The sequence below is a fragment of the Oncorhynchus mykiss genome, chromosome 8, assembly GCF_013265735.2.
Source record: "Oncorhynchus mykiss isolate Arlee chromosome 8, USDA_OmykA_1.1, whole genome shotgun sequence".
Lineage (NCBI taxonomy): Eukaryota > Metazoa > Chordata > Actinopteri > Salmoniformes > Salmonidae > Oncorhynchus > Oncorhynchus mykiss.
The window spans coordinates 63344715-63467226 of record NC_048572.1 but is presented as its reverse complement, the minus strand read 5'-3'; the positions used below and the strand labels follow the sequence as shown (position 1 = coordinate 63467226).

At 43.5% G+C, this 122512-nt stretch overlaps 1 protein-coding gene and 1 pseudogene across 1 annotated transcript; both read right to left on the bottom strand.

Annotated features, from left to right (window-relative positions):
* Positions 1-816: 816 nt before the first annotated feature.
* ptch2 (patched 2) lies at positions 817-31868 on the bottom strand. The gene is made up of 20 exons (XM_021613249.2): positions 31352-31868; positions 29305-29497; positions 20066-20255; positions 19896-19965; positions 19668-19759; positions 16451-16646; positions 16207-16328; positions 14841-14988; positions 13703-13834; positions 13322-13570; positions 12931-13056; positions 11308-12190; positions 10238-10380; positions 9855-10035; positions 9462-9742; positions 8121-8258; positions 7708-7850; positions 4143-4512; positions 3484-4009; positions 817-3279 (listed from the first exon to the last, which is right to left on the bottom strand). Exons 1-20 carry the CDS (start codon positions 31496-31498, stop codon positions 3245-3247), a joined length of 4365 nt encoding a protein of 1454 aa, XP_021468924.1. The 5' UTR covers positions 31499-31868; the 3' UTR covers positions 817-3244.
* A 4781-nt stretch (positions 31869-36649) lies between these two features.
* On the bottom strand, positions 36650-91186 carry LOC110530316 (annotated as a pseudogene).
* Positions 91187-122512: the final 31326 nt, after the last annotated feature.

The window sequence follows — 122512 nt, the reverse complement described above, 5'->3', positions numbered from 1 at the left end:
ACTGTCTGGACACTGTTTGGAGGAGAATTGTAAACCACAATTTGAGGTTAACCAGATGGTGCGGTGCAGTCGCACAGTCCTAAGCACTCCACGGAGTTCAGCAAACACTACGCTGACCAATAGAGGTCAGAAAGCAACATCTTCTCCCACTTCATGGTCGCCAGCACCTCTGTGCAGCTGTAAATAGTGACGGCTACTTTTTCAACTACTTTTTTACATAGAAATTATTATGGGAAATAGAAAGTAGACAATAAACTCTCTTTGAATAACCACTTTCACATTGATTCCTCTATCTGAAATGATGACTGTAACGTATTGGTAATACATGTGCTTTTACGTAGACGTTGTAAGAATTTTGGACTTTTCTCTGGAGTAAAATAGTGCTTATTGTATGCTTCATTTTGACTAAATCCTAGCATTTTGAAGCTCCTTTCACAGTATAATATGTTGAGGAAGGTAATGCACGGTGTACTTAATACTGAAGGAGCCTTCCTCTCACCCACCTTCCCTCTCCCAAGGCTCTAGGGGCACGACAGTAACTTCAGAAGTCCCAGACATATCAGATTCAGACAAGCCCAAGGTAGCTGACAACTGAGATGTTGTGGGAAGTACAGGAATTTACAGCATAGAGCTTTCATCTACACAGGTGGGCCTGTGGGAGACAGTGGTGTTGAAGTCGTAACAATGAAGCAGGAAGTCTAAGAATTGTAAGATGACCTAGGGAGGCATTAAGTTGTTGACTTTGCTAATAGAAGCTAACAGAAAAACCATAACAGACTAAGTTGACTGAGAAAAGACACATTGAAACAGACATGATTTTTTTTCATTTGAATTTATTTTGTTAGTTAAATTCGTATAGAAGGTGAGGGAAAATAATGGTCACACAAGGGTTTTCTTGAGCATAGTTTTCGGAAGTCACAGTGTTTTAGACATCGACAAAAAGAGTACAACTTCAAATCATTAAATGAAGAAGGAAAGGTAAGGAAACGTAACATGGTGGACAGTGTCTGCCACACCTCTCCTTCATTTTCCAAGTGTACCCTTCTCTCCAAAAAACAAAAACAAAACAGGGTCTGTCTGAAACCCCCCCTACTCATTGTGGACAACTCCCTCCCACTCCCCCCACCCCCCCTCCCCCGCTCTCCCACCCCTCACAAAAATAATAGCAACCAAACAAACAAAAACAACAAAAAACAAATCTGTAACAATAGATATAATTATATATAATATATATTTACTCTTTAAAAATAGAACTTCAGTCTAGTGACTAACATCTGTACAAACTACAAAAATAAAATTTTATATAAATAATTTATATGGCATGACACACATTTGAACGAACCCCCACCCTCCCACTCATATAACTTACACACTCAGGTATTTCTGTATTGAAGCAGTGAATGAATGTAGGTTGTTCTCTTATTATTTTGTTGTTTACTTCCAGAATGCACAGTAGCTACTTTATTTTTCTTTCATAACTCTATGTACCAAAGAAACCCAAGCTGCCACCTAAATCTATTACATTTCCCTGCATTTAAATTGGCAGTGATGTGACCAATACTGAACGACTGAACTTTGTCCATAATACAAACGTACAAATTAAACAAAAACTAAATCACAGAAATGCTGGCTTGCATGTGAGCTACAACGACGTGAGAGAGCGAGAGAGAGAGAGAGAGAGAGAGAGAGAGAGAGAGAGAGAGAGAGAGAGAGAGAGAGAGAGAGAGAGACAGTAAGTGGTTCTTGGAGTAGTTCTCTGCACAAAATGCACTACCTAGTCAACAATTGCACAGGGTTGAAATAATGTCTACCACAAACCTAAAGCAGCCAAAACATTTAAGAGAAAACAAAAACCTCCCTTTGCATTTGATATAAATTCCCTTTCAGAATAAAATTGGGTAAACAACCAGCATTAGTCAAATATTACCCCTTAGACCCCAGTTGAGTTGGAGGACGAGGGGGGGGATGACAAAGTTAGCCTTACCCAATGTACAGCTTAGATAACCCCAGGAAAGAAAAAAAACTCTTCTCATAGCTCCTTCAAGTAATAAAACATGTAGACTGCAAAATAACAACGAGACAACGATCATAATGCAACATGCCAGTGAGCTGGGACACAATGAACGACGCTCAAGAAACTTCAACCCAAAGTGACACCAAGTCAAGTTGCTGACTGCATACAGACATACAGAGCTACAGGTGATTGAAATGGACCAATACATGGTAATATATTAATTTACTGTCTGAACACGGGCTTTATTCTGGATGAGCAGCCTGTGTATTATGGAAGAAACCAAAGGAGAATATGCTATTGTTTTGCTAATAGTATTTGCATCATATCACACCAGTAAATGAAAACACGTCTTGTACATATCAGGGGATTCTTAACATGAAAAAAAAGGTATGAAATTATGCTCTCAAACAAACAGGACAAATATCATATTTACATCCAACTTTGAATATATATACTGTGCTTATGAATTCCAAGAGGGTAGGTGTTGTGAAGGCACAATGGTTGTTATTGGTAGAAGAGGAAGAAAAGATTTACTGAGCTTGTTTGTATTTGTACAGTGCAATCAATGACCAACAATGGATCATCTGAATAGATCATAGCTAGTGTGTGTGTGTGTGTGTGTGTGTGTGTGTGTGTGTGTGTGTGTGTGTGTGTGTGTGTGTGTGTGTGTGTGTGTGTGTGTGTGTGTGTGTGTGTGTGTGTGTGTGTGTGTTACGGAGCTTAATCAATAAGGCACCCTCCACTCTCAGTGTAAGAACATCTAGAATATCTCAAGTTAATTCTCAACTTAGATCGGGGGGAGGGGGGTACTGCAAATTATTTCAATTTTTTTTAAGTGTAGCAGCAAAAAAACAAACACTGGCCTTGTATTTTCAACAACCTAATATCTTAATAACCCCTGACTCTGAACTGTTTTACATATAGCATCTTCTAAATCTATACAAAGGGAGGACCCCCCCCCCCCCCCAATCATCTTATATATCTGACTCTACACAAGAGAATAGCCAAGTTATACAGTACTCTTTTAAATAGTTGTTTCCCTCTTTTTAGTATTAAAATATATACTCATATATTTATATATTCTTAAAACAAGACCTTTTTTTAATATCTTTACAAATAAATCCTCTTGTCTGTGTGAGGTCTATGTACAGATCAAAGAGAACGGGCTGGGTATCGGAGGCAGCCAGAGAAGGATTCCAGACATAGGGGCAGGGTGGGGTAGCAGGGTGTCTAGCAATCTTTGGCTGCCTGGATCCATGGGCCACCTGGAACACAAGAGCAAGGAAGAAAGAAAACTGTGAGAACCATTGTTGAACACCAGTCATAGCTGCACACACAGACATATTCACAGACAGCCTATGTACAGAATGTTAATGTGAAAATATTCTAATATAGTCTAATGTTGATCTACCATAAAATGAAAAGTCAAAGTCTGTAAAAGTGTGTTTAAGTTTCAGTGTTAGACTCACCTTGTGCCTGGTTTGCCTGATAGTGGTTCTGTACAGATTCCAGGTCTTGAAGCTCCAAGGATTCACGCTTGGAAGATTGGGGAGCTTTCCCACAAGATTGTGAAGTCCTCTTAGTGTCCTCAAAACAGTCTGATTCACTGTCCTCGTAGCCCTCATGCATGTAACCCTGGTAGGCCCCCGGTACGCTGGGGTGCACCGCCACAGTCACCGAGGCCGTGGCCGTAACCATGGTAGTAACAGAACTACTGGGCACGGTACCGCCATTATAGGCCGGCATCTTAGTCCTGTTCTGATGAGGCCCTTTATGTGTCTGAGACCTGGGACCACAGTGATTAGTCCTCCCAGGACCTTGGGTCCTGTCACTGGGTAAATGTTGCCTCCTGGGTCCCTGGTCAGAATTGTAATCATATTTGTTATCCCACTGCTTGAGTTGAGAGCTGACCGAGTTAACCGCATTCGGAGAAGATTCATTTAAGAGTTCTTTCTGAGCAGTTACAGATTGGTTCCCTTGGAACGGTTTCACCACCTGGAAGAGCAGAACAATAACAGACATGATTACAATCATGATATTCATTGTTAATAATAATGTACTGCACATCATACTGTATTTGGGCTGTATTATGTATGAAGTAGCAACTAATACTGGGGTGCTTTCATACCGTGAGCTTGGGGAAGCTGGGGTTCTTGCTGGCCTCCAGCAGTATGTGGGAGGTAGGAGGGGTGATGTAAGGACTGCGGTCACCGTACTTGTACTCCTCCCCTATCCCTGACGTGGTAGTCGTCTCAGAGTAGCACTCTGACTCGGAGGACTCTGAGAAGGCCTGTTGTCGCGGGCTGAGTGGGCCGTGTCCCGCGTAGTAGCCGTGGTGGGTCATGGGAGGGGAGAGGGGCTCCGGCGACAGGCAGCTGCCGTTGTCGGACGGGGTGACCTCCGGGGGTGGGCCCATGAGGGAGAGCAGCACGGGTAGCAGCACCAGTCCATTCAGGATCCCCAGCACGGTCAGGATAGCCAGCACCGCAAAGAAGTACCTGGAACACAACCAACACAGAGAGAACATTTAGTCACCAAGGCTCCTTCTGAATGGGAATAAGCGGAGCCACCAGCACTCAGCCACATTAGTAAACAGGCGACACAAGGACACAGTGGAAGGGAGGACACTGCAGAGCTGGGGGGGTAGAATCAGACCACCCTCTCTCAAGCCCTATGTTTGGCCCCATTTCCTTCTCTTTCCCTCCCTTCCCCTGCATTTCCTCTCTCCCTCTGTCCGTCCCTCTCTACTACTGGCAACTTGACAAGTTGGAAGAAAATTCCTGGGCTCCATCTTCTCCGCCTGGGAGCCCTCATCTATCACCACAGCACTGCCACTTCCTGAAAATATGTGTTTACATTAGCCAGCAGATCCTACACGTCAGAAACGCCAGGGCCCTCCCTCCCCTCCCTGTCTCACTGCTGGCTGGGGAGAAGAAGTGTCCCTCTTCTGGCCTCCGAGCCGCTGCTGCCGCTAATGTAATTTTCCCTTCAACAACTTAATATCTGAAGTCAATGAGCTCCAATTTCACCGTGGCGAGGGCAAGGCACCTCTGTGTTTATACTGGGCTGGCCAGTGGAGCCTGCCTGCTCTTCCTGCCTGCTCTTCCTGCCTGCCTATGTCAGCCACATCACCTCACACCTCACAGACACTACATGAGAGAGATAAACAAAGGCCTGTTGGGTGGATGAGTCTCACTCAGCGCTACTACTACTACTACTATCGTGTTTTATATTGAACACTACTACTGTTGGTCAGTGTGTGGAGTGGGCCACAATTGGTAGTAGAGATACATGTAGTGTATATACAGTCAGTGTCCCTTCGTGGTGAGAACAGAGAGGGAACTGTATGCTCTGTCTAGTATCTGAAGGGAACCGGAGTGGATGGGAAGCTGCTCTGGAAGAAAATGTGTGTTTGTGTGTTAAGGGCAGGGGGTAAATCAGACTCTCAACATGCTCCAACAAAAACATCCTTTGATGCTCGTAGTACTGTTAAGAGCCTTCTCTTTGTCTCTCTTGGAGTTGTATGGAGTTGTTGTGGTTCCTAGCTCTGCCCTAAATGATTGCGTGGTGAAGGGTGCTCTGTAATGGGCCACAGAGCTGTGAGGTTGCCTGGCTCTCTGTGAGCCTCTCTGTGCTCTGAGGAAGGGTTGCGGTTGCCACAAGAAAGAGTGTATGAGAAAATTAGAGAGGACTCCACTTAAACGCTAACAGAAAACAGAGGGCTCGGCTCTTTTAACTGCGGTCCAGACTTAAGTAAGAAAAATAGAGTGGATCATGAAAAACAAGAACAAGGATAATAGCATTCTGGAACTTTCATTCATCCCCACCTGAATCTACCCCTCCGGCTTTGTTGGTGTCACACCTCAGAAGGGAAGGTCACTTTTAAGTTCTCAGCAACCTCATGTGCACCTTCCCTTGTGCCTTCCCATTTACTCTTCCACTCTCCCTGTGTCTGTCTCTGCAACAAGGCCAATGGAGTCCGCTCCGTTTTACTCTGGGAAGTCAACTTAACTTGCTATGACAAAATACTTCACCAAACATTTCAGTTCAGTCTTCTCAGCCATGACCGTGCCTCACTTCAAAAAGAGGCCCAAATGTGACTGGTCACTTCTTATGCCCTTGAAAGTAGTTTGAAATGAAGACACACATGCCATAAGGAAGAGCAGAAAAGCAGATGAAACAGGAACCACCATCAGTGTTCACCTCTAGTTACCGTTCAACTCGTTAGATACAGCCACTCACTATGACTATCCTGCGTCCGTGAAAAGTCAAGGGAAAAAGGCACGTGTTTATTTTACAATGTCAACATTCCGAAAGTGGAGCTTGATTTATTTAAGGGTTAAAAAAGAGACCCTTAACTATCCACGTTCCCTCCAAAGAAGACAGTGTTAGGAATTCTGTTGTTTATAGAAACTGTAATCTTTTCCATTTGGAGTCAGGGGTTGGAAGGGGTGGCTTCTTTGGATAGGGGCAGCTGAGCTTGCTGGCCTATTTATTCAGCGTACCACCGCCAGGAGATGTTTACAACAACGTATTTATGCTACTCCCCAGTGAGAGGGACGGCTCTGCTCTGCTACATCTAAACAGGACCTCCTAGTGTGAATGCCCTCCTCTTGCTGCCTGCTAGCCCACCGCCACAATGCACACAGTTAGCTCTCCAACCAACCTCCCAAGCTCCACCACTCTCCTAGAACCACTTACCCTCCTCCTCCTAACAACTCTCTATTCCCACCCTGTTGTTCTTGTCCTTCCTCCTCTCCTCTTTTTTTTCCTTCTCTCCCTTCTTGGTGGAAAAATGATCCTTTCCAGTTCCTCCATGTCGCTTGACAAAAACAGAATGGGAATGCTTGGAGCGTTTCTGCCAAAAAGCCACCCTGAACGTATTTATATTTTCAATGTGCTGCCCTGCTTTCTCAGTAAGCAATTTTTATGTCATGGGCCTGTTTGAGGCTGCTCTCAAGGCTGTGGTTTGGTTCCAGCTGAGGCCAGATTCAGCTGAAAAACATTGCTATTTGCTTTTTTCCACTGAAGCATTTTAGCAGTGAAAAAGAACCCTCCAACAGAAGCCAGAAGCCTTGGTTGGGGGTGAGGGTGGTGGTGGGGGGGTGGTTGGAGGTGGTGGTGGTGACTACTGGTAGGGGTACCACTGACCAGCTCAAACCCAGACTTTTTTTATTGTGGTGCCCTATTTGGGCAGAAATGTTTTCAGCCGGATGATTGGAAAGTTTACAGATTCCTTATGAGAATGGTATGTGTGTGTGTTTGCGCTCATGTTTGTGTGTGTGTGTGTGTCTGTGCTCATATGTGTGGTGTGTGCGAGTCACCACCCCTCAGTGGGTAGTAGAACATGTCCATGTTTATGAGCAGCTGTTCCACACCCTTGATGTTTTCTCCATTTGTTGTTCCTGTGAGGGTGGGGCCACTAGGCCGCTGGGCGGTGAGCGAGGCCTGCAGGCAGCAGCACGAAGGACTGACAGACAGTGCCAGGTGGGGGGGAGCGCATTCCCACCTGCATGCACTGCTGTGGCCCACCACCCACCCTGGCTCCCTCCCCCAGAGGGAAACAGACAACTGTCTCCATGCATCCGCCCCCTTCAGTAGCATAAACACAACACTAGCACTTCCTCCGTAAGGCGACATATGGAGTACTGGAGGGAATCTGCCCAGGAGGAATTGGAGCCTTTCACACTCACCTCAGGATGAAGTCAAACTCGGAGCCAGCCAGCATTAGGACCCCCAGCAAAGTAGAGATGGCCCCGTCAATCACAGGGGCAAACATGTGCTCCAGGGCCACCGCAGAACGCCTGTTCCTATTCCCTACGGCCGTCAGAAAGGCCTGGGGACAAGAGAGAGGACAGAGGCAGAGGGTTAGGGTCAGGCTGTCCAGAACAGACTCATGGGGAAAAAGTAGTGGCTCGTGGCGACATCATCATTCCATCCATGGTAGTAGTGTATCTCTATTTCTTATCTTCATTGACTTTCTCCTAGTTTGTCCATAGAGTGAGGGAGGAAAAGTCCGTACCAAAATCAAATCAAATCAAATCAATGTTTATTGGTCACATACACACATTTGCAGATGTTATCACAGGTGCAGCGAAATGCTTACCAGTGCGATATGGACGGTGAATTCGACGCCGATGCCTACAGAGGCGATAAGGATGACCACTGGGATGGCACTGAGTTTGATGCCGATCAGGCCCATGATACCGAAGAGCTCCACCGTCATCATGGCCAGGATGAAGACCTGAGGAGAGGAACACGGGTTGGTTAGACACTGCCTCAAACTCTGGAGTCACAATGAAACACATCCATTAAAGAGTAGGTATAATTGTTAGAGATCATTTTCACAGCATGTCTTGCACCCACAACCTGATTCACAACCTGATTCTATTAGGTAAGAGTTAAGTCTTACACAACAGAATATTTGACCCGACATTTGGGAGGATCTCACTGTCATCTGCATGACATCGAATTACACTCAGGCCCTAGTCCCACTCTCCCTAGCCCTCTTCCTCACCCTCCCGGGCTGCTCCCTCTCGGGGTTATATTCCCCTATTTTTTAACAAGATAGAGAGAAAGGACTTTGAATTCTTAGCCTCGTGAACCTTTGATGTTGGTAGGGGTCCCAATTTGGTCACGGTTAAATTGGAAATGATAAAACTCTGTTTTATTGCACGGCCACATATAAGCAGTGAAACTATAGAGGCTCCAGCTTAAAGAGAGACAATGTGACTGTGCACATGTAGGCCTGAAAGGACCTTTCCCCCCTCCTTCCCTCCCTCCCTCCCCCTCTCTCTCTCTCTCTCTCTCTCTCTCTCTCTCTCTCTCTCTCTCTCTCTCTCCTCTCTCAATCTCTCTGAAGATTGTGCAGTCTGTCTTCCAGTAGGACTGACTACTTAAATAGAGAAGTTAAATTCATTCCAATTCCAACTGAAACTTGTGCCACACTGACTGAATTGTGCCACTACAGCCCCAATGGTCGGTCACGAGAGTCACCCTTCAGTGCGGTCTGACCAGGCGGGCGGCCCAGGGACCCTCCCCTCACCACCAGGCTTTGTGAAATGTTTCCCAGCCGCTGAGTTGACAGGCCGTCTCCCTCCCAGGCCTGATGGATGGGTTTAGCAGGCCAAGGTCGCGACTGGGCAGATCCGTCCTGTCCCCAATTTTTGACAAAGGGAGCTGGAGGTAAAGTCTTCAGGAGAGCTCCTTTGCATTTCCTTTTCTAAACCCAGCCAGAACAGATTAGAATGACAAAGGCCTGGGGGGTGTGAGCAGCACCCTCTGGCCAACACGCCAAGGGCCCTCCCCAGAGATGGGGCCTCAGCTCCCTCTGTGGCAGGGTTATTGAGCTGTGCTGAGGGAGGGAGGCCTGGGAGGAGGAGGAGTAGGAGGAGAAAGAGGAGAAGGAGAAAGAGAAGGAGAGGGGGGCTGAGCTGAGGGGACTTACAATGATGCCAGCGGTCCAGGGGTTGAGCAGGAGGATGGCACAGACCAGGAAGGTGCAGGCTAGCACCACGCTGACCGCCAGAAGGAACCAGTGTCGCAGGCCGATGTACTGCTCCCAGAACAGGAAGGGGTACCCGTTGGGGTAGTTGAGCACGCCTTTACGGGTGAACTCCTCGCAGATGGTGCGCACACTCTCAATACCCTCAATGAAGTCGGATGCCTGCCTCAGGCCGTTCAGGTAGAAGGGGAACTGGGCAAACTCCAGGGGCTCTGCGGCAGGGACTGCAATACACCACGAGAGGTTAGACCATATGACCTTGGCTCATGGTAGAAACTTCATTAAAAATGGTGCATTTCCATGTGAATTTAAAGAGAGGCCAAGTGGGAGACTTACTGCGCAGGTTCTCTCCGGTGGTATCGTACTTGTCGTGGATCCACTCACGGGGGTGAGGGTAGAAGTTACCCTGAGAGGCAGCATAGCCCAGGGGGTCGTTGCTCACCCACACAGTCAGGTAGATATAGAAGACGTCTGGGTGAATTAGACCGTCCTCATCCACCAGACGACGCGAAGTCAGCTTTTAGACATTTAGAGAGGGACTGGGGTTAGCATTCTCAGTAGCCTGACTGGGACTATACCATCAAATATATTCAAGCTACATTTAAACTTTACTTAACCAGGAAGTCCCATTGAGGTCAGAAGACCTTTTTCCTAAGGGAGACCTGGGGAACAGAGTTCTATCGAAGGCAGTAGGAGCATGGTACTGTGACAATACACACCTGGTTGTAGTTGAAGGGGTCCTTCTTGGAGCCGGTCTGGATGAGCAGCTTGTAGGCCAGAACACCGTCCTCAGTGCCATTACGGTAGTTATCCCAGGTGATCCTGCCTGCCTCCCAGTCTGCATCGAAGGCAGCCTGCAGTCCTAGAGGGGAGAGAACACAGGAGAGCACAGAGTTAGACCGATCTGATCCACCACCACATTCTCATGTTTATTATATTATACAGCTGACAGGGCCACAACATAGGCTGAGATGTTTGGAGCACTATGCCAGGAGTTATACTTTAGAGTAGTGAAAACACGATGGTACGTTTAGAATGAGTCATCTAAGTAAAATAAGACGTTTTACAGAGTGTTCTGAACATTAACCTCCTACAAAACCACACACAAACACATCCAAAAACACGCATCTCTGTTCCTAATATGTCTGTGGGCTGAATAAACTAACCAGCAAAGCCTTTCGTGTTTTCTAAATGACAAAGTCTGGCGGCAGTTAAAAAACAGTTTCGACAGCCTTTCTCTAATTACAGGGAGAACCTGACTAGAAAGGAAATAGCATGGAGGGAGGAGTGGAGAGAGAGAGAGAGGCTTTTATGTCACTCCAGTTCTCAATCGATTGAAGAGTTCTGTTTCTCATGTTTTGGATAGCCGAGCCTGGTTACCCGCGGCCCAGCCTCGATTCGCCTCATAGCTTAATACTTCCTCATGACTAGTCTAGGACCTCCAATATATTTTAGCCAGAGGGAAGAGGCCAAAAGGTGAGGGACATAACCTCTGGCCTTTCTTCTACATCATCTAGCCTCCAGCCCTGCTGGATGGGGGTGAACTTTCACCGCCGCAGGCTTTCTCTCACCTCCTATTCACCCCCCAACCTCCACCCTCGTCCTTACACTGAAGGTAAACATCAAAAACCAACCTCTCCCTCTAAAGACCCTGACATCACTAAAACGCTATACCGCCAGGGGAAGAATCCACAAACAGAGCTCCTTTTCAAACACACTGACTGACTAGGCCTAATAACAGAATCACTATGAAATAAAACAAGATCTCCTTTAGGCAACCTGTATTTACCTCTTAGCCAGTCCTGAAAATAGTGCAGCCACATCCGGGGTAGCTGCTGGTCGCTGTCCCTCACCACGTACTTGACCGAGGTGAAAGAGTTGTGCAGCTGGATGAGGAGACGCTGGGAGCGGGCGTAGTCAAAGCCGTCCATGGTCACCAGGTACATGTTGTAGAAAGAGAAGTACTTGAACTGGGCGTTGATGAAGTCGTACTCCTTGGTGTCGCGGGGCACAATGTCGGTCAGGTAGAGTCCGTCATGAACCATGGTGGTTCCGTACAAGCTGAGCCCCAGCAGAGTCACGAAGAGGACCACGACCACCACCTTGCTCTCTGGCTTTAGGAGGAGAGGAGCGTACTTGTCCCGGGCAAAGCTTGACAGGTTCCAGCGAAAGAAGGGGAGAGGAACACACTCCCTGGCCTCCTTGGACTCGTCCATCTGGGCCAGGAGGTCCCGGGTGGAGCTGGAGGGGGTGAAGAGCTGGGAGCCGTAGGGGTCGGTGGGGGAAGGGGGAGCGGGGGAGGTGGCCACCACCACAGATGGAGGGCTGGTGGAGATCTGGGAGGTGGGGGGCAGGATGGTGACTATGTGCTGGCCCGCAGCATCACACTGGGTGAAGGCCTGGACGGTGGTGGTGATCTGGGTGCTAGTGGTGATGGTGGAGCCTGTGTAGGTCGTTGTAGTCTGGGCGCCAGGCGCGTGGCTATGGGTGGTGTTGTCGTTGGCATCGGAGAACTCCTGGGGTTGGATCTGGATGACCCGGGAGGAGCAGGGGCTGTAGAAACAACACAGGATGTCCAGACGTTTGACCTCCCGACGGTGCAGGTCCAAACTCAGGATGGCCGGGAAGATAAGAAGCACCATGGCGAAGTTGAACACCACAATAATGGCCGCCTAGGGAGAGAGATAGAAAGAGAGGGGGAAGGAGGGGGAGAAATAAAGGAGAGAGAGAAATACTGTTTAGGAGAGGGGCCAACCCTGTTCATGACATCGCTCCACGCCGCCACCCGACTCCACAGCTGCCGCTTGAGCTCCACAAAAAAAGGGCTTTACATTCAAGCTCCCTTGCTGTTTTAGTGCCTCGGATTCAGTCCCAGAAAGAAAAAAAAGTGCTCCCTAAATCACCAGCGAAAATAGTCAACAAGCCAGGGAACTGAGGTAAAGGAAAAGGCTGCTGCTGCTCTCTCTGCGAGTCTGTGCAGGACCCCTCCTACCTCCCTACTCTACCGCCCTGGGGGTGACATTATAGTCGGTATGGTTTCAAGGAACCAAGGACCACCCAGGGGGAGGCGGGAAGATCACAGAGCTAGAGGCTGACGGCCCAGTGATATACTGATCCACTCCTCCTCTGATTATTTCCCTACCCTCCCCACATGAGAGAGGGGGGGGGGGGGGGGGGCTGTCCTGGCACTGTAGGTGCAGTGAGCAATAAAAAGAGGAAGAGAAAAGAACAAAGATCCCCCTCTGAATAAATGTCACTTCTGAAAAGTTTTTCTTTCTCTTTGTGGCAGAGGCCTGCGGCCCACTTTTCTTGGTGTGTGTGTGTTTCCCTTGGTGTGTGTGCCTGGCACTACTGGTTCCATGGCAGAGCTAGGCAGTGTAAACACAGTGGGGCATACAGCACAGTCTAGTACCTGCAGAGAGAAGGCGCGCAGTGCTGGGATGGGGACCAGGGCTGCCATGAAGAAGGCGATCATGTTGTTGATGGAGGTGAGCGCCACGCTGGTGCCAGTCCTCCTCAGGCAGTCCCCTGTTCTCTCCTGCAGGGACAAAACACAGCCAACAGTTCATACCAGACAAGCCAGAGAATATAAGTAACTGTTGTTGTTCTAACTAACATAACTAAGCATGCATCACAGAATGCACCCTATTCCCTATATACCGCACTACATTTGACCAGAGCCCTGGCTGGTCAAAAGTAGTACACTATATAGTGAATAGGGTGTCTCTCTTTTGGGACAAGATTACAGTGGGTCAACAGGTGATTGAACTAGGGGGCATGGGGAGGGGAGGTATCTAGCTTACCTTAAAGGGGATGTTGATGCCAGTCTCAGTGAAGGAGTGGGCCAGAAGGAACATGTCATCCACACCGATCCCCAGAGCCAGGAAGGGAAGAACCTGTGTGGTGGCAGCGTTAAAGGACAGGCCCAGCAGAGAGCACAGCCCCAGGCCAGCTGCCACAGACAGAGCCACCAGGAGCACACCAGCCAGCCCCACGGCCCCCTGGGACTTGGCACAGTCCCAACGGAGCATGGTCACACAGGCATAGGCCAGCTAGATTAAGACGAGAGAGAAGAGAGAGGTTGAGAGTTTGAACTTTGAACTCAGCACAGGCAAACAGGAATCAGTATAGAACTATTGACATCTATGATGAACCTACAGTAGCGAGAGTAGGTTACTACTTACCATGAGCAGGTAGCCTCCAGCCACCCGAATGACACTGACATCAGAGAAGGACTTCATGATGTCGTTGAGGGTGGTGGTGGAGAAGGCGTGGATCTCTGAAGTGGAGTTTTGGGGGATACTGCCATGAGCCACCTGGAGGGAAAATAAAATAACTTTCTTTAAATACAGGTTAGGGGTCAAAAAGAGAATGTACAGTTTATTTTTTATTTTAATTACGTACACCAGTAGTAGTGACCTAGTTTGGGTTGTGGCTCGTGAGGTCATGTCAGTTAACACTTAAATTCCTCTTGATATTCTTCTCCCATACAAACAATGTATTCTTCAAAGATGACTTCATATTTTAAATCAACAACACGCAAACAAGATATGGCTGAGCCCCTATGAAGCTTGACAACAGGAATAATGACCACAGATGCCAGAGAGCAAAGGTCAGGGGGATCAAATGAGATCACATGGTCTCTCAAGCTACTCCATCAGCAACATGAATGGCCGACAACCTTAGGGGAACCCAACACCCTGCACTTTGTTTTTACAGTGACCATCCCCCTCTCCTCATCTCCCAATCTCTCTCTCTCCTTTCCTTCTCTCTCTCCTCTCCCTCTTTCTCTCTTCCTCTCTCCCCTCTCCTTTCCCTCTCTCACCCTCCTCTCCCTCTCTCCTCTCCCTCTTTCTTCCTCTTCTGCGAGCTGGTATTGCTGGAGGCATGACCCCCCAGCCATTCAGTCAGCATGCTGGGTGTCAGCTATCACAAAAACAGCTTGTTCCTATAACTGGGAGTCTGTCAGTGGCCTCCTCGGAGGACTCCGTTTACTAGGCAGCTGAGGATTGATGGAATTCAGGCAGACGTTGCAGTCCCTGGGCCAAAGCCCCTCCTCTATGCATGTGGCAGGTAAACTGGATGACTCATACTTAAAAGGGTAGGGGAAAAACAAGCCAACCCGAGGCCAACTTTAAGGACGCACTATGATTTGCTCTCTGATTTCTTATTTGCCGGTATATTACTCAAATGGGTCGAGACAGGTTGGTGAAAGGTGCAGGTGGCAGAGGCGGGGGAGCTAGGGGCCAGAAACATAGGCTATGTCCCAAATTGAACAGGTATAGTGCGCTACTTAGTGCACTACTTTTGACCCACACATACCTCCACGAACTTCCTCTGCCAGGACTCCAGGATGGCGGTGGCCTTGTCCTCGTTCCAGTTGATGTCATGGATCTCATAGTCGTCCTTAAAGTGTTCGTAGAGCTGCTTGGGGCTCATCAGGAGAAACATGGTCTGGAGTGCCTCCGCACTGCAGGAGACAGAGAGAGAGACACAGTCAGACGCCTGCGGCCAAGTGAGCTCAAGCCACACACAGGAGTCATGTTCCCCCCATTCAAGACCCCCCCAAATACTACAGAGGAACCTTAGGAGTCCTCTTGTCAAGAGACTCCTGTCTTGGCTGTCATAGATATTACATACTCTGATCTGTGGCATATCAACCAAAAGGTGGTTGTATACAGTGTAAGTGGGTGGAGAAGTCAGCTGTTGGCTAGTGTTCTCAGGCTCTAACTCCTGAACGGGGGAAAGCAGGTGTCCTGCTGCCTTTCCACAGCGAGCACAGATGGCCCTGAAGGCGACTTGGCACCGATGTGGGAGTTCTGGGGTAAAAATGTGATTGAGATTACCGTAAATCAAATCATGGAATAAAGTCTGTGGCTTTAAAGGACTGTATCACTTCCCTCCAGATTTGCCAGGGTCGTGATCCGGGCAGTGGCCCAACACTGTCACTCCATTCATACTTGTGCTGTGGTTTTAAATTCAATTGAAATGAAAGAAAGTATTCAGAATACTCAAAAGAGCCCAGGAATCATGTCTCACACATATGGCAGTATCTCAAGATGTTTTACAAATCCTTGTAATGTGTACACCCCTGTATTGTAAATTATTGTTGGTGTCCCCTTTTCCTTTCTCTGACTTAAAAGGACAGGCTACCTTTCTCCCACTCTCCTCCACAACAAATCTGTCCTTAGTTTATGTGGCTGTCCATCATGTTTAATTGGTCTGTCCTACGCAGGGGTCAGAGGAGGAAACTGATCCTGCTTCATGTGAGGCATTCCTCGGATGTGTGAGGTTATTAGGAGTCAGAGGCATTCCTCAGATGTGTGAGGTTATTAGGAGTCAGAGGCATTCCTCAGATGTGTGAGGTTATTAGGAGTCAGAGGCATTCCTCAGATGTGTGAGGTTATTAGGAGTCAGAATCATTCCTCAGATGTGTGAGGTTATTAGGAGTCAGAGGCATTCCTCAGATGTGTGAGGTTATTAGGAGTCAGAAGCATTCCTCAGATGTGTGAGGTTATTAGGAGTCAGAGGCATTCCTCAGATGTGTGAGGTTATTATGAGTCAGAGGCATTCCTCAGATGTGTGAGGTTATTAGGAGTCAGAAGCATTCCTCAGTGCTAGCTAGGCCCTCACTACCCTCGCCCTCAATCTCCCCCTGTCCCCGGTGTACACCCCCTCCCGCTCTCACCTTTGCAAAGCATTCTGGGTGTCCTTGACCCGACCGCCCAGGATCAGCTCCTCCTGCCAGTGCATGAACTTTTTGGAGAAGCCGTGGCAACCGCCTTGGAGCTGCCCAGAAATGTCAGGACTCTGTGGAGGGAGGGAGACAGACAGGCAGAGCTAACAGTTAGCTTATTTAACAACCAGGCACATCGGACTCACAAGAATACCCTCCTCTTTAAAAGGAGGGGGGTGGGGTGGAACCAGCCTACCTCTCTCAGGTCCTTGTTGGGTGCGCTGAGGGGGCAGTCGGAGTCATTGGGGTCCAGGCAGGGGCGGTTCATGTAGGCGTGGCCCACCTGGGCCTTGTCCAGCATCTCCCTGAAGCCCTCCAGACTGGTGAACTGGCTGAGCTCCTCCATCAGCTTCAGAGGGTCCAGGTTCATCCACTGGATGTCCGGCATCCCCCTGTAGAGGAACACAACAACATACAGGCTCAGTGGGAGTCGCAGGGCACAGTAGAGCGATGCCATGGCTATAGCAATCACTTTATATACAGTCCTGTTAAGTCCAGTTCAGCTGTGCTCTTTCTGCAGCACGTTCTGCCCCTCCCTTTTTCTTTCCTTTCCTCCTCCAGCTGCACCCATGCCACCGTACGTACCTACACCTCCCCATCTCCCTTCCTGTATGCTACTGGCTGGTTCTGATCTTGCCCCGCCTCTGCTGGGCTCTCCCTGGTGACGAGGAGCTGCAGATACTGCGTTTATAAAGTAGCGTTTATTATCCTGTTACACGGGGGCCACAATGCGGAGGGAAAAACACGGCGGCAGGCTGCTCGCGCCTATTTCTTAACTTTGTGCATCGAGTCATAACAATTACCTCTGCCTCTAAACATCTTGATAAGGCTGCAGTGGAGCAGTGAGAGGGCTGGCTGGTGGGTAGCTGAGCAGGGAGTCTGTCTGTGTGCTCTCTCTGTTGGGTTGATTGCCTGCCTGCATCTCACGCTGGTTAGTGGTGTGATGTTCACAGAGCCTTTCAAAATGCCTAATCCTAAGGCTTTTCGCTGCTGCTGCCTCTGGGTCCTCCTCCATGCTACATTTATAATTTTCTCCAAAGAGCAGGCAATTATGTGGCCTGAGGGATAACTCTTTGGTGTCAGTTGACAGCTTTTGCTGTACCAAGTAAACTTAGTACAGTGCGCTAACTCAGTGGCTCCCACCAGTACAAAGAGAGTACTTGCCAAGAGGAAGCATCCTCTGCTTTACAGGATTGCCCTTGCAACATCTGTATTCTACCACATTACCCATAATACACCACACAACCAGAAATGGCCTCGGCTCCATAAGGTCGTAATGTCTCCCGGCTCGTAATGTTTTTTACTTTTCCCTCCTTCCTGTGTTAAAATTGTACCATTTATATATATATATATAACCCCCTTGGTCAATTGAATTATTTTATTTTTAATTTACATTCTCACACCTCCAAAAAAAATCCAATAATCAAACTATCAACAACAAAAAATATACAAGAAACAAGAACTCAGACCATTACAAGTCATAAAATAATGCTGTACCAATCATATAAAAAGGCCATTTACATTTGAGGCCATTTACTTTAGTTGGTAGAGAGAGAAAGGAATCCCCAAAGTGTCCTAACTCTGGGCCCAACCTCACTCCAATGATTCATGAAGAGAGTGGCTTCAAATAAAGCTGCTACTCTCCCATTCCCACATACCAAGCGCCTTTGCTCCTGCTTGCAAAGAGAGGCTCCTTTATCTGCTATTTTTTGCTCGAGTGAACCGGCCTAGGCCCTTTTGTTTTTCCATAGATTGCTGCTCTTTGTTCTCTCAAGTTTTTTTCTCTCTCCCTCTCCCTCTCTCCCTCTTTTTGCATTAAAAAACTCGGCTGAACTGAAGCGGAAGCTAGAGGGGACATTAGCCTCAGTGGCCAGGCCACCCCCAGCTCTCTTCAGCGCAGCAAAAATAAATGGCAAATAAATAACAACACAGACATTTTTTAAGAAAATATTTCAACACTGTGATTTAGGGGAATACTTGTGGATCTGTGATCATCAAAGGCCCTTCCCCTCTCTCTCCTCTCACACTACATGAGCAAAAGTAAATACAACCCATATTTATGTTTATTTAATTTCCCTTTTGTACTTCAACTATGTGCACATTTTTACAATACCGTACATTGCCATAATGTACTGTATGTCTCTATTCTTGTGAGTGTAATGTTCACTGTTCATTTCTATTTAACATCTATTTCACTTGCTTGGCAATGCCAATAAAGCCCTTAGAATTGAATTGAGAGAGAGAGAGAGACAGAGAGAGAGAGCTCCCTGCCAGGTGAATGGAGAAAACACTGTTTGTTGTTCAATGTGCACGCCTGTGGCTGCAAAAAACTATTTTCAAAACCCTTAAACTGAACTATTGGTTTTACCTGAATTTATAATCAATATATTTGATATGCGGAAAGTGAAAACAATTGGAGTTATTGAAATATCAATTTAGAGTGTGATACTTATCTTTTAGGATTTTTTCCCCCGCAAGGAATATGATAAAAAGCATCTTAAAATAACCAAACTCCACTGTTCATTTCTTGTACGCTCTTTGGGGACCAAGCATAATGCCCATTTTATTTGTTGGACAACTTACAGCTCAGAGCCCGGGCGATTACCATGAGAATGCACAGTGTTACCCATTGCTGACAAAGCTGAGCCCCCCTCCAGGGCCCCCTCACTGATGGACACTCACTCGTAAACTGAAAGAATGCTTACCATTGTCTGACCCAAAGGTTCCCCTCCCCCCCTTTACCAACCCACCCAGTAGCAGCCATCTCCTCCCTCCATCTCTCCCTCCCTCCCTCTCCCTGTCCCCTTTCCATGAGGGCCTTCCCCTGCTCGGCTGGGGGACTGTGTGTGTGTGTGTGTGTGTGTGTGTGTGTGTGTGTGTGTGTGTGTGTGTGTGTGTGTGTGTGTGTGTGTGTGTGTGTGTGTGTGTGTGTGTGTGTGTGTGCGTGTGCGTGCGTGTGTGTGAGCGTGTGTGTGTGTGTGTGTGTTAGACCACTCAGAGCTACGACGACAGGAGAAGCATAGGTGACAACTGAAGTAGGCCTCTTCCTAACAACAGGGCTAACCGGCTCTTTAGTCACAGCTTGATGTTAGGTTATTACTGCCACCATTGTAGGTTATTACTGCTGCCACTGTATTGGATCCAAACTAAAGCCTCTTGTTAAGAAGAGTGTGTGAGAACCAGGAGGTCAATTGAGATTTTGTAGCCAAGCCACATTCCCTGGCCCCTGCCAAACCCAACGTATAAATAAGGTGAAAGGGGCCAAGCTAGCTGGACAGGGGCCCTAACGTAACTCTAATACTGGGATTCAAGATAGCTGATTTTTGAAAACACTAAAAAAACATTCTGTATTTCCAAGTAATATGGAAGAAAATAATTTGCACCATTTGAAGGACAAATATTCTGGAACTTACGGTAAGTATGCTGACCCCCCCTGGAGCTTTGCACCTTCCCAGAAACAGTCCAGTGGGGTAACAATCATACAGGGGAACAGCTTGTCAATCATCTGCAAAACATGGATACAGTCATCAGTTATTATCCCCTATCAAAAGTACATAAAACAGATCCATAACCAAAACCATGCATGGTGATTGCAATGGACAGAAAATAACAGGGAGGGATATTTCATTTTTTCAACTTACCCTTTCAATCATGACATTTTCTATGATAGGGACTCCAGATTTGTAGCATATTTTATTAAGATCCCATGATCTGAGGAGAGAAGACATGCAGAACATCAGATATGTGACCACAGACAACCCCCTTTTATTTAGTTGTAGGGTAATCCCCAGTGACCCATGGGTCTACTTACTTTCCAAACAGAGACACTTGGACCTTGCTGGCCGAGAGCGCTGCCTCCAGGTGAAGCAGCAAAGCATCCTGGGTTAGAATGTTAGTTCCTTCCTGTTTGGGGGTTTGTATGAGCATCTGCGACGTGAACACAGACTCCTCTCCTTGCTTCTCCTTGGTGTAGCGCAGCTCCCGACTCACTCGGCTACCGGCTAGAAGGGAGAAGAAGAAGAGAAATGGAGAGGGGGGGGATTGGGTTAAAGACTCATCTCATCTCCCACATATATAAGAGCTATTGGGTTATTTCTCTTCGTTGCGCTGCGATTTGACAAGACAACTGACCCTCATTACCACTGCAGAGGAAGCATGATGCAAGCTAAAACGTCAATCAACAGAGCGAATGAAGCACAGAAAGGTCCACAGAGTGTACAGTTCTGGGGGCTTTGGGGATAGATATGAAGCTTTTTAAGATTCACAGTTTAATTTAATTGCAGCCTCGGTAGTGGGAAAAAAAGCCACTAATTAGGCTGCTTTTCTAAGTTTCATATTTCTGTCCAACCCTCCTCCGACTCCCCAAGACTTGGATTCTAAATAGCTGTGTAGTTCAAACCAGAGTCCTTGGCACAGGTCCAAAGGATACAGAGACCCACAGCAGAGAGGGGGGGGGGGGGGGGGGGGGGGGGGGGGCGAGATATACAGGGAGAGAAATCTGCTGGATATGACTATGCACAGCTCATATTATAATCACACTAGTGCAACAAGCATTGCAGACACGCGAACACACACACATGTTCCGAGTTGGATCCCTGTATTGAAACAACTGTGGCGTGAGTATAGTGAGTGTGGTACACATATGCACTGCACATACACATGAACACAGATCGGCCAACGCCCTTGCCCGTGTTGGTTTTGAAGGCACTTCAGACACAAGACGTCTAGCCAAGAGAAATTGGTCAAAGCTTCTCATTGGCTCCCTCTGTGAAACAGATGTGTCCTGTTAGGGAATTCCTCCTCACTGTGCCCTGGTGCCCAAACACCAAACCCCATCACTAACAACACGGCACGGAATGGCAGCACCACCATCCCTAGTTTCACAGTCTATTTCACCTGGGACCTGATCATGTAAGAAACTGACAACGGTCAAAAACACAGCCTCTAGCCTACTCAGACTGTTTCAGTACAAAACGAAGGCACAACATACCATCAATTTTTTTACAGCAGACTTTCCCCATACCAGAACTAACCCATCAGAGAAGGAGAGGGAGATTCTAGTAGAGAGAGAGAGAGATAAGGGTGGTAGCAGGGTTGGATGGGAGAGAACAACGAGGCAGAAATGCTGTTGATCTGGTATGCAGAGCCGGGATGAAAGCATCAAAGCCCTGAGAGGAAACTCTGGAGTCCAGCCCCGTAATTACCAGAGGCTGCCCTGAAAAGAGTGAGCAGGGTATCTGCGGCAATGCCAAGGGCACATGAAACGCACCGCTCTGGATCAGAGTGGGCCCGTCTGCCCCTCCGTGTTCCACTACATGACAATCCTGCAGAGGCTGGCTCTCACTGTAGCCACCTCGCCTCTCAGCTTCTCTCCCTGGCTTTCTCTCTTCCACTCTTTCCCTCTGTCTCCCCTCTCCCTCTCTTCCTGGCACCACCTTACCCAATCCAGACGCAGCTCCTCTAATTGAGGGAGAAGAAAAAAACGATCCTCTCCCCGGCTCTCGAAGTGTAAGATTAGATTATAACTGGGTTGGAAAATCTTTCTGGGCTTTCTTCTAGCCTTCATAGTTGGCTTTGTGAATTCACAGAATCAAACCACGCTTAAAAACAGACACTTTTGTTTCACTTGAGACATTCTGCCCATATTTAATACATTGGGGGAATCTACAGGAACTGATTTTCAATCTTTGGGCCTGTAATTACAGGGCTCCTGAAGTAAATTATAGCTATTTGTGTCTTGTTCCGCCCATCTGGACCACCCAACTAGAGCCCCGGCCTCGCCACTCAGTCACTGTTCTGCTCCGAGAGAGAGAGAGCTCAGCCACTCACCAGATGGAGGCTGCTCCGCTCTGCTCCTATCCGCTCGGCCTGCAACCAACAGCCCTTAAAGAGACAGTCGCCCAAATACTTCTCACCAAGCAGCCAGAAAAGTTTGAGGAAAGTGTATGGAATTTGGGGCCTGTGATTCTCTGAATATTTGACATTAAAAGTGGAGCGAAATCACATGTGAAGCATTAGGCCCAAATCATTTTTCATGAGGAGACTGTCAAAACGTAACACGTAGTTATCCTTCAACAATCCCATATTGGACGGGGAAATCAGATAACTGTAAATAATATCATAACATGGTAGAAGAGATCAGGGAGCTCATACTTCTTCACAAAGCCACTCAGGGTGCTGCGCTCCAAACAAAGCACCTCCATTTGTTCTCCCTCTCTTCCATTTTTCACATCAACCCCCGGAGGTGACATCCCCATACAGCCCAATTATCCACAATTATGGTCCATCTCATCTTCTAAGCATATGCAGGGACACGATCCATCAATCAACCCTTTTTATAGCGTAGGCATTTTGGAGTGAGGACTAGCCATTCCTATGCTAAAGCTAATCTCCATCCAGATGGGGTTCTCACTGCTTCTCAGTGGGACTAGGCTGGGGCTGGCCAGAGAGACAGACAGGCAAGGGTAGCAGGTATGAGGGAGAAGGCCTCCCGTCCAAAGCCCGGACACAGGGCCAGGCAGGCCTATCAGGCTTGTGTGGATGTGTGTGTATGTGCGAGTGCTAGTTCCCCTCTCAGTGGGCAGTATAGAAAGTGGCATGTAATTAACCAAGGAGAAGGAGCCCCCTGCTCCTTGGTGTCAGACCACTGTTGGACCCTGTCAGCTCTAATCTCCCTCATGTCCAGCCCACCACCACCCAACCTAGCCCAGCCCCACAGACCTCAGGAGACCACAGGAGACACCAGTACGTTGGGCCAGTAACCGAAAGGTTGCTGGATCGAATCCCCAAGCTGACGAGGTAAAAATCTGTCGTTCTGCCCCTGAGCAAGGCATTTAACCCACTGTTCCCCGGGCGCCAAAGACGTGGATGAAGGCAGCCCCCCGCACCTCTCTGATTCAGAGGGGTTGGGTTAAATGCGGAAGACACATTTCAGTTGAATGCATTCAGTTGTACAACTGACTAGGTATCCCCCTTTCCTTCCCTTACCATACTGCAGTGGTTTCCAACCTGTCATCCAAAATGAATAACAGGTGGAGGTATTAATGGTATTATAAGCAATTTAACATTACTTTTCATAACACTGAATGTTTAGAATAATAATAGGCCTTTAATTTGTTACATTCACTGCTAAAATGGACTAAATTTTACCATCAAGATATTTTATGTTAAAATAAAACCTCAGACTCCGTGATTGGTGGTCGTCAAGAGCTTCTGTCTGTGTATGGGATCCGTTGCCATACTGTACTGTATCAATGTATTTCCTCTCCATGTCTGCCTGTATGCTATGTTGTCTGCCTACACTGGTGCACAGGTTTAGTGATTGTAAACGTTTGCCATCAAACTCAAACAGTATCTTCCAAAAGTGTTGGTCACAGGCAGCACAATGTATCCAATCAAATGTGGAAGAAGTCCCACACAAGTAGCCGAGCTATTTCTCCAGCTTGGCTCAGAGGATGTTAGGCGCCGTCACTAAAACACAACTGTTTGAAACAATTAACAAATAGGATTGAACCAGCAGCAACACCATTCACATGTTAGCTCTAGGTCCAAATCCACTCTCCATTAGCAGAGACCACCTTCAAAGTGTTGTGGGCCAGATTAGCTGGATTATGTAGCCACTGAAAGGATCCATGCTGCTTTGGAGGAAGTCCCACAAGGAAGAGACATGCTTTACCATGCTTTACCTGTAACGTAGCACAGATTATAGTACACAAAATGTACAAACTCAAATGCACACATAGCCTCGCCACTCACCCACTCCCTCACTTATACATTCACACAGAAAGTAGACTTTGCTGGACCGGTTCTGCTTAGGAACTGTCAGTCCCTCATCTTGCCCATTCCCTGCACTTCGTTATCCATTTAACATGGTTTTAAAAAGCATGCAGTATAAAACCAGAGGGATAGATTTGGCCCTGACTGGCACAGCGAAACAAGTCTTCATTGAAATCGAGCTTCAGTTCTACTGCCATTTTTTCAATAGGCCATCCTTTACCAAGTGCTGCAGCACCTCCCCATCCCAGTCCAATGTGTTACTTAGCAGATGGAGAAGCTCCTTATACAGAGAAAATCCAGGCAGGGCAGAAGAGATTGAATACAGGCTTTTGTCACTCCTCTCCTGAATTTCTTTCAGATGTTTCCCAACAAACAGGAAAAAATAAAGAGGGAACTTTCACAACAAAAGCAAATGGACCAAGACTTTTTCCCAGCAAATAAAACAATGCAGGCGTGGGGGGCTTGGCTTTCTACCTTACCTATAGAAATACAGTGTGTCTGTGCGTCCGTGTTTGAGGGGGAGAGTGTGTGAATTGGACAGGGTGGGAAAAGGACAATTTGAGGTATTCCTACAAAAAAAAGTGAGAGGATGACAAATGAAGTTCAATTTGAGAGGGAAAACTGTAAAAATGCCATCAAAAGTAAAAGGCAAAAATAATCTGCTTCAGTTACAATCTATTCAGATCTTGATACTTCTGTCAGGATTGACATACATTTCCACTGGTGTTGGCAGTTAGGCACTTGCTATTTCCATATGTATAGCCTTGCCTGTACTAATTATGCTAATCATCCCTAGTGTTGGCTGCTGTGAAAAATAGTCACATTAGGCACTCCACTGGCTGCTAATGCAGCTTAATGTGTGGTTGAAACATACATTCATCCAATGGTGAAAGGCAAAAATTTTCCACATTGCTGGTCTCATTCAGCCTAGAAATGAATTTATTGAGCCCAAGCACCATTTATTTCCCCCCAAATACCAAGAAAATGTTTTTCTCCCTTCGTCTTTTTCCAGAGGGGGCCAATGGTGTAAGAGGAAAACAGACAAACTCTACCCCAAAACGGTGACTGGTGTAACTTCATTTACAGTGGGACCAAGGATAACAATCTCTTTTGGCATGATATAAAAAGTGTCAAAGTGCAATAAACACACAGAGTGTAAAGGAGATGTGTGAGACAGTGCTTTCTATAACAGAGATAGTCCTTCAGCACTCCCCAAAAATGGGCCCAGTGTCTACAGTGACGTTCAAGCAACATCAAATACAGGACACTAAACAGGTATATGGTTACATACACTGCTGTAAATGTGATGCACTGCTGTAAATGTAAAAAAGACAAGTACCATAAAATCTCATCTCTATTATATACCTTGGAATACTAAACACCACACAACATGGGAAAGCCTACACCGCTATACGAGTCACTGCTTTAACACTGTAAATATCCAAAAAGGATATTAGCACGGTGTATTAATGCAGTACACAGTGGGCGGTTAAGGGCGACTTCAGTAATGGAGGGATCTGGTGAAGTTTAGTATTCAGCTCATGTGTTTGCTCCTTGAGGAGAGGACTGAGGCTGGAGGACTGCAGATTGGTGGGAGGTGGTGGGGGGGATGAATGGAAGGAGGGAGAGGGTGGGGGGTGAAATAAACATTTTCAACTGACCCAGGTTGACTCTGGCCTTGTTTGTTCTTTCTACTGGTGAGGTCTGAGGCTCAGCAGTTGGAGTTTATTTATCTAGCTGGGGCACTGTGGCGTTCCATTCACCTACAATAATGCCTCATAGAGCTTTCTTTCTCTTTTAGCAGGCCCTGAACTGGAAGACTGTATTTTCTGATGAATTATAGCATTTACCTTGCATTTTTGTTTAGATAACTGTTCCAAACATTGAAACGTCCACATGTTCCCCTCCGAAAGGCCTGGCTTGTGCTGCTAGGGCTCTGGAAGGTACCTACTGCTCGCCATGTGGAGTAGCTCATTCATGCTGTGTATATGTTCTTTTCCCCCATTCTACACAGTCTCTTTCTAAAACATATGGCGGCCTGGCACGTTGCAATATTTGCACAGCTTGTCTGTGTGTACATGTCTGTCAAGATCACCAAAACTGTGTCGAGAAAGATGGGTTTAGTTAATGTGGGCTAGCCTACAAGTGCATACTTGTAAACCTTTATTTCCCCATCTAAATGCACTATTCAAAACTGCGTGGTGCTCTTTGGTGGTATTAATTCTACCCACTACCAAATATCAAACCTTTTGGGAAATCTACATGACTGTTGCAATAGTAATAACGCTAGCTAAGCTTATATTACTTCCAGAAAAAACAACTCCCTACCCAGCAAATATACATTTTCTTCTTCGTCCTGCTTGAATTGGTGAAAGAAATGTGTCCTGAGAAAGAGGCCACACTGTTGTTTTTAGGGAATGGGGAAATGTTAAAGTGTATACCCCTAAAACCTTCGCCCCTAATGCTCCCCCACCCCCATCCTCATCTGCCTGCACTTCACCTCTTTATTACCCCCCTTTCTTCCTCGAGACAATGCACTCTAGGTCACATTCTCCCCCTGGTCCCACCCATGACTGCCAGGCCATTTTCCTGTGTTATTTCTTGCTCTGCATTGCTTCTGCAGTAGAAAACTTCATCAAATAAACGTCCAAAAGAAAACAACATGACTGACAAAAAAATGTCCTTAGCTGAATTTAGTGTGTTTTATCATTCTGCACTCTGCCTGTATTAGCCAACCAGTCTAATGAGTCTACCCACCTAGAGACGGAACAGTTGAACTAGTATCGGTTATAACTACATACAGTATGAACACCTTTCACAACAGGTACCTTGTTTTTAACTACTACACCTTCTCCCATATGTTTCTGACTGGCACCAACTACTGGTTTAACTACCACCAATATCCTATCAACATTCAGAACAGACAAAGCTACAGAGTACAGGAGGGTTTGCATCAGGTTGAGAAAACAAATATTCTCCAAAACATTATTTTCCACAGTCCTATGGCCCAAGTGTTAGCACAATATCCTTGGCTAGGGTAGGGCAAACTAGGCTAGGGTGGGATGGGGTAAGCTAGGTAGAGCAGGGTATAGGGTAGTCTAGGGTAAGGTAGGGTAACGCTAGGGTAGGCGAGAGGAAACAATTAAAAAGAGCCTGGTGGTCTGACATCACACACAGCAGGTCATCTACCCTAGCTAGGTGGCAAACATGACATTTGGGTGGGGGTGGGAGACAGATATGGCCTGGGGATATATGATGGGAAGCATATGCTCCCAGGCACTCCCAGCTGGCCGAGTGTGAGCCCAGGAGGCCTCATATCAGCACCCTCATCCTTCATATGTGGTCAGAATACACCTCCGCATGTGTTGACAAGAAGACCACATAGACTTACGTTCTCTGTTGAGAAAATACTAAGCCTGCAACACCTGTTATTTTGAAAGTTTGAGGCCCAACTGTAAGCTGTTGATTTATAAAGTAGCTTTAAACATGCCTGTCTTCAAAATAAAAATATACTGCTCTGACTGCTACTAATAAAAAATGATGCTGCCTGGACACTCATCTCATCTTTTCTTAGAGAGCAATACAATTCTCTGTCCTATTAAGAAATATATCTCTTTGTGAAAGAGTTTGTGTGCATGTGTATGTGTTTGAGAGTGAGTGAGAGGGAGAGAGAGCGATGTGTGCATGTGTTTCTCTGTGTGTGTGTGTTTGTGTGTGTGCGTGTGTGAGAACCAACCTCTCCTTGTTACCAAACCACTTACTCTCCATTGAGCTCTGAGCAGCTTTGTCAATGGGCTATTGGGGAAACAACGCAGGCAGAAACTTTAGAAACATGGCCACTGCCTCTTAAAGGAACAGCATTCCTTTTCAGCATTTGGGTATTTCACTCTCAGAATGACTCCATGATTAGGCACAACAAACCCTATCTAACAACTTCCTTTCAGAAGACCAACAGTTAGCTTCTTTAATGTGTATGAAATACACACCAGTACATGAACAAAATACTATGATTGTGACAAATTACACTGCAATAATTTCATATCTTGTTTGTGAGTCAGACTCCACTTAACTACAATCTGACAAGTGAATGAGTCAAATCTGAAAATCTTTGGCTTCACCAATTTTACCAAAACTCAAACACAGTGTCAGACCACAAGCATTTAATTGACAACATCTAAGCCCTTACCAGCCAACGTTTTGGGAATGAATAAAGGGAGTGTTTATACGCTCTTAGAAAAAAGGGTGCTATCTAGAACCCAAAAGGGTTCCTCTGCTGTCTCCATAAGAGAACCCTTTGAAGAACCCCTTTTGGTTCCAGGTTGAACCCATTAGGTTCTAGGTAGAAACCTTTTGAGTTCCATGTAGAACCCTATCCACAAAGAGTTCTACCTGGAACCAAAAAGGGTTATCCTATGGGGTCAGCCGCAGAACCTTTTTTTTCTAAGAGTATCCTACAACTGTTGTGACTCTTTTTAGAGTGTGCAAAACAGGTGGGTAAACTTCAGCTGTATTCACTTATTTTTTGTAGGAAAGGGGGTGCCTTTATTGTTGAATGGAATCCAAGAATAGTTAAGGACCACACAGAGAGCTAGGGGGGAGGGTCAGCACCTCAAAGATGGCTAACGATTCACACAGCCCATCTGCTCTTGGGATCAGGAGTGCGGCAAAAGCCTAGAGGGCTTAAAAGGAATTTGGCAGTGTGAAAACCAAATAAAGCTGCCCGAATATGCACCGATAACCCAGCCTGCACACAGAAAGGACGGCAAATAAAACATGGAACATGGAACCACCATGGCAAACAATACAAGGCTGATGAGAAGAACAAGAGAAGGCTTGCGTGTGCAAGGAACAACACGAGCTCCTTGTATGCAATAAAGTTGGAATTTCTTGAACTACTCTCCATTCCCATTGTAAAGCAGCTTTGCCATCAGCAAACAACACACACAAAGGTGCAGAGGTTAGAATACATTAAAATAACTTTCAATACAAAAATGACTAAGTTATGGTCAAATTCAAGAAAAAACTACAAATTCATAGTATCCACCACCCAATCACGAATAACAACTAAAGAGCAGCACCCCCAAAAAAACTAGAGCAAAAATACTGACGCAACAAGTCAGTCAGACAGCACCCACACAGTTTATTGTGCCCCCCTCCAGTAGCCTGGATGGAAAAATGTCTACAACAAGTTAATTTGGGCAAAAGAATACCCCTCTCTCTCCCCTTTCCAGACAACACCTCAAACCATACCCCGAAACTGAACGCCTGACTCACCTTCCACCCATAGTTGCTCAATGTCCGTCTCAATGGCAGCAACCCGCAAACCCACAGACAAGGCACCGAACACAAGCAGTCCAATGAAAAGGACTTTTCCACAATGTCGCTGGATGTGACAGCCCAAAGAAAAGAGAAGAGCCTGGAACCTCGCCCGAATCCACAACGGGGCTTTCTGACCCACAGCCGTCCCCTAAAGAGACAGGAGGAGAGAGAAAACATTTTCATTACACATTAATAACAACATATTGCTATACATGGACTGCATGGATATGGCATAGACAAGTACAACCATTCACTAACTGCTCCCGAGTGACGCAGTGGTCTAAGGCACTGCATCTCAGTGCTTGAGGCTTCACTACAGACACCCTGGTTCGAATCCAGGTTGTATCACAACCGGACGTGATTGGGAGTCCCATAGGGCGGAGCACAATTGGCCCAGCGTCGTCCGGGTTTGGCCGGTGTAGGCCGTTATTGTAAATAAGAATTTGTTCTCAACTGACTTGCCTTGTTAAATAAAGGTTACATAAAAATTCTATAAAAGTAAGATAAACTATCAATACAGTGGTATTTCAAGTATTACTAAGAATGACCTACTAGGGCAGAGAATACTAATAAAATAGATAACCTGAGTATGATTGTGATAGCGTGGCATACTTAAGGGCATGTTCAACATTACCGTATCTCCTGTACTAGATAGATACGTGAGTGATATGTCTTCATGTCAGGTGTCCTGTAAGCAAATCATATATATGTGAATTGGATCACCTGAAGTGATGTCATATATAGATACCACGAGAATATCCGAATATAACCAGTCAGAAGATACCCTAATTTGATGGTAGGTAATTGAGGGCCCAACACCAAAGAGGGTAAAGCAATGACCAACCAGTCTTTGGTTTAGGCCCTCACAGTTGGCACAAGCCAGGTGAGTCTAACCACTCATCACCAGAGGCACGGGGGTTTGCTATGGAGTCAAAACACAAGACTTCACAGTTATGGTTACATGGGTTCAGATTTAACAACAACAAAACGGCATACTTGTCAAATGAGATATAAAGTCACCTATGCTGTTCTGGTGTAGCCTATTACACACACATATATAATACACTAATAACAACTAGGATGAAATAAGTATCTATGGTCTACTGGGGGCTATATATTTGACAACACTTTTGTGCATTTGGACTAGGACTAACATTTTTCCTATATTTAATGTTTAAATGCTCAGCCAGCTACCCTAACAACCTCCTGGGAAAAACTATGAAACCTAATGCTGTTGGGCACTAATGCCTAGTTTTAAGTGGAAGTTGAAAGATACAAGATTGCACATATTTGAGTCAGGAGTTATGTAGCCTACTATACTTTCTTTAATAAGCTACACAGCTTCTAAAAGGCTATGCAGGGATTTGACAATAAGCCGTTCCTATATCAAAAAGCCCTACTCCTATCATTTAAGATTCAAACACTGGCTGAAGACCGTCTACTATACCCATTCAAACTTTACAAACAACGTCACCGGTCTAGTACAGACACACTGGACAGATGTTTTGGTTTCACTTGGGAGTTTTGACACATATCCAACCGTTCATGCGGTCCAGTGATGCTTTGTCAGATAAAACTTAATCAGTGAACTCCTCTAAAATCCACCGCATTTTCAAACCAACTAGCCTACAACGGGGACCCCGAGTCTAACTTCTTACTAATAGAGTTGAACAGATCCCACACACGTAGAAATAACTATTATGGGTTGTATTGCTTCTAAAAATTAACGGAGAAAGTTATTTTCATTCAGAGTGGGATCTGGATCGAAGGTTAAAATATGTGCGTGCCAGTGATTCGTAAATGTTACAATGTAACATCGAAATATTATGTGAAAACGGCAGCATATCACTTTGTACCACATTTGGACATAAAACTCCCTAAAATATTCCTCGTTTCGAGTGGTAGTAACACTCGTTTCTTCAGAAGTACCAAAACATAGCACGTATTCACAGAGATGATGAATGAAACAGCAAAGTATATTCCATTGAAAGCATTTTGTCACCTTAGAAATCTGTTTTAATGCGAAAGCAGCGTGGCAGTAACTGGGTCTCCGGAGAAGATCTGAGTTTACTCGCGGCGGAGAACGTGTATAACTTGGGGGTAAATCTCCAAAAACACCGGCCCCTGGGACTCTGGGATCCGAGGCCATAGTCCAAACAAGAAAAACAAAGCACAGAGCGAAGCGAGAGAGAAACAGTGCGAGTTCAGCAAAAGCGACAATAATCCAAGATAGAATACTAGCGCATCCACCCGGTAGAAATTAGGAGAATATATACTAGTCTTTCCTTGAGCCAAAGTCTTGCAACTCCATCCCAACATTATGTGCCCAAATCCGTATAGATCCTTGAGTCTTCATCCGTCCTGATAGCTTATAAAACAACTTTTCGAAGTAAAGTCTGGAGCAGATATTTAAGTCTGCCTCTGTTCCCGTAGCAGTGACATTTGGAGAAGCTAGCCCCTCTGCAAATCGTGAAAAGGGTGGTTTGGTGGAAAAGTGATCTGGTTCTCATTGGCCAAGGAAGAGGCAAATTACTTAGCAAACATCTCCTATTATTAGCTGCTAAGCAACAGCTCACCAAAGTGGAGAGAGAGGGAGACCACCCAAGCAGCCCTTCAAATCGAGGGGAGGGGGGAGAACGAAGGGGCGTCAGAGAGAGGAACTCTTTCAATAAACTCAGCACACTGTTGCCGGCTCTGCTCTGCACATTCCCAATTGCCTTAGCTCTGTTATACGAAGCAATCACACATGCCATATATTGATACAACAGACACAGTTTTATATTTAATCCAGTCTGACATAAACAAAATTCTAAATTAATCCAGAGTGGTTTCTCACACAAATAAAAGGGGAAAAAAAAGACTGAATAGGCGAAATTGTGTACTAAACTAGCTTTATTCATTGGCAAGAATTTCAGAAACAAACTCAGTATTATAAACTGTACTACAATCAAGGTTACGTTAAGTAGCTAAACATTCACACTTTCAAAGTTAATTCATTTGCTTGACTTTGCTCATTGATTGGACTAATGTATACCAATCTCACTATTTCACAAAACAACGTAATCCCTTCATTGCTGTATCATCTGTGTAGTTGTCTTGTATATTTATACTTAATTGCTAAGGACTTACTGACACATGTTTAATTCCACTGTGCTGTGCAGTTTGCCAAACAGCTGTGATGAGTGTGTGTGGTGTGGGTCTTTAACATTGACAGCTGTAGACCTACCAACCCTGGATTAATTAAGGCATTAAACCAGGTAGTTATTTGTTTCCTTTCTGTCACAGTCCATTGTCAAGTACTTTATTCTAACATTGTTTACCCGAGTCTCAAGGCAATATCGTTTATTATAGAGTGAACAATGGACATGTATACACCAGCTTGGTGCAGGCCTACACAAAAACAATAAACAGTATAGCTTAGTGAATCAAATACATATTGGTGCTCTACTGTATTGGTTTAATACAAGTCAGTAGGGAGTGGAAAAAAATCCATTCCCTTGTTTTCATAACCACTTTATTACATTTTTTTTTAAATAACGACAAATGAATATGGTATCAAGCTTGGACAACAAACTGCTAAATGAAAGAAACTTGCTACTTGCATTCTGGATGTGCAACAGCAATAGTTGCCACTTTATGAAACCATTAAAGAGACTACAGCTCTATAACACTTTCATTTGGAACATTGTCCAGACTGAGAAGACAATGGCTTCACATTAAAATAGATTAGCACACACCTACATGACTGAGATATACGCTGACTTTTAGTCCACTCATCATTTGCCCGACTTACACAAACATTTCAGTTTGTGGATAACATGTAGCTAGAACACTTTCAACCCAGCCCTTCAAGATGACAATTGGGACTGCGAATTTGATTTAGATTCACTTTTTTCAAATGTTTGATATTTGAGAAGCATATATGTACAATAGCAACAATATAATTTACCTACGTGCCTAGTCTAGAATACTCTGTGAGAGTGGACAGAGATGTGTGGGAAAGGACACACTAAGCCCAATATTAATTTCATATCATGGTGGCAGGCAGGGGTGGTACTAATGATCAGCTAGTTTCTCAATTTGTTGAATTGGATGAGGGGAAAAGGCAGCTGGAAATTGGAGCTAATGTGGAATGTGAGGAATTGCCCTGTGTGGCCCCTTGAAGCCTAACAAACTGAGGGAGGTCTGGTCCAAGGTCTAAAGGCCTTGGATAAATAAACCCCAGAGATGACCATGCGCTGTCCAGATATCTGCCATCACAAGGCCTCCCAACATAAACCGCTCTCTCTGGCCCATGGCCATGCCTGCATAGCCCTGGTTCTGTATGTGCAATTGCAAAGTACAGAACCACTGTCACACTCACGCATCACATGACAGCTGAGCTGTGCTGCAGTCGACCATGTGTTTATTTATCGTAAACCTAGGCGTGCTTGCATTTCTTTTTCATATGGCCCAGTGGAGACAGGCACACATTTTACTAGGTTAGAGTTCACATGAACTAACAGGGTTAAATCATTTGCAGTTGAAGTTAGCACATACAAGGTGGGAAACAATTTTGAGAAATAGTATATGCAGAGAAGTTCAAGTTTAAAAACCTAAGAAGAGCTGATTTTCTGGACACAGATTAAGCCTAGTCCTGGACTAAAAAGCAAGCTCAATGGAAATTCTCCCTGAAAATAGGTTTTTATTCCAGGATTAGGATTAAAGACATGCTCCGGAATTTTGGCGACTACATTTAAAAAAAAAAAAAAAAAAAACTACCACTTTGGGCTGGATATGTTAATGTGTAGTTCATACATGCATAATCTATGAGCAGAGTTACTATTTTACCTTAATTTGACATGATCCCTAGTTTGAAAATGACGTTTTTTCTGGAAGCTGTGCTGTGCCATTTTTCCTACATTTCCCCCCAAGTGGGCCAGCCCCCAATATGAGTTCTAGACAATGAGTTTCAGCCCCTCGCCATTTGAGTGACAGCTAGCAAGATGCACCAACAACAGTGAGAGAGAGAGAGAGAGAGAGAGAGAGAGAGAGAGAGAGAGAGAGAGAGAGAGAGAGAGAGAGAGAGAGAGAGAACAATGACGTGGTGCACATATCTGCACATATGTGACGTACTATGCAATTTTCGGGGACCACTTTTGGCTCATGAGCACTACTTATAGAACTGCTGGCTAAAAAGTATACGGAGAAGTACCGGAGAATGTCTTTAATCTGTGTATGGGAAATTGGCCCCCAATGAAGATTCTCCATTGAGTTATCTTTTTAGTCCAGGACTAGGCTTAATCTGTGTCCGTGAAACCACCCCATAAGAGTATAAATTGACACGTTGTGCCTTTTTGGTACATAATTTGAAAGTCAACAAAATAAGTAACTTTAAAGCTCTATAGATACATTATTTTACATTTTCTTAACACTAGTGCAACTAATTGTAACTTCCGTTGGCTGATGGGCTATGTGTAAATCTATTGCTGCTACTGTATGTGTGAGTACAGGACTTTGGTAGCCAAAGTAATTACAATGTTGCCCGTGGTATAAGGATAACTTATTTTCCTTCACGCATTAGATAGATTACACAAATTGTCCACGTTAAAACAATATTTATCTAAACAGAACCCATAATCTATTACAATCACTATTAACTAAATGGATTTCTGGCTTGATTAAATCAAAAAACATATGACAATCATGTATTTGAATCAACAAGTTATAAGAGTATAACAGTAATAACAGTAGTATATACAGTAGTATATTTACACACAGTAATAAGCACACAACACAAATATACATGTGTTCAATCCATTGAGGGACCTATTTACTCTTAAATCACCTTATTTTAAGTGATGTTTACTTCTACCATTGGCCTACTGTTTGGAGCAACAAAAAGACAAACTAAACCAATATTCCGTGAGTGCAGGTTTAATGAATGTTTACAAAAGGCTTTCTTAAATATTCGTAAGCCAAAAAGTGCATTGTAACAGAATGACGTGTACAGATCAGTATTGTAAGGGTTCTGTCAGTCTATAAAAGAAGAGACCTGCCACACAGCCAGAGATAAGATTCATTATGATAATGTATTTCTTTCCCCCTTTGTCATTGTAGTGAATGGTTTCTTTAAAGAAAAAAAACAACACTTTTCTGTCCATCTTTGTTTGTGTTTCTCTAACAAAGGTATTGTCAGACTTTAGCATGTGGCAACTAAGGCAGAATCAGACTATGATTGTTTATGGGGCTCTCATCAACTTATCACTTATGAATCTGAGGACCATTATGTGACTATATTGTGAGATGGGTTGAACTGCAAGGAAAAAGCAAGGAGAACAGACTATAGATCAAATGCTTTGACATGTGTTGTCAGTGCACTGTGACATATCTTTGTATCATGATCCATTGAAACATAAATCAAAGAAAGTTTTATTGGCCGCGTACATATTTTGCAGATGTTATCGCAGACAAAATGCTTGTGTTTCTAGCTCCAACAGTGCAGTAATACCTAACAATACACACAAATCCCCAACATTTTAAGAAAATAATGAAGAAATATCAAGACAACCAATGTCAAGAGTCTGGAATATAAATATATATGTATACGAGGGTGTGTATAGACATTATGAACAGCATAGGAATAAAAAAGGTATGTACAGCAGTAGTTATATAGTATGAGCCTTGGTATTTGGTATTTGATTAGGATCCCCATTAGCTGTTGCAAAAGCAGCTACTCTTTCTGGGGTCCACGCAAAAGATGAAACATAATACAGAATGACATTATACGGAATATCAATAGACAAGAACAGCTCAAGGACTACATACATTTAGTACAATAGAAAATAGTATACAGTGAGTGTATAAAATATTAAGAACAGCTGATATTTTCCATGACAGACTGACTAGGTGAATCCAGGTGAAAGCTATGATCCCTTATTGATGTCACTTGTTAAATCCACTTCAATCATTGTGGCTGAAGGTGAGGAGACAGGTTAAAGAAGGATTTTTAAGCCTTGAGACATGGATTGTGTATGTGTGCCATTCAGAGGGTGAATGGGCAAGAAAAAAGATTTGAGTACCTTTGAACGGGGTATGGTAGTAGGTGCCAGGCGCACCGGTTTGTGACAAGAACTGCAACACTGCTGGGTTTTTCATGCTCAAAAGTGTCCTGTGTGTATCAAGAATGGTCCACCACCCAAAGGACATCCAACGAACTTGACACAACTGTGGGAAGCATTGGAGTCAACATGGGCAACTAATGGACTAATTGAGGCTGTTTTGAGGGCAACTCAATATTAGGAAAGTGTTCTTAATGTTTTGTACACTCAGTGTATGAAGTGGGTAAAACAGTATGTTAACATTAAAGTGACCAGTGTTGAATGACTGTACATAGGGCAGCAGTCTCTAAGGTACAGGTTTGAGTACTGGGTGGTAGCTGGCTCCTAACACTGACAAAAGTTCAGGGCTGGTACATTCAAGCAAAGAACATATATCATATATCACCAGACAGTAACAGTTAAGTAACTCAGAAGACCTTTGCATCCATAAAAGAAAACAACATATCACACCGGGGAATGCATTTGATCTGGTAGCATTAAATTAAAATAGTCATTTACAAAAACAGAGAATGATCCAGACTAGCTGTCTGTCTGACTCAATTGAAGACATTAGCTGGTGACAAAAGCTGTGCACTGTGGTGTTGATAATGATCAAACCTACTGCCTTGTTTAGTAGCTCGTTGAAAGCCACGGTGGTGTACTACTGAGATATCTGAGTAGGTGTGCCTCACATGTTCCAATAGTTTATTATCCCCTAGATGAATCTCTTACTTCCTCCACACAAAGCCTTTGTAAAAGTAGCATATGCAAGTGTTCTTTCTGATGAGTTGCTTAAAGATACTGTGTGTGTGTGTGTGTGTCTGTGCGTTGGCGGTGGGCGTGGGGCTGGAGGGAGGCGTGGGGGACGCAGCAGTGTCTTAAATGATAGTGCAGCAAAAAGGGAGGAAATTGGTTTGTGCCTCAAGAACACAGAAGACAAACAGAGGAAGTGTTCTGTTGATGTGTAGGGGTCAGCCACAAACACGCAGGTTTTTGCCACTTGGGTGGCCTAACCAGTCTCTCACCCTCCAACACGCTCAGCCCTCCAGCCCCAAAACCACCCACCTACCTTGCACCCACCCTCAAAGTCCCAAACTCCACCCCACCACACACTCCTCCCTTTGAGCAGAGCGGGTGACGGCCTCTTTTGCTCAAGGCTCTGAAACTTCTCTCCCCTAGCTGCCATTTGGTTTAATTGTATTTTATTAGGATCCTCATTAGCCAATGCCAATGGCGACAGTTACTCATATCAAAAAATACGCAGTATGCAGCTTTCAGTTACACGTCAATATATACACACAAAAAGTAGGTCACATGGGGGAGAGGCATTGGGCCATGAGGTGTTGCCTCACGTTGTTTTTTTAACCAGGTTTGCTGTTCATTTGCGCTTTATGAGTTGGAAGGCAGTTCCATGCAATCAGTGGTCAGTGTGACCACCACCCAGTAGGCCAGGGCAGGGTACTGCTCCACCAGAGCAGGCGGTAGGTGCGTCTCCAATGTACTACTAAATAGGGAATAGGGTTCCATGTGGGATACATCCTCTTGGACCAGCTCCTGGGCAGTATTTATATCACTGTCTATATCATGTATTCATGATTTATGCCACCATGGGCTTCGCAAGTACCACTGCACTTACACTACTTACAGTAACTGCCAAAGGCACATTGAACCACTGCCTGCCTGTTAACATTAGCATCTTCATTTGGATGAGAGAGCCTGCCAACATTCACACTATGCAGCTGAGCTGACACAGAGGTATGAAGAGGTGTGGAGAGAGGGAATCAACAAAAAACAATTACAGCTGTAGATCTAGTAAACATATAACATGGACATTTGATTATCACTTCAAAAAAGTCCCCCAATTCTGTTGAACGACCACTCTGATCAATTTCAACCTTTATAGTCTGTCCATGGTGGTAGGGCCTGTTATATCATAGTAACAAATAGCCCTATGGAGACTAACTCAGCCTGGGCCTGCAGACTAACCCAGATCTACCTAGAGACAGCTGATATATGATATGTTGGATGACATCTGATCCCGAACCCTGGAAAACACAAGCATCTGTCACATTTAGCCCAGAGGGGTGGGGACTGACGCTGAACACAGCGCTGGATAGCCCCTAACCAAACCAGCACAGCCACAGGGACTCAGAGTAGGCTGCTGTATAAATATACAAACCTGGCTTTCCAAAACAACCCATGCCAGATCTCATAAACTTGACTTGATGCTCAGGTCAGAGGCTGCTCAAAGGGTTAAAGTTTAAAGCAGGAAGAAAAATAATCCAAATCAAAATGTTTTGTGATAATTATATTGTTTGCATGGCACTTTTGATCTTTATCTTATGAATAACCATTTATTTATTTATGCCTTTAAATGGCCACAAAACAGGGGTCTTTAAGATTGTGGTTGGCAGTTTCGATTAGAACAGAAATAAAGTTTACAATAACTTTTATTTCGGGACTTGAATCCATTTTCTGGATGTCAAAATGAAAAAGCAACAGTGAGTTAAAAGTTAAGTAATTATTCTAGCGTCACCAACGACTAAATCAAAAGAGGAAAGATGAGAAAAGACAAGAGACATAACTACTCTCCCAATGACACTAAATGACTTCTATTGGTCACAGACACACTATAAAGCAGGCCACTAAATCACACGATGTAGACAGAGCCTCTTCCTGGAGATCTGTCGTTCGTCAATAAGGAACTTCAGACCTGTAATTTAAGAAATGAGCTGGCAAAGGAATGCAATAAATCTTTGACAGCAAAGAGTAAGAAGAAAAATTAAAAACAAAGAGAGCAACTCTTATGTTTCTATCAGTTTGTGAAAGTGGGAGGGATTGTGTGTTACTTGATGAGATCTCATTGGGTGGTCCGGCCCACCATTTTTGTGTACAAATAAACTTAACCCCCATTGTGCTTCTCTGGTCCTCTGCTGCACCACACAGCACGAACACAAAGACTCCTAGGCTGAATAGTTGTGTGGAGGAATGTATGTATAGATGAGAACACACTGACTGAACAAACACCCAACAAAACTTTATAGAATCACCCAGAAACAACAGACAAGATTCACACAAAGAACGCCACTGAAACTGAGCCTAGGGATAAACAAAGTTGCTTTTATTTAGACAATGGGCCATCACTGTGGACCAGCAATGTGTAGGACTGGTCGTTCGGTCAGTCTCCCCCTGGTCTAGATCTCCATCAGCTGGTCAGTTCCAACAATCACCTCGTTAGTCCTTTCCGCTACAGAGTGAGAAGAAAGCACTCACAATTAGACATTTGAGATAGAAGATTATGACCCCTTGTCCTTCTGTAGAACCTGGTATTTAGCAGGTGTAGCATTAGACTAGTTAATTGGTTGGCTGATCGTGCTCTAGAGACTCCTTGTGGCAGGCTGGGCGCCTGCAGGCTGACTTCGGTCATTAGTTGAACAGTGTTCCTCCACATTGGTGCAGTTGGCTTCCGGGTTAAGCGGGTGGGTGTTAAGGAGCGCGGTTTGGCGGTTTATGTTTCGGGGAACGCATGACTCGACCTTCGCCTCTCCCGAAGCCCGTTGAGGAGTTGCAGCGAGGAGACAAGAAGTTGGGTGACAAGAAGTTGGAAGAAAAAGGCGGTACCAGAAAAAAAAGAATAATAGAAATATAAGAATAGCCTTCCTGCTTAAATGAAATATCATTTAACTGATGGCACCCAAATTGGCAATTTTAATTTATAGGATTTACAGTGGGGCAAAAAAGTATTTAGTCAGCCACCAATTGTGCAAGTTCTCCTACTTAAAAAGATGAGAGAGGCCTGTAATTTTCATCATAGGTACACTTCAACTATGACAGACAAAATGAAACAAATAAATCCAGAAAATCACATTGTAGGATTTTTAATGAATTTATTTGCAAATTATGGTGGAAAATAAGTATTTGGTCAATAACAAAAGTTTATCTCAATACTTTGTTATATACCCTTTGTTGGCAATGACAGAGGTCAAACGTTTTTTGTAAGTCTTCATAAGGTTTTCACACACTGTTGCTGGTATTTTGGCCCATTCCTCCATGCAGATCTCCTCCAGAGCAGTGATGTTTTGGGGCTGTTGCTGGGCAACACGGACTTTCAACTCCCTCCAAAGATTTTCTATGGGGTTGAGATCTGGAGACTGGCTAGGCCACTTCAGGACCTTAAAATGCTTCTTACCAAGCCACTCCTTCGTTACCCGGGCGGTGTGTTTCGGATCATTGTCATGCTGAAAGACCCAGCCACAGTCCGGGCTCGGGCTGGGCCACTCAAGGACATTCAGTGACTTGTCCCGAAGCCACTTCTGCGTTGTCTTGGCTGCGTGCTTAGGGTCTTTGTTCTGATGGAAGGTGAACCCACATCCCAGTCTGAGGTCCTGAGTGCTCTGGAGCAGGTTTTCATAAACAATTTCTTTGTACTCTGTTTATTTCCCTTGATCCTGACTAGTCTCTCAGTCCCTGCCGCTGAAAAACATCCCCACAGCATAATGCTGCCACCACCATGCTTCACCGTAGGGATGGTGTCAGATTTCCGCCAGATGTGACACTTGGCATTCAGGCAAAATATTTCAATCTTGGTTTCATCAGACCAGAGAACCCTATATCTCATGGTCTGAGAGTCTTTATGTCCCTTTTTGCAAACTCCAAGCAGGCTGTCATGTGCCTTTTACTGAGGAATGGCTTCCGACTGGCCACTCTACCATAAAGGCCTGATTAGTGGAGTGCTGCAGAGATGGATTCTCCCAGAGGAACCATGGAGCTTTGTCAGAGTGACCATCTGGTTCTTGGTCACCCCCCTGATCAAGGCCCTTCTCCCCTGATTGCTCAGTGTGGCCAGCTCTAGTAAGAGTCTTGGTGGTTCCAAATTTCTTCTATTTAAGAACGATGGAGGCCACTGTGTTCTTGGGGACCATCAATGCTGCAGACATTTTTTGGTACCCTTCCCCAGATCTGTGCCTCAATACAATCCTGTCTCGGAGCTCTATGGACAATTCCTTCGAGCTCACGGCTTGGGGTTTGCTCTGATGTGCACTGTCAACTGTGGGACCTTATATAGACAGGTTTGTGCCTTACCAAATCATGTCCAATCAATTGAATTTACCACAGGTGGACTCCAATCAAGATATAAAAACATATCAAGGATGATCAATGGAAACAGGATGCACCTGAGCTCAATCTTGAGTCTCATTGCAAAGGCTCTGAATACTTATGTGAAAAAGGTATCGGTTTTACATTTTTTATGCATTTGCAAAAATTTCAAAAAACGTTTTGCTTTGTCATTATGGGGTATTTTGTGTAGATTAATGAGGAAAAAAATATTGAATATATTTTAGAATAAGGCTGTAATGTAACAAAATGTGGAAAAAGTCAAGGGGTCTGAATACATTCCAAATGCACTGTATTTTAGAATTTTTACACTTCATATCCAGGTTATCCTAAAGTATCTAAAAATGGATTGTGTAACTCATTGTTACACAGTGCCTTCAGAAAGTATTCATAACCCTTGACTTAATCCACATGTTTTTTACATTACAGCTTGAATTCAAGATGGATTAATTAGATTTTATTTCTCACCCATCTACACACAATATTCCATAATGACAAAGTGAAAGTGTTTTTAGAAATGTTCGCAAATGTATTGAAAATGAAATACAGAAATACACTGCTCCAAAAAATAAAGGGAACACTTAAACAACACAACGTAACTCCAAGTCAATCACACTTCTGTGAAATCAAACTGTCCACTTAGGAAGCAACACTGATTGACAAAACATTTCACATGCTGTTGTGCAAATGAAATAGACAACAGGTGGAAATTATAGGCATTTAGCAAGACACCCCCAATAAAGGAGTGGTTCTGCAGGTGGGGATCACAGACCACTTCTCAGTTCCTATGCTTCCTGGCTGATGTTTTGGTCACTTTTGAATGCTGGCGGTGCTTTCGCTCTAGTGGTAGCATGAGCCGGAGTCTACAACCCACACAAGTGGCTCAGGTAGTGCAGCTCATCCAGGATGGCACATCAATGCGAGATGTGGCAAGAAGGTTTGCTGTGTCTGTCAGCGTAGTGTCCAGAGCATGGAGGCGCTACCAGGAGACAGGCCAGTACATCAGGAGACGTGGAGGAGGCCGTAGGAGGGCAACAACCCAGCAGCAGGACCGCTACCTCCGCCTTTGTGCAAGGAGGAGCAGGAGGAGCACTGCCAGAGCCCTGCAAAATGACCTCCAGCAGCCCACAAATGTGCATGTGTCTGCTCAAAAGATCAGAAACAGACTCCATGAGGGTGGTATGAGGGGCGGAGTCCACAGGCGGGGGTTGTGCTTACAGCGCAACACCGTGCAGGACGTTTGGCATTTGCCAGAGAACACCAAGATTGGCAAATTCGCCCCTGGCGCCCTGTGCTCCTCACAGATGAAAGCAGGTTCACACTGAGCACATGTGACAGACGTGACAGTCTGGAGACACCGTGGAGAACGTTCTGCTGCCTGCAACATCCTCCAGCATGACCGGTTTGGCGGTGGGTCAGTCATGGTGTGGGGTGGCATTTCTTTGGGGGGCCGCACAGCCCTCCATGTGCTCGCCAGAGGTAGCCTGACTGCCATTAGGTACTGAGATGAGATCCTCAGACCCCTTGTGAGACCATATGCTGGTGTGGTTGGCTCTGGGTTCCTCCTAATGCAAGACAATGCTAGACTTCATGTGGCTGGAGTGTGTCAGCAGTTCCTGCAAGAGGAAGGCATTGATGCTATGGACTGGCCTGCCCGTTCCCCAGACTTGAATCCAATTGAGCACATCTGGGTCCTCATGTCTCGCTCCATCCACCAACACCACGTTGCACCACAGACTGTCCAGGACTTGGCGGATGCTTTAGTCCAGGTCTGGCAGGACATCCCTCAGGAGACCATCTGCCACCTCATCAGGAGCATGCCCAGGCGTTGTAGGGAGGTCATACAGGCACGTGGAGACCACACACACTTCTGAGCCTCATTTTGACTTGTTTTAAGGACATTACATCAAAGTTGGATCAGCCTGTAGTGTGGTTTTCCACTTTAATTTTGAGTGTGACTCCAAATCCAGACCTCCATGGGTTGATAAATTTGATTTCCATTGATCATTTCTGTGTGATTTTGTTGTCAGCACATTCAACTATGTAAAGAAAAAAAGTATTTAATAAGAATATTTCATTCATTCAGTTCTAGGATGTGTTATTTTAGTGTTCCCTTTATTTTTTTGAGCAGTGTATATACATTACCAGTCAAAAGGTTGGATACACCTACTCATTCCAGGGTTTTTCTAAATTTGTACTATTTTCTACATTGTAGAATAGTAGTGAAGACATCAACACAATAAAATAGCACATATATATGGGATCATGTAGTAACCAAAAAAGTGTTAAACAAATCAAAATATATTTTATACTTGAGATTCTTCAAAGTAACCACCCTTTGCCTTGACAGCTTTGCACACTCTTGGCATTCTCTCAACCAGCTTTATATAGTGGTCAGAGCCTGGTAATGTCAAAATCAAATGAAATGAAATCACATTTTATTGGTCACACACATTTAAAATGATATGATTTCATTTGATTTGATTTTGACATTACCAGACTCTGACCACTATATAAAGCTAGTTGAGAGAATGCCAAGAGTGTTATTGCTGGTGCAGCGAAATGCTTGTTTTTCTAACTCCAACAATGCAGTAGTATGTAACAATTCACAACAATACACACAAACCTAAAAGTAAAAGAATGAAGTAAAGAAATATATAAATATTAGGACAAGCAATGTCTGAGTGGCATTCAGTAAATTACAGTAGAGTACAGTATATACATATGAAATGAGTAAAACACTATGTAAACATGATTAAAGTAACTAGTGTTCCATTTAAAGTGGCCAGTCATTCCATGTCTATGTACATAGTCAGCAGCCTCTAAGGTGCAGTGTTGAGTAATCGAGTTGTAGCTGGCTAGTGATGGCCATTTAACAGTTGGATGGCCTTGAGATAGAAGCTGTTTTTCAGTCTCTCGGTCCCAGCTTTGATGCACCTGTACTGACCTCGCCTTCTGGATGATAGCGGGGTGAACAGGCCGTGGATCGGGTGGTTGATGTCCTTGATGATCTTTTTGGCCTTCCTGTGACATCAGGTGCTGTAGGTGTCCTGGAGGGCAGGCAGTGTGCTCCCGGTGATGCGTTGGGCACACCACACCACCCTCTGGGAGAGCCTTGCGGTTGCGGGCGGTGCAGTTGCCGTACCAGGCGGTGATACAGCCCGACAGGATGCTCTCAATTGTACATCTGTAAAAGTTCATGAGGGTCTTAGCGGCCAAGCCAATTTTTTTCAGCTTCCTAAGGTTGAAGAGGCGCTGTCGCACCTTCCTCAATACACTGTGTGGGTGGACCATTTCAGATTGTCAGTGATGTGTACGCCGAGGAACGAGAGCCCACAGTCCTTGGGAGCAGACCGTGTCGGTGGCACTGTGTTATCCTCAAAGCGGGCGAATAACGTGTTTAGCTTGTCCGGGTGCAAGACGTTCATGTCCGCGACGTGGCTGGGTTTCCCTTTGTAATAGATGATTGTCTGTAGACGCTGCCACATACGTCTCGTGTCTGAGTTGGTGAACTGCGACTCCACTTTGTCTCTGTACTGACGTTTTGCCTGTTTGATTGCCTTACGGAGGGAATAATTACACTGTTTGTATTCAACCATATTTATCAGTCACCTTGCCATGGTTAAATGCTGTGCATTGCGCTTTCAGTTTTGCACGAATGCTGCCATCTAATAGTCACATTGGGAACAACATCCCCTATACACTTCCTGATGAACTCAGTCACCGTGTCCGTGTACACATCAATGTTATTCTCAAAGGCTACCTGGAACATATCCCAATCCGCATGATCAAAATAATCTTGAAGCATGGATTCTGATTGGTCAGACCAGCGTTGAATAGACCTTAGCACAGGTACTTCCTGTTTCAGTTTCTGCCTATAGGAAGGGAGGAGCAGAATGGAGTCATTATCTGATTTGCCAAAGGGAGGGCGGGGAGGGCCTTGTAGCCATCTAAGAAGGGAGAGTAACAATGGTCAAGAGCTTTTGTAGCACGCGTACTACAAGCAATGTGTCGATAAAATTTCGGTAGCTACAATTCTCTTTGGAGGTTGACATTTGATTGTGAGATATTCTATGTCGGGTGAACAAAAGGACTTAATTTCCTCTATGTTATTACAATCACACCATGAGTAGTTAATCATGAAACATACACCACCGCATTTCTTCTTCCTGGAAAGTTTTTTATTCCTGTCTGTGCAATGTACTGAGAACCTAGCTGGCTGTATGGACGAGAACAGTATATCCAGAAAGAGCTACGATTCAGTGAAAAAGACTATGTTACAGTCCCTGATGTCTCTCTGAAAGGAGATCCTCACAATGAGCTCGTCTGGGTGGTGTACACGCCCCCTGAGTACGACTACAATATCTCTTCTCTGCCGGTGGAGTCTTGGAGCAGCCTCTGGGATAAGTTCAATTGCACTGGAGGGTACGAACAAAGAATACAATTCGGGAAAGTCTTATTTCTGGTCAGAAATGCTGGTGAGTTACTGCCGCTCTGATATCCAAAAGTTATTTCCGTCTGTATGTAATAACACAAAAAACGTTCTGGGCTAACAATGTAAGAAATAACACACAAATAAACGAAATACTGCAAAGTTGCTTAGGAGCTAGAAGCAGAGCTGCCATATCTGTCGGCGCCATCTTCGAGGAAATAGGATGGGACATGAACCTAACAATTACTAATTCAATAATTCAAATAAAACATTTTCTGAACAGGGAAAGAAAGTCATCACCAAAGTAACTGAGAATACAATACATGGGATGAAGAAACAATAAGCTCCATACTATATTAAGAACTGATACTGTATACTTGATGTTGGGGTGGGATTGGCGTGTGGTGTGGTCCTGTGGATGGCTTTTTACCATTTCTTTGGATTAGTCATCTCTAATTCATTGTTACTAACAAGTTCGGTCCAAATCAGATGTTAGGTACTATATTTATTGAATATTATAGGAATCTTATGAATTAAAAATGGGCCATTTGGGTGCAATCAATTAGCTTAATTTCTCAGAAAACAAATATTTCAACAAAATAATGTTGCAGGAATGTTAATCTTATCCGTTTCTAACAGAAACGATTTCAAAACAATCTGAGATGAAGGGTGTCAAAATCCTATTTCTTGTGCTTTTTGAGGTGGAATGACCCTTTTGTAAAACAAGTGTTTGATAGACTGAAGTCATGTTCTGGTCTTTGAAGTGCGTTTTCAAGCGGAAATTAAATGTCATAAGGTAGTTAACATGCTCAACTCAGACAAAAAGTGTATATCTTCACGATGTGCCAAATCTACACTTCAATATGGCAGATGGACTAGGATTTTAGGACAAAAACAAGGTGAAAACAGATAATTCCTTGCTTCAAATAAGGGTGAAGCCTAACAGCCTTTTGAAACACAAACACAAGGCGAGCCTGCTATCCATCCAGACAAAGACAACTAATCCAAACTAAACTGTGGGGAAAGTGATTCATGATCCATATAAAGACATATTTTAGTGTGAAGGATTCCAAAAGGCTCTGTTTTTACATTCAGAGTTTGAAGGAAAGAGAAATAGAGCATGGAACACTAGGAGAGGAGTATATTTCCAAGAGACAGTGAGGGAGAGGGCTAGGTGGAGGAGAGAAGAGCGTGTCTGTGTCCCAGAAGCCTGGAGAACAGTCTGGTTTCTTTATGAAGGAGCAGCAACACCTGCAGTCCCACCACCACCAGATTGCCTGCCTGTCTGCGCAGTCAGCAGACGTAAGTCTGTCTGTGGCTGCCTGACAGGGTGGTCTCTCTCTACAGAAGACAGACACTTCCATCTAACTGCTTCGTGAGTGGAGGCGTAATGCTTTTACCAGCCACGCTCTTCATTTATCCTGTGATGAGAGAGGCAAACCACCTGATACGGATGGTGCTCAGAGGCATACTGAGCCCCTTGAGGAGCAATTGCTTCAGGTGATTTATACACTGCTCAAAAAAATAAAGGGAACACTTAAACAACACAGTGTAACTCCAAGTCAATCACACTTCTGTGAAATCAAACTGTCCACTTTGGAAGCAACACTGATTGACAATACATTTCACAAGGTGGAAATTATAGGCATTTAGCAAGACACCCCCAATAAAGGAGTGATTCTGCAGGTGGGGACCACAGACAACTTCTCAGTTCTTATGCTTCCTGGCTGATGTTTTGGTCACTTTTGAATGCTGGCAGTGCTTTCACTCTAGTGGTAGCATAAAGACGGAGTCTACAACCCACACAAGTGGCTCAGGTAGTGCAGCTCATCCAGGATGGCACATCAACGCGAGATGTGGCAAGAAGGTTTGCTGTGTCTGTCAGCGTAGTGTCCAGAGCATGGAGGCGCTACCAGGAGACAGGCCAGTACATCAGGAGACGTGGAGGAGGCCGTAGGAGGGCAACAATCCAGCAGCAGGACCGCTACCTCTGCCTTTGTGCAAGGAGGAGCAGGAGGAGCACTGCCAGAGCCCTGCAAAATGACATGCATGTGTCTGCTCAAACGGTCAGAAACAGACTCCATGAGGGTGGTATGAGGGCCTGACGTCCACAGGTGGGGGTTGTGCTTACAGCCCAACACCGTGCAGGACGTTTGGCATTTGCCAGAGAACACCAAGATTGGCAAATTCGCCACTGGCGCCCTGTGCTCTTCACAGATGAAAGCAGGTTCACACTGAGCACATGTGACAGACGTGACAGTCTGAAGACGTTCTGGAGAACGTTCTGCTGCCTGCAACATCCAGCATGACCGGTTTGGTGGTTGGTCAGTCATGGTGTGGGGTGGCATTTCTTTGGGGGGCCGCACAGCCCTCCATGTGCTCGCCAGAGGTAGCCTGACTGCCATTAGGTACTGAGATGAGATCCTCAGACCCCTTGTGAGACCATATGCTGGTGTGGTTGGCCCTGAGTTCCTCCTAATGCAAGACAATGCTAGACCTCATGTGGCTGGAGTGTGTCAGCAGTTCCTGCAAGAGGAAGGCATTGATGCTATGGACCGCCCGTTCCCCAGACCTGAATCCAATTGAGCACATCTGGGACATCATGTCTCGCTCCATCCACCAACGCCACGTTGCACCACAGACTGTCCAGGAGTTGGCAGATGCTTTAGTCCAGGTCTGGGAGGAGATCCCTCAGGAGACCATCCGCCACCTCATCAGGAGCATGCCCAGGCATTGTAGGGAGGTCATACAGGCACGTGGAGGCCACACACACTTCTGAGCCTCATTTTGACTTGTTTTAAGGACATTACATCAAAGTTGGATCAGCCTGTAGTGTGGGTTTCCACTTTAATTTTGAGTGTGACTCCAAATCCAGACCTCCATGGGTTGATAAATTTGATTTCCATTGATCATTTTTGTGTGATTTTGTTGTCAGCACATTCAACTATGTAAAGAAAAAAGTATTTAATAAGAATATTTCATTAATTCAGATCTAGGATGTGTTATTTTAGTGTTCCCTTTATTTTTTGAGCAGTGTATATAAAGCAACTGCTCTTTGCTTCATTTGGATAGCATTTCTGTATAAGAGAACCACTGTTCTCAGGTTGTATGTAATATGTACAGTACCAGTCAAACGTTTGGACACACCTACTCATTCAAGGGTTTTTCTATATTTTTACTATTTTCTACATTGTAGAATAATAATGAAAACATCAAAACTATGAAATAACACATGGAATTATGAAGTAAGCAAAAAAGTGTTAAACAAATCAAAATATATTTTCGATTCTTCAAAGTAGCCACCCTTTGCCTTGATGACAGCTTTGCACACTCTTGGCATTCTCTCAACCAGCTTTACCCGGAATGCTTTTCCAACAGTCTTGAAGGAGTTCCCACAAATGCTGAGCACTTGTTGGCTGCTTTTCCTTAACACCGCGGTCCAACGCATCCCAAACCATCTCAATTGGGTTGAGGTCAGGTGATTGTGGAGGCCAGGTCATATGATGCAGCACTCCATCACTCTCCTTCTTGGTCAAATAGCTCTTACACAGCCTGGAGGTGTGTTGGGTCATTGTCCTGTTGAAAAACAAATTATAGTGGGACTAAGAGTAATCCAGATGGAATGGCGTATTGCTGCAGAATGCTGTGGTAACAATGCTGGTTAAGTGTGCCTTGAACTATAAATAATTCACTGACAGTGTCAACAGCAAAGCACCCCCACACCATCACACCTCCTCCTCCATGCGTCACGGTGGGAACCACACATGCGGAGATCATCCGTTCACCTACTCTGCGTCTCACTAAGACACAGTGGTTGGAACCAAAAATCTCAAATTTGGACTCATCAGACCAAAGTACAGATTTCCACAGTCTAATATCGTGTATCTTGGCCCAAGCAAATCTCTTCTTATTATTTGTGTCCTTTAGTAGTGGTTTCTTTGCAGCAATTCGACCATGAAGGCCTGATTTACGCAGTCTACTCTGAACAGTTGATGTTGAGATGTGTCTGTTACTTGAACTCTGATGCATTTATTTGGGCTGCAATTTCTGAGGCTGATAACTCTAATGAACTTATCCTCTGCAGCCGAGGTAACTCTGGTTTTCCTTTCCTGTGGCGGTCCTCATGAGAGCCAGTTTCATCATAGTGGTTGGTTTTTGCAACTGCACTTGAAGAAACTTTCAAAGCTCTTGAAATTTTCCGTATTGACCTTCATGTCTTAAAGTAATGATAGACTGTCGTTTCTCTTTGCTTATTTGAGCTGTTCTTGCCATAATATGGACTTGGTCTTTTACCCGATAGGGCAACCTTCTGTATACCAACCCTACCCTGTCACAACACAACTGATTGGCTCAAACACATTAAGGAAAGAAATTCCACAAATTCACTATTAACAAGGCACACATATTAATTGAAATGCATTCCAGGTGGCTACTTTGAAGAATCTGAAATATAAAATATATTTTGATATGTTTAACACTTTTTTGGTTATTACATGATTCCATATGTGTTATTTCATAGTTTTGATGTCTTCACAATTATAAAAAAAATGTAGAAAACAGTAAAAATTAAGAAAAACCCTGGAAATGAGTAGTGGTATCCAACATTTTCACGGGTACTGTAGATGTCATAACCAGCCATAAAATAATGCAATAGATGTCACAACAGGTCTAAATATGTGTCATGACAGTGTTATGACCATATTATAAACAGGATATAAAGTATGTCAGCTGTTATGACATATGACGCTGGGTGTCAAGTAAAGTGTTACCAGAAAAAGTAGACAGCCAGGACATGTTTTTGCATTAGCACTATTTTGGTGGCCTCGGGTACATTCAAATGCCATGATTCTATCCAAAATACACAGTGAAATTATTGAATACTTTATCGACTTCACCACCCAGATTGGAAAAATGTGTTGTTATATTGTGTAGAAAGTCATGACTTTACAATTTATACTGAACAAAAACATAAACGTAAAATGTTGGTCACGTGTTTAATTAGCTGAAATAAAAGATCCCAGACATTTTCCATACACATTATTTTTTTATTTCTCTCAAATTTTGGGCACAAATTTGTTTTTAGTGGGCATTTCTCCTTTGCCAAGAAAATCCATCCACCTGACAGGTGTGGCATATCAAGAAGCTGATTAAACAGCATGATCATTACACAGGTTCACCTTGTGCTGGGGACAATAAAAGGTGCAGTTTTGTCAAACAACACAATGCCACAGATGTCTCATGTTTGAAGGGAGTGTGCAATTGGCATGCTGACTACAGAAATGCCCACCAAAGCTGTTGAATTTTTATTTCTCTACCAACGTTGTTCTAGAGAATTTGGCAATATGTCCAACCGGCCTCACAACCGCAGACCACGTGTAACCACGCCAGCCCAGGACCTCCACATCTGGCTTCTTCACCTGCGGGATCGTCTGAGACCAGCCACACGGACAGCTGATGTAACTGAGGAGTATTTCTGTCTGTAATAAAGCCCTTTTGTGGGTGAAAACTCATTCTGATTGTCTGGGCCTGGCTCCCTATGCCCTCCCAGGCTCACCTATGGGTGCACCCCTGCCCAGTCATGTGAAAACCATAGATTAGGGCCTAGTTTATTTATTTAAATTGACTGATTTATGTATTTTATAAAAAAATAAATGTTTTATTTATTTTATTAAAACAGAAAAAATAAGTAAATAGCCCACATATTCCCAGGTTTCTGTTTTTCCCAGTTATGTCAGGTTTCCACTCTCAAAATTACACAAAAACCACACTAGATGTTCTAAGTGCACAACAATGTTTAAACCACATCAGGTCACCACTTTTGAGGTCTGGGAAAAAGCTGAGAATGTAGATTTTTTTTTACCCTTTAATTCAATTGAGCACGAAGCAAGAGGCTGTGTTTAGCAGTGTTATTGTAGCACACATGAGTTTGCAAACCAAATACCCACTGGATTGATAATAATAATCATTATATCATTCTGCCAGTTAAGCATAGGATACTTTTTTGGGCTAACATTTAAGTCAAATCAAATTGAAGGTTTTTGGGAAAGCCTTTCTATCTACCAGAGACTGTTTTCATTAGCTAACGGCTACACAAATTGGTAGACACCGCACAGACAGACAAGGGGCATTCTCGTTGCCTCTTCAGAAAGTTGTGGGAACACACAAATCACTGATGCTTTCTGTTCATGTCTTATGGTAAACCGTGGAAAATTAATACATTTTCAAAACATTTAGTTGATTTAGTTGAACATGATTTGGAAATGCACACACCTGTCTATATAAGGTCCCAACCACGAGGACGAAGGAATTGTCCGTACAACTCAGAGACAGGATTGTGACGAGGCACAGATCTGTGGAAGGGTACCAAAATATTTATGCAGCATTGAAGGTCCACAAGGACACAGTGGCTTCCTTCATTCTTAAATGGAAGAAGTTTGGAACCACCAAGACGCAGTCTAAAGCTGGCCACCCGGCCAAACTGAGCAATCAGGGGAATGGGGCCTTGGTCAGAGAGGTGACCAAGAACCCGATGGTCACTCTGACAGAGCTCCAGAGTTCCTCTGTGGAGATCGGATAATCTTTCAGAAGGACAACCATCTCTGCAGCACTCCACCAATCAGGCCTTTATGGTAAATTGGCCACTCCTCAGTAAAAGGCACATGACAGCCTAAAGACATGGCACCTAAAGACTCTCAGACCATGAGAAACAAGATTATCTGGTCTAATGAAACCAAGACTGAACTCTTTGGCCTGAATGCAAAAAGTCACACCTACGATGAAGCATGGCCATGGCAGCATCATACTGTGGGGATGTTTCTCAGCGGCAAGGACTGAGAGATCCTTGATGAAAACCTGCTCCAGAGCGCTCAGGACCTCAGACTGGGGTGAAGGTTCACCTTCCAACAGGACAAGAACCCTAACCACACAGCCAAGACAATGAAGTCGCTGAATGTCCTAGAGTGGCCAAGCCCGAGCCCGGACTTGAACCTGATCGAAAATCTCTGGAGAGACCTGAAAATAGCTGTGCAGCAACATTCCCCATCTAACCTGACAGAGCTTGAAAGGATTTGCAGAGAAGAAATGGGAGAAACTACCCAAATACAGGTGTGCTAGGCGTGTAGCGTCATACCCAAGAAGACTCAAGGCTGTAATCACTGCCAAAGGTGCTTCAACAAAGTACTGAATAAAGATTCTGAATATTAATGGAAATGTGATACTCAGTTTTTATAAATGTCATTATGGGGGACTGTGTGTAAACTGATGAGTAAAAAAAATATTTACTAAATTTTTGAACACGGCTGTCACATAACAAAATGTGAAAAAAGGCAAGGGGTCTGCATACTTTCCGAGTGGACTGTATGCATGAATACTGACATATAAACAAAGCAAATAAAGAAACGTCCCTTTTTCAGGACTCTGTCTTTCAAAGATAATTCGTAAAAACCCAAATAACTTCACAGATCTTCATTGTAAAGGGTTTAAACACTGTTTCCCATGCTTGTTCAATGAACTAGAAACGATTAATGAACATGCACCTGTGGCACGGTCGTTAAGACACCAACAGCTTACAGACGGTAGGCAATTAAGGTCACAGTTATGAAAACGTAGGACACTAAAGAGGCCTCTCTACTGACTTTGAAAAACACCAAAAGAAAGATGCCCAGGGTCCCTGCTCATCTGCGTGAACGCACCTTAGGCATGCTGCAAGGAGGCATGAGGACTGCAGATGTGGCCACGGCAATAAATTGCAATGTCGTACTGTGAGAAGACTAAGACCGCGCTACAGGGAGACAGGACGGACAGCTAATCGTCCTCGCAGTGGCAGATCACGTGTAACATCACCTGCACAGGATCGGTACATCCGAACATCACACCTGCGGGACAAGTACAGGATGGCTACAACAACTGCCCCAGTTAGACCAGCAACGCACAATCTCTCCATCAGTGCTCAGACTGTCCGCAATAGGCTGAGAGAGGCTGGACTGAGGGCTTGTAGGCCTGTTGTAAGGCAGGTCCTCACCAGACATCACCGGCAACAACGTCGCCTATGGGCACAAACCCACCGAGAAAGGACTGGCAAAAAGTGCTCTTCACTGACGAGTTACGGTTTTGTCTCACCAGGGGTGATGGTCGGATTTGCATTTATCGTCGAAACAATGAGCGTTACAACGAAGCCTGTACTCTGGAGCGGGATCGACTTAGAGGTGAAGGGTCCGCCATGGTCTGGGGAGGTGTGTCACAGCATCATCAGACTGAGCTTGTTGTCATTGCAAGCAATCTCAACGCTGTGCGTTACAGGGAAGACATCCTCCTTCCTCATGTGGTACACTTCCTGCAGGCTCATCCTGACATGCCCCTCCAGCATGACAATGCCACCAGCCATACTGCTCATTCTGTGCGTGATTTCCTGCAAGACAGGAATGTCAGTGTTCTGCCATGGCCAGCAAAGAGCCCGGATCTCAATCCATTTGAGCACGTCTGGGACCTGTTGGATCAGAGGGTGAGGGCTAGGGCCATTCCCCCCAGAAATGCCCGGGAACTTGCCTTGGTGGAAGAGTGGGCTAACATCTCACAGCAAGAACTGGCAAATCTGGTGCAGTCCATGAGGAGGAGATGCACTGCAGTACTTAATGCAGCTGGTGGCCCCACCAGATACTGACTGTTACTTTTGATTTTTACCCCCCCTTTGTTCAGGGACACATTATTCCATTTATGTTAGTCACATGTCTGTGGAACTTGTTCAGTTTATGTCTCAGTCGTTGAATCTTGTTATGTTCACACAAATATTTACACATGTTAAGTTTGCTGAAAATAAATGCATTTGTCAGTGAGAGGACGTTTCTTTTTTTGCTGAGTTTACATGTATGCACACAGTACCAGTCAAAAGGTTGGACACACCTACTCATTCAAGGGTTTTTCTATATTTTTACTATTTTCTACATTGTAGAATAACAGTGAAGACATCAAAACTAAACTAACACATATGGGACATTGTAGTAACCAAAAAAGAGTTAAACAAATCAAAATATATTTTATGTTTGAGATTCTTCAAAGTATCCACCCTTTGCCTTGATGACAGCTTGGCACACTCTTGGCATTCTCTCAACAACCTTCACGAGGTAGTCACCTTTTGACTGGTACTGTATATGAAGGCTGTTGTTACAGATATTGCCATAGCACAAGCAAGACGCAGTCTCTACACATTGCATTGGAGCAAAACTCTGCCTTCTGTGTGATGTAATCTTTATAGTTATGCTGGCATATAGTCAGAGTTGCTGAAAAAATAACTACAATAGCTAATGTTTGCACTTTAAATCCCTATTGACTGCCTGTCTGCGTCTTGCTTGTTGATATGCTGTGTACATATAACTTATAACATATCACTTAACCTAAATAGCGGCATGGAGGCTAACTCCCCTCCTGAAAAAAGAACATGAAATCGCTAGACTGCCTGTTGTGTCGTGCTTATGTCTGCTTTGATTACTGCTACAACAGACAAAGAACTACGTTTGTTCGAAGAAGCAGCAACGGAGTCACAGAGAGAATGAGCACTGAGCAGTAGCTGAAAGGATTCTGATGGGAAAGCGCGCAGAGGATCCCAAACATGCGCAGAAAACTTCCAGGTTCAGAAAATCCGGAATCACAGCCAGTCCGTAGAAAAAAAGGATGTTACTTTTTAATTCATTAAGATTAATAACATTCAAATTGAATGGGAAATTGGAGCTTTGATATGATGAAATCAAAGGGCATTTGAGTGTAGAACTTAAAGACAGCGGTTGTTGTTATCCTCCAGGCTATTTAGAGACATTTATTGCAGTTATTATAAGTAATGCTTTTATAATGATAGGTTACATTAACCTCTGCTCTGTTACAGACTCGGTTAGCCTTTTTTGGTGGATATCTTTGAATTGTGCTCTTTCTGTGCTTTAAACTTAAAAGGAGTTGTGTGGGGGGTTTGTGCTGGGCTGTGTTGAGCTGGGCTGTGGGGCTGAATGTGTGGGAAGTACAAGGGTCTAGCTTGTAATTTGGGTTTTCTGGGAGCCGCTCCATAAGTCAGTGCTTTCCAGGTTACGGCAGGCTAATCAGGTCCAGTCGCACTCTGATAACTGGGCCGGGCTGAGAACTTGGAACATGGATGGGGAGGGACGGAAGGGGGTTGGTTGGGAGGGGGGTAAATGTTGCAGTATTTGGTGCAGGGGGCCGTGGTGTAGCAACACCCTGTTGTTCAGTCAATTAGGCAGAGCAGGCCCTGGACATTTTAGGGGCGCCTCTGGCAGTGTCATTGATGGAGAGGTTAGAGAACAGGCCAGGACCACCCGGAATTCAACAGCCCCCAGACCCCTCCTCCCCCACACCACCCCCCAATCCCAAAAACACACACTGACTAAATCACAGGAACACAAACACACACACACAACCCCCCTCCCCCCCAGCTCCATCTAGGGAGTATGAACAAGGGGATTAGGAATATAAAACAAGTAAAAGCTCAATTATACACAGAGGGTTCAGTTTTAATGCCATCTAAGAAAGCATAGAATAAAACGCATCAGTCACATAAAACACTGACCCACACAAGTTCACACATGCTACTTTGGCTAGTAACGTGTTATTTCCTGCTTCTTAGGGTTGCAAAACTCAGGTACCTTTCCCCAAATTCTTCAGAAATCCCAGTTGGGAAGTTTCCCAGATTTCCTACGTATTCTCTATGTCCTTATTCCAGGAATCTTACAAACAGTATTTCTGGAAAACCTAGGAATTTTGGGATACTGGAATTTTGCAACCCTACTGTTGCCGGATAAAGTGGAGGTGAGTGGGACTTGAGTGTGTGATGGCAAGGTGAGGCAGTAGTATGCTCACCCTCTGGCTCTATGCGCTGGGCACTCCCTACCAGGCAATATTTGATGTCTGCACCTCGGCTGATCACAGCGTTACTGCAGATCACACTGCCCTGGATGTTACACCTGTAGAACAAACACACAGCACCATCAACCATACTTCCCCTTGAGAACTAGTACACTATCACACTGTGCAGATTGTGGGTACCTGCGAAGACATCCCAGAGTTGATTGCTGGCCATTGGACACTTGCTCTCTGACCTAATGCAAAGTTAAAATCCTGGTCTTGTGTACCTTATTTGAACATCTACTCGACCAGGCTTCATTTTCAAGGAGGACGTTTTCTGGATGCAATATTTGAGAAGATGCTTTCAACTGCACAGGCTTTCATTAATCCACGCGCACACACACACTCTTTCATGGGATCACTTTGGCACCATAAAACTTTATAACTTTATGTGCACAGTTTGATGTTTACTTAACATGCCTGGGCCAAGCCAGCTTTTTTTTCTTGATGCATGAAGACCATATTTACAATGAAATTTCTCTTTCATGTCTTCAGCTAATTGCACAGCAGAGGGAGGGCCTTGTCCTTTCCTGCCTCTAACCCCTCCCTTAAAGGAAACATGACCCCTTAGAGTTTTCAGCTGTCTTGTTTTATTTTCCTCAAGAAACTAGATTAGCATACATATTAAAGAAAAACACCAGCCTCTACCTTGTGTGTGCAAATTGATACACTATCATCGACATTTAGAATATTAGGTATTCGATATCGTCAGGTTTATTTTTTATTTTGTTGAGGGCAGGGGGTGACAAAACATTATAGACAGGTGTTCATCAAGGCTGAGACCAAGCACACGCCCCATGTCGAAATAAAAAACCCATTCTGGATCCTATGTTATAATTATTATGGGTACTGAGCTCAGTCTAAATAGTGGGTTTCAGACATTAGGCTTATGTGATGTCTAGGTAGGCAGTATACTCATTCATTTGAGTGGGGTAGCAATTCTCTATGGTAAGTAGACCGTGATCTTTCAAATTCCTCATTAACTGTTAATATCATGTTTTAAACATCTTAATTGTTCCTTCATTACCTTGATTGTGTCTATTCTACATTTAAACTGAGATGTTAAATGTTTAACTAAAGTTTGGTATGATTTTATTTGATCAATAATAGAGAAAATCCTGAATTAATCAATGAATCTCAATTCAGGATTGAATCTCATCTTCCTTTGTGTAACTGTCATAGTGAAACTCCAGACCCTGGTTGACAGGCAAAGGCATGCTAACAATCAGAATATCAACAGATGGAAAGTCTGTGAGGTGTTGGTGCTGTGTTGGGTTGGGGTTAGTTTAAGATAGCAGGGGAACCGACAACCCTGCCCGGGGATGGTTGATGTTCTGCACCACCTGGGTTGGCAGTCCAGACTAAGGCCACCATAAAGTCTCCTCTGGAGGATAGAAACAGAGTGAGCTCTGTGGGGCAGGCTGGGGAGCAACATGTATGTCTCTCCCTCCTAGAGAGACTGACGAGCTTGGCCCTGCAGCCACTAACACAGGCAGGTCTGTATTGGCTGCTGCTGCTGCACTGGGGCTATTCAGGTGGTGGTGGAAGGGTTGGAGGGAGAGGAAGGGGGGTGAGCAGGGAGGGAGGGAACCGGGTGGGGGGTTCATGGCAATGGGAGATTACAAGGATTGGAGTTTTAAACTGAGAGACCACCAAAGAAGCCCAACTGAAACACCACTAATTACTGACACTGTGCTCCTCCTCGCTGTGACCCCCCCACCCCCACACCTCAACCACCCACATCCTCTGCCTGCTTCCCCGCGACCTCGACCGCAGCCCCCCCAAATAGCCTCTGCTTTGTAAACAAGCACTCCTACATGCAAACAAAGGGGCCAAAAAATGCAAGTGCCTTCTTTAACATGCCAGGGATTTGCTAATCCCCTCGTACATTTTTTTTATGTTGCGAAATAATTGCCATTTCTTTATTTTCCTATTTTCTCTCTTTCTTTCTTTCTCTTTATGCGTGCACTAACTCGGACATGAGGGTACCCCCGCTGGCTCAGGCCTCCCTGTCTTTAAGAGAGACTGTGCTAAAGCCCAACTCTGCCAGATAAAGCTCTTCCCCAGGATTTGAGGATGTCTGAATTTAAAATAACAGGGTCCTTTTCTACTTCTCAGTGGCCTCTCTCCTGCGATTCATGTCATGCTTGCAGTTTTCAATCACCAGCCAGGACATCCTTTCAACCAGCCAGCACGAGTGAAAATACTTTAATTAAAAATGTCTCCCAATGCTAGACTGAAAAAAAAAAAAAAAAAAAAAAAAAAAAACGATTCATAGTAGGTTTACATGGTAAGCAATCCACCCACAATTAATAGTTGAATATGACACTTTAAAAAAGGTAGAAAACTGAGGTAAAAGTTTTTATTTTATTTTTTTAAATCCACTTGTGAGTTATATGAAGGAAGTGAAATACGTTGTTGCTGAGAATCTAGTTACAGCATAGTTTAACCATGTATATTAATCACCTATGTGTTTATGTATGCCATTGTAAGCGTGCTCTGGTTCACTGCACACCAATGGACATTGTCAACATAGTGTTCTCTGTTTCCCCCACATATCACATAAAACAAGCCTCAGGCAGTCAGTCCCCTCCTCGCACTGCAGCCCACCCAAACACAAACACGGTTGCTTTACTCTCCTTGTGGGAACCAAACAACTGATTCCCATTCCAAATCCTATTTTCCCTAACCCTAACATTTAACCTAACCTAACCCAACCCCAAACCCTAACTCCTAATTCTAATCCTAAACCTAAAAAAGCATTTTGCTTGTGGGGACCGGTGAAATGTTCCCACTTGTGCAAATGTTCCTTGTTTTACTATCCCTGTGAGGACTTCTGGTCCCCACAAGATAGTAAAACCAAAAGACACACATACTCCGGAGTCATCCATACACTCTGGCCTCTAAAACCTAATGGTTCAACTTTGTGGTTTAAAACTATACTGGGCATAATTGGAGAAGGGAGTTTACTACCCGGTCTTTTCCAAATGGAAATAACAGTGTGTGTGTTACACTGCTTTCTCTCTACCATAAAGTGTCATCTGTGACTACCTGGTAAAATGTCCTGGGATCACAGATTCTGAAGTCTAAGGACACAGTGGTAGAAATAGTCCAGACCTGTATACAGGAGGCTCTACTCACCCCTCCTCGATGGTGACTCCGTGCATGATGATGGAGTTGGTTACTTTGACCTTCTCTCTGACGGTGGTGGACGCGCCGATCATTGATCTCTTGATGGATGCCTTGTCTGAGATTTGACAGGATGCTCCTATTATGCTGTCAGCACCAATCTGGCAGACAATAACCAGATGTGGTAGAACGAAGTCAGGAAAAAGAGATCATAAGCCGAAAAGACCACACCAGAATGTACACTTCCCTCTGTTCCCTTCATACACTACTATATTAGTCAAATTTCCAGTGTAAAAATCAAACTCTTACACACACACACATACACACACACACACACACACCAAAAAAAGAAACGTCCCTTTTTCAGGACTCTGTCTTTCAAAGATAATTCGTAAAAATCCAAATAATCTAGATCTTCATTGTAAAGGGTTTAAACACTGTTTCCCATGCTTGTTCATGGGAAAGAACCATAAGCAATTAATGAAAATGCACCTGTGGAACGGTCGTTAAGACACTAACAGCTTACAGACGGTAGGCAATTAAGGTCACAATTAAGAAAACTTAGGACACTAAAGAGGCCTTTCTATTGACTCTGAAAAACACAGGGTCCCTGCTCATCTGCGTGAATGTGCTTAAGGCATGCTGCAAGGAGGCATGAAGACTGCAGATGTGGCCAGGGCAATACATTGCAATGCCCGTACTGTGAGAAGCCTAAGACAGCGCTATAGGGAGACAGAACGGACAGCTGACCGTCCTCGCAGTGGCAGACCATGTGTAACAACACCTGCACAGGATCGGTAAATCCAAACATCACACCTGCGGGACAGGTACAGGATGGCAACAGCAACTGCCCGAGTTACACCAGGAACGCACAATCTCTCCATCAGTGCTCAGACTGTCCGCAATAGGCTGAGAGAGGCTGGACTGAGGGCTTGTAGACCTGTTGTAAGGCAGGTCCTCACCAGACATCACCGGCAACATCGTCGCCTATGGGCACAAACCCACAGTCGCTGGACCAGACAGGACTGGCAAAAAGTGCTCTTCACTGATGAGTTGCGGTTTTGTCTCACCAGGGGTGATGGTCGGATTCGTGTTTATCGTCGAAGGAATGAGCGTTACACCGAGATCTGTACTCTGGAGCGGGATTTATTTGGAGGTGGAGGGTCCGTCATGGTCTGGGGCGGTGTGTAACAGCATCAGCAGACTGAGCTTGTTGTTGCAGGCAATCTCAACACTGTGCGTTACAGGGAAGACATCCTCCTTCCTCATGTGGCACACTTCCTGCAGGCTCATCCTGACATGACCCTCCAGCATGACAATGGTCCTACATCTGTAAGAGGTGTAGTTGCCAAATGTCCCCAACTGTTGAACAGGACAAGAGGAGCTGAGGGCCTCTGCTAGTGGCCTCCTCTGCCTCTTATGCTCCTTAATCCCCTATGACACACACTTAAAGCATCTTCCCTCATAGACAACTAACAAGAATAGCATCTGACTAACCAAAGCACACTCACTCTAATGGCATCCTCAATCACAACGCTCATTCTACTACAACCTGCTAATGACTCAGATGCAGTCCGAAAATACACATCGTACCAGACATCTAAGAGAACCACCCATCTAGCTACTAGGCTAGCTACACACCAGACAGCGCACAGATATCGCTGCTGATGGATGGACTGCAGGCTCATCAAACAGCTTCGGGGCCTGGAACACAAGACAATAAGGTATACATGTTCATAGAAGAGGATAAAACAATAATGCCAGTAATGTACAGGGAGCATGGTCCTCACCAGATAAAAGGTAATGTTAATCACATCTAAAAGTTGTAAGCTAGGGTTACTAACAGAGCAGGCTATTAGTTTGATGTGGCAGGTAAAGAAAGCAGTGTACGAGAAGAGCATGCTAGCCATGAAGCAGTCAGAAACAGATGAATACATGTTCAGTACATCTAGTTTCACTCTCTCACTTAGCAGGCGATTGGCTTCGATGTAGGCCGCTAGCGTGTTGACGCGGTAACACATGCCCTCGTCCATGATGTGCACGTAGCAGCGCAGGAGTCCTCCGTGGTAGGCCTCAGTCATGTCCCCACGATGGTCATTCCAACAGGACCTCTCCCGGGTTAGCTGCAGCAGCACCTCATCCCTGGACCAGATCTGAATCTCTACACACACAGACAGCAGATACACACAGTTGAGTGTGTATGTGTGTGTGTGCATGAGGTGAGTTACAACCTAGCTATGGAAACTCTCTTCAAATGTTCAAGTATGGTTTCATTACCTACGTTTGCATTGCCATCCTTTTTCTTAAGCTTTTGATCAGCTTCATCGTTGACATTCGGAGAGGTCATGGATTTAGAGAACTGTTTGCGGACGAGATACGGGACTAACTCTCCCCGAATCGAAGAGACAGATCTTTGAGAGAAAAATACAATACTTACTCAGTTGTTGAAATTCACTGAAAGTAAAAAATACATTTTACTCTCATGAAGTCTAACATTTGACCCCCAACTCTTTTGAAAAGTAATAGCATAGAATCAGGACAACATTTGACCGTGGCAATTGACCTGCATGCGGACCCCTGTTCTACTCATAATATTTATATTTTGATTCAGGTATTTCCTCATGACCAATCAAAACGATAGAAGTAGGAAGTAGGGAGAGGGGGGTGAGAAGGGGGGAAATGCCTTTGAGTGTACATAGCTAATGTCCATGCACTGAACGCTTTCACAAGTTCTAGGCCCATCTCTGCTCATGAGGGTTACCGCTAACCAGAAAACAAAGAAATAACCACGATCATTTCACAGTGTACACGTTCATGGGTTTCCTAACAGGTTAAAAAAGATTAGGCTGAATCATGGTTTCAAACTACCATGTAAGCCCGGTAGGCAATTTAACTTTCTCCTCCTTCTCCGCTCTCCTGCACTCCACTCAATGTCCCTCTCCATCTCTCACTCTCTTTTTAGTTTCTTTTAAGGGAGATTAGAATTTCCATCTGAATGCAGAGAAAGAAACAACAGTTACTCTGTCCATTTTTCTCCTTGAGCGCTCCACAGCAGAGCAGCTTCAAGAGGGAGAGATAGAGAAAGAGATGGAGAGAGAGAGAGAGGTAGAGAGAGAGAGGGGGAGGGAGGGAGAAAAAGGGGAGAACATGGAAAAAAAGGGGGACAAAAAGAAAGTCCACCTACTTTGATGCGGGAGAGAAAGAAATAAGCGGTTAGTGCTTTTGAGGTCTCCCGAGTCTGGGTGGCAGATAACATTAAATTATATTTATATCAGGATGACTGGTGAATTCAAATGTTAAAGCAATGGGAAGCAGCAGGAACAAGCGTCTGCAATGCAGAGTATTTATGCAAACTACCAGTAGAAAATTCCTATTTGGAGGGAAAGTGGGCCGAGTGAGTGAGTCAATGCACTCCCCAATTAATGCCACCTGCACTTATTTTCAACACCACTTAAAGGAGCTGTTGGGTCTCCTCACAATGCCAGTTTAACAAGCACAAAAGGGACGGGGGGACTAACTGGGGTACTGGACTGGGGGGTGGGTGGAGGAAGAGGTTGTGCTGCTGCTTTTTGGTCTTGCTGGAGTTGGCGGGAGGGGGGGGGGGGGGCAGTTTGGTGGGGGCTAGCAATTACTAGACCCATTTCTCATTCAAGCCCTGTTCTGTCCCCCTCCCAGTTCTGAAGTATCCCCTGCCTAGGATGTATGGGCAGGAGAATGTGAGTAGATGAATGCAACACCACTAGAAATATAGGCTACATCAATAGGATGTACATTTATCAAATTGGGACACACTTCAACTAAGTGGTCTAAGCATCTAACAGTGCCTTCAATTGATTGGCCTTGATTTTAAGGATCCAGTACATCTTTTAAATTGTGGACCATTTGATCTGGTGGTGACCACAGAGATCCATTAAATGACTTCAATATGTTGGAAGATACATGTCAGTCTATGGTGGTGGTCCTATTATATACGGTAACCCAGAAAAGTACAGTGGGCAATAAACAGACTTTCTGATTGGCCCAAAGTGATTGCAGTTTAATAGAAAACCAGAAGTATGAGGAAGTGAGATGATCAACACAGTTGTGATTGAGGTGTACCTCTGACACTAACGCACAAGGGGGCTAAAAGCCTAATAAACTGCTGAAGTGGCACATTGTAAAACAAATTAACACCTGACAAGAATACCTACCAGCCTCAAAGCCTTTCTATAGTCACAGCCTGTTCTCAAATTCAACACGCATGAACCTTGGCAAAAAAGGTGCTATTCAATATTTCACCTGTGTATAGCAATGCACTGTATTCACATTTATGTGGATGGTTATCGGTAGCTTTACAAACTAATTTGATATACATTAAACATAAAACACGAGCACATTTGTGAGAAAATGACATGCACAAAGGCTACATCCCAATGGTACCCTATTCCCTACACAGTGCACTACTTTACAGGGAATAGGGAGCCATTCAGGAAGCAAGCAAAGTAAAATGGCCTCACTTGTTATCAGCCAGGAAGTCAACCACAGACTTCTTCAGGCAGTACAGGTGGGCGTCCACAAGGCCAGTTTTGATGTGCATAATTGGATGTCTGAATGAAAGAGAGAGAGACAGACGGAGGGGGTAAATCAAATCACATGTTAACTAAAAAGCCAGTGAAAACGGGGATGTTTTAGATTGCATTACCTCTATCACTGTGTCGTAACATAGTAGTTGTTATAGAAACATTGTACTAACATGTCTTATCACATACTCTAGCAATTGGTTTGGAGTTGAGAGCGATTTTTGCTATCACCCAAGAGGGCTAAGGATTATTCCCTATTTCACTTCTGTAAGTCAACTGTTAGAGTAATAACAGTGTTACGACACAGGTTTAAGGGGAACTGTAACTGACTGCTGAGAACACAGGTGGTGCCAGTACCACAGTTAATGTCACTGTTCATGGCACAACACACTATAAAGTATCCTGTAGCAGACACTGAGGCACCAAGCCTCTTTCTTTACATGAGCAAAACCACTTTTTGTTTTTCTTCTCCAGATGTTTTTTTAATTAGATGACAAAGAGTAAAAATAACTACAGTCTTTAATTTAGCTTTTCATTCTACCTCCTTAATTACTCTGTTGAAAGCAGTATGTGACAGAACAGAACATCTGTTATGATTAAAAAAAAAGAGGTGATATAACAGTCCTGCATCTGTGTATTGTCCCCTGCCAGCCTCTGTCCACAGGCCCCCTGCCCCAGAAACATGGCTGTCATGGCAACCGTGTCCAGTTTGAACTGCAGTGAGTGCTGCGTTAACTTGTCAGATGCCAACACCAGCGGACCCCCCAATTGTTTTACAGCCTGCAATGCTCTGGGTATAGATCCTCTGTGTTCAGGCAGGGCAGGCTGCTATAGAGCCCAGGGCTAAAATGGCAACCTATTTCCTTGATAGTGCACTACAAGTAGTGCACTACAATAGGCAATAGGGTGCCATTTGGGACATAGCCCAAAGGCGGCTGCCTGCCCTGGAGGCTAGTCTAATTCATCTGAGAGCAGCAGCAGCCAGGCTGTCTGAGTGATGTGGGAAGTCTCTGAGTTGCAGCTGAAGGCAAACCAAAGGTTGCTGCACCAGGCAGGAAGAAAGAGATGGGAAAAACTCACAGGATCAGAGATTGTGGTGGTATCGTGTAGAAACGCTTTAATTGAGAATAATTGCTGTTTGGGTTTTATTTTTGAAGTCCTCGGGTAAAATGATCATGATAATATAACGTTCTATACTTGCCGAATGGTGGTTAGTTACAGAATTAAATCTAAGCCTACAGTCGACATTGCCTACAGAAGCCAACATCAATTCTCTAAGACAGTGATGTCAGTTAGCAAAGCTAGCACAGTAGATATGACCATGGTGAAAGCAGAACTCATCCTGTGAGAAGGCCTCTGTAAGCACTGCTCACATAAAGTGGCCAGGAGACCCGACTCCATAAACAGTTCCTTGGACAGAACCAAGGCCATGGATCATAAAAGGCCATATCCATACACTCACTAGTCTATATTCTATATGACCTCTGGATCAGAGCACCAGGTGAAACAAATGAAACCTCCACCTAACACCCACCATGATCAGAGTGGTGAAGCACCACCATAACAAACCGGCTATCCAACCTGCCTGGTGGTGTCACATTCAACTGAGCCCCCCATACCCCCCCGTCTCCCTTTAATGTGACATTTATGAAGCGAAACCATAAGAAAACCATCTCATCTCCGGGGCGTTATGTGAGAGCCTCCCCTCTCCGCCTTTTCTTGGGTGAAGAATGCAATTTGAAACATTGAGAATAAGTCAGGAGGTCTGTTTGGCGATGCAGATTTCAGAACCAGATGCTGGGCCGTATAAATCACGTTGTGAGGGGGAGGAGGGTAAACAGGCAAGAGGTAAATTATGACAACTTTGAGCCATTCCATTAACCAGCTCACAGAGGGGCCATGTGTGGAATCCACCAACAAGAGGCTGAAAACAGAGACAGGAATATTCTAGCACATCACACCACCCACATGTGGTCCCAATGTGGTCCTCCGGTCCACACACAGACCAGAGCAAACAGGTTGTCATATCCTGTGTGTGTGTGAACTGTACGCCAAATGCAGATGGAAGTAAATGAGATTTATAGGAACACCCAGCATCTGACATCCTTGTTTGGCACCTGTGGGGCCGGGCAGGCAGGGAGGGAGGCCAAGCAGGAGAGATACCCAGGGATCAGTGTACGGTGGATGGGGGTCAGGTGTGGTGTGGCGAGGATGGGAGTGGTTGGGGTGAGGGTCGACAAGTGCCCTTTATGGAGCAGGACACCATGGTTAAACACAAGCAGGAGCGGCTACAGGCCTAGTCTGTCCGTCCAATGGGACGGCCTACATGCTGATGGAAGGATCCCCATTTGGGTGATCATTTTGGTAGAAATACAATACACATCGTTTGGCCATAAGCCACTGCATTTCCCAGACACAAGTCTAATGTGTGATTCCTGGTAGTCTAGGGGGCCTGGCTGATGAGTGAAACAGAACATTGTTGCAAAACTCCTCAGGCTATGGTGATTCACTCCCAAGCGTTATGACTGACTACTAAAAACCTCAGCATGTAGTAGGATCTACCTCCTAAATGAGCACATTCCACATGGCAGCAGTGCTGTGAGGTAATAGTACTTGTGCTTCTCTCTGAGGGGACACTGCTAACTGCTGTTCTGGACCTAGTCTGTGTCAACACCACTGCAAGGCCCAGACAAATTTGCTCACGCATCCAGCTACATTTCGCTTTACTATAAAGACCTTGGCTCTTTGTCCTCTCTCATGTCTGAGCACAGAAGGTAAATACAAACGGCCCCAAAATGTCCAGACTTGGGTAGTTAGCTAGGAAAATGTGCAGTTAAATGTATAGATTCCCTGCCATCGGACAATACATTGACGCTATTTAAAGAGAGGAATGTTTGAGGAGTGTGCTTCATGGCACACAGGGGACAAGACACATACTGTATTACTAGTTTTGCAATGGTACTACATTCTTCAAATATATTTAGTGTTGCGGGAACCAGGTACTGTAGACCTCAAGTGATTGACCAAATCCATGGTTTCATCCGGAAAGAGAATTAAACTATTTTAGCGTAGCTTAATCATGACGGGCCTAGGTGCCCCCCAAAAATTAAGGGCCCCTGTCACCACCCATATTTTCCTTAAAATGTTAATAATTTTGTTGGTAAGGCTGTGTGTTAATATTACTAAGCATTGTAACAGCAGAGCAGAAGCTAATCTACGGGCACATTTGAAGCTGTTACCAAAGAAGCCGCAATATAGCCAATACATTCAGCACCATGGACGGTGGTCAGAAATGAACCCGTAGAAGTCGATCAGCACCAAGGAAAGCACAAAGTGGTCAAAAACACCCGATTTTATCTGTAAATAATAGGCAATAGTCAATATTATAAAACCTCATCATGAAGATAAATCTCTTGACCCAGTACATGCTCGCTGAGGTTTTACACGGTGGCAAAACTGACATACCGCTATTTCAAATGATCTGCCTCCCGCACAGGCCTATAGCAAAAACACCAGCAAATCAAATCAAAAGGAGCATTCAAACAGATTGCTTAAATGGCAGCATGCCTTTTAACAGTGTATGATACGTATGTGCGTATTGCTATTGTTCTTATAGCCTAGGTAAACGTATAGGCTATAATGACAATGAAATGGCTCAGCGGCCGTGCACCAGAACATGGTTTCAAAAAACAGATTGCTTGTCAATCTACGACTACGCTCAATGTAAATTAATCTCAATAAAGCCTGATTTATATAGGCTGTCTGGGTAGCCTGCCCTGTAAAAATCTAAGCTTACTCACTCATTTGATTGGTATTCGACAGGCCTTGCGCTCTGCAAAGTCGTTGACTATGGCATTAAAATCCATGGTCCTGGCCCTGGTGTTTTCAAATGGACAGAATGGCCAACTCACTCAGTCTTTCTTGCCACATGCTGCTCCTCAGGTATGATTGAATTATTTTCAGTTTGGAAAAGGAGTGCTTGGCACTGGCTACCGTTTTACAGGCAGAGTCATAAAAAGGAGCGTCGCTGTAACTACTTCCCCAAATGTAGCAGTGACTGAATTGTAATCCACAATGAGCGTCTTGGCCTGGTCTCTCATTGTAGTGTGCTTTGCAATTTCCTTCTTAAAACAGGCCATCAAAGAGATTAATTAGCCATGTAAGCTTGCTGATACACCTTTGCTGTAATGTTCAGCCAACCGCCTGGCGGTCTAGTGTTGGCCAGGGTAGTGGGATGGATGGAGTCAAACAGACTCGATGTTGCCCACAGACTTTTAAATCTGTTTGACAGCTGGTGGATAACGATGTCAAGGTTTGCATTAAAGACTTTGACTCTAAAACTACTCTCCCCATCACAGTCGTTCATCCTCGCATAGCTCATCAAAATGACGCCTCACCTTCCTTCTCCGAGTGTCTTCAAATGCGTTCTGATCTCCCCATTTGTCGGCAAGGGTCTTTGCAGTGACTATGGCCTTCGGAAAATCCTGTCGGAATCCGGACAGGACCTCTATCATGTCCTTGAGTAGGCTAACCGCTCTGTGCAGGTCTGCGTCTTTGGCCTGTAGCATTTTGGAGATGACGTTCACATTTTCTAAAACCTTAGTCTGCAGAACGACTAAATGCGGCATCCTCCCTCTCGTCCTTCTTAGCACTTAAAACTTCTTATGGCTTGGGGCCAGTATTTCGACGTCTGGATGAGAAGCGTGCCCAAAGTAAACTGCCTGTTACTCAGGCCCAGATGTGAGGATATGCATATAATTGGTAGATTTGGAAAGAAAACACTCTAATGTCTGTGTGTATAACAGAACTGATATGGCATGCGAAAACCTGAGGAAAATCCATCCAGGAAGTGGGATTTTTTTGATGTGGGTATTTTCAATGTAATGCCTATAGGGTTAGGACCCAGATTGCAGTTCCTATGGCTTCCACTAGATGTCAACAGTCTTTAGAAATTGTTTCAGGCTTGTTTTCTGAAAAATGAAGAAGAATGAGACCTTTCTGTCAGTGGACTGAGGAAGAATGCAGAGCTGGTTTGCGCGCATGACAGAGTGTGCACCCTTCGTTGTTTTTCCTTTCTATAGAATACGCTATTGTCCGGTTGAAATTGTATCGATTATTTAGACAATTGACCTGAGGATTAATTATAAAAATCGTTTGACATGTTTCCACGAACTTTACCGGTACTATTAGGATGTATTCGTCTACATGTTTTGACTGCCTTTGAGCCAGTGGATTACTTAACAAAAAGTGCAAACAAAAAAGAGGTTTTGGGATATAAACAGGGACTTTATTGAACATAACAAACATCTATTGTGTAGCTGGGACTCTTGTGACTACAACCATATGAAGATCTTCAAAGGTAAGTGATTCATTTTATTGCTATTTCTGACTTATAATTCCTTTACTTGGTTGTAAAATGTTTGTATGCTTTTGTAAGCGGGGCGCTGTCCTCAGATAATCGCATGGTATGCTTTTGCCGCAAAGCATTTTTGAAATCTGACAAAGCGGCTGGATTAACAAGAAGTTCATCTTTAAGATGTATAACACTTGTATTTTTTATGAATGTTTATTATGACTATTTCTGTATTTTGAATTTGGCGAACTGCAATTTCACCAGATGTTGTCGAGGTGGGTCGCTAGCGAGATATCTGTATCTCAGGGCGGCAAGGGACTCATATCTAGATGACCAGCGGGTGGGACACAATTGTTTTAGAGTTACATTTTCTTTTTCTGGTTCAAAATCAAATATACCACTCAACTCTTCTTTACGCTATGCCAGAAGGTGTATAACCGTATCATAAAACTGTTTAATCTCTGGCACATTTTTGAGTCGTTGAGAGCCAGGTTAAGATTATGTGCATTGCGCAGCGCACAAACGGCAAGCGGCTCTTTTTCGGATATTCTGGCCTGCACACCCGAATAGACCCCGCTCTTGTTAGCAGCTCCATCATACCCCTGTCCACGACATTTTGAAATATCCAGCCCATTATCCTCTATGCTGCCCAGGATTTTATGTTGAAGCTCAGCTGCTGATGTGTCAGCAGTGTCCAGAAATCCCAAAAACGACTCATGGTCAGATCTGTGGCGACATTATTTGCATCCCTTATCACTTTCACATAGCAATAAACTTGGCCTAACTGGTCAACTTTGGATACATCCGGTGTTGCGTTCATAATAATAGAAAAAAGAAAACAAGTGAGGCTTCCTGCACCCCTCCCTGAATGTCACACTTCCCACGCTCCAACACCTGTCGGCAGAGATTTGCTGCGTTACGCACGCCTCTCTCCATTTCTGCGTCAATAGTGCCATTGAGCTTCCATTGCTCATATACCAAACAGGCACCCATGTGAATCTGAGATGTCTCCTGACATGCCATTTTGGATGTTAGATGGCGCCAATCTCTCACCCCATTCACCCACGCATCAGAGAAGGGGCACTCCGTTCTCAGAAAAGCCAGCAAGGCTCACAATATGCGCAATCTAACTTGGCCGAATAACATAGCCATGTATGTGGTAATTTGATTCCAGCCTTGGTTGTAGTGGTGTAATACGACACGGAAAAAGACCGCCTTTTGTCATCTCTTGGGAATGGGCCAGTAGGCTTACATGAGCCTAATGCAATAACGTGCCGTTTAACTTTTGCATCCACATTTGTTGCATAATGCCCCATCAGTTGAATAGGTAAAAAGGTTGTCTGTCCCACTTCCACCTGTTTCCTCAGCCGCCACGATTCTAGTGTCGCCCTGCTCCTCTTCCTCCCCGCCCGGCCCGGGGATAGCTTGTCCGGCCTGGCTTGTGCTCAGGGTCATATCCGATGATACCTGACAGCCTGTATCCTCTGTCAAAGTTGCTTCTGTGGCACAATGGAACAGCTTGGCCTTGGCTCACTTGACCCGCTAAAAGCTGCTGCGATGATAATCCTACATCCTCTTCTGTCCTGCTACATTGCTTGTGCTAGCAATGGCTGCACATTAACTGCACTTGAAAAAATAATCTACAGTGCCTTGCGAAAGTATTCGGCCCCCTTGAACTTTGCGACCTTTTGCCACATTTCAGGCTTCAAACATAAAGATATAAAACTGTATTTTTTTGTGAAGAATCAACAACAAGTGGGACACAATCATGAAGTGGAACGACATTTATTGGATATTTCAAACTTTTTTAACAAATCAAAAACTGAAAAATTGGGCGTGCAAAATTATTATACTCAAATTCTGATACTGTACCTCCTTTGCTTTCTCATTTTTGGCCTTCCTCTTTTGGACTCCACTTTTGTGTTGATAAATTGCTGATTTTTAAATCCGTAATCTTCTATTCTCGACTTTCTTTTTTTAGTCCGTTATCTCTTGATAGCTAGCTCAACTGTTGCTTAAAACGATGACAGAAACAACAACGCTTTGGAGAGTATTTGCACAATGAATCCCAGAATGCATTTAATTACCTTAAGATGGTATTGAAACTATCGAATAATATGATTTATTTCGCAAATTAATTGTATTTATTGTCATCAATACACTAAAATATCATGCTGACTTATGTAGTGGCAAAAACCATTTTGTTGGTGAAACCATTAGTGGGTTCATTTATCATACCCTAGGTTAAAGACAGATCTTCTCGTCAAATTCTAGACGTGATGGACCGGCGACACCAATTAATACTTGGGCATGGTGGGGCGGTATTCAAATTACATAGGGGGCCCGCAGCTCCGGGCCCATGTACGTCGCGGGTCCTGGTGTAACCGCACCGGCTGAAGCTACGCCACTGTATGGTAGTACATACTGTATGAAGACTATGACTTCACCTCAGCTGAGTTTACAGTGGAAAGTGGAGCAACATTGTATGCGAGAGGAATCTGCAGGAGCCTTCACACTGTCAAATCAATTCAGGGGCCAACTCATATCACATGTGTAGAAGGTTTTCAGCTTCCATTTCAGCTCACATGTGGAAATGGGTAGTGATAGGTGTCACCACTCAGACAACTAGCATGGGAAAAACGTGGTGGTAATCTAGGACAGGGGTCAAGAACATGCAGTTTGAGGACTGCAAAAAAAAAACAAATACTGGTAAGATAACTGAAGAGATCGTTATATTTAAGGGCTGGATACTAACTTAAGATCCTAACACAAGACCAGCGTTTGTAACTTGCCCATTCGCATAACTCATGCATTGATATCAAAGGTCCCAGGTTAGCAGTACCACAGGACAGGACAGCAGCCCAGCATTCCCATTCCATATGTCACCCGGCCCATGTCTGTATAAATACAACGGCAGACAAGTAAAGACTCTGGAGACAGCTTAGACAAACAGCTTTCAGACGTCTAACACCGTGTTCAAACTTCCTACTCTCAGGAAAAAGAGGGTTAATGGGGGAAACGGAGTCAAAACAGACTTTTGACATCTTAGGCTGAAATAAGCGACAGTGTCGATACTTGGGTTAGCTTAATAAGAGTTAGGCTAGCCGGCAGCTTTGAGATATCATAAAGCTCACTACACCTCAGTCTCTCAATAAGTGGTCTAGTGCTCATTGACAACTTCTCTTTTAAAGCTCAACTTGGGTAGGTTTCAAATGTTTAGAAAATGCTAATAAAATTGTAGTCCTATACAAGATTTTTGAAGTTGTGCATGTTTGTGCCTGTTTATGTGTGGATACAATTTACGTCTTGGGTAGGCCTTGATGTTCAAATGTTTCCAATATACACAAGTATTTCAGCATGTAACATCCTGGTGTGTGTCTATACATGTGTGTGTTTTTATTTACTAGAGCTGGGCGATATGGACAATAATCATATTTGGACGAAATGGCCTGAATTGGTGTGATAATGATAAATAGAACGATACGTTTATAACAACGTGCACAACAGTTTTCATTTCATTAACCTTTAAACTACTAATTTGATGGTTGTAGCCATCAATTGTCCCAATAAAGGTCCAATGTGCCGTTTTTTTATCTCATTATCAAATAATTGTTGGGTAACAATTAAGTACCTTACTTTCTAGGAGTGGTTTGAGTGGGGAAGGGAAAACTAACTTATTAGCAGAGAGGTTTGGAACTCTTTCTTACTGGTCTATTAACTAATTTACCGTCTGGTGATGCAGACCAAAAAACTCCATCCCACCAAAACAGGCTGAGATTTCAGGTGGTCTTTTCAAACAGCTCTTACACTAAAAAGGGCATGAAAATCATGTTCACAATTTCACACTATTATTCCAACTAGTGTGGAAATACAGTGCATTTGGAAAGTATTCAGACCCGTTGACTTTTTTCCACATTTTGTTACATTATAGCCTCATTCTAAAATGGATACTCTTTTTTTTACCTCATTAAATCAACACACAATACCAGACAATGACAAAGCGAAAACAGGTTTTTATGAATTAACAAATGTATTACAAAATTAAAACAGAAATACCTTATGTAAATAAGTATTCAGACCATTTGCTTTGAGACTCGAAATTGAGCTCAGGTGCATCCTGTTTCCATTAATCATCTTGAGATGTTTCTACAACATGATTGAAGTCCACCTGTGGTAAATTAAATTGATTGGACATAATTTGGAAAGGCACACACCTATCTATATAAAGGCCACACAGTTGACAAACAGTGAGGTGGAAGGAATTGTCCGTAGAGCTCCGAGACAGGATTGTGTCGAGGCACAGATCTGTGGAAGGGTACCAAAACATTTCTGCAGCATTGAAGTTCCCCAAGATCCCAGTGGCCTCCATTCTTAAATGGAAGACGTATGGAACCACAAAGACGCAGTCTAAAGCTGGCCGCCCGGCCAAACTGAGCAATCCTGGGAGAAGGGCCTTGGTCAGGGAGGTGACCAAGAACCCGATGGTCACTCTGACAGAGCTCCAGAGTTCCTCTGTGGAGATGGGAGAACTATCCAGAATGACAACCATCTCTGCAGCACTCCACCAATCAGGACTTTATGGTAGAGTGGCCAGACGGAAGCCACTCCTCAGTAAAAGGCACATGACAGCACGCTTGGAGTTTGCCAAAAGGCACCTGAAGACTCTCAGACCATGAGAAACAAGATTCTCTGGTCTGATGAAACCGACATCGAACTCTTTGGCCTGAATGCCAAGCATCGCATCTGGAAGAAACCTGGCACCATCCCTACAATGATGCATGGTGGTGGCAGCATCATGCTGTAAAGATGTTTTTCAGTGGCAGGGACTGGGAGATTAGTCAGGATCGAGGGAAAGATGAATGAAGCAAAGTACGAGAGATCCTTGATGAAAACCTGCTCCAGAGCGCTCAGGACCTCAGACTGGCGGCGAAGGTTCACCTTCCAACAGGAAAACAACCCTATGCTTCGGGACAAGTCTCTGAATGTCCTTGAGTGGCCCAGCCAGAGCCCAGACTTGAATCCAATTGAACATCTCTGGAAAGACCTGAAAATAGCTTTGCAGCGACGCTCCCCATCCAACCTGACAGCGCTTGAGAGGATCTGCAGAGAAGAATGGGGAAAAACTCCCCAAATACAGGTGTACAAAGTTTGTAGTATCATACCTAAGAAGACTCGAGGCTGTAATCGCTGCCAAAGTGGTTCAACAAAGTACTGAGTAAAGGGTCTGAATACTTATGTAAATGTGATATTTCCGGGTTTTTTTGTACATTTGCAAACATTCCTAAAAAACAGTTTTTACTTTGTCATTATGGGGTATTGTGTATAGATTGATGAGGGGAAATAAACAATTGAATACATGTTATAATAAGGCTGTAACATAACAAAATGTGGAAATAGACAAGGGGTCTAAATACTTCCGAAAGCATTGTATATATAAATCACAGGAAAATCACCTTTTTGACTGCACAGCACAATCACCCATATTAGCAAACTTATTTCACTTCAAACTTGACATTTCTCTAGAATAGGTTACTTATCATAATGAACAATATCAGAAAAGGAATTATAATTGATTGAAATGGTCGGTGTCGATCATTTTTGGTTTATCGTCCCAGCTCTAGTATGTACATACATGCTTGCGTGTGTGTGTGTGTGTGTGTGTGTGTGTGTGTGTGTGTGTGTGTGTGTATCTCCACATTAGTGTGTGTGTGTGTGGCTGATTTCCTTTTGCAGGGAAGCGTGCTTGCAGCTGCTGCGGCCCCTCTCTTATTGGGCAGGATTTACAGTGGCTCTGGCTCCCTGAAGTATTTACGAGCTCCCAACAGACCAGCTCCCACAGCCCAGCCAAGAGCCCAGGACCTGAGTCCACAGCCCAATACCAGAACCCCAAGCACAGACCATAACCCAGAGCCAGACCTACACCCCAGAACCAAAGCCTAAGACCAGAGTCCATATTTACAGTGTCTCAGAGTAGGAGTGCTGATCTAGGACCAGGGACCATATCTTTAGTGTCAGAGTAGGAGTACTGATCTAGGATCAGGGGTCGCATCTATAGTATCAGAGTAGAAGTGCCCATCTAGAGGGCCTCCCGGGTGGCGCAGTGGTTAAGGGCGCTGTACTGCAGCGCCAGCTGTGCCACTAGAGACTCTGGGTTCGCGCCCGGGCTCTGTCGTAACCGGCCGCGACCGGGAGGTCCGTGAGGCGACAAACAATTGGCCTAGCGTCGTCCGGGTTAGGGAGGGTTAGGCCGGTAGGGATATCCTTGTCGCGCACCAGCGACTCCTGTGGCGGGCCAGGCGCAGTGCGCGCTAACCAAGGTTGCCAGGTGCACGGTGTTTCCTCCGACACATTGGTGCGGCTGGCTTCCGGATGCGCGCTGTGTTAAGAAGTTGTGTATCGGAGGACGCATGACTTTCAACCTTCGTCTCTCCCGAGTCCATACAGGAGTTGTAGCGATGAGACAAGATAGTAGCTACTAAACAATTAGAGACCAACGAAAGGGGTAAAATTTATTTTAAAAAGAAAATAAAAAAAAGAAGTGCCCATCTAGGATCTATAGTATAGTGTCAGAGTAGGAGTGCTGATCTAGGAAGTCCCCACCTGTCCACGTAAACTTATTACGATCTAGAAGGTAACAGTGATCCTATATCACTACTCTGAGATGCTGTGTGAATCCGGGGCCAGGGCCGCAGTCCAGGACCTGGTAGGGTGCTGACAGCTTTCACAGCCTTCCTATTGCAGCCCAGACATCATACACACATGCCACACTGGGGACGCAACATAATGCTAAAAAGTGGTTCATGATACGTTTTGCGCACACTAGTTCGCACCAGTATTTGATGATTATTGAGATAAGCAATTTATATATAAAAAAAAAAAGAATGACTATGGTGTTCCATCAGCTCTAAACAGCCTAATCCCAAGATGTATTTCATGGTGGGCAGTATATCTACAAGTATTTTACATCAATATGTCATTTTATCCATCTGGCCAGGTATACATGTAGGATTTAGGCTACACCTTTGGCATTTGAACAAACATTAATTCTGCTTGAAATCTTTTAAGACTTAGGGTGGTGATGGAATAAGACCTTAACTAGAAGGCTTAGGAACAGCCAAATGCAAGCAAGCACACACACACACACCTCAACGCTAAAGCCTCTTGAAAAAACACATCTAAATGGATGTTGGAAAAAGAGAGAGAACAAGTGAAAGAAAAGAAAAAGGGCCACAGCATGCGCTCAGCTGGAACAGGGGGTCTGCCGTGGAAAAACAGCAGAACACAGCCAAAGCAGGAGCAAATCCCTGTATAGCTGGAGTAATTGGCAAGTCTCATGACAGTCAAGACTGGGGAGTGCTGTGTTTTTATTAGCAATCCCACACAAATGAAGGGTCAGAGCTGAGCAAGTTTGCATTGTTCCTTCCAACACTCCTCCACTCCCACGCCTTAGCTTGTGCTCCACACACACACACACACACACACACACACACACACACACACACACACACACACACACACACACACACACACACACACACACACACACACACACACACACACACACACACAACCTGGTGGCTTGAAGGATTGGGAGAAAAATAGCAAGCTAGCAGTCAGAACAGGAGTAGCTATAAAGTATGTATCCCTGAATTGCTAAACCAGAGAGGTGTTAGTTGTTGTGCTTCCCAGTTCCAGGTCGCATTATTTAAAAACGTTCTGAAACGTCATTCATCGTGTGAAAAGTACTTGATTCAACACAGCAACAGCAAGATTTGAATGAAAATCCTACAAGGCATCCAAAACACATCTCATTAGACTAAATAAATCACCTGGTAGATAATGAGCAGTATCAGAGCCATACGCGATATAGCCTATGGAGTCTACATTATGGCTCTGAGCAATGCATTTGAGTAATAACCAATGTTAACCATTGGTTGTGCTGCTCAAGTAATACTCACTTTCTCATGATGGACTTCCTGATGACTAGACCTTTGTCCAGGTCGGCCTCGTTGGCCATAAAGAGGAGCCTCTTCCACGTTCCGTCAAATGAACAGTTATCCGAGGAATAGCCTTATTTGGGGAAATGCAACTTCAAAAGTAATCCATAAAACTGCCAGATTATATGACGAGGTAGTGCGGTGTGTCACTTTTTTGTGCAGACCTGGTGTAATACTGGCAGTTGTGTAATTTTGTGAATCTTGTGTACCCGTTTTTTTCTTGCCCTTCTGTCCGGGGACAGTCTCCGTGAACTCGTGGGCTTTGCTCATCAGCATTGAGAGGGTGGCATTGTGAGCCCGGAACAGGTCAACCACCTCGTGGAGAGCAGCGTCCGTTATCAGGTCACAGCTCACCACCAAGATGTCCGTCTGGAGGGAGACATGGAGGAGGACCACAGAGATTCATAAGCATTGTGTTAATAAATCAAATGCATAGCTGGAGCGCTGAGCTGGATGTCATTTATTTATAATATATTTTTACAAAATTACGGTATTGAAAATCATACCGCCGGTATTTTGAAATATACCGTTTAATCGCCCAAGCCTAAACAACACTAATGTTAAGACAGTTAGTGGCTTGAGAAGAGGAGGATGGGTTTTCACTCAAGACAGTCAGGCCCCACTAAACATTTGTATTGGATCACAGATACAACAGAGAACTCAGAACACATAGCAGTTCATGACTTGGATAGGAGAATATGACAGCTGGCACTAGTCAAAAGGGCATACAAGTTACAATTAATGTATCTCTAAAAGGAAAGAAAGACAGTGATGACCTAGGACAATATCCTCTTAAACTTTTTCTACAGCATGCCCAGGACCCTTTTACATCAGAGTCTGTGACAATATTCTGCCTAATAGGAGGAACACCCTTCAAATGAAATTGAAAATACATTTAGCTGTCCCTAGCCAATGCTCAACAAGTTATCACGCACTCCAGCCTTGAAATACACTTTATTCCCCCCAGCTTTATGTTATGCTCAAAACACCCGAGCTTCTTCGAGCTGTGACATCCATCTCAAACGACGTGCATATATGCATGAACATATGAGCCAACGATGCTCAAAAAGTCCTTAGTGCATGAAAAGTTTGGCCATGTTTTTCTTAACGACATTCACAATGAAAATGGGTTCAAAAGAGGGGTGGGCAAAGTGGAGAGAGAGTGGTGGAGGGAGAGAGAGAGGAGAGTGGAGAGAGATGGAGGGAGGGAGAGTGGAGAGAGAGAAAGAGAGAGCGAGAAGGAGCGTTAAAGGAGGGTGAACCTCCTTGATAAACATTGTGCTCTCCTAACTCCCAGGCAGCCTAGCGTAGTGTAGCAAGGGGCACAGGGGAATCCAGCGATAAATCTTGCACTGCATTTGCCATTGTTTCTGTTTGAGATGTCTGGTTCCCATCTGCTCTGGCCATCTTGGGCCTGTGGATAAATAAACAGGGAAGGCAAGTGAGGAGTGAGGCCTGTTAAAGCATGCCTAGCTCTATAAAGGCTGTATGCCTCATTGGGGAGGCCTGGGGAGAGGCCCTGCCGTGACGTTCTGCACACGGGGCACGCAGCTCAGCAGTCAGGCTCTGTGAGGCTCTGCTCTGCTCCACAGTCCACAGCACACATGGTCAACAGATAACAACCAGGACAGAGCCAGGGGCCCCAATCCCACTGTCTGTCTCTGTGCTACTGGAGAGAGACGACCGGAGCATCTTCTCCTATTGTTAATCCCAACATTAAGGTTTTCAGACCGGTTTTAATTGTTAGAACAGACATGTGTGGGGGTGAGGGTTTGGTTTCAACATATATTGTCAAGAAAGACTTTGAAGCACTGTAAATCTTTTAAATCGTGACAAAGTAACGTTTGCTTGAAATATATCCTGTTGAGTGTCTCTTTGAGGCATAAATTAGATTACCACCATGAAAATAGATAGGCTACACTTTCTATATTCAGGTCAGGTCACATAACTACATATGCATCTAATACATCTGGCTGTACAATGTTGTATACTGTCAACAGCTGGGATAAACCCCATTAGGTGAAGTCACAATATCTGAGTAAACTGATTTGCTAGACAGCTCCAAATGGTTAAACACACAGCACTCATTTCTATTTCTGAATCCCAAGTTAACCAACCACTAAAAGTGGCAAAAAGCCCTTTGTTACTGCCGGTCAATAGGGAGCTGTCTGTCTGTCGCCCCACACGCTGTCCGGTCGGGCGGTCGGATGGTGGGTCGGAGGCGGACTGAGGGTTGTCAGACAGTCAGTAGGCATCTCTGTGGCTGTCCCAAATGGCACCCTATTCCCTATATAGTGCACTACGTTTGACCTGAGCACTATGGGCCCTAGTCAACAGTGGTGTGCTAGATAGTGAGTAGGGTGCCATTTGGGATGTAAATTGTGACACTGGAATGGTGTCAGCTGGAGGATTATCTGACAGGGTTTGTGGCCTTTCAGCAGGCCTGATCTCTGGTGGTTAGGTCAGGGCCACCCACACTGCCTGCCTCCCCTGGCTGGTTCTGCCTGGCTGCCCCAAGGCCCTGTTCCCCCTCCCAGGCTCCCTCCACTCTCAGCCAGGTGAGACCACCCTGCACGCAGCACTGTAGAGAGGAGAGAGGGTGTGCTCTCTCTATCTATCTATCTGTCAGGAGTGCCTGCCCGCTCGATTCCTGCTGTCTCTACACAGTCCATAGACGGACACAAATGGCACGCACAAACACACACATAGAGCACATACACGGAGCACGCACACGCAACACGCACGCATGCTCATTGAGCGGACTAATCAATCAGCCAGACACCTCTGGTTTCATGAAGCTAAGTCTCTGCTGAGCACTCTCAACTTGGCATTTACAGTTGAGACATTCCAGTGACAACTGATCTCGATTTAACAGTTTAGGTTATGTGTGCATGAATAATAATGCGGAGAGACGCCTTTTTCAATATGCATTTTGTCCCGTAGTTAAGGCTAATAATATCCCACAATAGTTACAATTGCATTACAATACAATTACTTTCTAATCATTCTTATTCATACCTCATCACCAACACTTGCCCAAAAATGAAATATCAGAAAAATATAGACTGGTTTAAAGTTGTTTTAGCCTTATTCAAGAATAGCCTATTTTATTGTATGCACTTATGACAGAGGGGGGAGCTCTACCAAAAGCGCTGTGTGTGTGTGTGTGTGTGTGTGTGTGTGTGTGTGTGTGTGTGTATATATGAGGGAATAGCAAGAACTCCTGACCTCCCGCTCTCATTCAACCATGTCTCCTGTGTCCCCACTCACATGAGAAGCCTGCTCTGTGTCATACATACTGCCCAAATCACAGACGTCAATGTGGCTTAATGCTTAATCACTGAACACAAAGTCCTCGTACTCTAATCTTTTTCTCAATATGTGACTTTAGGCAAACGGAATTTACACTATTTAGTCAGATACACCCATCATTCCCCAGGTGCAGTGTGTTCGTGTTGATGGGATGGTCTGGGAGGGGAGAGACAACAGAGTGATTCCTATGCGGGGATTTGGAGCCCCATTGCCGGGTTTCCTCTCTCATCACCTCAGGGTCAGTTTGTGTGCTGGGGGACTGTGCAATTCAATGCCTTTAATCTACGTGACTGTGCTGGATTAGGTAGAAAAGCATGTGGAGGCACTGAGGGAGGGAGCATGCTGGAGCCAGCCCCCTTCTCTCCCTGGAGGCCAGCTGAGCCCGCTTGGTTCTGTTTGCCCCCAGACAGTCAATGGATACGTCTGTGTTTTTGTAATGTGGCTTTACTGTAAGTTTAATGCAAACAGAGTCTGAATAGGGGCTCATGAGTCTGAACTTGTCTTAATACTTTCTACAGTTACAATACAACATCTCTGGTTTACTTACTCCTTACTAGAATAAATCAATGTGCATAAAACCATAACAAAAAAACATTGAATATGATCTCATTTGGACAACAACAAAATGACAAAATATAGAAAGATAGGCCATCCAGTCAACAGTCCACATCCCTCCCCTCTGTACCCCAGCGATCCCAGACCCCTCAACATGTCTCCTTGTCCTGGCTCCAGAATGCTACAGACCAGGGTGGGTTTCAGTGATCCGCTCCGTGCGTTGGACAGCACCGGGCTGCTTCTGACATCATCTGTTTGAAGAGCAGCAAGGGGAGGGGGAGAGAGGGGAACGGCTATAGGAAGGGAGTGGGGGAGGCAGGTTTGCAGCAGGTGAAATGAGGCCCTTCGCTTAGCCGGGACCAGGAACGCACGGGTCAGTGGTCACCCAGCGGCACACAGGATCTCTTGCTTTAATAGCCTCGCTGTCCTCAGTCTTTCCATACCGTGTCCAAGTGAAACATGGGGCGCCTGTCTTCTATAGGCTCATTCTGGGGCTAGTAGTACCCTCGCTCCCTCACTGGCTGAACCACCTTCACCAGCTACAGCCCTACACACACTGACACACTCTGAGAACATTTGTCCAGGCATTTTCTCCCATTTTCTCATTCTTTCAAATGATCAGCCATTATCAGCTGACTCTGTGCCCCCCAAATACCAAAGCAATTAATCATTGATTCCACCTTATCAACAAGGTGCTCTACTATGAGACCATGTTGTCTTGGACATACAGTACACTCATGTGGTCTGCATTGATAGGCCTGTACAGTATATTGATAGATATATAACATTCAAAATAACATTAAGCACATTAAAATATCCAGTTCACAATAGGGAGGATACATTAAACAGTATTTACTGCTGAAAATCAAATCTCAACCTGAAATCAGTTTATTCAACTCCACATTATTTTTGGGGAAAATCTCCCATTGACTTCATTGGATGATTTACGTCAACTTCCTAGTAATACACCCACAACTAAAGGTTAGGATTTAACCCCCAGGAGCTCCCACATTAGATCCAGTCAATGCATGGGCAGAGAGAGCAGCCAATCTGGCTATGAGGTCAACTGTCTGTGTATGTGTCAAAAATGGCATGGCCCTTGTCAAAAGGAGTGCACTACATAGGGAATAGGGTGCCATTTGAGATGCACTTTATGAGATCAACTGTCTGAGTCTGTGACCCACCTTGATTTTCTGTTGAATGTGTCTGAGGGCGTCTGCGGTGCCCATGTCAGCATCCTCCTGGAAACACACTATGTCTAACTTCATCTTCACATCCAGCTTCGTCTTGGGGTCTGTGCTGATCATCTTCTGCACCTCTTTGGTTGTGATCACAATTACCTCTATAGAGGACCAACAAAGATGTTTAGGAATACTAAACCCAGTCACTCATACAGTGGGTCTGTGAGAGCCAGAAATCTTGCTTGTTTGTAGGTGACCAAATACTTATTTTCCACCATAATTTGCAAATAAAATCATTACAAATCCTACAATGTGATTTTCTGGATTTTATTTTTTAATTTTGTCTGTCATAGTTGAAGTGTACCTATGATGAAAATTACATCATACATCTATCATACATCATTACATCTCATCTTTTTAAGTGGGAGAACTTGCAGAATTGGTGGCTGACTAAATACTTTTTGCCCCGCTGTTTGGGACAGATGGCAGAATATATTACTTGAATATGTGCATAAAAGAAAATCATTCAAAACACTTCAAACGTAATACTTGCTTCTTTACACATCGAAAACAGGGTTGTCTTGACTGCAGAAATGTTCCTTCCAAAGTAGTTTGCTTACTGTTGCTGTATTTAGCCTTGTAAAAGCTAATTGCAGGGCTCTGCTAGTTGGCTGCTCACAGTAAATACTGCCACACATGAAGTTACTATAGGGACTGGGAGGGCTCTGACTTTCAGGTGGGATAGTATGCATTTTCGTGCTACATACCCAAATCAACTACAGTGCCTTCAGAAAGTATTCACACCACTTGACTTTTTCCACATTGTGTTGTGTTACAGCCTGAATTTAAAATGTATTAAAATAAAAACAATTGTCACTGACTTACACACAATAACCCATCTCTTAGGAAAAAAAATGTTTAAAAGAAAAGCTGAAATGTCTTGAGTCAATTAGTATTCAACCCGTTTGTTATGGCAAGCGTAAATAAGTTCAGGAGCAAAAATGTGCTTAACAAGTCACAAACAGTTAGAGTTTAATGGCTGTGATAGAAGACTGATGGATCAACAACATTGTAGTTACTCCAGAATAGTAACCTAATTGACAGAGTGAAAAGAAGGAAACCTGTACAGAATAAAAATGTCCCTAAACATGCATTGTGTTTGCCACAAGGCACTAAAGTAATACAGCAAAACTTGTTGCAAAGCAATTCATTTTATGTCCTGAATATAAAAAAAGTGTTGTTTCGGGCTAATCCAATACAACACATTACGGAGTACCCCAATCCATATTTTCAAGCATAGTGGTGGCTGCTTCATGTTATGGTTATGCTTGTAATTGTTAAGGGCTGGGGAGTTTTTCAGGACAAAAAAAGGAAAAGGAATAGAGCTAAGCACAGGCAAAATCCTAGAGGAAAACCTGGATCAATCTGCTTTCCGCCAGACACTGGAAGACAAATTCACCTTTCAGCATGACCTAACCTAAAATGCCAAATCTACACTTGAGGTGCTTACCAAGACAGTGAATGTTCCTGGGTGGCCGAGTTACAGTTTTTTTTATACTTAAATCTACTTGAAAAAGCAATGGAAAGACATGAAAATGATTGTCTAGCAGTGATCAAAAACTAATTTGACAGCGCTTGAAGAATATCTTAAAGAATAGAGGGTAAATGTTGCACAATCCAGGTGTGGAACGCTCTTAGAGACTTAACGAGAAAGACTCTGTAATCGTTGCTAAAGGTGCTTCTAAAAACTATTGACTCAGGGGTGTGAATAATTACTGTTGTTGTCGGAAGTTTACATACACCTTAGCCAAATACATTTAAACTCCGTTTTTCACAATTCCTGACATTCCATCCTAGTAATAATTCCATGTCATAGGTCAGTTAGGAACACCACTTTATTTTAAGAATGTGAAATCAGAATAATAACAGAGAGAATGATTTATTTCAGCTTTTATTTATTTCCTCACATTCCCAGTGGGTCAGAAGTTTACGTTCTCTCAATTAGTATTTGTTAGCATTGCCTTTAAATTGTTTAACTTGGGTCAAACATTTCTGGTAGCCTTCCACAATAAGTTGGATGAATTTTGGCCTATTCCTCCGGACAGAGCTGGTGTAACTGAGTTATGTTTGTAGGCCTCCTTGCTCACACACGAGTTTTCAGTTCTGCTCACAATTTTTCGATGGGTTTGAGGTCAGGGCGTTGTGACGGCCACTCCAATATCTTGACTTTGTTGTCCTTAAGCCATTTTGCCACAACTTTGGAAGTACACGTCGGGTCATTGTCCATTTGGAAGACCCATTTGCAACCAAGCTTTAACTTCTCGACTGATGTCTTGAGATGTTGTTTCAATATAGTCACAATTTTCCTGCCTCATGATGCCATCTATTTTGTGAAGTGCATCAGTCCCTCTTGCAGCAAAGCAACCCCACATGATGCTGTCACCCCCGTGCTTCACGGTTGGGATGGTGTACTTCGGCTTTCAAGCCTCCCCCTTTTTCCTCCAAACATAACGATGGTCAATATTGCCAAACAGTTATATTTTTGTTTCATCAGACCAGAGGACATTTCTCCAAAAAGTACTTTCTTTGTCCCCATGTGCAGTTGCAAACTGTAGTCTGGCTATTTCTATGGCAGTTTTGGAGCAGTGGCTTCTTCCCTGCTGAACGGCCTTTGAGGTTATGTCGATATAAGTCTCATTTTACTGTTGATATAGATACTTTTGTACCCGTTTCCTCCAGCATCTTCACAAGGTAATTTGCTGTTGTTCTGGTATTGATTTGCACTTTTCGCACCAAAGTACATTCTCTAGGAGACAGAACGCGTCTCTTTCCTGAGCGGTATGACGGCTGCGTGGTCCCATGGTGTTTATACTTGCGTACTGTTGTTTGTACAGATGAACGTGGTACCTTCAGGCGTTTGGAAATTGCTCCCAAGGATGAACCAGACTTGTGGAGTAGAGGTCAACCGATTATAATTTTTTAACGCCGATTCCGATTTTTTAATTTTTTTTATTTGTAATAATGACAATTACAACAACACTGAATGAACACTTATTTTAACTTAATATAATACATCAATAAAATCAATTTAGCCTCAAATAAATAATGAAACATGTTCAATTTGGTTTCAATAATGCAAAAACAAAGTGTTGGAGAAGAAAGTAAAAGTGCAATATGTGCCATGTAAAAAAGCTAACGTTTAAGTTCCTTGCTCAGAACATGAGAACATATGAAAGCTGGTGGTTCCTTTTAACATGAGTCTTCAATATTCCCAGGTAAGAAGTTTTAGGTTGTAGTTATTATAGGAATTATAGGACTATTTCCCTCTATACCATTTGTATTTCATCAACCTTTGACTATTGAATGTTCTTATAGGCACTTTAGTATTGCCAGTGTAACCGTATAGCTTCCGTCCCTCTCCTCGCTCCTACCTGGGCTCAAAACAGGAACACATCGACAACAGCCACCCTCAAAGCAGCGTTACTCATGCAGAGCAAGGGGAACAACCACTCCAAGTCTCAGAGCGAGTGACATTTGAAATGCTATTAGCGCGCACCACGCTAACTAGCTAGCCATTTCACATCGGTTACACCAGCCTAATCTCGGGAGTTGATAGGCTTGAAGTCATAAACAGCTGCTGGCAAACGCACAAAAGTGCTGTTTGAGTGAATGCTTACGAGCCTGCTGGTGCCTACCATCGCTTAGTCAGACTGCTCTATCAAATCATAGACATAGTTATAACATGATAACACACAGAAATACGAGCCTTAGGTCATTAATATGGTCGAATCCAGAAACTATCATCTCGAAAACAAGATGTTTATTCTTTCAGTGAAATACGGAACCGTTCCGTATTTTATCTAATGGGTGGCACCCATTAGTCTAAATATTCCTGTTACACTGCACAGCCTTCAATGTTATGTCATAATTACGTAAAATTCTGGCAAATTAGGCGGCCCAAACTGTTGCATATACACTGACTCTGCGTGCAATGAACGCAAAAGAAGTGACGCAATTTCACCTGGTTAATATTGCCTGCTAACCTGGATTTCTTTTAGCTAAATATGCAGGTTTAAAAATATATACTTCTGTGTATTGATTTTAAGAAAGGCATTGACTTTTATGGTTAGGTACACATTGGAGCAACGACACGCACCGCATCGATTATATGCAACGCAGGACACGCTAGATAAACTAGTAATATCATCAACCATGTGTGGTTAACTAGTGATTATAATTGATTGTTTTTTATAAGATAAGTTTAATGCTAGCTAGCAACTTACCTTGGCTTACTGCATTCATGTAACAGGCAGGCTCCTCGTGGAATGCAATGAGAGGCAGGTGGTTAGAGCGTTGGACTAGTTAACTGTAAGGTTGCAAGATTGAATCCCCCGAGCTGACAAGGTAGAAATCTGTCGTTCTGCACCTGAACGAGGCAGTTAACCCACCGTTCCTAGGCCGTCATTGAAAATAAGAATGTGTTCTTAACTGACTAGCCAAGTTAAATAAAGATTAAATAAAGGTGTACAGTGTTTATTTATTTATTTGTTAAATTAATCGGCCAAATCGGTGTCCAAACATACCGATTTCCAATTGTTAAGAAAACTTGAAATCGGCCCTAATTAATCGGTTAATCGGTCGACCTCTATTGTGGAGGTCTACATTTTTTTTCCTGAGGTCTTGGCTGATTTCTTTGGATTTTCCCATGACACTGAGTTTGAAAGTTGTCCTTAAAATACATCCACAGGACACACTTCCAATTGACTCAAATTGTGTCAATTAGCCTATCAGAAGCTTCTACAGACATGACACCATTTTCTGGAATTTTCCAAACCGTTTAAAAGGCACAGTCAACTTAGTGTATGTAAACTTCCGACTTCTAACTGTATGTAAATGAGATATCTGTATTTCATTTTCAATAAATTAAAATGTTTTTACAGTCATTATGGGGTATCTTGTGTAGAATGGTGAAAAAAAGGCTGTAACACAACAAAATGTGGAATAAGTCAATGGGTATGAATAGTTTTTGAAGGCACTGTAAACCCAATCACCAACCCTTTTTAATGTGTCCCATCTCCAATCGTAAATATAATATAAACTCCTGTATAACCTGCAACACTACACATGTAGTTTATTTGCTAATGTTTGCCTGCAAAGACAAATGTTACATTGGCGCTGTGATGTCACCTGTCCTGTTTCCAGACATGTTATGGAAGCGGGCCATATCACTGATGACTTGCAGTGTATTGGTATAGAAAAGATTTGGGCTAGAGGTGACAATATTGAAAGAAATAGGTGTATTACATAGCCCAATGTTTTTCCAATGCGTTATTATAAAAAGTTTTTTTAGATGCATTATTGTCATGTGAGTGCACCTGTCAGTCGTTACCCTTAACGAGCCCACAGTAAAGAAGCACACCTTCAGAGGAGACGCTAATGACACTGACGAAGGTTTAGGCCGAAACGTTTGTATATCTACCAACCGCTGAATGAAATAAATACTAAAGATAAACCTTGAGTGTGGAACAGCTACACAATTTTGGAATAGTATGTTAACCTTCACTACAGTATCTCCATTTGAAAACCCCATATCGCCTACTTCTATGCACTAATTAGAGAACCTGAACTTTTTTTATGTTGAAATTCCCCTAATGTGTATGATAAAACCTTGCTTTAACAGGCAATCCCGCTATAGGGGCAATTCCATGGTTAAGGAAGAATCAGATTTTTTACTTAAAATGTATGCCAAACAAAGTTTAACAAACCATACAATTCTATGCACAAGGCCTACTTTGACAATTTACACTGAACATTTTACTAACACATTTACTGAAAGAACTGTGCAGATGCAGATGTAAAACCTCTCTCAGTTTTATATGAACAAATTTCCCCAAAATTCTTAAATATCTGCTCCGAATTAAGATTCAAGATGTCTGTAGAAAGAATGGTGTCAGCTATGGCATGACACATTGAGTTTGAAAACTATTTTGGTTATTGAATTATATCAGGTAACAGAATTGTGGTAAAGGAATTTCTTCATAGTTCCCTGATCTATACTACACAGAAATACATAATTATGGATATGAATGTCATTCTCTTCATGGTGATGTATCCTAAATAGGTACACACAAGGTAGAAATATACAATATTCTCCTTTGCATATTTGGGTATTATTTGCACAGGAGAGCTCAGTAGAGTACAACACAGAACAGTACAGTGTACTCAACTCTAGTGTGCTCTACTGTGTACTGTACTCGACTGATATCAATAAAAACTACTTACTAAACTTACTTCTGTGAAATGTCATTATCCTACCTCCTCATGAGGAAGAGAAATTAGAAAATATCTGAATGATGTGGGTTTTTGGTAATGAAATTTCAAAGCACAAGGCAATGTTTTTTAAACATACAGAAGGCAGAAAAAATGATCCTAAACTAAACATAAAAGTGTTGATATTAGTTGGCAGGGGTCTTACCTTCTAAGACTTTTTATGGTAGATGTTTTCTATATATTTTCTATATTTTGACAATAAATCAAAGCCTTTGCTTATTCCAAATTTTTAGGATGGAAAATGGTTGAAAATGTACATATAATTTAATTTCTCAAAAATATAGACTCTTAGCTTTCATCTGACACCCAATTTGACATGCTCCTGTGAACTTCACGTTGGTGCTCATGGCTCCTTTTACATGGAAATTACCTTAGGCTACTTCAACACTAAGGATAATGAGGAACTCAACAAGAAATAATAGTTTTAAATCCCCAAAATCCACTCACTCCTAACCAGACACACCACACCTTCCACAAGACTGACACTCCAGTGGAGGGCCCTCATGTGCATTTTACTGAAGCAAAGAGGTGGCCAAGAACAGCTTTCCCAGACCACAGTGGTGGCTATTACAACTAGGCCGTGAGGAGTCCAAAATCAAGCCCTGGCCCACATGATTGGAGGAGAAAAATGTGCTCTCTATAACAATCTTAGTCATTTATCCCCCAATAATTACCTCTGACTTATCATTACCCAAATGCAGCCTGACTGTCTGAGCTACATAGAGGCCTGGCAGCAAACTGACTCCACTGCCGGGACCTATAAACACTGTAAATAGGTCTACCCATGCATTCGCTTTGTCTTAACTGCAAGTTTCTTAGCTAGACTCATGTATTCCAAAAAACATGTTAGCTAGGCTATAGGCCAACTCATTATATTCTGAAACAAATACTAAGAAACACACATAGGAGTAGGAGGCCAAGGTGTTGTAAAAGTGGTATACATCCTTTTAGAAATAATGGCTTTGCCACTGACAGCACTAGAGCAGTACTTTTTTATTCATAGTCCCTAAGTGACCTTTATTGCGCCATTGGTTCATGCATCAACAAATATGGGAGGGATCATCAACTAGATTTAGCAGCAGGACGATTTGTATTGAGCGGGTGGTCGGGGGGCCGGAACATAATTACAAATAATTTGTAGACAGCAAAATGACAGCAAGAAGCCCAGTTATAATATTTGACTAAAACAATCCTTTCAAACCTTGCTCACATTTGTATACAATCACGTGTCTCTATTATGCATTGGAATACTTGGGAAGAGATTTCCAAAATTAAAATCTGTTTTTTCTTGCTCAGAAAACTTAGGGGTTCAAATAAAACCACATGCGGGCCAAATTCAGCCCCGGGCCGCCAGTTGGGGAATGTTATTGGGTCACACTGCATTCCCATGCTGGGCTGCTCTGTCATGTGGGATGAGGTGAGGTGGCACTGGCGGTGTTACCCATACAGTCTTAAATAACATGGAGAAGTGGTATCTGTTGCATTCAAGTCACACAGAAATGTGAATATCTTTTACATTGTTGAAGTATTTAGCTCCTTTGTGTTACCTTGAAAGTGTCATTGCAGCCTGTAAGAGGTACACACACACACACCTCTTATTCTGAAAACAGGAAGCATCTACCAGAGGGAGTCCACTTGGTAGTTGTAGTATCCAACACCATGATTCTGGGATTTGAACATGAAAAAAAGTAATACACCAAAGTGGGTTTGATTGGATCGAGCCATAAATGTTGAGAATATTACCTTCAAACCCCACTCTCTCCAGCAGGTTGAGGGGGTACCAGATGAGGGGCTTGTTCCCTACAGGTAGCAGAGGTTTGCGGGTGCTGTAGGTCAGGTCCATCATACGAGAACCACCACCAGCAGCCATCAATATACCGCCTGCAGCTCCATCTTCTGTTATACATACACACACCAGCGGTCCAATTTATATGACCACATCAACATGATTGTGCTTGCTCTCTTGCTGACGTCATACAGTAAGTAAGTTCCTACATTATCCCAAAAACGCGACCCACACAAACATGTTCAGTTAGCTAATGTTAGCTACCTTACTAGCCAACAATTCAATCGCTAACAAACGGATTAAGTACTTGCAAGCAGTAATACCAATTGTCAGGTTGACTCCCAGTAGTAGATAAAGCAAATCACGTGACCTACCTTTTGGAGAACGTCAACAGGTTTATTCAGCAGCAATATACTTGTCCCCAATATGACAGCGCTGTGCTGTCACAAGTGTTCGCTAACAAGCGAACCAATAGTTCGCTATCCTGCAATGTTCCACAGTCTCAACCGAGATCAACAATTTCATGAGCTTATTATATATAATATGTGCAGACCTTCACCAATACGTGGTAATAACTTTTTGTGAAACAATAAAATAGTATTAGATACAGTTCGATAAATTGACTAGCACCATGCTAACTTGTATGATGACACTTCCTACCGTTGATGAAATCGGTCCGGGAGAAAACTATATCTAAAAACGGATATTTTTGTTCCTACAGTCATTGGTCAGAATGAAACAGTTCAGGATTTACACAGTCAACAAAAACAACAAAATCCATATCATAACCATCATCATCAAAAAATCGGTCAGGGAGAAAACTAGATCTAAAATCGGATATTTTGTTCATACAGACATTGGTCAGAATGAAACATATCAGGATTTAAACATTCAACAAAACCAACACTATCAGTATCATCATCAATATGTTTGTTGTTTATTTTTTTGTGAGAATTAAATAACTTTTGGCTTTTTCATGTCTGCTGTTTTGCATGTTATCCTTATCACATATTTTTTATTTAAGCTATCACCATGTTAATTTGCTATTTGGTTGACATGCTCATTTGAACACGTTGGCGTTTAAAAATGCTTTCATGATGTTTATTATAATGATTTTATCATAAAATAATGTAGGAAAGGGAAGCTGAAAATGTACTTTGTGTGTCTTTACAGGAAGATTCCTAAGGACTCACACCAGCAATTTCCAGGCTGGGCTGAGGCCCCCACCAGTGCAGATTACCAGCCACCCAGCTCCTCCAGACAGAGCCCAAACCCCAATTCTCAGACCTCCGATGTAACAGCAAATTTAACTCTGGGAATGTGGCGTGGCTTTGTTTTCTCTGGACTGGAGATGAGCTTCATTGGTAGCTGCCTGTAGTGGAAGCATTGAAATAACAAGACAAGCTATCGCAGTTCACTCTGAAGAGAGGGAAGGGAAAGAGGAAAACTGTGTAAATGTTCACTGACACAGCTATGAGAATGCATTTTAAACTCCTTCTGGTCACCTTGACATAGTGCTGCTTAGTCACACGAATGTTTACTGTGGTGAAAAACAGCAGTTAGACCACCAGGATAATCATGTGTTAATGATGGAATCGACGTTTGTCAACTGGCAGGGAGTGTAGTATTTTACCTCCTCAATACAAAGGTACATAACTGGTCCACTGACACTTTGCCAATGAAATCCCACTTAATGATCACAAATATCACAAAATGAATTTGAAATCACCGCATGGTAGCCTATCAGAAAGAAAAGGGGAAGGTTAAAGGGATAGTCATCCAAGTTACAAAATTACATATTGGTTTCCTTTACCTGTAAACAGTTTATGGAGAAGATATGACAAGAATACATTATTTGTTTTTGTTTACCTGGCCACTATTTAAAATGGCAACGTTTGAGAATGTGTGGCACAAATCCAATGCAAGTCAATGGTACCTACAATATATAAGCATTTTCATGCTTCATGTCTAAATCATCTGACCTAAAGGATCGAAAAACAGATTGTGTAACTCAATTAAGTTATTTATAGATGATTTGGACATGACGCGTGAAAATGCTTATATTGGTACCATTGACTTCCATTGGATTTGTGCCACAAATGTTAGCATTTGAGTTAGCATTTGAAACAGTGGTCAGGTAAACAAAACCAAAGCATGTATTCCTGTCATACCTTGTCCATAGACTGCCTACAGGGTGTGGAACCCAACATGTAACTTTGGGTGAACTTTCACTTTCAACTTGTTTCATCCAAAACTTTCAAGTATGATTGAAAAAATAGAGAAGAGCCATGCATAACATCCAAGTACAATGTTTGTATTTGCCCTGATGATCCTGTCACTCACAATGGTTGATTGATGTAGAATATGGCAGCATGTATTCATCTGAGATGGAATAAAAGCCATGGACCAAAGATCTTCATTATTCAAATCTGGCTCACATGACATGCTTCTACTACAAATGGTTTCTTTACATTATCCTGGTCATCACCATCAACCCCTTTACAAGGTGTTTTCTACATGCAGATGGCATTACTCTTGTCACGAAAAGGGGTTCTGGCTAAAACTAAGGCTATCATAAAAGTCAACCCAAAGCACCGACACTGTGAGATTATCCCTTTTTCTTTTTTACAACATTCGCATGACATTCCACATTGCTGGCCCCAAAACGTGAAGAGGCAACTGTGAGGTCCAATTGAAATCGCATAATAATATAAGTAGCAGAAAATATGCTCTTAGTAGTGTGGCACAAAGTACAGACCAAGGCAGTGTCTTAAAAGGGTAAACAAACGTTTATAAGAGTTATTATGAGACCATACTATTTTCTGCCTTTGCTATACCTCCGAAACAAATGTCAGTGCTTTGAAAATATCAGATGTATTTTTTATATTATTAATATCCAGTAGTAACCCTGGCCAGAGGGCAATGATTCTTATACATTTAGGCTAATGATTTAATATCTAATTTCCAATTGTTTGATCTACTATGTTAGAATGTGCAACTTAAGAGGGAGTATTAGAACTAACGTTGTGGTTTTTACCGATCAAATTCAAACTCTGCACAGACTCAACACATCATTGTATTTTCAGAAAGAAAGAAAAAACCTAGCCGCTAATAAGATTTGTCGTTCCTCTTTCTGTGGGTAATTTGATAGATGCGAAACCATGGAAATGCAGGTGCAAAACTTCATAACTTCATAACCCATTGCAAATCCACTGAGCCCTAGATCATGACAATCAAAGCTTGACCATTTTGGCAATGAAAGGCATTGATGTAAAGAAGTCTTTTAGGGCCATAACAAGAATAAAGAGATAGAGCAAAAGCCCTGCCTGATCCATAAGGCTGCCGTGATTTCCTCAGATTTCCTATTCCTGGCTTTAGCAGCTCTTGTAAATCATTCTTGATTCCCTTAAACAAGCCAGTTGGATTAGGTTGGTTTAGATCATAAACATTCACCGGACAGACCACCCAGGGAGTTTGTCTCGGGCAACCTCCGCCTCCCTCTGAGTTGCAGTGCAGTTGAAGCACAACATGTTCAGTGTGGTTTGTGTTTGCGCCACTTCCAGGGCCAGCATCGGGGCCCCAGCTGCCATGGAAACAAAAACAGGCCCATTCACGGTCATCCACCGATGACATAGATAAACATACTCTCTGAGCCTGTCTGTACGTCCACACTTTTCACATTTTATTCTCCTACAGGCAGCAGCAAAAGGACATGTGTCGTTCACAGGATTCCCCGAAATGATAGCATAGCACAAAGCGTGAGATTCTTGTTTGGACAAGCTGAGCAGTATGAAAACACTCCTTTTATCTTCTGCCCGAAAGATTAAGGATTATGGGAAAAGTAGTGACAAGTAGGTTAACTATATAACTATTTCACTCTTGAGAAAAAGGAGGGTGTATTTCGGGGGTGCGCCAAATAAAAACGTGATTCACATTTAAAAAATATTTAAATATATTATTCTTTTTTTATTAAAAAAATTCCAACGGGTTATACATTTGGGTGAGTTTTTTTTCTCTCGCCTCAGTAGCCTTGTTTCACTGCCAAAAATAAAATTAAACCATCTAGTGTTCAGCGAAATAACTACACAATTACAAATACAGGTAGCCTAGTCAAATAATTAACATCCCAATCACATTAACCGTTACTCTCTCACGGGAAACTGCTTGCCTGCTTTTGCACAGACATTTAGAAACTAAACATGCAAATTGAAGAATAAGCTACGGGAGTTTTTTGAGCGAGAATAAAGACGACTTTCGAGTAGTAAGACGTATAAAAGCAACAGATACCATTCATAACAAGGGGCTAGAAGAGTCTTATATGGTGAGCTACCGAGTGGCTAGGACAGGCAAGCCCCATACTATTGTGAAGGACTTCATTCTTCCTGCTGTGGTAGATGTGGCTGGGACAATGCTGGGGGAAAAGGCCCAAAAAACTATACAGACAATGGCTTCATCAAACAGCACTGTTTCATGACGCATCAGTGACATGGCAGGAGATGTTTTGAAACAATTACTGTTTCGCATACAAGCCAGTGAATTCTATGCGTTACAGCTGGATGAGTCAACAGACGTGGCGGGCCTGGCACAGCTCCTGGTATATGTCCGTTACTCCACTTGAGTACACTTCAGCATCCACCGGGAGGCTCTTGCTGCCAAGGGAATGCCTGACAGCTTGAAATACGTTTTGGACACTACAGTGAAAATGGTTAACTTTGTTAAAGCAAGGCCCCTGAACTCTCATGTATTTTCTGCATTATGCAATGATATGGGCAGCGACCATGTGATGCTTTTACAACATACGGAAGTGACACTTTTTTAAATTGAGAGAACGTATTGACACGCTTTTTTTTATTGAGAGACTAGCTTAATGCTTTCTTCACTGACCATAATTTTCACTTGTCTGACCGCTTGCATGATGACGAGTTTCTCACACGACTGGCCTATCTGGGAGATGTTTTTTCTCGCCTGAATGATCTGAATCTAGGATTACAGGGACTCTCCGCAACTATATTCAATGTGCGGTACAAAATTGAGGCTATGATTAAGAAGTTGGAGCTCTTCTCTGTCTGCAGTAACAAGGACAACACACAGGTCTTTCCATCATTGTATGAGTTTTTGTGTGCAAATTAACTCAAACTATATCAAATGTGATATAGCGAAGCACCTGAGGGAGCTAGGTGAGCAATTACGCAGGTACTTTCCCGAAACGGATGACAGAAACAACTGTATTCATTATCCCTTTCATGCCCTGCCTCCAGTCCACTTATCTGAACAAGAGAGCCTCATTGAGATTGCAACAAGCGATTCTGTGAAAATTGAATTTTAACAGAAGTCACTGCCAGATTTCTGGATTGGGCTGCGCTCAGAGTTTCTTGCCTCTGTTAAGACACTGATGCCCTTGCCAACCACGGACCTATGTGAGAGTGGATTCTCGGCCTTCACTAGCATGAAAACTAAATTCGGGCACAGACCTGGGGTGTGCGGAAAATTATTTAAGACTGAGACTCTCTCCAATACAACCCAACATTGCAGAGGAATGTGCATCCTTTCAAGCACACCCTTCTCATTAACCTGTGGTGAGTTATTCACAATTTCTGATGAACAAATAAGGTTTTATATGTAAGATGGCTAAATAAATGAAAATAAATAAAAAATTATTGATTATTATTATGTTATTATTTGTGCCCTGGTCCCATAAGAGCTCTTAGTCACTTCCCACAAGCCAGGTTGGGACAAAAACTCACACTAATTATTATGTTTAATAAATGTATCATATAGTGTGTGTGTGGCAGTCTTACAATGATGGCAAAAAACAACACTCGAGAGTGCGCTGACCTTGGTGCTAGAGGGGGTACGCAGCTGGAGGTTGAATGTTTCAAGGTGTACGGGACTATAAAAAGTTTGGGAACCACAGGTTTAGCTGATTCTTTTAGCAGTTGATGTGTATCATATTTTCTAGAGTTTGGTAATTATAATTACTGTCATTTCAATGATCTGCTTCATAAAAAATTCCTCTTGGATACATTCTTTTCACATTTATGTTTGTAAAGCACCTTTTACTCCAACATGAAAAGGTCCAAAACACGGGTTCCAGACACAGGAAATATCTAGACTGCATGGTTTTGATGAGCCAAAGCAGTAAACAGTGGGCAACTCCCTGTCGGAAGGGCCTGGCATGTCTGTGCGCAGTGCTATGCCTGGTGAGTGCATGTGTCAAGTCTTTGACTGTTTTACATGTCTGGCACTGTTCATATTTCTAGTGCTTGTAACGAAGCTTGTAGTTCGGCTAGCTTGATATAAAACAGAGCAGAGAGAAGAAGAGATAGTGATAGAGTTTACTCCACCTTATGTAGCGCCTGGATTTACAGTAAAAGTCCCACCCAAACATGGATGAGGGTGAGCCGGGAAAAGGGATGGTATGTTGTGGGTTTTATAATTGTTTAAAAACATGAAGGTTGTTCCTTGGTCGTTCCAACAGAAATTCCCCTCCTCTGGCACCAATTGTGGTTTATAAAGCAAAATCTAAAGTATGTCACTAAAACATAAGCACATCATCACGCTTTATAGTTTATCCTCTAGGGGTATGATTGTGTGTGCGTCTGTGCTCTATGTGTATGTGCGTGTGTGTTTATGAGTACTAGCAAGTGGACATTCATCTGTGTGCGTGTCTGGTGCTGGCCGGGTGGGTGACTGCCCTTACTCTGCTGGGGCCTGTTTTAGGGGGGGAGCCCAGTGAGGCAAAGCCACAAGAGTGCAAACAGCACGCTGCCCTGCCTCTCTGATCTCTGTGTGTGTCTCCTCTCCTCTGTCTTCGTCCGCCCAGCAGGGCTCTGTCTATCTGTGAGGTCCTTTAACCACCATTCTCTCCCCTCAGCCTCCCAACACTGCAGGCAGCCACAACTCCACTGGGTGTCCCCATGCACACACAGCCCCAGAGGCCAAGCCAGAGGCAACCTCCAAGGGGTAGAATCCACACGGACTCACTCATGACTGTTGCTGACTGTCCTCCTGTTACACAGCATATGTTCCATCGCTCTTTTGGCTTGCGTCCCAAATGGCACCCTATTCCCTATTTAGTGCACTACTTTCGACCAGAGCCCATCGGGGCTCTGATCAAAATATAGGGAATAAGGTGCCACTTGGGAGGTATCCTTAGAACAGACCAAACTTCCCATGGTGGGATCCCAGGCTGTGTCTGTATTAAACCCTGTGATGACATGATGGATGTTTTGTTTATGTCAGGCCTGGCTGGAGCCTCTACTCTCAATAATCACATGGCATGTCACTGTTTGGATTGTCACATCTGGCTGGGGACATTTCGTTTTTTTGTTTACGTGACACAATTTCCCATTCCCCAAGCACCGCTGGTGTGCTGACTGACAGACAAGGCATTGGGGAGTGGGGTCCATATTGGCGTCCTAATTGGCACCCTATTCTCTATATAGTGCAGTACTTGGGCAGTGGTGAAAAGTAGTGTGCTATACAGTACATTTGGAAAGTATTCAGACCCCTTCCCTTTTCCACATTTTGTTACGGTATAGACTTATTCTAAAATGGATTAAATTAATGTGTTTCCTCATCAATCTACACACAATACCCCATGATTACAAAGCGAAGACAGGTTTTAATACATTTTTACACATTTATTTAAAATAAAAAACACAAATACCTTATTTACATAAGTAACCAGACCCTTTGCTATGATACTCGAAATTGAGCTCAGGTGCATCCTGTTTCCATCGTAGAGCTCTGGGGAAGGGTACCAAAAACATTCTACAGCATTGAAAGTCCCCAAGAACACAGTGGCCTCCATCATCCTTCAATGGTAGAAGTTTAGAACTACCAAGACTCTTCCTAAAGCTGTCCGACTGGCCAAACTGAGCAATCGGAGGAGAAGGGCCTTGGTCAGGTAGGTGACCAAGAACCAGAGGGCATCTCTGACAGAGCTCCAGAATTCCTCTGTGGAGATGGGAGAACCTTCCAGAAGGACAACCAACTCTGCAGCACTCCACCAATCAGGCCTTGATGGTAGAGTGGCCAGATGGAATACACTCCTCAGTAAAAAGCACATGACAGCCCACTTGGAGTTTGCCAAAAGGCACCTAAGGACTCTCAGACCATGAGAAACAAGATTATCTGATCTGATGACAAGATTGAATTCTTTGGCCTGAATTCCATGCATCACATCTGGAGGAAACCTGGCACCATTCCTATGGTGAAGCATGGTGGTGGCAGCATAATGTTTTTCAGCGGCAGGGACAGCTGGGGGACTAGTCAGGATTGAGGGAAAGATGAATGGAGCAAAGTACAGAGAGATCCTTGATGAAAATCTGTTCCAGAGTGCTCAGGACCTCAGACTGGGGGCGAAGGTTCATCTTCCAACAAGATAACGACCCTTAGCACACAGCCAAGACCACGCAGAACCCGATCAAACATCTCTGGAGAGACCTGAAACTAGCTGTGCAGCAACGCTCCATATCCAACCTGACAGAGCTTGAGAGGATCTGCAGAGAAGAGTGGGAGAAACTCCCCAAATACAGGTGTGCCAAGCTTGTAGCGTCATACCCAAGAAGACTCGAGGCTGTAATCGCTGCCAAAGGTGCTTGAACAAAGTGCTGAATACAGGGTCTGAATACTTATGTAAATGTTATATTTTTATATTACAATAAGGCTGTAATGTAACTTAATGTGGAAAAGGTCTAATTTGTCTGAATACTTTCACGAATGCACTGCTATGGAAGAAGGTGCCATTTGGGATGGGCCTGATGTCCTTTCTTCTGCCGGTCTGGGTCTGGGTCTGGGTCTGGGTGCCTCTGCTCTGTGGTCTGGCATGGGGCCTTGATCTGTCCAGAAACAGTCACATCCTCTTACAGATGAAGGGAAGCAGTACATCTAGGCCTCGGGCTAAAGTGGAGGATATCCAAGTCTGGAACCAGGTCCAGTAACATGCTGTGATTTATTTGTGATTTCCCTTGACTGATGTTGAAATGTTTTCTTGGACACAACGAAGAGTGTATAGCCGTGGAGATGTACAACACCATAACGATTATGTGTTAATCTAAAGTTGTGTTCATGGCTTGATATGTTTATCGAAAAAGGATCAGCGGAGAGAATGACTAAGATTATGCTCAAGATCATGCTGATTATGATATCCATCTCAATTTTGAGAGAAGCAATAGTAGATTGAGTGGTAGTATATTACAGTGAGCCCTGTGATTTGAGTGAATGAAAAATTGCAGCCAAACACTTAAATTATACTGAGTTAGACAATACTACCTGAATAATTCCCAGGCTAAGAGGGAGGTATTCTGCCCCTTCCCCCTCCCCTGAAGACAAGACAAGACTCAGATATCCAGCTGTCTTAATCACAGATTTAGTGAGAACATTACTCAATGGGCTTTGGGCTAATTTGGCCAGGCATTGTAATTCGGCAGAAAATTCAGCTGTTCCCTAAAGTGTCTGCCAGGATTGCAGTGGAGTCGGAAGTGGCACTATGGCTTTGGCTTAGCTCTGTGTGAGGTCCTCCTCCACCTTCACAGGGTGAGCAGTCTGCTGGCAGAACAAACATGGGTGGGACTACACCATATACAACCACGCTTAAATCACACACTCTAATTCTATTAAACAGAGGAAGGAGGCCAACAGAGCATGGGCTGAGTCATGCATCTCTCTCTCTCTCTCTTTCTCTCTTGCTCTCTCACTCTCTCAACCTATCTCATTCATTCCTGTCTTCCATTTAGACAAAGACAATTATCCCTTAATGAAAAAAGACTTAGAGTAATGTCTTAACCATTGTTTTGGAGGATATCTAGTTTAAGAAAATTGGTATTATGTTAAGCAGTGCAGTAACTCAAATCATCAGGATTTCTGGGTTACAAGACAAGAGACAAAAATGGCTGCAAATGGTGGAGGTGTCGTGTTCCCCAGAAATTCCTTACAGTTACAGTTTTGTAATTGATTTGGTACAAAACTCCAAACAGCTCATCAAAAAGGCAGTTCTTTTAAAACTCTAAGCACATTTTCAATTGACTAACAACCCAAAATCAAACAGTCACTTTTTTCACCAAACGTAATATTTTTTTTTAACCTAGAAGTACATGTTCCACATTGCAATACATGTTCATATAAAGTAATTGCCTTTCACAATGCAATGCATACATACCTTTTGATATGATTCCCTTTACTTTTGTTAAAATACCTTTTACTATTATTGTTATGGCTGGGGGCAGTATTGAGTAGCTTGGATGAATAAGGTGCCCAGAGTAAACTGTCTGCTAATCAGGCCCAGTTGCTAATATATGCATATTAGTAGACGATTTGGATAGAAAACAGTCTGAAGTTTCTAAAACTGTTTGAACAATGTCTGTGCGTCTTTCAGAACTCATATGGCAGGCAAAAACCTGAGAAAAAATCCAACCAGGAAGTGGGAAATCTGAGGTTGGTAGTTTTTCAACTCATTGCCTATCGAATATACAGTGTCTATGGGGTCATATTGCATTTCTTAAGGCTTCCACTAATGTCAACAGTCTTTAGAACCTTGTTTGATGCTTCTACTGTGAAGGAGGGGGGAATGGGAGCTGAATGAGTCAGCGGTCTGCCAGAGTGGCATGAGCTGACCACACACGTTCACATGAGAGTTAGTTTGCATTCCATTGCAATTCTACAGACAAAGGAATTCTCCGGTTGGAACATTATTGAAGATTTATGTCAAAAACATCCTAAATGTTGATTCTATACTTCGTTTGACATGTTTCTACGGACTGTAATGGAACTTTTTGACTTTTCGTCTGGCCTGCGCGTCATGAATTTGGATTACTGGGCTAAACGCGTGAACAAAAAGGAGGTATTTGGACATAAATTATGGATATTATCGAACAAATCAAACATTTATTGTGGAACTGGGATTCCTGGGAGTGCATTTTGATGAAGATTATCAAAGGTAAGTAAATATTTATAATGTTATTTCTGACTTCTGTTGACTCCACAACATGGCGGATATCTGTATGGCTTGATTTGAGCGCTGTACTAGGATTATTGCATGGTGTGCTTTTTCGGTAAAGCTTTTTTGAAATCTGACACAGCGGTTGCATTAAGGAGAAGTGTATCTATAAGTCAATGCATAATAGTTGTATATTTTATCAATGTTTATTATGAGTATTTCTGTAAATTGATGTGGCTCTCTGCAAAATCACCAGATGTTTTGGAACTACTAAACATAACGTGCCAATGTAAACTCTGAACTTTATCGAACAAAACATACATGTATTATGTAACATGAAGTCCTATGAGTGTCATCTGATGAAGATCATCAAAGGGTAGTGATTAATTTTATCTTTATTTCTGCTTTTTGTGACTCCTCTCTTTGGCTGGAAAAATGGCTGTGTTTTTCTGTGACTAGGTGCCGATCTAACATAATCGTTTGGTGTGCTTTCGTCGTAAAGCCTTTTTGAAATCGGACACTGTGGTGGGATTAACAAGTTTATCTTTAAAATGGTGTAAAATACTTCTATGTTTGAGGAATTTTAATTATGAGATTTCTGTTGTTTTGAATTTGGCGTCCTGCACTTTCACTGGCTGTTGTCATATCGATCCCGTTAGCGAGATTCAAGCCATAAGAATATTTTAATACAACCGCTCTTAATTGATGATCAATTAACCATTTGGTAAACCTGTAGATTTGACATGAAAACTGGTTTGTCTACTACAGACAGAACTACATAATGAAAATGTATGTCTGTAAAGTAGAAACATAAAAAGTATTATAACGTTTCTTGCACCGTTTTGGTGCAGTTTACACGTGGACAATTTTCACAACTCTTAGTACAAAACTCGAAACAGATCATCAAAAAGATCATCACACTGCTTTATAAAAATGTACGTAACTGACACTTTTATCTAAAGTGAGAGGAGTCCACACGTTTTGACACCAGATGGAAACGAACCCACATCTCTGGTGTTGCGAGTGCCATGCTTCTATGAACTGAGCACATACAGGACCACTATAATACATACAGTTGAAGTCGGAAGTTTACATGCACTCAGGTTGGAGTCATTAAAACTTGTTTTTCAACCACTCTACAAATTTCTTGGTTTTGGCAAGTCGGTTAGGACATCTACTTTGTGCATGACACAAGTCATTTTTCCAACAATTGTTTACAGACAGATTATTTCACTTATAATTCACTGTATCACATTTCCAGTGGGTCAGAAGTTAACATACACTAAGTTGAATGTGCCTTTAAACAGCTTGGAAAATTCCAGAAAATGATGTAATGGCTTTAGAAGCTTCTGATAGGCTAATTGACATAATTTGAGTCAATTGGAGGTGTACCTGTGGATTTATTTCAAGGCCTACCTTCAAACTAGAGCCTCTTTGCTTGACATTTTGGGAAAATCCAAAGAAATCAGCCAAGACCTCGAAAGAAAAATGTAGACCTCCACAAGTCTGGTTCATCCTTGGGAGCAATTTCCAAATGCCTGAAGGTACCACGTTCATCTGTACAAACAATAGTACGCAAGTATAAACGCTATGGGACCACGCAGCCATCATACCGCTCAGGAAGGAGACGCGTTCTGTCTCCTAGAGAATGTATTTTGATGTGAAAAGTGCAAATACGTTCCAGAACAGCAGCAAAGGACCTTGTGAAGATGATGGTGGAAACGGGTACAAAGTATATATCCACAGTAAAAACGAGTCCAATATCGACATTACCTGAAAGGCCGCTCAGCAAGGAAGAAGCCGCTGCTCCAAAACTAACATAAAAAAGCCAGACTACGGTTTGCAATTGCACATCGGGACAAAGATCGTACCTTTTGGAGAAATGTCCTCTGATCTGATGAAACAAAAATAGAACTGTTTGGCCATATTGACCATCATTATGTTTGAAGGAAAAATTAGGCTTGCAAGCCGGAGAACACCATCCCAACCGTGAAGCACGGGGGTGGCAGCAACATGTTGTGGGGTTGCTTTGGTGCAGGAGGGACTGGTGCACTTCACAAAATAGTAGGCATCATGAGGGAAAATTATGTGAATATGTTGAAGCAACATAACCCTCAAGACATCAGTCAGGAAGTTAAAGCTTGGTCGCAAATGGCAAAATGGCTTAAGGACAACAAAGTCAAGGTATTAGAGTGGCCATCACAAAGCCCTGACCTCAATCTTATTGAACATTTGTGGGCATAACTGAAAAAGTGTGTGCGAGCAAGGAGGCCTACAAACCTGTCTCGGTTACACCAGCTCTGTCAGGAGTAATGGGCCAGAATTCACCCAACTTATTGTGGGAAGCTTGTGGAAGACTACCCGAAACGTTTGACCCAAGTTAAACAATTTAAAGGCAATCCTACCAAATGTTAATTGAGTGTATGTAAACTTCTGAGCCACTAGGAATGTGATGAAAGAAATAAAAGCTAAAATAAATCATTCTCTCAACTATTATTCTGACATTTCACATTCTTAAAATAAAGTGGTGATCCTAACTGACCTAAGACAGGGACTTTTTTACTAGGATTACATGTCATGAATGGTGAAAAACTGAATTTAAATTTATTTGGCTAAGGTGTATATAAACTTCAGACTTCAACTGTATGTACAATTCAATACTGTAAAATACAATACATGAATACAATACAGGTGGAAGATGTGTGGTTGCCTTTCCCGTGAGTGTACCACCCTCCTTCAAGCCATGGATGAGGCATCAATCCAGACCTACTGTGTGTCAGGCTTGGATTCACCATGCCAAAAGGATGTTCCCTAGGTCCATGAACAATGAGGATATTTACTGCTTATGGCAAATGCTCAAGACAGGCTTGATTCAAACTAGTGTCTACTAAACATTGTTTCTTTCATTTCATTACATTGTGAAAGATGCCTTCAATGATCCCACCTTTGATCACACATGGGATACTTGCAGACTTGTTTACATGTTGCTGTGCTTTTTGTCCGTTTTGTTGCCAACCTTACTTTGCTACCTGACAACTTTACGGTTTTTACTTTTTAATTACCGTTTATATTTTTGGTTTTTCCCTCACTCAACTTTTTTTCATTAAACCTTTTCACTCCGGGCGCTTTATCTGGACGTGGATCGTCAGGACCTCCAACAGCCGAAGATAAGTAGTAACATTAACATGATGCCTTCTAATTGCATTCGCTGTACTCATAATATACAGGAGAACGATCGCCTTACGGCAAAGATAGCTGTGTTGCAAGCCCAGCTTCAGACGCAATCGTTAGGCAAGGGTAATTTCAGTGTAGGAAAGAAGGAAAAAGCATCTGTGCCACCAGTAAGTACAGATAGTAACGTTAGTAAAAATCCCCTTGCATGGTCCCTGCAGCCGGACAACTTTCTCATGGTTTCTGGAGGGATATGCTGTAGGAATGCTCAACCAGTGTCGTTCGTGCAGCGAGTCGGAGTCTGAGGCCAAGCCTTCTCTTGTCTCTACTCCTCCCGTTACGGGGTCTGAGACGCCGAAGCTTCCCACCATTAGCTCTGACAAATTGAAAACCCTAGTCATTGGCGACTCCATTACCCGCCATATTAGACTTAAAACGAATCATCCAGCGATCATACACTGTTTACCAGTGCTACCGACGTTAAGGCTAATCTGAAGATGGTGCTGGCTAAAGTTAAAATTGGCGAGTGTAGAGAGTATAGAGATATTGTTATCCACGTCGGCACCAACGATGTTAGCATGAAACAGTCAGAGGTCACCAAGTGCAACATAGCTTCAGAGTGTAAATCAGTTAGAAAGATGTGTCGGCATCGAGTAATTGTCTCTGGCCCCCTCCCAGTTAGGGGTAGTGATGAGCTCTACAGCAGAGTCTCACAACTCAATCGCTAGTTGAAAACTGTTTTCTGCCCCTCCCAAAAGATAGAATTTGTAGATAATTGGCCCTCTCTCTGGGACTCACCCACAAACAGGACCAAGCCTGGCCTGCTGAGGAGTGACGGACTCCATCCTAGCTGGAGGAGTGCTCTCATCTTATCTACCAACATAGACAGGGCTCTAACTCCTCTAGCTCCACAATGAAATAGGGTGCAGGCCAGGCAGCAGGCTGTTAGCCAGCCTGCCAGCTTAGTGGAGTCTGCCACTAGCACAGTCAGTGTAGTCAGCTCAGCTATCCCCACTGAGACTGTGTCTGTGCCTCGACCTGGGTTGGGCAAAACTAAACATGACGGTGTCCGGCTTAGCAATCTCACTAGGATAAAGACCTCCTCCATTCCTGTCATTATTGAAAGAGATCTTGATACCTCACATCTCAAAATGGGGCTACTTAATGTTAGATCCCTTACTTCAAAGGCAATTATAGTCAATGAACTAATCACTGATCATAATCTTGATGTGATTGGCCTGACTGAAACATGGCTTAAGCCTGATGAATTTGCTGTGTTAAATGAGGCCTCACCTCCTGGTTACACTAGTGACCATATCCCCCGTGCATCCTGCAAAGGTGGAGGTGTTGCTAACATTTACGATAGCAAATTTCAATTTACAACAAAAAAAATGACGTCTTTTGAGCTTCTAGTCATGACATTTATGCAGCCTACTCAATCACTTTTTATAGCTACTGTTTACAGGCCTCATGGGCCATATACATCGTTCCCCATTGAGTTCCCTGAATTCCTATCGGACCTTGTAGTCATAGCAGATAATATTCAAATTTTTGGTGATTTAAATATTCACAAAGAAAAGTCCACAGACCCACTCCAAAAGGCTTTCGGAGACATCATCGACTCAGTGGGTTTTGTTCAACATGTCTCTGGACCTACTCACTGTCACAGTCATACTGTGGACCTAGTTTTGTCCCATGGAATAAATGTTGTGGATCTTAATGTTTTTCCTCATAATCCTGGACTATCGGACCACCATTTTGTTACTTTTGCAATTGCAACAAATAATCTGTTCAGACCCCAACCAAGGAGCATCAAAAGTCGTGCTATAAATTCACAGACAACACAAAGATTCCTTGTTGCCTTTCCAGACTCCCTCTGCCTACCCAAGGACGTCAGAGGACAAAAACCAGTTGACCACCTAACTGAGGAACTCCAATCTGGAAGTCTTCCGACTAGCTTGGAAAGACAGTACCGTGCAGTATCGAAGAGCCGTTTCTGCTGCTCGACCATCCTATTTTTCCAACTTAATTGAGGAAAATAAGAACAATCCAAAATTTATTTTTGATATTTTCGCAAACCTAACTAAAAAGCAGCATTCCCCAATTGAGGATGGCTTTCACTTCAGCAGTAATAAATTCATGAACTTCTTTGAAGAAAGATCATGATTATTAGAAAGCAAATTACGGACTCCTCTTTAAATCTGCATATTCCTTCAAAGCTCAGTTGTTCTAAGTCTGCACAACTCTGCCAGGACCTAGGATCAAGAGAGACACTCAAGTGTTTTAGTACTATATCTCTTGACACAATGATGAAAATAATCATGGCCTCTAAACCTTCAAGCTGCATACTGGACCCTATTCCAACTAAACTACTGAAAGAGCTGCTTCCTGTGCTTGGCCCTCCTATGTTGAACATAATAAACGTCTCTCTATCCACCGGATGTTTACCAAACTCACTAAAAGTGGCAGTAATAAAGCCGCTCTTGAAAAGCCAAACCATGACACAGAAAATATAAAAAACTATCGGCCTATATTGAATCTTCCATTCCTCTCAAAAATGTTAGAAAAGGCTGTTGCGCAGCAACTCACTGCCTTCCTGAAGACAAACAATGTACACGAAATGCTTCAGTCTGGTTTTAGACCCCACCATAGCACTGAGACTGCACTTGTGAAGGTGGTAATTTACCTTTTAATGGCATCAGACCGAGGCTCTGCATCTGTCCTCGTGCTCCTAGACCTTAGTGCTGCTTTTGATACCATCGATCACTACATTCTTTTGGAGAGATTGCAAACCCAAATTGGTCTACACGGACAAGTCCTGGCCTGGTCTAGATCTTATCTGTCGGGAAGATGTCTCTGTGAATGGTTTGTCCTCTGACAAATCAACTGTAAATTCCGTTTTAGGAACACTATTGTTTTCACTATATATTTTACCTCTTGGGGATGTCAATCGAAAACATAATGTTAACTTTCACTGCTATGCGGATGACACACAGCTGTACATTTCAATGAAACATTGTGAAGCCCCAAAATTGCCCTCACTAGAAGCCTGTGTTTCAGACATAAGGAAGTGGATGGCTGCAAACTTTCTACTTTTAAACTCGGACAAAACAGAGATGCTTCTTCTAGGTCCCAAGAAACAAAGAGATCTTCTGTTGAATCTGTCAATTAATCTTAAAGGTTGTGCAGTCGTCTCAAATAAAACTGTGAAGGACCTCGGTGTTACTCTGGACCCTGATCTCTCTTTTGACGAACATATCAAGACTGTTTCAAGGACAGCTTTATTCCATCTACGTAACATTGCAAAAATCAGAAACTTTCTGTCCAAAAATGACGCAGAAAAATTAATCCATGCTTTTGTTACTTCTAGGATAAACTACTGCAATGCTCTACTTTCCGGCTACCCGGATAAAGCACTAAATAAACTTCAGTTAGTGTTAAATACGGCTGCTAGAATCCTGACTAGAACCCAAAAATGTGATCATATTACGGGCTAGCCTCCCTACACTGGCTTCCTGTCAAGGCAAGGGCTGATTTCAAGGTTTTACTGCTAACCTACAAAGCATTACATGGGCTTGCTCCTACCCATCTCTCTGATTTGGTCCTGCCGTACATACCTACACGTACGCTACGGTCACAAGACGCAGGCCTCCTAATTGTCCCTAGAATTTCTAAGCAAACAGCTAGAACAGCTTTCTCCTATAGAGCTCAATTTTTATGGAATGGTCTGCCTACCCAGGTGAGAGACGCAAACTCGGTCTCAACCTTTAAGTCTTTACTGAAGACTCATCTCTTCAGTGGGTCACATGATTGAGTGTAGTCTGGCCCAGGAGTGTGAAGGTGAACGGAAAGGCTCTGGAGCAACGAACCACCTGGCCGGTTCCCCTCTGCCTCGCCGGTTCCCCTCTTTCCACTGGGATTCTCTGCTTCTAACCCTATTACAGCGGCTGAGTCACTGGCTTACTGGTGCTCTTTCATGCCGTCCCTAGGAGGGGTGCGTCACTTGAGTGGGTTGAGTCACTGATGTGATCTTCCTGTCTGGGTTGGCGCCCCCCCTTGGGTTGTGCCGTGGCGGAGATCTTTGTGGGCTATACTCAACCTTGTCTCAGTTGGTGGTTGAAGATATCCCTCTAGTGGTGTGGGGGCTGTGCTTTGGCAAAGTGGGTGGGGTATCATCGGATGGGGCCACAGTGTCTCCTGACCCCTCCTGTCTCAGCCTCCAGTATTTATGCTGCAGTAGTTTATGTGTCGGGGGGATAGGGTCAGTTTGTTATATCTGGAGTACTTCTCCTGTCTTATCCGGTGTCCTGTGTGAATTTAAGTATGCTTTCTCTAATTCTCTCTTTCTCTCTTTCTTTCTCTCTCTCGGAGGACCTGAGCCCTAGGACCATGCCTCAGGACTACCTGGCATGATAACTCCTTGCTGTCCCCAGTCCACCTGGCCGTGCTGCTGCTCCAGTTTCAACTGTTCTGCCTGCGGCTATGGAATCCTGACCTGTTCACCGGACGTGCTACCTGTCCCAGACCTATTATTTGACCATGCTGGTCATTTATAAACATTTGAACATCTTGGCCATGTTCTGTTATAATCTCCACCCGGCACAGCCAGAAGAGGACTGGCCACCCCTCATAGCCAAGTTCCTCTCTAGGTTTCCTCCTAGGTTATGGCCTTTCTAGGGAGTTTTTCCTAGCCAACATACTTCAACACCTGCATTGCTTGCTGTTTGGGGTTTTAGGCTGGGTTTCTGTACAGCACTTTGAGATATCAGCTGATGTACGAAGGGCTATATAAATACATTTGATTTTATTTGATTTGATGGAATAGAAATGATGGAAATGTGATGTTCAGTCAATTTTAATGGGTAGTGCAAGAGTGAAAATGTGAAAACAGTGTAATGTACTCTAATGTACAGTACTGTAGCATGCTACGTTCAAAGGGCAATGTTGAAATATGCATCTTACATGTAATGCTGTTGGATTAACTGATTGTTAAATAACTAAATTGAAAATATATAATTATGTCGTGTATTGGTGATTAAACCAATGCAGTCATTATATTTCACAGCAAACTTAGATTTTGTCTCAATGGTTGTGTGGTGAAAGAAATGTTTTGAATGTAAGACTGGCTGTGTAACAAGTGTTACCAGTTTGGAGTTTTGTACTGAGTTTAGAAAATTCACCACATACTTGTGAAAATAGTACCAAAATGATATAAAATACTGCAACAGTGAATGTAGTTCACGTTACCCCCTCTTCACCTTTCAACAAATCCAGACTTTGGACAACACATCCAAAATATGTATTAGTTTATCCTTTACTATAGTGTACATGTAGTTACACTTTCCTTTAAGACATGTTATTTTAAGTTGAAATAAATGTTTTTAGCATTCCAAACATTTTGAGCGAGACAGTATGTGTGGTCCTGTTAGCACCTAATGTAGGGTAATGTAGGCAAGGTGTGTGTGTGTGTGTGTGTGTGTGTGTGTGTGTGCGTGGTGCGTGCGTGTGTGCATATCTGTGTGTGTGTGTGTGTGTGTGTGTGTGTGTGTGTGTGTGTGTGTGTGTGTGTGTGTGTGTGTGTGTGTGTGTGTGTGTGTGTGTGTGTGTGTGTGTGTGTGTGTGTGTGTGGGTGCGTATGTGCATATCTGTGTGTGTGTTCGTGCGATGTGGCTACCTCTGCAGGAACACCCATGGCTAGCCTCGGCCTACATGTCAAATTGTTGAGATGGAGCAACAACTCCCTTCTGAGATACAAACAAACAGAGCTCCACCCCGGCTGTTTGAATGTTGAATGCACAGCTGCAGATCTAGACTTTATCCCAAATGGTATCTTATTCCCTGTATAGTGCACTACTTTTGACCTGGGCCCTAGTCAAAAGTAGTGCACTGCATAGGAAATACGGTGCCATTTGGGAAGCAGTCCTGCACCAGGACTTGCCGGAGGCTGAGACTACTAGGGTCACAGCCCTGATTACTTTTGGCTCACGTCTCACAAGATACTTTCAAACACATTATGTTATTGTCATTAGGCAATTCTATATTAGGTCATAGATGTATTATTTACCTCACCTGAAAAATGAGATGGACATCTAACATATGATTGAACATGTTGAAGATTGCATTTAATAACCATGCAAAATTAGAAGCCAAACATTGTTTCTTCAACATGGTTATAGGTTTTCACTATATGAAACGGTCTCACAAGCATTGTAAATGCATTCTCTACTAAGTTATACTGCAACATGTTTCATCATTTGCACATTTCCCCATAGGACTGTAACTCCAAGCACCATAAAATGTGTGGAAACAATTGTGTGTATCCAGAGGCCCATATAAAGGTAAACAAAAACACAACCCCACCGGGCTTTCACCAATTGTTTATTTGTCTACTCATTTTTCTATTATTATTTGTATTATTATTATTATTGCTATTGTTATTATTATGTGTTTCTCTCTGCATTGTTGGGAAGCATTTCACTGTCAGTCTACACCTGTTGTTTAAGAAGCATGTGACAAATAACGTTTGATTTGATTTATTACCTCTGATTTGATAATTGGATTTGACTCTCTGCAACAGCTCTCCCTTGTGGTAAATCTGGAGAATTGCTGGATTCATATTTTATCTCGGCCGGCGAAACAGGGCTGTTATGGTCAGGTTACGGTACCGTTTAAACCCCACAAGATCAGACGCGGATGATGAAGAAGGGATGAGAATTCCTGCCTGCTGTGGCTGGTAGCAGCTTCCGGTGGCTCTGGGAAATCAGTTGAACGTGAATAAATCACCCTTAACAAACCCCCCTTAAACACCATACTGAGCCCAGGCTAGAAAACCTGCCATATGTTTTGTTTCTCCACTCTGTGTATGTGTGTGTGTGTGTGTGTGTGTGTGTGCAGCTGGATCCATCTTTCTCTCCAATCCCCTGGAACAATATTCCCCCTCCTGCGCAAAAGTATTTCACAGAAAACAGAGAGACGGTGGTCTAATAGTAACAGTAGGCCTCATGGAGACTGACTTACACCCCCCACTTCCCCCACCTTCTCTTCTCTCACAGAAAAGTATACCTCCTCGGCCAGATGTCCTGGTCTCATCCTACAGTGAAGGTAAGTTCACACAGCAGGGATAAATAACACACATTTGACTGCAGTGAAGACAGTTTTAGTAGGTTTCATAAGACCCTGGTCATCCAGCTAGTTCCCACAGTGCCGTATTTAAAGACGCTTGTTGGGAGGTAACGACACTTGTATACAGTACCCTAACACACAGACAACTTAATATACAGTACCCTAACACACAGACTATTTCATATACAGTACCCTAACACACAGACAACTTAATATTCAGTACCCTAACACACAGACTATTTCATATACAGTACCCTAACACACAGACAACTTAATATACAGTACCCTAACACACATACTATTTCATATACAGTACCCTAACACACAGACAACTTAATATACAGTACCCTAACACACAGACTATTTCATATACAGTACCCTAACACACAGACAACTTAATATACAGTACCCTAACACACAGACTATTTCATATACAGTACCCTAACACACAGACAACTTAATATACAGTACCCTAACACACAGACTATTTCATATACAGTACCCTAACACACAGACAACTTAATATACAGTACCCTAACACACAGACTATTTCATATACAGTACCCTAACACACAGACAACTTAATATACAGTACCCTAACACACAGACTATTTCATATACAGTACCCTAACACACAGACAACTTAATATACAGTACCCTAACACACAGACTATTTCATATACAGTACCCTAACACACAGACTATTTCATATACAGTACCCTAACACTCGGACTACTTGATATACAGTACCCTAACACACAGACGACTTAATATACAATACCCTAACACACAGACTATTTCATATACAGTACCCGAACACACAGACTATTTCATATAGAGTACCCTAACACACAGACTGTTTGATATACAGTACCCTAACACACAGACGACTTAATATACAGTACCTTAACACACAGACTGTTTGATATACAGTACCCTAACACACAGACGACTTAATATACAGTACCTTAACACACAGACTGTTTAATATACAGTACCCTAACAGACAGACTATTTCATATAGAGTACCCTAACACACAGACTGTTTGATATACAGTACCCTAACACACAGACTGTTTGATATACAGTACCCTAACACACAGACTGTTTGATATACAGTACCCTAACACACAGACTGTTTGATATGCAGTACCCTAACACACAGACTGTTTGATATACAGTACCCTAACACACAGACTATTTCATATAGAGTACCCTAACACACAGACTGTTTGATATACAGTACCCTAACACACAGACGACTTAATATACAGTACCTTAACACACAGACTGTTTGATATACAGTACCCTAACACACAGACGACTTAATATACAGTACCTTAACACACAGACTGTTTAATATACAGTACCCTAACAGACAGACTATTTCATATAGAGTACCCTAACACACAGACTGTTTGATATACAGTACCCTAACACACAGACGGTTTGATATACAGTACCCTAACACACAGACTACTTAAACAGACTATTTCATATACAGTACCCTAACACACAGACTATTTCATATACAGTACCCTAACACACAGACTGTTTGATATACAGTACTGATAGTAGTTTACGTGTCTGTTTCAAAGGACCACACTTGAAAAGTAATAACACATGAAAGTAAATGTTTTGTTGGATATATTGACATGCAAAGGCCTGACATTTTGCTTTATATAATTCTGTATATCATAAACTCTATGGGCCAGTTTACAGGACAGAGATTAATCGGATTACTGGACTAAAAAGCATGCTCAATGGAGATTCTTTATTGAAATAGCTTTTTAGTCCAGGAATCGGCTTAATCTGTCTACGGGAAAACTGTCCCTATATAATTATACACCCAGATGATATATTTCTTTATTGTCTGACTTTCACAGATGTTTGCTTTACGTACAATAAAATGCACTGCGATAGGGTGGGAGACATGGCATAGGCTCGACACATTATCAAACAAAATGTACAGTTTAAGGACTCTTACCCCTCCCTTGGACATTACATAACTGTACCCCCCCCCCCCCCCCCATATACTCACTATTACACATCCCTTTAATGCCCAAGGCCCCTGAGCATTGCACATCATGTTACTGCACAACCCTATGATTTCAATATCCATCATTCCTCTTGTACAACCCTTTTATTTTAAACAGTTTCTTACATTTCACTTTTCACTATTGCACCTTCCTGGATGAGTGAGTCCATCCCTTTGCCCCTAATGGTCTCAGTGTTCCTCAGTGTTCAGTCAGAGAGAGCTGTTACTCGACCATTCTACCCAGAAGGCAGAGTGGTTGGTCCTGAAAGGGCAGGTCAACCTGGCACCAAGCAGTGGTTGGAGTGCACCCACATGCTAAATGAAGTCTATTTTGATCCCTGGCACAAAGCCTATGTGAGTGCCCCTAAGGAGAGAGGACCACCTCTCTGTCTGAAAGGCCCTGTGGATACCATGCCATGCCACCCCCCATTAGACACCCAAGAGGCCTCGTTTCTCCTCCTGCTTGGCCACCAGCCTGTATACCACCACCACACACAGACAGGGAAAGGGAGGGAGTGAAGGGGTGGGGGGTGGGGGGGGGGTAGAAAGAGAGACCCTCTACTGAAACAGAGAGGATGATGGTGGTGGAGGCCCCAACCTTAGCCCAATGATTTACTCCCTGTCTGCCCAACTAGTGCCTATTGTCCTGTCCTCACCACTCCAAGCCTTCATAGGTAGTTATGAGCTATTAGGCAGATTTCCAGTGAATATAATCATACTATTTTATGGTGTGTGTTTAACTGGAAAGTACTTGATTTGAATCTTATGCCAAGGAAAGTTCTAAATCAAGGATGATATATTTTTGGATGAAAACCTGGTAAGTCCTATATTGTTGGAAAGGTTCTATCAATCAGTGCTTCATACGTGGTCTGGTCCAGGATGGTTGGTCCCCCAGATGAATTTTCCAAACCTGACCAAGGCTAATGAGCATGTCTATCTAGGGAATAAAATCCTATAAGTAACTTAAAATAGAAGCAAGGATCCATTTATACAATACAGGTTAATATGGATAATTCCCAAATGTGTCATCTTAGCATAAAATGTGTTTAAAAAAATGAATAGGCCAGGACAACAACTTCATGCATGAATCTGGGATTATTAGGAGGATGTGGGGAAAATTGGATAACACTGAGTTGTGAGGCATTGAACAGCATCAAACCTGAAAACCTCTGTATTGTGTAGCTGGACACATTCAACCAATGATGTGTATAAATCCTAGATGACTAACAGGGGGCGCTGTATTGAAGCCATGGCACAGCCATTTTGGTACTCCTCCATTGTAAAAAAAGATTTTGGAAATGATAAAAATGTCTACATTCGTTTTTGCCCAGCATATCAAATTACAGACACCTTAATTTGTACTTTTAAAATATATGATGTAACTATATATTAAAATAAAACATTAAAAATACATAAAAATACATTTAAAAACATATTAAAAAAATATTAATTAAAGTGTTTTTTTGTTGAGATTACTTATGTTATGGTCCCTACTACTACATGCAGTGTAATGTAATTTTGTCCTTGAATAATTTGATTGAAATACCAATTCCATTCCTTCCCGTGGAGGACTGCTCCTTCTGGGGAGTACCAGTATGGCAGCCAGCGGCTTCAAAGCCTCTCATTACAAAGAATCAGCTATCCAGGGTTTATACACATTATTGCATTCAGCTCATTACCATGTCCCCTCCAAATGTTTTGACTTTACCTGTAGTACTAAGGAATGACCACCATCTGGTGGTAAAGTCAAGTAAGATCTCTCTGTGGAAATTGCCAGTCCATGGTACAAGATTGTTCCTGGAAATCTGCTGAGGAAACAAGGGAGGGCAATTTAGCATGCAATTGAGGATTATACATGTCTTCGAATTCATTTATTTTTTCACCAAAAGTTTTACAAAAAATCTTGTCTTTAGAAATATATATATATATGTATATATACATACAGTGTATTAGATATATATTATTACTACATTTTTTTGTTTGTTCGTTTTTGTTTTTCGTTAAATGTGTAAATCACACTTTTCATATTTTCCCCTAAAATTGACCAATGTTGTCAACAGGTATCAGAAGTGTTCTCCTGCTGAGTGAATGGCCACTTGAAATGACCCTTTCTTCTCCAGTACACTATCCTACAATAACAGAAATCCTCCTGTTGAAACTTAACTGCTGTTTATGACTGGGAAGGAATATTTCAGGGACATGATGTGAATGACCTCATCCCCCCTCTCTCTTCCTTTCAGCCATTCAACCGGCCCAACCAGCTTACTAAGACAATGTCAAACAGGACATATCAGTGGAAGAAGGCATGGTCGGCCAGGCAAGTGCAGTCTGAAAACCCCTGGTTAGACCCATGATTGGAACCCTCTCTCTGTCACACCACGAACATGGAGATGGAATGCATCTCCTGCTCTCCAGAAAAGTCTTCTCCTTATCGCCGCTCATGTTTGGACCCTCCTTGTCAAACCCCTGCCCCATCCCCCAATATGTCCCTTTTCTCCTGGTTGCCTGGGTGATGCCTAACAAAGCCATCATTTTACCAATTTCCACAGAAACAGGTGCTGGCACAATGGCTGCTTCCTTCTTAGCTGAATGGGAAGGTTAGCGAGGTTCATGGGAACCCGGGTGGACAATCTCAGGGCTGTCCAAGTGTCGTCCCTGGTCCTGGACATAAAAGAAGGCTAATTTGTTGTCGCTGTTTTCCCAGGGGGGGGGGGGGGGGGGGGGATTTCAAAACAGACCCCCTGATATCATTCTCTATGTGTGATAGGTCTGTTTTCAAAGGGTGGTGTCAATATTTTTTTTGCTTCGACTCTGCAATAGAAGACAAAAGCGGCCATGTCATGACTTCAAGATGTTTCAATTTAGCTTTTCATCGAGTGTCCATGTCGGTCTGTGTGTGTATTTATTTATCAGGGATTTTTTTGCGTATCCAATTTAAGTCTCTGATATCTGCACTTTTCTTTAATCCCTTGCCTACTCGCCCCCTTGAGTGCCCCACCAAATACAGAAAGAGGCTGGGCATTTGGCGGCGCTACAAAGTATTTATGGGCACTTTAAGAATGAGGAGGGCTAGTGGGGCCTCTGCTCCTCTTGCACAGGCCTCCCCACAAAATGTTTTGTGGGGACACAAACCGTTTGAGGGGCGTAGGCAAAGCATTTCAATTGTGCAAGAACTGTGCCATTCACTTGCAATCTCGCTAATGGTATGTGTCTCCATGTGCATTGCCCAATGGAATAAATTGAACTCAATCCAATTTGGATCAAGTTCAAGTACTGGGCTGTCACAGCTTTATTTATGCAACACAAAACACATTCTGAGTGTACTTTTTTCAGCATATTTCATTATATCTGTTTCAGTGTTACAATAACATGAGTTATAGTGGAGAAGTTGGGTGTCAGAAAAGGGCAAGTTGTCAGCTCACACTTTTACTTTTGTTTTCTGTTGCCTATTTTCATGTCCATTGCACGTTTGTTTCTTTTCATGTTTTCAGTATGGCTGTACCGTCTGGATTCCTCAACATCTCTCTACAAATAAGACACAGGCTTGTGCACATTTCCTGTTCTTTTTAAAACACTTTTATGTGTGTATTATGTGTGAATTGTTATTGTATTGTTAGATATTGCTGCACTGTTGGAGCTAGGAAATGAAGCATTTCGCTACACTGCGATAACATCTGCAAAACTGTGTACGCAACCAGATAAACATATTTTATTTGCTATCTCAAGTGACACCTATTCCCAACATATTGCACTCCTTTTGACCAGAGCCCTATAGTAGTTCACTATAATGGGGAATAGGGTGCCATTTGGAACTCATCCCAGCCTGGGGTGCCACCGTGCCAGTCTGTCTGTATGGTTACGGTTACGCCACTCCGTTTTCTGACCCAGACAAATGCAGCCAGCGGGCAGTAATCCAACAGGTTTACACCCTGACTAAATGGAGCAACACTGCGGAGGGAGGGCTCAGTCCAAAAAAGAAACAAAGCCATCAAAGAAGCAACGCCACCTAGAAACCACAACATCACTACACTAATATCCCTTATGGTTGAGGCTACCGCTGAGGACACAAATGCATACAAGAAGTCCCGCTAAGACCTCCGCAGAGCCATCAAACAGGGAAAAGGACAAGGTAGAATCCTATAATACCGGCTTCCAATGGTCAATACATGTTGCAGGGGCTATATGGACAGGGATGGGTAAAAATGACCAAATACAATGACAAAATACCATAAAGATCAATGTATCAAAATAAACTGCAAAATACTTGGATTTTAAATGTTTCATTAAAATACATGTATTTTGTATTTTGAAATACAGAAATACATTTGCAAGTAGCAGCCCGAACAGGAACAACATTCTCAGTAACGTTTACAGAAACGTTTTATTTGCTATGACTGTGATATGTTGTTGTTTATCGAACTTAGTTGAATGCACTGACTGTAAGTCACTCTGGATAAGAGTGTCTGCTAAATGACCAACATGTAAATGTACATGTGAAGACGAACATATCAAAATGAACTGCAAAGCACACAGGGTATAATTATTGGCCTTATTTCAGAGTCATGTCTAGATGGGATACAGCTTAACCTAATTATCCTAACCTGCTACATTAATTCTCCTAACCTGCTACATTAATTCTCCTAACCTGCTACAAAAAAAGTCAATTTTGACAAAAGGAGTATCCCTCTTAGGCAAAACCTTGTTTTGGGGTTGAGGCCAATAGAATAATACTCATGCTTTGCAATTGTCCATTTTTACAAACACATTTATATTTAGTACATTTAGCAGATGCTGTCATCACAACGTGGTGCCATCAGACTTCTCATACCAAGGCAGGGTGAAAGGGGACCACAAAATGGTAAACCGCAACAAAAAAAGAATATACAGCACGCTACATTTTGAAAATATAAATTAAAACTCTCAAAGTATCTTGTTACAAAATACATTTGAGTGTAGTTCAGCTCAGTGTAATACAAATCACTAAAGTCAGAAGTAATTATAATACATATTTCAAATACATGTAACAGAATTACTGCACATCTCTGATTACGAACTACAAAGGAAGCCCTTGTTGTGATCTGGTCAACGATGCCTCTCTGCCAGACAAACTCAATGCCTTTCATGCACGCTTTGACAAAAACCATACAGAGCCCTGCATGAGTGCCCCTGCTGATTCTGAGGACTAGGTGATCGTTCTCTCCGAGGCTGACGTGAGTAAGGTTTTAAAGCAGGTCAACACTCGTAAGGCCGCGGGGCCACACGGTATTCCAAGATGTGTCTTCAGGGCATTTGCAGATCAACTGGCAGGTGTCTTCACAGATATTGTCAACCTCTCCTTGTCCCAGTCTGTAATCTACCATCAGTCCTGTTCCCGAAAACTCTAAGGCATCCTGTCACAATGACTATCGCCCTATAGCACTCACTTCTGTAATAACGACGTGCTTTTAAAGGCTGGTCATGTCTGACATCAACTCCATCATCCTAGACACCATGGACCCACTCCAACAGATCCACAGATGATGCAATCTCATTTGCACCTAGAAAAGAGGAATACCTATGTGAGGATGCTGTTCATTGACTACAGCTTAGCGTTCAACCCCATAGTGCCCTATAAGCTCACCACCAAGCTCGGGACCATTGGACTGACTGGATGGGTCGACCACAGGTGGTAAGAGTAGGCAACAACACATCTGCTACGCTGAACCTCAACATGGGGCCCCCTAGGGGTGTGTGCTTAGCTCCCTCCTGTACTCCCTGTTTAACCACGACTGTGTGGCCATGCACACCTCAAACTCCATCCTCAAAGTCGCTGATGACATGACAGTGGTAGACCTGATCACCAACGGTGATGAGACAGCCTACAGGGAGGCCCTCAACGTCAGCAAGCTGACAGTGGACAATAGGAAACAGGGACAGGTGCACACCCCCATCCACATTGACAGGGTCGCAGTGGAGAGGGTCAAGAGCTTCATGTTCCTCTGTGCCGACACCACTGAGGACTTCACAAGGTCTCAGGAGGCTGAAACAATCCTTAGGAACTTTACAGCTGCACCATCAAGAGCATCCTGACTGGTATGGCAACTGAGCGCCCTTGACTGGAAGGCCCAACAGAGGGTGATGCAGCTCATCACTGGGGGTGAGCTCCCAGCCATCCAGGATGTACATGCCAGGCAGTATCTGAGAAAGGCCCAAAGAATTGCCAAAGACTCTAGCCTTCCGAGACATGGACTGTTCTCCATGATCCCGTCCAGCAGGCGGTAGCGGTACATCAAGGCTCAGATCAACAGACTCCTAAACAGCTTCTATCCACTGACCATAAGATTGTTAAATGGCTACTACTGCTCCCCCTCACGCCGACGCTGCTGCTAATTTGATTATTGATTAGATTTATTACTACCACTACGCTGCTGTGCAATGATTATTGATTGCCATTACCATTAGTATGTATCTATTTAGCCTGCTACTCGTCACTATTACTCCTTTTTACATGTATATTTGCCTATCACACCTACACTGACACACTTACACACAAACATTCACACAATAACACCCACACACTCACACTAACACCCACACACTAACTAATACCCACATACTCACAACAACACCCACACACTCACACTAACACTAACAACCTAACACCCACACCCTTAGCGACAGCGACTGGGAGACTACTCTGGATCGAGGGAAAGATGAACGGAGCAAAGTACACAGAGATCCTTGATGACAACCTGCTCCAGAGCGATCAGTACCTCAATAGGACAAAGTTGCTGAGCACACAGCCAAGAAAACGCAGGAGTGACTTTGGTTCAAGTCTCTGAATGTCCTTAAGTGGCCCAGCCAGAGCCAGGACTTGAACCCGTTCGAACATCTGTGGAGACACCTGAAAATAGCTGTGTAGTGATGCTTCCCATCCAAGCTGACAGAGCTTGAGAGGATTTGCAGAGAAGAATGGGAGAAACTCACCAAATATGTAGCGCCATACCCAAATAGACTCAAGGTTGTAATCGCTGCCAAAGGTGCTTCAACAAAGTACTGAGTAAAGGGTCTGAATACTTATGTAAATGTTATATTTCAGTTTTTTATGTTTTATACATTTGTAAACATTTCTAAAAACCTGTTTTTGCTTTGTCATTATGGGGTATTGTGTGTTGATTGATGGATAAGGCTGTAAATTAAGAAAATGTTAAAATTAGGGGCCTCCCGGGTGGCACAGTGGTTAAGGGCGCTGTACTGCAGCACCAGCTGTGCCACCAGAGACTCTGGGTTTGCGCCCAGGCTCTGTCGTAACTGGCCGCGACCGGGAGGTCCGTGGGGCGACGCACAATTGGCCCAGCGTCGTCCGGGTTAGGGAGGGTTTGGCCGGTAGGGACATCCCTGTCTCATCACGCACAAGCGACTCCTGTGGCGGGCCGGGCGCAGTGCGCGCTAACCAAGGTTGCCAGGTGCACAGTGTTTCCTCCGACACATTGGTGCGGCTGGCTTCCGGGTTGGATGTGCGCTGTGTTAAGAAGCAGTGCGGCTTGGTTGGGTTGTGTATCGGAGGACGCATGACTTTCAACCTTCATCTCTTCCGAGCCCAATCCACTGACCTATGAAACCAGTCTTCAATCAATAAATCAATCATCAAAGAAAAAAGAACACAAATCAAATTTGTGCCGAATACTACTGGTGTAGACTTAACCATTAAATGCTTGGGCTCGTAAGCAATACACAAGAATGGAGATACAGGGAGTACCAGCTCCAGATCAATGTGAAGGGGTATTAATTGAGGTAGATATGTCGAAATCTAGGTTCGTAACTGTCGATCTGTCCAGAAGTCCAGAAGCGCTTGGCGGATATAATAGTATGAACTTTCACAAATCTAAGTCTAAATACAATACATAATCAGCATAAAGCAACAATGCAAAACAATGTCATAAGGTTGAATTCAGAATGTATGTGTGTGTGTACGTGTGTTCGTGCGTGCATTCGTGTGTGCGGCTGTGTCTTAGGTGGCATCCTCCCACCCACCCACACAGGCAGGAGATGAGCTGGGGCCATGTTTGCTCTGTTGGGGGCTGCAGTGTTGGGTTTTCTCCCTGATTTCATCTTCTCCAAAGCAGCAAGACCTACAATTGTCCTGTTCGGCCATTGGCTGCAGTGTAGTGCAGCCACTAAAAC

Excerpts from the sequence above, each read along its gene's own strand:
- ptch2 (XM_021613249.2), bottom strand. The coding sequence starts at position 31,498 with ATGGCCTCGGATCCCAGAGTCCCAGGGGCCGGTGTTTTTGGAGATTTA. Across the intron at positions 20,256-29,304 it reads TGAGCAACTATGGGTGGAAG|CCGGTAGCCGAGTGAGTCGG; the intron begins GTGAGTCAGGCG and ends TCTCCCTTCTAG. Across the intron at positions 12,191-12,930 it reads TGCGCGCCTTCTCTCTGCAG|GCGGCCATTATTGTGGTGTT; the intron begins GTACTAGACTGT and ends CTCTCTCCCTAG.